This window comes from Mytilus edulis, chromosome 11 (genome assembly GCF_963676685.1).
Source record: "Mytilus edulis chromosome 11, xbMytEdul2.2, whole genome shotgun sequence".
NCBI classification, from domain to species: Eukaryota; Metazoa; Mollusca; class Bivalvia; order Mytilida; family Mytilidae; genus Mytilus; species Mytilus edulis.
The window spans coordinates 12,645,983-12,790,161 of NC_092354.1; the positions used below are offsets into that span (position 1 = coordinate 12,645,983).

Consider the following 144,179-nt stretch of genomic DNA (forward strand, 5'->3'; position numbering starts at 1 on the left):
TTGTGCAATTAGATATTTCTTGCCATTGCGCAATACTGTGCAATTGAAAAGACTTGCTATTGCACAATACTTAATATAATAATTTTAGATCCTGATATGGACCAACTTGAAAACTGGGCCCATAATAAAAAATCTAAGTACATTTTTGGATTCAGCATATCAAAGAACCCCAAGATTTCAATTTTTGTTAAAATCAGACTAAGTTTAATTTTGGACCCTTTGGACTTAAGTGTAGACCAATTTGAAAACAGGACCAAAAATGAAGAATCTACATACACAGTTAGATTTGGTATATCAAAGAACCCCATTTATTCAATTTTTGATGAAATCAAACAAAGTTTAATTTTGGACCCCGATTTGGACCAACTTGAAAACTGGGCCAATAATCAAGAATCTAAGTACATTTTTAGATTCAGCATATCAAAGAACCTAACTGATTCATTTTTTGTCAAAATCAAACTAAGTTTAATTTTGGACCCTTTGGAACTTAATGTAGACCAATTTGAAAACGGGACCAAAAGTTAAGAATCTACATACACAGTCATGACAGTTAGATTCGGCATATCAAAGAACCCCAATTATTCAATTTTGATGAAATCAAACAAAGTTTAATTTTGGACCCTTTGGGCCCCTTATTATGTTGGGACCAAAACTCCCAAATTCAATACCAACCTTCCTTTTATGGTCATAAACCTTGTGTTTAAATTTCATAGATTTCTATTTACTTATACTAACGTTATGGTGCGAAAACCAAGAAAAATGCTTATTTGGGTCCCTTTTTGGCCCCTAATTCCTAAACTGTTGGGACCTAAACTCCCCAAAATCAATACCAACCTTCCTTTTGTAGTCATTAACATTGTGTTTAAATTTCATTGATTTCTATTTACTTAAACTAAAGTTATTGTGCGAAAACCAAGAATAATGCTTATTTGGGCCCTTTTTTGGCCCCTAATTCCTAAACTGTTGAAACCAAAACTCCCAAAATCAATCCCAACCGTTCTTTTGTGGTCATAAACCTTGTGTCAAAATTTCATAGATTTCTATTAACTTAAACTAAAGTTATAGTGCGAAAACCAAGAAAATGCTTATTTGGGCCCTTTTTGGCCCCTAATTCCTAAAATGTTGGGACCAAAACTCCCAAAATTAATACCAACCTTCCTTTTGTGGTCATAAACCTTGTGTTAAAATTTCATAGATTTCCATTCACTTTTACTAAAGTTAGAGTGCGAAAACTAAAAGTATTCGGACGACGACGACGACGCAGACGACGACGACGACGACGACGACGACGACGACGCCAACGTGATAGCAATATACGACGAAAATTTTTTCAAATTTTGCGGTCGTATAAAAAGATCCAATTGCACGTGTTGGTTTTATCTATTCATATCTTCATTCATGTTTACATCGCTTATATGGTCATCTGAGGTCAAATCGATTATTAATTAGATGGCGTCTGGACTAAAATACACACGAAATGAACCTACATATTATCTATACTGTTTATTTTAGACTTTGGGTAAATGTTTTACACTATTATAAATCAAATATGAGAATTTGAGTCATATCGGTGTCCACGAATTTGACAGCTAGTGCCCCTATAACTCATCATTTAATGTTTGTAATGGTATATTACATTGCCAACCTGTTCGAATGTACAGAATAATAATTTGATTTAGTAAAGATTATCAGTTTTGCAAATCCAATGAGTTTACTTTTAATGATCATATGAGTCAATGTTTTCAGAAAACCTTAATGTATGGTGGCCGGTTAAAGCCATTTCGCGTTTTCGCCTTTCCTATTCTATAGAGCGAAAACGCGAAATCGCGAAGTCGAAAACGCGAAAACTCGAAGGCGAAAACGATCGGATTCGCGTTTTCGACTTCGCGATTTAGCGTTTTCGCCCTATAGAATATAAAAGATGAAAACGCGAAATGGCCTTAACCGGCCACCATATTAATGCAAATGATATCTTAAAGGGAAATTCCGCGATTTTTTACTTATCATCTAATTATGTTCATCTTAACATAAAAAACACATTTGCAAAGTTTTAAATTTAAATTCCTTCATATAACGGAGGAAATCAAGTAATTGTAACTTTTTTGGTTGAATTCTCGAGTGGATCGTGACGTTTGAGCCCGATTTGGTGAATTCTGGGAAAAAATAAAATCTGTTTAACTCTTATAGCTTATCGACAATATACGTAATTAAAAGCGCACAGCTGACGAAAGGTCGTAGTTATTAACCACAATATAAGAATGAACGAAAATGAATAATGCATATACCGTTTTGTATTGAATGAATTAAACTCCTATAAAATTATTTCTGGTAAATGTTTTCGAATAAATTTCATTAATTATTGTTGAGATTTTTTTCATAAAATATTTATTGAACATTTTTACTGATATTGAACTGAAAATATTTCAGTTCTATTTACCGTTATTGTTTTGATAATCATTTCAATGCAACTAATGTGTGAGCAGAGTGTGTATATTATTTTGTAAAGGTCACTGTATATTTCTCGGCTTGAGGTCAATTCGTTTACCTTGTAGCTATTTAGCCGCAGGTGTGTGTTCAAGCGTACACAGGTATGAATGGTGTTATTTGGAAAGAATAAACAGAAAGGTTAGAAAGATTATGCTGTATTTAATACACGATGAGAATAAAGATACAATAATTAAATTGTGTAAATTAATTGAAAATAAAATTCAGATTCATAATTCGGAAAGTGTATAAAAATAAAAGGAAACAATTTTGGATTACTTTCTTAGCGGCAATTGGCGTAAAGATTCAAATATGAAGTAAAAAATAGTAGTTTTAATCTTTAATAAAAACTAAATGCAATATTTCCCAATTTGATATACCATTGCACATCTGTTTGATATCATTGACTTTACCGGAATTTCTTAACTTGTATTCAAATCTGGCTGTGTTTAATGCTCATAAAACTATCGCAATTTTAAAGTTTTTAATTGAAAAAAAAATACAAAATGCATGATTTTTTTTAGTTTCTTTTTAACATTTCATTCTTACATAGATAAATTCATTTGACAATCATTTACATGAACTTTTTGTGAAAAAAATACCAATGATCTAAGCTAAGGCATTATTTTTTTTTAGGATTTTTGTACATTTTTTTTTTAATTCTATGATAATATTTGTGCAATGTTGAACATGATAGCCGTCATTAATCCAAATAAGTAATACAGTAGTTGTAATAAAACTTATATTTTAGTCATGCATAACTGATATTGACGAATTTAGAATTATTCGTCCATATATCGTTGTTCTTGAAACAATCATTATTAGTATACATGTAAGTTTCCTGACGTATAAGCGCCATTGAGGATGAGCTCTAAAGAAAGCAGACTAGTAACGTTTCGTTAGTTTGTTTGTTGGGAAAGTAGAGGAAATGCAACCACGTACAGATAAACGACAGAATTACCATACAAGCATTTATAGTCAACACAACCAGAAAGAGTTCCCATCGTTGGACGGGGAATATGAAGGCTTCCAAGAATGAACAAGTGACAGGTCTAACTCTGAACAGTTAGAAAACGGACTATCGACATCGACCGCTTGTTCTTGATATTTGAAACTGCATGCATATATACGTATACGTTTATGATAGTGATGAGTTCTTGCGTCTGACAAAAACTAAATTCCTTCATGGTTATATCTTGCCCTTCGTTTATATCGGTTTGTAAGGTGATTACTCAAAATCGTTATTTGAAGATGTAGATTCATTTCAATACAGAAATTTCGTCTATATATTAATTTTCACAAGTGTATACCACGGAGAAGCTCTGAAGGTACATTACACCCATTTTGTTTGGGTGTGAACCATCGATGTTTACAGCAATATCAAAGAACAAGATGATGATGGTAGAAAGAACTATGGGCGTCATGTGGCAAATATTACATGCATATCGGACCATGAGTTGTCAATCTGTATGAAAAGATTTCCAATACAACCATATTATTGAGAAGGAATGTTTACATGCTATACTCTCGTACTAGTATTACAGGGTTCTTGTGGCGTCCACCTTAGACACACATCTTTTTAACGATGTTTAAAAAAAAAGACAGAACCAATTTAATGTCATATTTCCCTCTTAAATACCAAGAAAGAAAATAAATCCCGAAATTAATTTGAAACTTTGATACTCAATAGTTTCCCAGCAAAATATTCACATCCCTTGGGGATAATTAGTGTTCGTCCAGTGGCATATATAACAATTGTGATGACGAATTTCTTCCTTTGTTCGAGAACAATCTTATTGAAATATAAATCTGTGATTTTACTATGTCCACAACTTCGATGAACCTAAGCAAATTATACATCGACCTGTATTTAAATCAAATTGGTTCTCTTCTTCTTCTTCTTCTGGTATACAATAGTCTATCGATCGACATTCGATGATTACATACTGGTTTTTGTTGGCATACGTGGACTAGTCTATTTACAAAACTTTTACCCCAATTTATTCAAAATATATGTTTTTTTCTTATGTTTAATGTATACATGTATATATTTTAAATTGCGCTATAGTTCCGTAACATTCTACCCAGTCGTATAAACGAATCGTCGACAAGTGCTTACATTTTTTTAAATCAATATTTCTGGTATGTTCCAATCTGTCCTTCACTATTGACAATGAGTATATATTACATTTTCCCAAATTCACCCTTGGAAAAAATATTTAAATAGATTTTAATTTCATCAAATCTTATTTTTTGGGTATTATTTATATTTTTATGAATAATATTCTTTACACCAGAAATGTTATTTATAAACAAGCGTATGAGTTTAGTAATGACAAGTAAGACAGAGTTGTATATTATACATCTGATAGTTCAAAATGGAAAGTTATAAGTAATCCGCCGTGTACACTGATCAATACCTGCAGAGGTGAAACGATGCATGAACTTGCAAGCCCGACAGGAAATCGCTTGAATACCTGGATGTGTCACCTCACACCCCTCACAATAAATTTAGAGTATCAGTTCCTTTGTGGTTTATAGACATATCGTTGTTATTTAATCGGGAAAGAAGACAAAATGGCCGAACGCAGAGAATTGATACTCTAAATTTAAAATCGATGGTGATCGCTTATCTAGCGGAATAAAACTTTAATAACTATGAATTTGAGCATTTTTATACTGAATGAACATAATATCAATTTTTGATTTTTTTGCGAAGTTTCCCTTTAAACAATAATTACATACAGTCACTAAATATTTCAAAGTTTAATTGTACTCACTTAACTACTTTACAACTTAATATGTTTTTCGAAAGGGATAAGTTTTGACATATTTAATGTCAATTGGTGTATCCACTTTTAAGGATAAGTACTGTTACTTTTATAAACTGAAATATGTGTGTACCATACATATTCAAACAGTTTTGAGATTCTAATTAATAAGAAAAAAGAACGAAAAGGAAATAAATAATACAATTAGTTCCCCTAGTTAGAAAGATGCATTTGAAATATTACTTTTATTATGAAAAGTTTAAACTTAATACCCCAAAAACGTCAGTATAAATTGTAAAAATAAATGGTAACTAATGTTATATTATATCTTGGTAAGCATATGACTTGAACACAATGTAGTATGATAATTTATTTTATTTAAAATATCCTAAACTTAAATAAATTTGCCTTTCAACATGTTCAAATACATTGTAAGTTTAACAACTGCGATTGAAAACCAAACTTATAGTATCGCCTGTCCTCCTGCTAGATTTTGTTTGTTACATAGAACATTTATGGTCATAGTTTTAAGTATATTCAGGACAAGTCAATTTGTGCAGGGGTCTGCCAATTTCAACTTTCATGTAAATAGTAATTAGGGAGTATTTCTCCTATGCATTTGTGAATCCTATCAATCACTCTAAAATTGCTATAACGTGGAAAACTAATCATGCTTTCCTTTTCTAGTGAAATAAGATTTATACAGTTATAGTTATGACATGCATTCTTTACAGACATTGGTCCTATTAGAACAATACGAAAACAACATGATCATAAAACTTTCCTAGTTAATACACATTAAGTCTTAACAATGAGATGATACCAGGAGTCAATAAGATAATTAGAAGTCAATGAAATAGTCATAGTCAATATGGATGTGATCCAATTAAAGACAAATAAATCGTATATGGTCAAAGAGATAAAACTGGAGTAGTGTAAAAGATATTCCAGCTTTTGACAAGGTAAGCTGTCACAATATTTTGAATTGTAGATATCGAGAAAAAACGTTAATTGTTACTTTAAATGTTTCTAAAAGAGGGACGAAAGATACCAGAGGGATAGTCAAACTCATAGATCGAAAATAAACTGACAACGCCATTGCCAAAAATAAAACGACACAGACAAACAATAAGTACAGACGACACAACATTGAAAACTAGAGACTAAGCAACACGTACCCCACCAAAAACTGGGGGTGATCTCAGGTGCTCCGGAAGGGTAAGCAGATCCTGTTCTAATTAATAAACTTAGTTCAATTATCCTTCTTAATTCTTACGCAATCGTAAAAAGTAGATACGTCTTTGATAGTTACATGTAGAATAATAAATGTACTATAACTAAACAGCAAGTATAAATTGGGTCCTCAATGCTCTTCAACCTTAAACTTACATATTTACTACTGTCAAAATAACATCTTATTACGTATTTAAAAATTTAAAAATAAGTTCCAATACAATGATGTTCAAGCTACTATCAAATTCCTTTAATTCAAATACAGATTTTATACTGCTGTGAACATTAAATAAATGGGGTATAATAAATAATAAAATGTAAATTGCAATTTAAAAGAAATAAAAAGTTTTCTTTAAAGCCAGTCTAAATACATAATCACGGATAACAGGCCTATGATGTTGTACGCAATGGGGTTAAATAAAACGCATTGTTTCGATTTATTCTCAACTATCAAATTCCTTTAATTCAAATACAGATTTTATACTGCTGTGAACATTAAATAAATGGGGTATAATAAATAATAAAATGTAAATCAACGATGTGGCTTTTTTCTATGATCGTGCAACGCAGATCCATGTGAATTATTGCCAAAACCTGCATTTGTCGTCCTCTGTTATTGTGGGCATAGGACATTTGAGCGAAAAAGAAAAAAGCACATAGGGTCATTTGAGCGCCGACTTCATAGGACATTTGAGCGCCGGGATATTAACCTTACCTGAGTTTTCAGACAGGACATTTGAGCGAAATTTTCCCTGATAATTTTACACGAATTAAGATTTTTTTTTAAAAGTAAGAAAAAAAAGTAAGATTTAGTTATAAATATTTTTTATTTTATTTCACACCCGAGTAATTCGACCGGTTCTGGCTGGTTTATGTAAGTGAAATCCTAAGTTGATCTCTATTTACCAATCAATTCTACTATAATTCATTGGCTATGCAAATTTGCTTTGTTCTAAAATTCTTATATATATATCTATTAAGTGAAATGTCCCTTGGCACTTGAAATCTTAATACTAATAATACATGTACGTGTTAAAATGGATATTATTTTGACCGAGACTAATAAGGGAAAAAGAAGCCTTGTTTGTGACAGTTTCCGATATAGAGTGGACAAAACACTAAAAGGAGAAGAAATATCCTGGAGATGTACAGTAAGTACCTTTTTTTACAAATTTAATGTTAATGTAAACTACTTGTTCGTCTGTTACGCTTCAACTTCCATAACTTCTTTTAATTTTGATTTATATCTATATCATTATATGTCTATCTTATACCTCCTTTAGATTAATTTTTTAACACATTTGAATATAAGCTACCACATATAGGGTTAGGTATCAAGGCTCCATGTTGAAGGTCGTACTGTAACCTATATAACATTGTTAGGTTGATTTTCTAGGCTCTTTACAATATTCATACAATACACTGTAAAAATTGTGCTTAGAGCCTAAACATGTTTAGGAAAATGTTTAGAAGCTAAACACATAAATGTCTGTGGTGTTCCCATTCTAAACATGTTATGAATTTCATTTCATTTCATTTCATACTACATCTTATTTTTATGTCTTGCAATAGCAAATGAAAAAGCATTTAAACACTTCAATTGTATTTGTCCTTTCAATATTTTTCAGGCAAAAGGTTACAAAGCAAGACTGAGGACGGATTGTACCGGAACCGTTATAATTCAACAGAAAAATACTCATAACCATGATACCAGTGATCGTGACAATGAACGTCACTTGCTGCGGGTACGATCAAAAAGAAAAGCGGATGATGATATTGCTCAACGTCCTTCAAAAATTATCCGTACAGAGTTACAGAACATGGATGAAGCAAATCTAAAGTCTGAAGACATTGGCAGCGTTTCAAAGGCTATATATAGAAAGAGGCGTAAATCTCACCCTGCACTTCCTAAATCTAGAGAGGAAACACACCAATCATTAAAGAAGATTAATATTCAGTCAAATAAATTTGAAAATTTTGTGCAGTTTAATGATGAACAAACTGGTATAATTATTCTTACGTGTCCAACCAATCTTGAATGTTTATGCAGTGTGCCGGAAATTTTTATGGATGGTACTTACAAATATTGCCCAAAGTTCTTTAAACAGTTATATACTATTCATGGCTATAACAAAGGAAATTATGTCCCTCTTGTATTCTGCTTACTTCCTGGAAAGTCTGAAGAAATTTACGTGAATTGCTTTTCCTCAATTGTCAAGCTATGTTCCGATCAAGGTCACACACTTCAACCGAAAGCAGTACACGTCGATTTTGAAGAACGGGTAATGAAAGTTATGAAGGATTTTTTCCCGTCTATAGAGATCAAATGCTGTAGGTTTCACTTAGGCCAAGCCTGGTGGCGAAAAATCCAGAAAGTTGGACTTAGTCAACAATACAAAGAGCTTGATTCAGACATTAGTAAATGGCTTAAAGGGATTTTTGGGATAGCCTTTTTAGCTCCAGACGAAGTAGCCGACTGTTTCGTAGAAGATTTTATGGCCGTTGTACCTAACGACAAGCCTTGTATAGAATTTGCAGATTACCTGACTGATACTTATATAACAGATGAATCGTTATTTCCCCCTCATCTCTGGGCCGAAGTTCCATCCTCGTTAAAACGTACTAACAATGGGCCCGAATCATTTCATGCCCATTATAACGAGCAGTTCTATCACAGTCATCCATCAATTTATATTTTCCTTGACACTATTATCAAATTGCAATCTGTGACTTACATAAAAATTCGGAGTTTGAACATTGATGCACCGCAGAGCCGAACAGAAAAGGAGAAGGAACAGAATCTCCGGGATTTGCATTCGAAATACTGCCAGCAGGAAATTACGAGGGATTTTTATGTCAGAAGCCTGGGATATAAGTTCCAAGCCCGAACAGACTTGTAAATAATGCCGTTGCCGAGTTTTATGTTTTATGACAGTGCTTTGTTTTTAGTGCTTTGTTTACAATTAAAAGATGTTTTAATCTTTTTGTTGGTAAACTCCTGTTTTATGACTGTGCTTTGTTTTTAGTGCTTTGTTTTTTACAATTAAAATATGTTTTAATCTTTTTGTTGGTAAACTCCTCATTTAATGAACTATATTCGTAAGAAAATGTGGTATGATTGCCAATAAGACAATTCTCTATCCAAGACTTGTTTTCGCTCAAATGTCCTACGCTTATTCTTATTTTCGCTCAAATGTCCTAAAATTTAGGCGCTCAAATGTCCTATACTTTGGCGCTCAAACGTCCTTTTTTTTTCGCTCAAATGTCCTGTCAATGCGCTCAAATGTCCATTGCCGGTTATTGTATATATAACTGTTATGCCCTGCAATGATTATTTTGTACCCCGAGTGTTTCAGTTCTTGTCATTAAATTTGTAGAAGTAATTTTCTTCAATAAATTTTACTTCATTCAAAATATTCTGTCAGTAAATAAGATACAAGCTGGTATTGATGTTTGTGGACAAACAAAACTTTATTTATAAAGAATGGTTAAAATATGTTATAAATCAGAGATTGTTATAACAATATTTTCAGAATGCGAATTCCCTCGTTCAAAATTCGCAAAAAAAATAATAACAATAAAATGTTTAAGAAAAACTTGGAATTCGAGGAATATTTTTGAACTACAAAGACATTATAATCTATGTCGAATTCAAAGACCTAAACTTCCAAATGAACAGAAAGATGTCAAAACCTTTTATTTTTCCTTTATATATATTTGAATACAATTTTTACAACATAATCAAAAAGAGTATTTGTCTTCATATATCTGTATCGATGTTATGCATTGGCTTAATGAGAAAAAAATATCAGTGTACGATGTCTGCTACTATTGGGATATTAAAATACAATTTGATTGCCAAGAAAGCGACTAATACAAAATTAAGTTTCATTTTTGCACATAATTTATATTTTCAGATGACGTATACTGATTACATTTCTTGGCTTATATTTTTCTGTGAAATGAAAGGTAAATAGTTTTCCTATGTTTAATATTAACATATGATCAAATTTACGATTTTTAATTGCATTGTACATGCTGTAGGATTGAAATCACTAATCCAGAATGTAATTAGGCGATCAAAGTCACTGTAACGTTTATAGTAGTTTCCTTCGCTTGACGTACATTTTGATTGTATATGAAAAAGAAGACCGTTTGATATAAAACAAATAGAAAAACAAAGGATATGGGGTGTCCATCCATGACACAAAATCAATGCATACACAGCAATAACAACAACCATGTTAACTTACAACTTAAAAAATCAATTTGAAGTATATTAAGTACTATTAATGACTTAACATGAATGTTGTTTTTTTCTAATTTCTGATCACCCTTACTGTATCTAATTACAATTGCTTTTGTGTTTGTTAACATAGGAAGTCACTGCAATATGGAATCCTCACCTTTGTTGGGACAACAAGGTATGTTTAACATTCGTATGAAATTTTGTCTAGACAGTCAGAACGTGAATAAAACATTTCTTGTACATGTTCTGCTGGCATTATTTCTCTTTTCTTTAAACACTTAAGATTAGATCAAATATAAGATTTTTTGTTTTTGTTTTTGTGTTTATTTGAGATTTGTAAAGTTGCTGTCTCGTATACGTTTGTACCACATATCACTTGTTCGTGTCATGCAATGAAAATCTTTGCTTATTTTGATCAAATATGGCGTCTGCAAAATTATGGAATGAAGACTTCAACTTTAAAAATAGGAACCCCTGGTTTTAATTATTCATTGTATCTACATAAAACGAAGTGCAACCCTGGATCACTTCACAAAAGTGAACAAAGGAAGTAAAACATTAAAAATTGGTAGAATAGACGCTCAATTATTTCATCTCAAAGATATTACAGGTTTAAAATTATAACTAAACGTAAACGTAGTCTATATATAGACTTGATGAGACTACATGCATCAGCAAACACTTTAAAAGAGTATGTCTATCGGCCTGGTGGTTTATGGCATTTCTTTATTCATTAGATAATAAAATTGAGAATGGAAATGGGGAATGTGCCAAAAAGAAACCAACCCGACCATAGAGCAGACAACAGCAGAAGGTCACCAACAGGTCTTCAATGCAACGAGAAATTCCCGCAACTGGTTTTTAAATAAATGTGTTTAGTTTAGGTCTATCGGCTTGTCTATCGGCATGGTTTATGGCATTTCTTTTTTCATTATAGTATGTCTATCGGCATGGTTTATGGCATTTCCTTATTCATTAGAGAATGTCTATCGGCACGGTTTATGGCATTTCTTTATTCATTAGAGTATGTCTATCAGCACGGTTTATGGCATTTCTTTATTCATTATTCTTTGATATTCAAATAATGAATTGATATATAGTGTAGGACGACATGAATTATTTTCAGAAGGTTAAGGGTTTTGCAATTATACAATATAACGTGTTTGTTATGGGTTTTATTTCACTGGTAAACTGTTATGTGCTGTTCTGGTTTTTATTGCATTAAACTGTATGCACCATTTTTAATAAATGTACTGATCAATATTTAAAAGGAGATCTCAAAACACAAGTTTAACTTTGATTCTTTTGCACGTGTTGTCCTAAATTTGCTATCAAGCCTGTTCATGAATTCCATATCTTTCTTCTAAATCTGCTATCCAGCCTGTTCATGAATTCCATATCTTTCTACTCTTTCTTTCCTGCATTGGTTGTTAAAGACAGATCGTCGAAGATCGATTTACCTGTAGTAAATTGTGTGGCTAGGTTGTCGTCTCATTGGCGTATACATACCAAAAACATCTTTTTTCGTGATTCTGTAAAACTTTTATCTATTTTTGTTTTCAAAGACATATTATTGCATCGCGCGATGATATCAATATGATACTTGTTTAAATATACTTTAATAGATATCTGTTATCTATAGTAAAGTAAACGTTTCCAAGGATTGTCTTAATACAAAAATATAATTGTGATACTAGTATTTGATTTCGATAGGGGGATGCTCTATTATTTTAAGGTGTATTGTTTGATATTCATTTCAGATTGTGGAGAATCCAACATGGCTGTCGAAGGTGACGACTCATGTTTATCTATCAAGCCTGTTCCTCGTTATAGTCAGTCAATAGGATCCATCATTCGTTTTGATTGTGAAGCTAGGTCAAATACTATGTCAGAAGCTAAGTTTCACGGATATTGTCCTCTGCAAGTTTGTCAGTTAAATGGGACATGGAGTACAGCAAGTTTGTCATGTGCCAGTAAGTTAGATTAGTTCACGTAAGAAAGCAAGTGGTGTCATATTTGATGGACAAATATTAATTATTACTCTCTTTCGTATCAACTGCCTGTAATTTGATTATGGCTAAAACTATTTTGATTCATGCGCAACCTATGAGTATTATTTATCCAAAAACGCGCATTAGCGTATTAAATCGTTAGTATGGGGGCTTTGTTATATAAATTTTATCATATAGTGATATATTAGCTCTTTCCATTGATATCTTTTAAATTGTTTTTATATATTCTTAACATAAGTGTTCATGGTGGCTTCTTATATTTTGATAAAAAATATCTTACATCGTTTCGATGATTCCTCATTTTGAACCATGCAGGTTAAACAATCAAATATCTTCATTTATAACTTAATAATATTTAAATGTAATTATTTCGTTTGGTATCGACAGCTTTTTTTTTTATCTTCATGTATATTTTATCTGTGAGATTCGCAATCAAGATACAAAATTTGATCAGCAAATCATATATTTGTTTTACTTGTTGTAAGATATGTATATAACTATGCCAAGACGTATACCTATGCAAGCGCTATAGGTTTCCATTGTTCATAGTATTGATGATAATTGGAGCACCTCAAAATGCTAATACAAAAATGTTAAAAAATAAACGTGATCTCTATTTAATCATTGTTTCCTATTTATTATTTTTGTGATGATAGGCCTTAAATACTGATTTGAAATTGTAGCTAGAAGTAGGTTCCATATTTAAACCATATTGAATCAACTCATTTGCTTTTCACATAGATACGTATACAGTTTTATAAGATGTGGAATATCTTTTTTTTCTCTCTCACGCTTTGAAAATAGAGAAGTTATTATAATAATTTTTATATAATTATGATGTTTTTGTATCATCTTTCAGAAAATGAGTGTATAGAAACAGGGAAACACTATAATGGACGTCGTGTTTGTACAAAATCTGGAATTCCATGCCAGTCTTGGACAAGCCAGGTGCCACATTCCCATGGATTTGTCTATGGAGACGTGTTTCCAGATAAAACAATTGAACATGCTGGTAGGACCTGCAGGGATCCAGGTTTTCTGCGGGGCTCACCTTGGTGTTATACACAAGACAATAATATTGAATGGGACTTTTGTGATATACCAAAATGCCAAGGTATAAAATGCATTCCTTATTATGCATTTGTTTAATAAAACGCTAAATTCATCCTCGAAAATTCGTTCCTTTGATAGAGCTGAAAATATATGTTTCTTGTAAAATATTTTAAAATATGGGCTACAAACAAATTAACTTTTTTCTTGTGATGAACAATCATTGAATTAAAATCAACGGTACATATAAACAATGCGAAATTATTACTAAATGCAGAACAAAAAGTGTAGTAAAGAATTCGAACTTTTCTAATGAACAGCGTTGAAAACATTTTGCATTACATTTTTAAAATTATATGACCTTATATAATAGTTATTGACAAAAAGTGTTTTCAAGCTCGAGAGAGTTTTTAAACCCGATTGTAAAATCTCAACAGAATTATTAAATAATAACTTTACTATTTCTAATGCCTTTATAGATGTACCTGTAAATGAAATTCCTTGCTCAGAAGGCAAGTTGTTTATATTGTTTACGTTATGTCAAGTATGTGGTATATATATAGTCATTGTTTTTATGTTATTATATTTTGCTGAATTTTTGTCTTAATATTTGTTTTGCATTCTTTTCGCTCGCTGATTAGACTTTATACTTACTTTCTATTCGCCAAAATGTATTTCTATCATAATAAAAAAACCAAATCCCCATTTTGAAATATTGCTTATGAGACACTTTTTGAAAATAACCTTTATCTACTCTATGGAAATGTTATTTTATTTTATAATCAGCACTACAAAGTAAAAGAAAAGAAAACTAGAAATAAACGTGTAGAGTAACTTTTGTTTCAGTAGAAATCAATAGCATATGATTGTCATCTAAAATATATCTATCCTTTCGTCTATAATCTTTAAAAAACAATCTCACTTTTATAGTAATTAAAGTCATCATAGATACTAGAATTAAAATTTCGTATACAAAAGACTGATCATTGACGCTCCAATAAAAAACGATTAAAAAGAATTAAAAAATAAGAAGTTGAAGAGCGTCGACGACCAAACAATTCCGACAGTTTTTACCAAATATAGTTAAAGTGTCTATTCCTGGAGTAGAAAATCCTTAGTATTTCGAAAAATTCAAAGTGGGTTACGTTCGACTAGTTTATATTGTTGCCATTCAAATGATGAATCATGTCAACACAGAGGGTTACAGATAAAATATAATAAGTTTGCTGACTTAATGAAGAAATGAAATTATTTTCTGCCCAAAATCACTAAAACTGGTGGACATCTTAATTGGGTTCCATTATAAAGCAGTTTTTAGTACAATCGGCAAGGGACTCGTAATGTAAGTATAGGTTTGTTCAATCATACACGCATTCTCTTGTCATTTATACTTGTTGTTATTTTTTGTTTATTTTGTCGCAAATCATTTATAAAGGCAATAGTATATACCGCTGTTTGAAATTAATTTGATTTACATGACAATAGAGTTTTGAATCAAATATTTATTAATCTAATGTTGCGTTACTTTTGCAGGTCAAAATGAACAAACAGGTAATTTTATTCATACAAAACACTCCAAGTTATACGTCTGGTATCTTCTTGATCTTAGTGCATTTATTTTTAGACACAAATGAAAAAAGGAAAACGTTGTATCATTGACAATTTATTCTAAGTCATCGTTGACCCATTTAAATGTATATGAACATGTCCTAAGATATTATTAAGCAGATATCCTATGGTCACCAATAAGACAAATGTTCACCTGACGTAGATTGGAGGAAGTAAAATGTCGCTGTATGGCCTTTTATATGGGTAAAACATATACTGTATATTCTAAGTATTTAAAGATTCTGAATCTGACACCTGTCAAATTCAATATGTTGGTCAATAATCAGAGTATTTATCTGTTATCTTGTTATCTGATGATCAAATAATGTTCTAGTGCGTTAAAATAATATAACATAATTTATATTGGAATTTATAGTATTCTCTTGTGACCAAATTGATGCTTAATAATTTGTCAGCTTTTGGTGGGTTTAACAATAATGAATTATTTTATTGTTCCAGTATTCAACTTTCCTTTCATTCCATTAAAATGCCATAGATAAGGCCTTATGTAGACGAATCATTTGGCTGGCGTCACATATTATAAGCTTGATATATTTACTACATAGTGCTATAAAATCCCCATTGTATTCATCATATTACATCATTAGTAGATTGTGGTATACCGGATTTCCAACTTAGAGCGGACAATGAGTGTGTGTCGTTGGCGCCATTGGACACTTTTGAAACAACTGAAGGAAGCGCACTTATATATAAATGTGCCAAACTCCAGGAAGGTGTGATATCGTTCAATAATTATTGCCCTGTGGAAGTTTGTCAGGCAAATGGAACATGGAGTCCTGCTTATGTATCATGTGCAGGTATTGACAAAATATTTAGAATTGGTTTTAAATAAACCAAATGGATCTATATTTGTAAGTTTTACTGTCCTTCTGGAATCTTTCGCCCCTCTTCTATTGATATGAAAAAGGAGATGTGGGATAATTGCAAATGAGACAGAGCCTTAATGAAATGAGAGCAAGCAACGATATGTAGACCTACTTTGAAACCAAATATTTATATCAAATAAAATAAATAATAGTAATGGTTTAAAGAAATATATGGTAGCAATAAATCCCTGACTTAATAAATGCAATGATAACGTTCGTTAAAATTTAAAACCTAAACACTGGCTTCTTTCCACTTACCGTCTTCTGTCTTATTGAAGAATAGTTTGAAAGTAGGACAAACTCTTCTATAAAATGCATGCATGCGGTCTTACAAAAATATTGACTTGAAAAGAACACCTTGGTAAGATAAACGTCACCCTTGTCTTAACGAGGAACATAAATAGTGAATAAGGCATGAGCTGATAATGATTTTTACTGTGTAAGTCGCTACACATTCATAGTAAAAGTTGGGATTGAAATCAAGTGAACACGGAATTAAATGAATCGTTTTGCTACTTAGTATTAAAACCATATAAATTAGGTTAATGTAGACATGCATATTGTATGTCGGTGTTTCGCCCCTTTGAAACATTGCCAGTAATTTCAAAATGCATTATTCGATCAATATAGTGGGTATTGTTTTTAAGTCGAAAACGTTTCCACAAGTTCCTACTAATGAACGTTTGAAGTGGTAACGATGAAATATCTGAATTCTACAATAAATTTCTAAACCCTCCTGACATATTCTTTGGAATATCAAATAGGCACCACCTTTATTTCGTTTCGGTGATCAGTTTGACGTTGTTTGTTTTTGTTCTACAGAAAATGAATGCTATGTCGGCGGTAAAAGTCGAGAGTATAAGGGTAAAAGAATATGCACGTCGAACGGATTGCAGTGTAAACCATGGAATGAACTTAAAGACAAAACCTTTTACTTACATTCATTTTCTGACGAAACCATTCAGTCGGCTGGTTCATACTGCAGAGACCCGGATGGAGAAAGAGGGTCACCATGGTGCTACACTGATAATGTTTTGTGGGATTATTGCAGTGTTCCAAAATGTTCAGGTAACCGAATTAAATTCCATCATAATTAAACTATTAATAACTATCGATAATATGAACAGATATTTTAAATCTGAAATGGGTATAAAACTAATTCAGACAATTTATATTTTGATCAAAACCATATCACATGATCTGAAGGTAAAGGGATAATCTGCCTGTTTGCAAATATATATAATTCGCTATCAATCAAGATCTATCATACAAACAGAAAAAAATAAAATGAAATTGCAATAAAAATCAGTGATGGTTCTGTAGGGAAAACGGCACTAATACATTTTCCCAGCATTAGGTTGGCCTTTTGTGTACCCAAGACAGGTGAAAGAAGTCAACTTAGGAGCGCCGTGATTGGATGTAAGGGTACAATATATTTTTTTGTATTTATCTATGAATAACTGCAGTGTTTATATTTACAATATAAATTTTAAAACCTATTGAAATATTTTCTAGAGAATTATTCGAAAAGGCTTTCAAAATTTTATAAATTTGCTGCAAAATGACGGTTGGCATGGATAACATAAACAAGCTCCGTTGAAAGTTGGTCATAATACTATTTGGCTTCAATTTTTAAAATAGAGTAATTAAGTACTAACACCACACATAACTGTTTTATCCAGGTTTTTATTATAAAAAGTGGTAAAATTAGAAAATGTTAGTATTGTCGCCTATGGCCGAATAAATAGTACCGTTTTCCCTGTAGGAATTTATTTTACCCGTAGAAACGTTTATCGCGATAAATCCATTACGGCATTTGGAATGGTTTAAAAATAAGACGGAAAAATATGTCAACAATCATCAGATTAGAGACAACATTTGTTTTATTTTGCCGCCATGGAACTTTTTAAACTATTTTGAATGACGTTATGACATAAAATTTTGCATTGAAAAAAAAATTAACACTTACACACAAGTCTAAATCAATTGATGCTATCTCTAAAATACAAACACTGATCTTTATTATTTCAGATATTCTTACTGAAGAGTTCATTTGCAGAGGTTTGTATATATAATTAATTTGGGAATTTTTGATTGATTAAGTTATACATGATTAAGAATACTTTTTTTAATTTACTTTAGAGTATTTTTGTAGATACAGTTTAAAATAGCTCTACACACACATCCTTTGCTTTCCATTCTTTGGTTAAGAGTGTTCTGGATATGGTTATATATGTAAATACCTCAAAGGCTCTTAATCAGTCACGTTAAAAAAATGATTATGTATTTCCAATGCATATTAACTCAAAACATAATAGACATTACATTGCTGTGAACCTTCCAACTTCGTCAAACAATCCATTATTTAGTTTAGTCGTTGATGAAATTCCAAACACTGCTTTAAGACGCCTGTTTATTACTATTTAAAAAACACCAGGAAAACGGAATAAGCAAGTAACTTCTAACAAAAATGTTCCTATGCGATCTCCTGCTTTGATCGTGCAGTCCGTGAATGGTGTATTGTCCCAACACAAATATGTATGATGTATGTTGTAATGTTATAGGACACGGCCGACACTCGGCTAACCGAGAGATTGGTCGGTTAATCTATATTGAGTATGCGGCTATTTCGGCAGTGGGTCTGTTAATCGGGTTGGCTAAAGTCTGTTAATCAGGTGTTATCGAGAAAATCATTGTAAACTCAGAATGTTTCTTTGTATAACCTTTTAAATATATGTTTATCATAAAAAATATTTATGTCTGACAAAACTATTCAATGTACTGAATCCAGTGGTGTAATTATTATTTTTCTAGCTTCTATGTACGATCTATAAAATGAAAAGGCAAATTACTCATCAGTAAATTTATACACATTTTACACACACAAAATGTACACAAAATGACACTTGGGTTGAATTTACTTGCATGCACTATTTTGAACATCGAAAAAAGACAGGCATTATGAGTGTTAACCAAATTGATATCATTTTGTGAAAAATCTACACGAAAATCTGTATTTTGGTGACATAAATCAATCTTTATTAAAAATCTGGTCTGTAAATGGGTCGGATGTATAAAACCCGGTCTGTTAATTAGTCTGTTAAGAGTTATGAATGACAATAAAAGTATAATTTTATTACTTTATGGTGTGTTCATTTGGTAGGCTCAAGACGAGCGGCTAAAATATACGGAAACAACACTTGAGCAATGGAACATAAAATATATACGGAAACAAAACATGAGCAATGGAATATAAAATATACGGAACAAAACACATAAACAATAACAATATAGGCAATGGATATTGAAAATTGATAAAAATGGTTTCAAAAAGTGTTAAATTAAAGTAAAATTGATTTTATCCGAGAATGGTCGCATATATCATGTGGACTCTGTTTAATTGTCATGAATGACACCAATTTGTCATCTACATTGGTAACCAGTATATAAATCAGAGATTAACGTCGTAATGTAACTAAACATCAGTATATTGGGATGCCTAAATATAAAGAATAGAGAAAGAATAATGGGTAAGATAAATAAAATGTAGAGAAAAGTAACATAACCATTTAAAGAATACAGAAATAAACAACATCCCCCAATCCGTACCCTCATGGTATACACGAGAATCTGGATGGAGATACAGAATACAAAATAAAAGGACAGTAGAGAGTGATGCATTGCTAAAAAAGAGAAGAAAACAAATTGTTTAAGAATAAAGACATGAAACCCCCCTGGGTGTTGAAACAGTAACGGATTGCGATGTACTCATATTGGTGACAAATGCTTGACGTTTACATGTGGACACCTGCAGTTCTCCTCTGCACATATGTAGAAAAGGAACTAAACGGAATAAAGTGAATTAAATTTTAATACAACCAAATGTAGCTGCATTCGCTCCTTTCCATTTACTTCTTTAGAATGATTTGTAAACTACAGATGATTAAGTAATACAAGAAAAAAAAAAACAATTGGATGATGCTGAGGAATTAGGATTAAGGTGGTACCGAACACTTTCACTAAAATCAATGTGGTTCGTTTAATTTGGATAAAAGTTTAAAAAGTATTTAATTTGAACCTTTAACAGAAATATAAAAATTTCAAAAAATTTGAACCAGCGTTTTGTCAGAAAAATTAACTGGTTATATAGCAGTTTGACAAACACCAATTTTGATCTTCGAGAAGCTTATTATTCCCTTTACAACACAACGTAATTAAAACGTATCACTGACTTTACAGAGTTATCTCCCTGTAGTGTTGGGTACCACCTAAACGCCCAGTGACAAATGTCATGTGCATATGAAAACGACAACACGTTATATATGTACCCTGTGTTGTATTAGAAAGACACATTCAATCGGATTTGAGAACATGCTACTTTGAGCAGACCCAAAAATTAAGGCTGATTGAAATCGTTAATTCTAAATTCATGCATATTCCAGCGACCAACCCAGATCACGCTATATTGAAGTGACACACTCTTGAGTAAAATGCAAAGAAAGTCAAAATAAAAATGCTTTTACTGGAAGGATAGTGTTGCATCGTATTATTATTTTTTGTCGAGCCTTCGACTTTAGTCGAAAAAGCGAGACTAAGCGATCCTACATTCCGTCGTCGTCGGTGTCGTCGTCGTCGGCGGCGTCCACAAATATTCACTCTGTGGTTAAAGTTTTTGAAATTTTAATAACTTTCTTGAACTATACTGGATTTCTAACAACCTTGGACAGAAGCTTGTTTATGATCATATTAAGATAGTATCCAGAAGTAAATTTTGTAAAAATAAAATTCCATTTTTTCCGTATTTTACTTATAAATCATGGACTTAGTTTGTTCTGCGGGGAAACATTACATTCACTCTGTGGTTAAAGTTTTTAAAGTTTTAATAACTTTCTTAAACTATCCTTAGTTTGTACCAAACATGGACAGAAGTTTGTTTATGATCATAAGATAGTATCGAGAAGTAAATTTTGTAATTAAGTAAATCCATTTTTTTCCGTATTTTACTTTTGAATGGACTTAGTTTTTCTGCGGGGAAACATTACATTCACTCTGTGGTTAAAGTTTTTAAAAATTTAATAACTTTCTTAAACTATCCTGGGTTTGTACCAAACTTGGACAGAAGCTTATTTATTATCATAAGATAGTATCCAGAAGTAAATATTGTAAAAAGATTACTCCATTTATTCTGTATTTTACTTTTAAATGGACTTAGATTTTCTTCCAGTTAACATTACATACAGTCTGCAGTTAAAGTTTTCAAAACATTTATAAGATTCATTCACTATCCTAAATTTTTACTAAACTTGGACAGAAGCTTCTTACAATCATAAGATAGTATCAAGAGGAATATTTTTATTGATTTTTTTCCTCATTTTTGTTGAGCCTTCGATTTACAGCAAAAGTAGGCGAGACACTGGGTTCCGCGGAACCCTGACAATATTTTTTTTTACTCAAGAACATCTCATTTTTAACATTTTCAATGGGAAAATATAAAGGTAGCACAACTATTTTCGTGGCTAAATAACTCTTAACTGACACAATTTCAATTGTCCAACCCATTAACAGACTTTATTCACATAATTTTCACTAAAACGTGGTATTACTCACGTTATATTACAATTATGAAATATTTACTAATGTCAATTTATATTTAAGAACCAAAGTAGTATTTTGTGTCTTTTAAATGATATCAAAAATTGTTTGTTTCGCCTTTTATTAAAAAATTGCTATGCGTGTAATCATAAATCTACATACTTGCGCGACGCCTTTTACTTTTACTGAAAACTGCGCAGACTATGAAATGTTTTTAAAGGTGGAAAATGTTCTTTGATAGATATCATTTTGTCAGACACTTTTCTGTTTTTGATTTAATTCTTATAATATGCCAAAAATCTGTATATTTGATCGAGTTTAACATTAAATTGTGCGTTTTACTCTTAACAGACGTATAGCCAACCCGATTAACAGACCCACTGCCGATATAGCCGCATACTCAATATAGATTAACCGACCAATCTCTCGGTTAGCCGAGTGTCGGTCGTGTAGGAAGGGTTGTGGTGTAATGGGAATGGTATATCGTCCCAACACAAATATGTATGATGTATGTTGTAATGTTATATGAAGGGTTGTGGTGTAATGGGAATGGTGTTAGGTGTACAATGAATGCTATATTTCATTTTTTTCAAATCAAGCTTTGCATAAGACAACATATTGATATTTACATATACCTTACTTTCGTTACATTAATAGTAATTATGTTCTGCAGTGCTAATGATTTATAATTCATCATGTTCAAATGGGTCGAATGATGTGATGTGTAATGGTGTATAATTATGTATGATGTGAGAGGATGATAACACCATTCAAACACTGAAGTTAACTGTATAAGAAGTATATTTAGTGCCTACTTTTTCTTATTACTACAACACAAACATGAACTTCTATGTTTTTAAAAAAATATTTTATTGTATTTCTTTCTTTAAAGAGACTGAAGCCACAACTGTGACGATACCGTCTAATATGTTAGATACCACAGTGGTATATGCTCCACGATTGGAAATAGAAAACAACCAACCGGCAGATCAAGAATTCATCACTTACGTTACAAAAATCGTCGATGACAAGAAAGTTACGAGACCTGATAACTTAGAACAATCAACTTTCTACACTACAGCTTCACCAACGACTAATGCTCAAGACATGTATTCTGCTAACTGGTTTGCAACTGATAAGATCCAAACAAATGATGATTTACCGCATCAACTTCAAACAGCAGAAACAACAAAAGTTGTCGAGTCTTCTAAAACTGGTTGGCATGTGGAAACTGGTGAAAAATATCAAACAAAAGAGTTGGTGGAAACTAGCAAGCAATTAACAACTTTTCCCTGGAAAGACGAAACTGAATATTTTCAAATATCCAGTGCGCTGGATACTACTACTGCAACTTCCCAAATGACAAAGAAAACGGCTGGTGCGCAGGTTCAGACAAATGGAATAAAATACGAAACTAAGCCGGCTCACATATCAGAGGCTACGGATATTTCAAAAGATGAAACAAAGCCGGCTCACATCTCAGAGGCTACGGATGTTTCAAAAGATGAAACAAAGCCGGCTCACATATCAGAGGCTACGGATGTTTCAAAAGATGAAACAAAGCCAAGTCTAATATCAGAGGCTACGGATGTTTCAAAAGATGAAACAAAGCCGGTTCACATATCAGAGGCTACGGATATTTCAAAAGATGAAACAAAGCCGGATCATATATCAGAGGCTACGGATATTTCAGAAGATGAAACCAAGAAGGCTCACATATCAGAGGCTACGGATGTTTTAAAAGATGAAACAAAGCCGGCTCACATATCAGAGGCTACGGATGTTTCAAAAGATGAAACAAAGCCGGCTCACATATCAGAAGCTACGGATGTTTCAAAAGATGAAACAAAGCCAGCTCACATATCAGAGTCTACGGATGTTTCAAAAGATGAAACAAAGCCGGGTCAAATATCAGAGGGTACGGATGTTTCAAAAGATGAAACAAAGCCGGCTCACATATCAGAGGCTACGGATATTTCAGAAGATGAAACAAAGAAGGCTCATATATCAGAGGTTACGGATGTTTTAAAAGATGAAACAAAGCCGGCTCACATATCAGAGGCAACGGATGTTTCCAAAGATGAAACAAAGCCGGCTCACATATCAGAGGCTACGGATATTTCAAAAGATGAAACAAAGCCGGCTCACATATCAGAGTCTACGGATGTTTCAAAAGATGAAACAAAGCCGGGTCACATATCAGAGGGTACGGATGTTTCAAAAGATGAAACAAAGCCGGGTCAAATATCAGAGGCTACGGATGTTTCAAAAGATGAAACAAAGCCGGCTCATATATCAGAGGCTACGGATATTTCAAAAGATGAAACAAAGCCGGCTCACTTATCAAAGGCTACGGATGTTTCAAAAGATGAAACAAAGCCGGCTCACATATCAGAGGCTACGGATGTTTCAAAAGATGAAACAAAGCCGGCTCACATATCAGAGGCTACGGATGTTTCAAATGACGAAACAAAGCCGGCTCACATATCACAGGCTACGGATATTTCAAAAGATGAAACAAAGCCGGGTCACATATCAGAGGCTACGGATGTTTCAAAAGATGAAATAAAGCCGGCTCACATATCAGAGGCTACGGATGTGTTAAAAGATGAAACAAAGCCGGCTCACATATCAGACGCTGCGGATATTTCAAAAGATGAAACAAAGCCGGCTCACATATCAGAGGCTACGGATGTTTCAAAAGATGAAACAAAGCCGGCCCACATATCAGAGGCTTCGGATGGTTCAAAAGATGAAACAAAGCCGGTTCACATATCAGAGGCTACGGATGTTTTAAAAGATGAAACAAAGCCGGTTCACATATCAGAGGCTACGGATGTTTTAAAAGATGAAACAAAGCCGGCTCACATATCAGAGGCTTCGGATGGTTCAAAAGATGAAACAAAGCCGGCTCACATATCAGAGGCTACGGATGTTTCAAAAGATGAAACAAAGCCGGCTCACATATCAGAGGCTACGGATGTTTCAAATGACGAAACAAAGCCGGCTCACATATCACAGGCTACGGATATTTCAAAAGACGAAACAAAGCCGGCTCACATATCAGAGGCTACGGATGTTTCAAAAGATGAAATAAAGCCGGCTCACATATCAGAGGCTACGGATGTTTTAAAAGATGAAACAAAGCCGGCTCACATATCAGACGCTGCGGATATTTCAAAAGATGAAACAAAGCCGGCTCACATATCAGAGGCTACGGATGTTTCAAAAGATGAAACAAAGCCGGCTCACATGTCAGAGGCTTCGGATGGTTCAAAAGATGAAACAAAGCCGGTTCACATATCAGAGGCTACGGATGTTTCAAAAGATGAAACAAAGCCGGCTCACATATCAGAGGCTACGGATGTTTCAAAAGATGAAACAGGTACATCAACAAATATCACAGGTTTAGAACAATTGATGACGACAAAGATCAATGAAGCTTCTGAGAATTCCCGCGTAAACAAAGTTACAAAGGATCTTATATCTGTTCAGTCAGCAACAGTGGATAATATACAAACAGTCCATAGTACTAAATATTTGCCAGATCATGATTTAACTACACTTGATGAAGACATTGATACTATGAGGATAAAAGTAGGCAGAACAGAGCATCCAATTTTCTTCATATCACAAAGTATCAAAGGAACTCCAACTAACAAAGCTGTTGAAAGAACTTATAAATATCTGTCAAAAGGAACCGAACAAACTGAACCGAAAATTGGAATGTATACTGAAGTACCTGAAAGTATGCATACGATAACTGATGATATTTCATCAAAGACGACAGCTCCAATAGATGGACTACTACATACTACCGAAATGATAGAGATGGTAAAACATATCAAGCAGGATACAACTACTGATAAAGTTATAGATTCAGATCAGCATACATTTAAAGAAAACATTATAAATCATATAAATGATAATAATGAACAAACAACAGCATTATATGACCGCATTGTGTCTGTTAGCGCAATGACATATAACAACAACCTTGGAGATGAATCAAGTAAGGAGGCTAGAACGTTCCCTCTACTTGACGGTAATATTGCAAACGATGCTAACGACACAAACGTTGATTATGAACATGGATCTTCTGTGAATGAAAGGCAAAGAGATAGCGTAACCGCAAATGCACAAGCTGTTACAATCCAGAAATATCAGTTGGGAGATACATCACGAAATACTATGTCGTCTTCTCATTTCGTATCAACGATAGATGATCCAATTACGAAACAGATAGAAACTAATTCCAATAATCAACACAAGATAGAGGCTTCTACAGACAACATTTGGACTAGACAGTCTATTGATAATAATCGTGTTCATATGGCATCTTCATCTAGTTCTCATGAAGACACAACACCCGAATCAAAACCTAAATTAGAACACCAAATAGATAAAGCGATAACTTTCAATTCCACAACAAATATTAAATCTAAACCATATAAATCCGAAACGGCTTCAAATAACTTTATTAAATGTCAAACAGGAACTGTATTATTTACTCAATTTAGGAAGTCTGCAGTTCAGTCTCACCAAATCCAACGTGTTTTAAGTCGGAGCAACATTCTGGATTGTGCCCGGATATGTCGTAGTAACTCTGATTGTGTGTTATTTAGATATCTAGCGGATGAGTGTACTATTTTTGGATCGGATTATATGGGAGGTGGAACAATCGATTGTTCATCTGGCCAGTCATGTTACAGAAGAATCAACTAAACCAACATGGTCGACGTCTTTTGGTATCAATGTAAGGGTCATTAACTGTCATTAGCGACAGAACATGGCGATCGGAAGAAAGCAATTCAAATATACATACAGTCTTACTTTTAATCTATATAATTGTGTTTAGTACAGATGTCTGCACAATAATTTAACTTTTTATATAACTAATAAAGGACAGTGATGTTGATTGAAAAATTTCACCATCTCAGACCCTTATGTTTTCCATATGATTATTAATACCATTAATTAACACGTTCCTGATTGAATAAGGTACCGATATATTGATACAAATAATACTTGTTACATTAGTACCTTATCTATCTGTACGTTCCTTTAAAGTCCGGCGCACCACCAAGCAGTTTTTTTTTAACAATTTGCTATACACGGGTCATAAACACACTTAAACTTCGTCATTACACCGAGATTGAAATTACTAAATGATCCTAAATGAAATCACTGACCTAAAAATGAATATCAGCATGTTCGATTGTAGCAAGAAAACCAGGACAGATTCAAACAGGAAGCTTTTAAGCAGTATTTTGTGCACTTTATATTCATCATGACTTTACCAAATGCCAACACGTATAATAAAAACACACGCTGAAAGAAAGGTGAAGGTGCTTTTATTCAGTCAAGGACCCGCGTGTTCTAGTAAATTCTAAAAACTTACAAGCCAATGAGAGAATCAGCCCTTCTGTATTGATAATATGTTTTGAATGTCATTGGATAGTTTTGTGTTTTAATCGATAAAAAGTTAATGTTCGTAGAGACACTATTGAGAAACTGTTTTTTTTCACATACTTAAGTGTTTGAGTTCTTACTTTTCAAATCCCTTAAGTAATTTTAAAGATTTTGTGTCGAGTTTTAAGATTTTGAATTCTAAAATGCCTCAACGTCTGAAATTCATGATTTTCTACCCCAGAAATAGATACATAGCTTATTTGGAAAAACCTTTCACAATTTTGGGGCTTCAATGCTCTTTTACTTCATAGAAACTTTTTTAATTCGAGCCCTCGTATGGGTCTTTTAATGTCCTTTAACTTTACTTTCCGCTATATAGATGATGTTCTCTCACTAAATAATTCAAAATTTGGTGAATATGTTGAACGCATCTATCACATCGTACTAGAGATAAAGGATACAACAGATACAGTTAAGTCGGCCTCATATCTTGACTTACATAAAGAAATTGGCAACGAGGGTCGGTTGAAAACAAAACTTTACGACAAAAGGGATGATTTAATCTTTCCAATTGTGAAATTTCCATTTCTAAGTAGCAAAATTCCAGCAGCACCTGCATACGGGGTATATATCTCCCAATTGATACAATATTCCCGTGCTTTTCCCCATCATGATTTTCTTGATAAAGGGTTGCTGCTTACAAGGAAGCTATTAAACCAAGAGTTCCAAATGGTGTAGTTGAAATCATTCCTTCGTAAATTTTACGGACGCCATCACGAGTTGGTTGACCGTTATGGAATAACCGTTTCACAGATGATATCGGATATGTTCCTTACGTTGTAACTACTATCCCCTTCCCTTTCATGAATGTGACCTAATGAGTTATACTATTTACCGCCTCTATTACAACATTAGCAACACGACGGGTGCCACATGTGGAGCAGGATATTCTTACCTTTCCGGATCAACTGAGATCACACCCAGTTTTTGGTGGGGTTCGTGTTGCTCATTCTTTAGTTTTCTATGTTGTGTCATGTGTACTATTGTTTGTCCGTTGTCTTTTTCATTTTTAGCCATGGCGTTGTCAGTTTATTTTCGATTTATGAGTTTGACTGTCCTTCTGGTATCTTTCGTCAAACTTTTGTAGACAAGATGCGTGTCTGGTGCAAAAAATATTTAAACCATACCTATGTCTAGGTACTGAACCAAGAAAACAATGTAAATGAAAATAAAGATACAACAGATGGAAACATCTTAACACAAGGCATCTATATAAATGGAATTATGCATCAAGGTCCATCCTTTAATAAAAGATGTATTACCCTTCCACTACTTGATTAGCATACACATTTTATTTTAAACTAAGATTTACAGTGGGTATTGCTATGTGTTTCTTTATTCTACATTGGCTAGAGATATAGTGGGAAGGTTGAGATCTACAAAACATGTTTAACCACGCCGAATTCTTGCGCCTGTCCCAAGTAAGCAGCCTCTGGCATTTGTTAGCCTTGTATAATTTTTAACTTTCATTGATATTAGTTCATGATATTGTTTCGGACTTAAGTGTGACATCCATTTTAACTGAACTGAATTTTTCGAAAAACTAAGGATTTTCTTATCCCAGGAATAGATTACCTTAGCCGTATTTGGCACAACTTTTTAAAATTTTGAATACTCCATTCTCTTCAACTTTGTACTTGTTTGGCTTTATAACTATTTTCATATGAGCGTCACTGATGAGTCTTATGTAGACGAAACGCGCGCCTGGCGTATTAAATTATAATCCTGTTACCTTTGATAACTAGTATACAATTGTATTTAGCGTCCAGCTGAGGACCATCTCCAGGTGCTGGAGTTTTTCTCTGCATTGAAGACCCATTTGTGGCCTTCGGCTCTTGTCTATTTGGTCGTGTTGTCTTTTTGACATATTCCCCATTTCCATTCCCACTTTAAACTAAGCCAAAGTATTTAAATGAATATACCATGACTGAGGGGGCAACACCAAAAATTCTTCATGGAAATGAGATAGGCTAATTCTTATAAAAGAGGGACGGAAGATACCAGAGGTACAGTCAAACTCATAAATCGAAAATAAACTGACAACGCCATGGATAAAAGTGAAAAAGACAAACAGACAAACAATAGAACACATGACACAACATATAAAACTAAAGAATACACAACACGAACCCACCCAAAAACTGGGGGTGATCTCAGGTGCTTCGGAAAGGTAAGCGGATCCTGCTCCACACGTGGCACCACTACTATAAAACTACATACCAATTAGCATTGGCCTACCACTAACGGTTCCCCTTGAACTGCTCTAATCACAAACTAGTAGTACATGTAAACAAAGCAAAAGTTTCAAGGTCAATATACTATGACTGAGGGGGTTGAGTCAAATAATGAGATATTCAGGTATACGCTGTACAGTGTAGCGCGATCGGAAGTATTTTATCCCTCCATACAAGGAATGGTGAACATGCTAATTCATTGCTTATTTAAATTATATTTATTTGAATTTTCATTATAGAATTAGAAGTATCAATATGTTCATTTATTGCCGTTTTTAACCATTCAAATGCCAAGTCTTCATGGTCCCCCCTTAGTCGAGAATGACCAAAAGCTGTCATGAAGGTCCCCATGTAGATTTCTTGTATTTTTGGTAATTGTTATGGGGGTTAAAAATCATATGATGTGGAGCTTATTTTTCATGGACACTGTCAAATTCAGAACCCATTACCGGTATGGCTGATTTGCAGAAACAACAAAACGATTCGTACGGGTTATGTAAAAGGTTAAAGAGATTTGTAAAGCAAATGAAAAGGTTTTTAATGACTTTATCTGACAAATTGATGCTGTGCAACATGCATCTTTCGAGTCTGAATAGAAACCGGAAACGCGGATGTATCAATTTGATCGTAATATACGAAATGAATTCGGAATTACGATACGATATTTCTTTACAGGAAATATTTATAAGTTTTTACTTTTAAACTTTTAAAGTAATTCTAAATTATCGTTACAGCAGTACTTGAGTTATTTGCAATGAAATAATATTTACTGTTTTGCGTCTTATTTTGTTCTTCATAATTGATTGCGTAAGTCAAAATAAAGCACGTGTTCGACTTGTTAAACTGTTTTCTTTGTAACTGGATTATTAATTAATTTATTTAATCTAAATTATCATAATCATTTGCTGAAACTTAGTTGATTAATTCGACAAATGGATCGTCTATCCTCAGATAGTATTCTCCTGTCTGGTTTGTTGATCTACCTGTACAAGCTCAGGTACAAGTGATTAGCGATCTTAATCCGGATATCCCTCAGGCGTTAGAACTGTGTTGGATTATAACATAAAAAGCCTAAGGGTTATGCAATTACATGCATTTGATTATAATTGATAAAAAAAAATGGCGTCGGGCTACAAAAAATTATGAAGTTTTGAACGATGGCGGAAGACAATTTAACGATGGCGCAAGACAATTTAACGATGGGGCGAGTCATTTGACGATGGCGCAAGACATTTGAACGATGGCGGGGCGCCATCGTTAAACAGGCCATGGAGATCCCTGATATTACAATGCTTGTACAACTGCATACCAGATATCTTTGACCTATCATTAGTGGTTCCCCATATACTGACCTAATCACAAACTAATACATGTACATGTACATATAAAAGAAGCAAAAGATTCAAATTCAATATACCATGACAGAGGGAGCAGGGCCAAATTATCTCCTTGGAAATAAGATGTGCCATGGCTAATACCACTGCATACCAAATATGATTGACCTACCACTTGTGGTTCACCATAATCTAAACATAATCACAACTGTTGATGCCGCAGCAGCCTCTGCTGGAAACAGCATATCTATGTTTAGCTTTTAGAATCTAACAAGGTGAGACAATGTCAAATGATGGATACAGATCAAACTACTCAAAAGAGCAATTAAGCAATGGGCTGTTTGATCAGAACTATTCTATCTGAACATGCTGAATTCTAAAACATCTCAATTTACTCTGATGATTTTAAATAAAAAGTGTCAACATTGTTTCCCACAGTTTCATAGTTTTCCAGACGAACATTTTGGAAGTTTTCTGGAATTATGATGCATGTCAATGAAGATGGTGCATTGTTCCCAAACTCTGTTGAGAAATTCTGGTTGTTGTTGTCTAAAACAATTACAGTATTTTTTGCTTGCTCTGCATTCTCATGAGTAGAACTTTCTTTATTCAGGTTTTGTTTTTGTTTTGCTACAAGACAACGATGCTTTTTGGAATCAATGTGTCTGTTGAAATGAGACTTGTTCCAGAAACTCATACTGCAAGTTACACATAATAATTTGTTTTTATCCAAATGACTTTTACGGTGAATATTCAGAGCAGAATTTGTTGGAAATGATTTCATGCATTCAGAACACTCAAAAGGTTTCTCGCCCGTATGAGATCTCACATGCCTGACATGAACATGTTTCTGTCCTGTCTTTTTACCACAGTGGTCGCAGGTATATATCTTATTCTTGTAAGATTTCAGCTCCTCCTCTGACATATGGTACTTGATTTTATGATTTTTTAACCCTTCAGTTGACCTGAATTCTTTGTCACAAGACACACATTTGTATTTCTTATCTTGCACATGTGTTCGCAAATGTAATCTTAATGTAGAAGGTAGCTTAAAACACATTCCACAAGATTCACATTGATGAGGCCGCATAGAACTATGGGATATCATATGTCTATTAAAAGATATCTTGTGTATAAAACCTTTCCCACAATCGGCACAAATGAACTTTGACCCATTTGTGTGTTCCTCCATATGCCTCTCAAAATCTCTTTTTTTAAAGAACACATCAGAACACTTTGAACATCTGAAGACCCTGTCTTTGTGAACATCATCTAAATGTTTGTTGAATTCCAGCTCTGTTTTAAATATAGACCTACATCCCTCACATGTTGTAGTAGTTTTGTGTTGTGTTTCTAAATGGTGACTCAAATCTTCTCTTTTATCAAAACACTCGGTACAAAATCGACAGATACTGACTTTTAGACCATGGACTAGCTTCTTATGAGTATATAGATATTTTATGCTCATGAAATGTTTGCCGCAAGTTTTACACTGGACATTTGCTATATTTTTCTTTCGGCAAATATTTTGCAATTTATGTTCTGTGAATACTGATTCAGATTCAAATAATGAGCGGCATGGAAAACAATAGGGTCTTAATTCTTGATGGATCTTTTTCAAGTGCTTTTTAACTGATTGTTCATTATAAAATATATTTTTACATAATGGGCAAGTCACACTTTTCTTACTTGAATGCATTTGTTTGTGTTTCTTTAACTGCTTTTCTGATAAAAACTGCCGATGGCAAAGGTCACAAGAAAAGTCAGTCCTTTCTGGCTTATTGTCATCATCAAATACAGTTTTGTGCTTGTCAATATTGTGTGATGTATGTTCAGCTTCAGTTACAAAAATTAACTTGCAATAGCTACATTCAAAATTTCTTTCACCTTCCAATTCTCCTTTATTTGAGCACGATGCATTAAAATCTTGATCTTCATCTATTTCAGATTTGTTTTTATCAAAATCTTCATCTTCATCTATTTCAGATTTGTTTTTATCGAAATCTTTATCTTCATCCATTTCAGATTTATTTCCATTTGAATCGTAATCATCCTCAATTTCAATATCCATATTGATATACTTATTGGGCTCTTTATTTTCCAACCTTGATGACTTTCTAACAGTAAGTTTTTTCTTTTCAATCAAATTTTCATTACATTGAAGTTTAGCCTGTTGTGAATCCATAGAATTTTTTGACATTATAACTTTGTCTATGGAAAGATCTTTGCCTTTGTCTTCTAAGTCTTCTTCCATAGCTAACTCTGAGTTTGAGTTTCCTATTTCATCTTCAAAAGCAATAGATTGAATTGTCTCAGTTTTCCATGCGACGCTCCCATCTGTAGCTAAGCCATATTTATCTAAATAATAAAATATAGCAGTTAGTTTTTTTTATTGTTTAGTAATAAATATATCACATGTATCAGCAAATGACTGAACATAAAAAATTCGAAATTTAAACATGTTTGTTATTTTCATTTTTCAGGAAAATTTAGAAATTGAAAGCTTTAACATGTTTAAAGTTATAACTCATCCCAATTAATTATATGACTTTTGCACATTTTGATGTCACAATGCTCATGATATTACCACACAGTGAGAGCTGATTGTTCAACATGTTGAATAATGTGAACAAGCGTAACTCCTTCATGAAAAAACCTAGAAATTGGTTTATTACATTATATGATAGTTTTACTATAATAGTACTGTTTTACAATAATACAACTGTTTTTATATAAAGAGAGATAGGACAGACGTTTGTGCATTTGTGCATTTAACTTCATATTGTATGTCCTTTTTATATTCCTTTTATTTTTAAAATACTGCTGGATTGACAACAACACTTTAGTGAACTGCAAGTTTATTAAGCTGACTAGTTAGATTGGCGTCTTCAGGTCAAATTTTATATAATTTACAATGACTGAAGTACAAAACTAGAGGCTCACCTTGGTCTATGTGACTATTAAACAAAGGAAGCAGATGGATTCATGACAAAATTGTATTTTGGTGATGGTGATGTGTTTGTACATCTTACTTTACTGAACATCCTTGCAGCTTACAATTATCTCTATCTATAATGAACTTGGCCCAGTAGTTTCAGTGGAAAATTTTAGTAAAAATTTACAATTTTATAAAAATTGTTGAAAATTGACTATAAAGGACAATAACTCCTTAGGGGGTCAATTGACCATTTCGGTCATGTTGACTTATTTGTAAATCTTACTTTGCTGAACATTATTGCTGTTTACAGTTTATCTCTATCTATAATAATATTCAAGACAATAACCAAAAACAGCAAAATTTCCTTAAAATTACCAATTCAGGGGCAGCAACCCAACAACGGGTTGTCCGATTCATTTGAAAATTTCGGGGCAGATAGATCTTGACCTGATAAACAATTTAACCCCTGTCAGATTCGCTCTAAACGCTTTGGTTTTTGAGTTATAAGCCAAAAACTGCATTTTACCCCTATGTTCTATTTTTAGCCATGGCGGCCATCTTGGTTGGATGGCCAGGTCATCGGACACATTTTTTAAACTAGATACCCCAAAGATGATTGTGGATAAGTTTGGATTAATTTGGCCCATCAGTTTCAGAGGAGAAGATTTTTGTAAAAGATTACTAAGATTTACGAAAAATGGTTAAAAATTGACTATAAAGGGCAATAACTCCTATATGGGTCAACTGACCATTTCGGTCATGTTGACTTATTTGTAAATCTTACTTTGCTGAACATTATTGCTGTTTACAGTTTATTTCTATCTATAATAATTTTCAAGATAATAACCAAAAACAGTAAAATTTCCTTAAAATTACCAATTCAGGGGCAGGAACCCAACAACGGGTTGTCCGATTTATCTGAAAATTTCAGGGCAGATAGATCTTGACTTGATAAACAATATTACCCCGTGTCAGATTTGCAAAAAAACTGCATTTTACCCCTATGTTCTATTTTTAGCCATGGTGGCCATCTTGGTTGGATGGCCGGGTCATCAGACACATTTTTTAAACTAGATAACCAAAAAATGATTGTGGATAAGTTTGGATTAATTTGGCCCAGTAGTTTCAGAGGAAAAGATTACTAAGATTTACGAAAAATGGTTAAAAATTGACTATAAAGGGCAATAACTCCTATATTGGTCAACTGACCATTTCGGTCATGTTGACTTATTTGTAAATCTTATTTTGCTGAACATTATTGCTGTTTACAGTTTATTTCTATCTATAATAATTTTCAAGATAATAACCAAAAACAGTAAAATTTCCTTAAAATTACCAATTCAGGGGCAGCAACCCAACAACAGGTTGTCAGATTCATCTGAAAATTTCAGGGTAAATAGATCTTGACCTGATAAACAATTTTACCAATTGTCAGATTTGCTCTAAATGCTTTGGTTTTTAAGTTATAAGCCAAAAACTGCATTTTACCCCTATGTTCTATTTTTAGCCGTGGCGGCCATCTTGGTTGGTTGGCCGGGTCACCGGACACATTTTTTAAACAAGATACCCCAAAGACAATTGTGGCCAAGTTTGGATAAATTTGGCCCAGTAGTTTCAGAGGAGAAGATTTTTGTAAAAGATTACTAAGATTTACGAAAAATGGTTAAAAATTGACTATAAAGGGCAATAACTCCTATATGGGTCAACTGACCATTTCAGTCATGTTGACTTATTTGTAGATCTTACTTTGCTGAACATTATTGCTGTTTACAGTTTATCTCTATCTATAATAATATTCAAGATAATAACCATATAACGGCAAAATTTCCTTAAAATTGCCAATTCAGGGGCAGCAACCCAACAACCGGTTGTCCGATTCGTCTGAAAATTTCAGGGCAGATAGATCTTGACTTAAGAAACAATTTAACCCCATGTCAGATTTGCTCTAAATGGTTCGGTTTCAGAGTTATAAGCCAAAAACTGCATTTTACCCCTATGTTCTATTTTTAGCCATGGCGGCCATCTTGGTTGGTTGGCCGGGTAACCGAACACATTTTTTAAACTAGATACCCCAATGATGATTGTGGCCAAGTTTGGTTAAATTTGGCCCAGTAGTTTCAGAGGAGAAGATTTTTGTAAAAGTTAACGACGCCGGACGACGGACGACGCCGGACGCCGGACGCCAAGTGATGAGAAAAGCTCACTTGGCCCTTCGGGCCAGGTGAGCTAAAAATGGTATCAAAATTATTACATCATAATGTATTTACTCCATTGTCTTTTTTGTTCCTGGTTACCAATGTATGAATGAAATGAAAAGATTACAAATGTATGTACATAAAGGTAGTAAATTAATGAAATAAATTGAAACTAGAGGCTCTAAAGAGCCTGTGTCGCTCACCTTGGTCTATGTGAATATTAAACAAAGGACGCAGATTGATTCATGACAAAATTGTGTTTTGGTGATGGTGATGTGTTTGTACATCTTAATTTACTGAATATTCTAGCTGCTTACAATTATCTCTATCTATAATTAACTTGGCCCAGTAGTTTCAGAGGAGAAGATTTTTGTAAAACATTACTAAGATTTACGAAAAATGGTTAAAAATTGACTATAAAGGGCAATAACTCCTAAATGGGTCAACTGACCATTTCAGTCATGTTGACTTATTCGTAAATCTTACTTTGCTGAACATTATTGCTGTTTACAGTTTATCTCTATCTATATTAATATTCAAGATAATAACCAAAAACAGCAAAATTTCCTTATAATTACCAATTCAGGGGCAGCAACCCAACAATGGGTTGTCCAATTCAACTGAAAATTTCAGGGTAGATAGATCTTTACCTGATGAACAATTTAACACAGTGTCAGATTTGCTCTAAATGCTTTGGTTTTTGAGTTATAAGCCAAAAACTGCATTTTACCCCTATGTTCTATTTTAAGCTGTTGCGGCCATCTTGGTTGGGTGGGTGGGTCACGCCACACATTTTTAAAACTAGATACCCAAATGATAGTTGTGGCCAAGTTTAGTTTAATTTGGCCCAGTTGTTTCAGAGGAGAAGATTTTTGTAAAAGATTACTAACATTTACGAAAAATGGTTAAAAATTGACTATAAAGGGCAATAACTCTTAAACGGGTCAACTGACCATTTCAGTCATGTTGACTTATTCGTAAATCTTACTTTGCTGAACATTATTGCTGTTTACAGTTTATCTCTATCTATATTAATATTCAAGATAATAACCAAAAACAGCAAAATTTCCTTATAATTACCAATTCAGGGGCAGCAACCCAACAATGGGTTGTCCAATTCAACTGAAAATTTCAGGGTAGATAGATCTTTACCTGATGAACAATTTAACACAGTGTCAGATTTGCTCTAAATGCTTTGGTTTTTGAGTTATAAGCCAAAAACTGCATTTTACCCCTATGTTCTATTTTAAGCTGTTGCGGCCATCTTGGTTGGGTGGGTGGGTCACGCCACACATTTTTAAAACTAGATACCCAAATGATAGTTGTGGCCAAGTTTAGTTTAATTTGGCCCAGTTGTTTCAGAGGAGAAGATTTTTGTAAAAGATTACTAACATTTACGAAAAATGGTTAAAAATTGACTATAAAGGGCAATAACTCTTAAACGGGTCAACTGACCATTTCGGTCATGTTGACTTATTTGTAAATCTTACTTTGCTGAACATTATTGCTGTTTACAGTTTATCTCTATCTATAATAATATTCAAGATAATAACCAAAAACAGCAAAATTTCCTTAAAATTACCAATTCAGGGGCAGCAACCCAACAACGGGTTGTCCGATTCATCTGAAAATTTCAGGGCAGATAGATCTTGACCTGATGAACAATTTTACTCACGTCAGATTTGCTCTAAATGCTTTGGTTTTTGAGTTATAAGCCAAAAACTGCATTTTACCCCTATGTTCTATTTTAAGCTGTTGCGGCCATCTTGGTTGGGTGGGTGGGTCACGCCACACATTTTTTAAACTAGATACCCAAATGATAGTTGTGGCCAAGTTTGGTTTAATTTGGCCCAGTTGTTTCAGAGGAGAAGATTTTTGTAAAAGATTACTAAGATTTACGAAAAATGGTTAAAAATTGACTATAAAGGGCAATAACTCTTAAACGGGTCAACTGACCATTTCGGTCATGTTGACTTATTTGTAAATCTTACTTTGCTGAACATTATTACTGTTGACAGTTTATCTCTATCTATAATAATATTCAAGATAACAACCAAAAACAGCAAAATTTCCATAAAATTACCAATTCAGGGGCAGCAACCCAACAACAGGTTGTCTGATTCATCTGAAAATTTCAGGGCAGATATATCTTGACCTGATAAACAATATTACCCCGTGTCAGATTTGCTCTAAATGCTTTGGTTTTTGAGTTATAAGCCAAAAACTGCATTTGATCCCTATGTTCTATTTTTAGCCATGGCGGCCATCTTGGAAGGTTGGGCAGGTCACCGGACACAATTTTTAAACTAGATACCCTAATAATGATTATGGCCAAGTTTGGTTTAATTTGGCCCAGCAGTTTCAGAGGAGAAGATTTTTGTAAAAGTTAACGACGCCGGACGCCAAGTGATGAGAAACGCTCACTTGGCCCTTCGGGCCAGGTGAGCTAATAATAAGTTAAAAATGTTATTGTCAATTGTTTTTAAATACTGTATCGAGTATCCTCTTTAGTGACTCTACCTTCACTTCACCACTAAGGCGTTGGTTCAGCAGCTTCTTCTTTTATTTTTGTATTTCATTTTTATTGGGGTTAAAATGTCGATATTTTTAATAGCTCAGAGTCTTTCACCCCCCCCCAAAGAAAAAGAAAAGAAAAATTAAATAAATTAAATACTTGCAGCATGCAGGCATTATGATATTTGTCAGTGGTTCAGAATCCTGTTGTTTTGTTTATGTGGTGCAACTAATAAATTGTTGAGACTAGTTTTCTAGTTTTCTTTTTATTATTTAAGGAACTATAGTTCATGTAGTTTAAAGAGCAACTGTTGAAAATTTTATGATACATACATGTACTTTTGTTTTTATTGTTTTTGAAAGAAGATGCTGATGTTAAATGTATGAGATTAATTTTCTGTCAAAGTTTCAATGGCTAATAGCTCTAAAACAAGGACACCTTTTCTTTTTGAGCTCTATCATATGATATGCATGATCAGGGATGATTCCACTATATAGTTTAGGGCCGCTTAGCGGCCCTCAATTCCTCCAGCGGCCCCAAAAAATTGTGTGAAAATAAATTCCCAATTTAGAAAAAAAATATTTTAAAATTGATTTTTCCGGAAATGTTTCCTGCACCGATTAAGGCAATTACAATTTTTCCCATTTGTCTTCAAAGTGTTTTAAGATCTGAATAAGAATGATGTAAACGAAAGATTGTTAAGATAAGATATGTTATCATATTGTTATTATGTGTTTTTCTGAGACGTTTCTCAATACCTTAGTTCTCGTAAAAGCAGACCTTTAAATGAAATATGCTTTTACTAGATCAAATACTCCCATAGCATTTTCTTCAATTAAATTGAAGAAAATGCTATGGGAGTATTTTATTTCGTAAAAGCATATAGATAATAGATGCTTTTTGTCAAAATGGGTCACATATTAAAAGCAGACCTCGACAGGGAGAAAAACTTATAAATTATCAAAATTCAATATATAGGCCCGATTGAGTAAAGGTTCTGCCTGGCTCTCAAATAAAAAAAACGACTGTCTGCACATTTTTGAAAATACACAACAGATCATTTATGATGAAAAAGGATATCCACACACTATGAAACAGGTGAAACTTGATACAATTTCCGTTTTTACAGGAAAATGATATTATTTCATCATAGATCTTATGTGGAAAAAAAATCCCAATTTTAAGAAAATTCCCAATTTGATGAAAATTCCCAATTTTGATGGTCAAGGGACCCATTTGAAAACAACTGGAATCATCCCTGATGATATGTATAAACATACTACCAATGTATTTCAAAACAGAGTAGTGGACATCCTTATTGATGTCAGTCCTAGAAGGAATCATCAAAACAGAGTAGTGGACATCCTTATTGATGTCAGTCCTAGAAGGAATCATCGTCTTAATTGTGTATCTTGTAAATACATGTATGCATTGATGATCATTTTAGATATTAACAATTTCTTATAATCTTGTTGATAGGTGAAACAGAACTAATAGTATGAGCAAACCAGGTATTGTGATGGAGTTTCAGGTTTGTTTGGGCGGCCAGTCATGTTCTATGGCTTTCATTCAAAAGTAATATCATTGGCACTTATAAATTTTTACCACATCTCTATTTACATTGTTTTGGTACATTTGTAGTTGAATGATCTAATGTATGTAAGATTGTGTACATATATCAATTTAATGGCTATCATGTTAAAAGTAACTTATACATACCAGAACAAAACTGTATGAATTTCTGGGTAACATCTTTGTCTTCTTCAATAAATTGTCTACCAAGTATGGAGCCAGTTACTGCCCATGACTTCAGCTCTATATTCAATCTAACTGTAAAGGTTTCCATCTGAAAGTTGATCAACATAGAACTGTTATACATTTTCCTGTAAAGAACTTTATGTCCAAATGAGGCAATGTTAAAAAGAAAGATAACAGTTAAAGCAAAAAATTAAATTGGTTATATATGGTAATAAATATAGTTTGAATAAATAGTTGATGAGAAGATGTATTTTTAATGTCAAAGACACAACAAAGCATGCTTTGCAAAGCATTTGATAATGTTATTCATGTTGATGTTATGTACAAATTACAAATGTATTATATAGTTAAATCAATGGAATTATGCAGATGACAGACTGTGTATTAGAGTTAGCAAAATATTGTACAAGACAGGTCGATATTCTAAGCTCTATAACCACAATTTGAGAATATTCAATGGTAACTTGGAGACATAAACAAAAAACTTAATACAACCTTAGGAAAAATTAAGCTTAAGATGTGAAAGGCTCTGTCAACACTGTTCACTTAACTTAATGCTTAATAGAAAATAACCTTATACATCTTACAACTTATTGTTCTGACACTAGATAAATGTTTGTTTTAGGCCCTTTGGGCCCCTAATTCCTAAACCGTAGGGACCTTAACCTCCAAAATCAATCCCAACCTTCCTTTGTGGTTATAAACATTGTCTTAAAATTTTATCGATTTCTATTTACTTATACATGTACTAAAGTTATTATCTGGAAATCATACCAATATACAAAAAATCTGTTTACCTGGATCATGACAAATATTTTGACAAATGAAGATTTGAATTTAATACAATTTTTTAGTCTGTATCTCAATAAAAATTTCCAAATGAGACAGGAAAAAAACCCCACAAGCATGACAAGTTAAGGTGAACAAATGGAGTTATCCCTCTTTGTCTAGCTCTGTCTCCTAATGTTCATGATGTAAAATTGTTTTTAAATGTTTCTATATATTTGACTACTTTGTTCTTATTTTTAATTATATATATATATACAATCAGTATTTACATGTATGTTACATTGCAGTTGTTGTTATTGTGAATATTGTTTCAATTTGTTATTTGTATTGATTCATACAATGTAGGTTCTTGAATGACATAAACAAGTTGACTACTCTTCTCGCCTACAATCGAAGATTCAATTCTACAATTTATAGTTTTTTTCTTAAATTTTTCTTATATTGCTTTCTTTTGCAACAAACTTTTAAAAATCTTATACATAATGCTTTTCATACTATATATTTTTACATACACTATATTCACTTAAATATGGAGTATTTTCCCACTTAATAAAGTTTATGTTGGAATTTAGTTAATTAAAAGATAAGAAAGTTTAGGTAGTAATTCAGTTATTTTAAAGCTTATTTTGCATATATGATATTATTTATCTGATTCTGACATGGTCAGCTCAGTCAGGAGAATTACTTTTGATGGATTAAATTTTAAAATAACTCTAACCTTTACCATGTTGCAAATTAAGCAAGTTAAAATATTACTTATATTAGTAGACTGCTTTAACTTTTTGTAAATTGTATTTGACAATGTTTGACATAGATGATAGAATATGAAAAAGATGTAGTAATAAGAGTTGTCTCATTGGCAATCATACGGTATGATTGCCAATGAAATAACTCTCTATAAGAGACCAAATGACAAAGAAATTAACAACTATAGGTAGAAGTCCATTCATACAGATTTTTCTAGCTAAAATAAATCCTGGTCTTATAGCTACATATTCATCTTTTCTACTGATATAATAACTAGAATCATGCAAATAAATTTAAGTAAAAGGCTATTAAGATCATCATACAAATATGACACTTTTTCTAGACCACAAAACAGCATGCGCAAAATATGTCGCAAAGAATTTAACCTTTGAAATTGTTGTTGCGCACTAAAACCCCCATGGGCACTTTCAAAAGTTGGCAGGTATGGATTGATCATATTTAATTTAAAAAATAATGATACAAGCTATACTTTATTGTAGTTTTAACATGGGTAGGCATTAAATTCGTGATTTTTTTTTGCCCCAGCAATAGTGAGAATATAATGCCTATCCATGTTAAAACTACAATAAAGTATAGCTTGCATCAATTATTTCAATTCCAGGGGTTAAGAAATCCACTAGCCCCACGCCCGTGACTACAACATTTAGACCTCGGCAGGGATAATTCCACTATATAGTTAAGGGCCGCTTAGCAGCCCCTAAATCAGCCAGCGGCCCAAAAAATGTACATAAATAAAATAAAAATCGATATTTCTGGAAAAGTTTCTGTCACCAATTAAGGCAACTATAATTTTTCATAGTTTGTTGTCAAAACATTTTAAAATCTGTATAAGAATGCTGTTTACAATCGCATTTTATTAACAACGATTTAATTATGTCAAAATGTGGCAAACAATTTTATCAGCCGAATTCAATTGATTAATATGTTATAGGAGTATCCGATCTTGTAAAAGCAGATCGCCCAGCAGGTTGATAAAAATGGGTGTCAAAGCAGATCACGGCAGAGTTTGATATAACATTGATGGATAAAGTTTAATGGGCGCGGATCTCGTAAAAGAAGATTGCCCAGCAGAGCCGGTTATATAATAGGATGAAAATTTGTTTTGTAAAAAAGTTTGAGCGTTTTTTGAAAATAATGTTGATGATAGACCATTCATGAAATACGATGTCATCATTATGGAACTATTTCAAAAGTTTTGAAGATGATTCAAATAATTTTAAAGAACACTAGTTCAATGCTTTAAATATCTTATCAATTTAAAAGTATATGAACTTTTGTAATTGCTTTTCTGAATTCGACAATTGACCAGTTCAATTTGAAATCCATTTGAATCAAGGTAAATAGAGATAAATAGAGATGACCTGCTGTTGAAAAAATACCCGATGAATGATTTTTTTCAGTGGTTTATGTTAGCTGAAATATTTGTTTTTGTAATAGGCCTAGGTAACTATAGCTAAGATGATAGACTAGTGCATCATGTTCAATGATATTCATGTAATAACAGTAACCCATCCAGAATTATTCAAGTGTTACAACTTACATGAACCTCAGTGTACAGGTTAAACTTAATAATATACATTTTCCATTTTTTATACAAGAAAATAATGTTATTCGTCTTAGATTTTATGCTTAAAAAATTTCCAATTAGAATGAAAATTCCCAATTTGATGTTCAAGGGACTCATTTGAAAACACCTGGAATCATCCCTGCTCGGGCAACCAAAACTTGTAACCCGAAATGCCCAACGGACTAGTAACAAAAAATTCTTGGCGTTTCTTAAATTAAAGGGGAAAATCCTCTCATGGCTTTTCTATCTCATCCAATCAGATTCAACTACGTCATCCGGGATTCCCAGAATTTGAACTGATTTGTACAAGTTTTAAAATAGAACAAATAAATCTGGGTGGATCTTGTACTTTCAATATCGATGTGTCAGTACAGGGGGTGGTATTGTACATTGCTTATGCAACCTGATTTTACCTCCTTCTGTTTAATTTATTGCAATATAAATGTGAATCCCTTTTGACAGCAGAAACCTGGTTTTTGTCAGATATAAATTTGAAACATGTGCTGATAATTCTTTTACAAAAACGTGATGATGCTATTGTATCTGTACCCACGTATAGCAGTGGTCAAGACTTTTATCATCCCCAGATTTGGTCAACTCATTTTATCAGAATTTTCAGTGAATATTCAATTATTGATTAATTGAATTTATATGCTAATGGGATATTTTTTCCTGATATAAGTTTTGAATATCCAATTTGTAATAATCTACTGTGCAATGCCGTGAATGGATAAAAATTGTAAAGTTTATAGAATTTATTGTTATTGCAGCAAACTCTGATTTTGTAAGGCATACTAGGTCTAGCAGGTAAGTTTTGGTGGGCGAGTAGTTCTTCCAACAGGGCTAGTAAAATCTTGCAACCAATTAGCCCTGGGCTAGTGAGCTATAACAAAAAATTTTAACCCCTGAATTCTGAATAGAACAGTTAAGGTAATTTCTTTGTCCAATAAGTATAAGTGTAAAGGCGTTTGTGTAGGCTCTTCCATGAAAAGCCTACCTTATTTGCTTGTAAAGAAGAAAATGGCTGGCACTGGGATTTTTCAGAGAGAGGAGTTATTTATCAGGTCAGGAATAACCACCAATTGGTGGATTATACCTCAATTGACGTATAATCCACCAATTGACATATACATGATATAATGGTATAGACCAATTGGTGTATAATTCTTTGTTTTTCAAAACAAATTATTCCACAAAAATGGAGCATTGTTTTCTGAAAACCATATTATGGTATGAAAACTTGTCAAACATTCCTAGTTTAGTATTGTAACATAACATATTGCATTTAATCAATAATTATATTTGAAGTTTCTTCTATTGTTATCTTGTCAATCCTTGATTGGCAAATTTACCTGTAATCACCTGTCAATGGACATCATTACTGTCTGCAGTCATGTGATCATGAGTACAACTCCACAGGTGAATGGAGCTCTTTGTTAATACTTAACTTTCATTATCAAAAGTCAATCATGGTCAATAGTACAAATGTTTTAGCAAAATAATTGTTGTACGCATGCATTCTCAAGAGATGTAGCAGGCTTTGACAAAACTGAAACTTTCGGAGGACTCAATAAGGGTCATGAAATAGGTTGCAAGTTGCAAAATCATGCTCCTATCTCACACTAGCATTTAATTACAAAAAACTTGCATTATACATCAATTGGTCTATACCAATATACCTCAATTGGTGGATTATACGTCAATTGAGGTATAATCCACCAATTGGTGGTTATTCCTGGTATTGGGATCGTTCTCCCTGATTACATGTTCGCCCTAGGTTCGTTTTTACAAAGTTATTGCCAAACTGTACAAGACGTCCGACAACCCACTAGACAACGTTCAGCCGCTGCAGTAAAGAATTTTAGATCAATTAACACTTTGAACTTTGAACACTTTCTTGTGTATAACTTTAGTGCTCCAAATGTATCATTTTTATTGATCAAATCATGTGTGGAAATGTAAAGTAAAAGGATGTGTGATAGTGATTTCATAGTAACGTAATTACATACAGATACTAACTTAGTTCTCAATAGTTCGTAAATATTCGGCGAAATTGTAGACTGACTTAAGGCAGATTCCAAATAAGAAAGTTGAAAAGTTCCCAAAAATATATTAACCAAAATCAACTTCAATGAAGTTCTGTTTTGGAATACATGTTATACTTATATAAGTAAACACTTTTTGACAAAAAATAGATCTATTCGCATTATATTTTTTAAATAAAGAACACCTTTAAAAAATGTTGCTATCATAACAAAATTGACAGACATTTTGACGGAAAATTTTTATGTTAGCAACACAAAAAATCCTGATATTTTCAGTATTATCAAGGTTTGGATGTATATCTTGATTTTATATGAAAGGCAAATTGGAATAAAACATTTCTGAACATCTGCACCAATAAAAAAGGAATTGTAATAACTTTAAACAAGAGGCTCTCAAGAGCCTGAATCGCTCACCTTAATTTTTTTGGTTAAATCTCTCATCAATGATTATTTTGGCTTTTCAATTTATTTAAATGTTCTTTGAATCGTCCTATTTTCTTCAAAAGCAAAAAAAAAATCATTTTCTCCTATGTTCTATTTTAGCCATAGGAGCTATGTTTCTGACATACAAGGAAATGAAATATAAAATTTATACTAGATACTCTGAAACTCCTAAAGCCTAAGTTTGGCTGAAATTGATACAGCAGTTTCAAAGGAGAAGATTTTTTTAAAGTAAGTCAACATGATGAACAAATTGTGAAAAAAGTCTTTAAAGGGCAATAACTCCTTAAGGGGTCAATTGACAATTTTGGTCAAATTGACTTATTTGTAGATCTTACTTTGCTTAACATTTTTGCTATCAACAGTTTATCTGTATCTATAATAATATTCAAGATAATAACCAAAAACTGCAAAATTTCTTTAAAATCATCAATTCAGGGGCATTATACCTGAAAAACCAGTTACCCAATTCGGCTGAAAATTTCAGGACAGGTAGACCTTGACCTAATGAATACTTTAACTTCTTGTCTTATTTGCTCTAAATGCTGGAGTTTTTGAGATATAAGCCAACCAGATGCTCCGCAGGGTGTAGCTTTATACGACCGCAGAGGTTGAACCCTGAACGGTTGGGGCAAGTATGGACACAACATTCAAGCTGGATTCAGCTCTAAATTTGGATTGTGATTAAATAGTTGACACAGCATAGGTTTCTGACACAGAATGAATGTGTTCTAATGAACTTAAAATTTTTGTTTTCTCTTAGAGCAATTCACTTTGCTGTTGAATATTAATCCTCTCAAAAAAATGTTTGAAGAAATTTTCTTTTTTATTTATGAAATTTCAAATGAGAAAAATTGAACCCAATTTTTTTAATCACATCCCCCTTTCCCTTATTCCAAAACTAATCTCAATTAAAATTTCTAATGGAGTTTGCAACAATAACTACTCATTTAAATACATCATAAAATATTAAGATGTAAAAAAACTGCTTGTTATCACTGAATGGTAAAGATTATTTTAATTTATCAGTTGGTAGTAAAAAGTGAATATACATTGTATATTGTATATAACAAAGATTTAAGTTGATTCTGGACAAAGAAAGATAACTCCAATTAAAAAAAATCTTGCTATTGCACAATATTTTGCAATTAGATATTTCTTGCTTACTATTCTGGACAAAGAAAGATAACTCTAATTAAAAAAAAATTTGCTATTTCACAATATTGTGCAATTAGATATTTCTTGCCATTGCGCAATACTGTGCAATTGAAAAGACTTGCTATTGCACAATACTTAATATAATAATTTTAGATTCTGATTTGGACCAACTTGAAAACTGGGCCCATAATAAAAAATCTAAGTACATTTTTGGATTCAGCATATCAAAGAACCCCAAGATTTCAATTTTTGTTAAAATCAGACTAAGTTTAATTTTGGACCCTTTGGACTTTAGTGTAGACCAATTTGAAAACAGGACCAAAAATGAAGAATCTACATACAAAGTTAGATTTGGTATATCAAAGAACCCCATTTATTCAATTTTTGATGAAATCAAACAAAGTTTAATTTTGGACCCCGATTTGGACCAACTTGAAAACTGGGCCAATAATCAAGAATCTAAGTACATTTTTAGATTCAGCATATCAAAGAACCTAACTGATTCATTTTTTGTCAAAATCAAACTAAGTTTAATTTTGGACCCTTTGGACCTTAATGCAGACCAATTTGAAAACGGGACCAAAAGTTAAGAATCTACATACACAGTCATGACAGTTAGATTCGGCATATCAAAGAACCCCAATTATTCAATTTTGATGAAATCAAACAAAGTTTAATTTTGGACCCTTTGGGCCCTTTATTATGTTGGGACCAAAACTCCCAAAATCAATCCCAACCGTTCTTTTGTGGTCATAAACCTTGTGTCAAAATTTCATAGATTTCTATTTACTTAAACTAAAGTTATAGTGCGAAAACCAAGAAAATGCTTATTTGGGCTCTTTTTGGCCCCTAATTCCTAAAATGTTGGGACCAAAACTCCCAAAATCAATACCAACCTTCCTTTTGTGGTCATAAACCTTGTGTTAAAATTTCATAGATTTCCATTCACTTTTACTAAAGTTAGAGTGCGAAAACTAAAAGTATTCGGACGACGACGACGACGACAACGACGCCAACGTGATAGCAATATACGACGAAAATTTTTTATAAAAACTGCATTTTACCCTGTGTTCTATTTTTAGCCATGACGGCCATGTTTTTTGACGAAATAAAAAATAAAGCACAAACTTTATTTTATACATCCTACTGATCATTCAGTTGAAGTTTGGTTGAATTTGGTTTAGTAGTTTTAGAGGAGAAGATTTTTTAAAGTTAGCAAATATGATGAACAAATTGTGAAAAATTGTCATTAAAGGACAATAACCCATTAAGGGGTCAATTGACAATTTTGGTCATATTAACTTATTTGTAGATCTTACTTTGCTGATCATTTTTGCTGTTTACAGTTTATCTTTATCTATAATAATATTCAAGATAATGACCAAAAACTGCAAAATTTCCTTAAAATTACCAATTAAGTGACAGCAACCCAACAATGGTTTGTTTGATTCATCTGAAAATTTCAGGGCTGATAGATCTTGACCTAATGAACATTTTTACCATGTCAGATTTGCTCTAAATGCTTTCGTTTTTGAGATATAAGCCAAAAACTGCATTTGACCCCTATGTTCTATTTTAAGTAACGGCGGCCATGTTTTTTGACGGATCAAAAATCGAAGAACACACTTTGTGCAGGATAATCTAAGGAACAATCATGCTAAGTTTCATCCAAATCCATTCAGTAGTTTCAGAGGAGAAGATTTTTTAAAGTTAGCAAATGTGATGAACAAATTGTCATTAAAGGACAATAACCCCTTAAGGGGTCAATTGACAATTTTGGTCATATTAACTTATTTGTAGATCTTACTTTGCTGATCATTTTTGCTGTTTACAGTTTATCTTTATCTATAATAATATTCAAGATAATGACCAAAAACTGCAAAATTTCCTTAAAATTACCAATTAAGTGGCAGCAACCCAACAATGGTTTGTTTGATTCATCTGAAAATTTCAGGGCTGATAGATCTTGACCTAATGAACATTTTTACCCCATGTCAGATTTGCTCTAAATGCTTTCGTTTTTGAGATATAAGCCAAAAACTGCATTTGACCCCTATGTTCTATTTTAAGTAACGGCGGCCATGTTTTTTGACGGATCAAAAATCGAAGCACACACTTTGTGCAGGATAATCTAAGGAACAATCATGCTAAGTTTCATTCAAATCCATTCAGTAGTTTCAGAGGAGAAGATGTTTGAAAAATTGTTAACGACGACAGACGACGACTGACGCCAAGTGATGAGAAAAGCTCACATGGCCTTTTAGGCCAGGTGAGCTAAAAAGGATTATCTTTGAGTTGCTAACATAAGATTTGACAGACATGAACAATGCTGCTAACATAAAATTTGACAGAAATTAAGTTGTTGCTAACATAAAAATTGACAGACTTTTTTGTTGCTAACATAACATTTGACAGACTTTTTTGTTGCTAACATAACATTTGACAGACTTTTTTGTTGCTAACATAATATTTGACGGACTTTTTTGTTGCTAACATAAGATTTGACGGACATTATTGTTGCTAACATAAAATTTGACGGACTAAAATGTGTTGCTAACATAAGATATTGACGGACTTGTTGCTAACATAAGATTGTGCTAAGGCAGCACTCCACAGATAGGTGTGTAGTTTCGCATTTTGGCCCCTGTGGATTTTTCAAATATGAGAGCTAGTGTGCAATAAAATTCATTTTTGGATAGCTGAGTATTAAAATAGCCTTTGTATTGGGTTTATATGAACATCAAGATTATGTAATGTATGTAATATAGGCTGTTTTCTATATGACAGTCCGTATTTGCATGTCCCTACCATACATTGGTCCGGCAATTATTGTAATGTTTTTTTCCAGGGATGATTCCAGGTGTTTTCAAATGGGTCCCTTGACTACATCAAATTGGGAATTTTTACCCCAATTGGGAATTTTTTATGCATACAATCAAAAACGAAATAATATCATTTTCCTGGCCTATAAAAACGGAAAATGTATTTTAAGTTTCACCTGTACACTGATTGAAGAAGTTATTGGATTCAGACCAGGGAAGTTGCAAACAAAAAATTCTCTGAAACCGATATTATCAAGATGCTTGATTTCTTGATTGACAACATATTTGTAACGTTCGGAGGACGTGTTTTTTCAACAGACTGTCGGCATCCCAATGGGAACAAACTGTGCCCCTCTACTTGCCGACTTGTTTCTTTATTATTATGAGGTTGACTTCATGCAGGAACTTCTTAGGAAAACAGATAAGAAGTTAGCAATATCCTTTAACTCTACTTTCCGCTATATAGATGACGTTCTTTCACTAAACAATTCAAAATTTGGTGACTATGTGGAACGCATCTATCCCATCGAATTGGAGATAAAGGATACTACAGATACAGTTAAGTCGGCTTCATATCTTGACTTACATCTAGAAATTGACAATGAGGGTCGGTTGAAAACAAAACTTTACGACAAAAGACATTATTTCAGCTTTCCAATTGTGAACTTTCCATTTCTACATGTAAGTAGCAACATTCCAGCAGCACCTGCATACGGGGTATATATCTCCCAATTGATACGATATTCCCGTGCTTGCATTTCCTATCATGATTTTCTTGATAGAGGGTTACTGCTCACAAGGAAGATATTAAACCAAGAGTTCCAAATGGTGAAGTTGAAATCATCCCTTCGTAAATTTTACGGACGCCATCACGAGTTGGTTGACCGTTATGGAATAACCGTTTCACAAATGATATCGGATATGTTCCTTACGTCGTAACTACAATCCCCTTCCTTTTCATGAATGTGACCTACCGAATTAGACTATTTACCGGATTTGTAATCACATAAGCAACTAGACGGGTGCCACATGTGGAGCAGGATCTGCTTACCCTTCCGGAGCACCTGAGATCACCCCTGGTTTTTGGTGGGGTTCGTGTTTATTCTTTAGTTTTCTATGTTGTGTCATTTTTGCTATTGTTTTTCTGTTTGTCTTTTTTCATTTTTAGCCATAGCGTTGTCAGTTTGTTTTAGATTTATGAGTTTGACTGTACCTTTGGTATCTTTCGTCCCTCTTGTAATACATGAATACCATTATGCACTATCATCTTAACTTTGGTAAACAAGGCATATATACCAGCTAACATAAACCTATGGCAAGCAGTTTAGCTATTTATTCGAATTTCAAATTATCTCAAATTATTTCATAATATATGAGATATCTTATATAACATATAAGATTTTTATAAGATATCTAATTTGATATATGAGATATCTTATATAATTTAATATTTTAAAGCTATCTTATATTATATGAGATATCTTATATATTTAATAAGATATCTTATAAAGTTTAAAAACTATAAGATATCTTATTAAATATATAATATATCTTATATACTTATAAGATATCTTATATACTTTATAAGATTTCTTCTAAAGTTTATAAGATATCTCATTAAGTATATGAAATATCTTATCAAATTTTTTTATACAAGATATCTTATATAGTTTATTGGATATCATATTAAGAAAATTATATAAGATATATTATATGAATTATCTTATAATTTCTATACGATGTCTCTAATAATATATCTAGTATGATATATAAGATATCTTATATAATCTTTTTTATAAGATATCTTATATAAATATATATCTTATATAATAAAGAAGATATCTAATATCGCTAATAATAAGATATCTTATATAGTATATAAGATATCTTATAATATACTTTATATAAGATATCTTATAATATACTTTATATAAGATATCTTATATATAGTTCATAATATATATCATATAGTTTATAAGATATATGATAAAGAAAACTATATGAGATATCTTATAAACTATAAAAGATATCTCATAAACTTTATAACATATCTCATGAACTATGTAAGATATCTTATAAACTTTATAAGATATCTTACAAACTATATAAGATATCTTACAAACTATATAAGATATCTAATGAACTATTATATAAGATATCTTGTAAAGTTTATGAGATATCTTGAAGTTAGATTGAATAGCAAAATGGCATGCCGTATTAACCACTGAAAAAAACCGCTGGGGCTCATTTCATGAATGGTCTATCATCAACATTATTTTCAAAAACGCGCAAACTTTTGTCTTTTGAGGAAATAGAGCAAAATATAAAATAATTTCTTTTACAAAACAAGTTTTAATCAGGTTACATAACCGGCTCTGCTGGGCGATCTGCTTTTATAAGATCGGCACCCATTAAAATTTATTCATCAATGTTGTATCAAAATTTGAATTTGTTCTTTGCCGAGGTCTGCTTTGACACCAATTTTGACAAAAAGCATTTTTGCAATGCTGTGCGCTCCACTTTTGCGAATTCAAATACTCCCATAACATTTTATTCAATTGAATCCGGCTGCTAAAATTGTTTACCTCAAGTTCAATGTTGACATAATTAAATTGTTGTAAATAAAATGCGATCATAGTCAGTATTCTTATCTGGATTTTACTACGTTTTGACGACAAACTATGACAAATTATAGTTGCCGTAATCGGTGACTGAAACTCTTCCGGAAATACCGATTTTTATTTTATTTTCCTGAATTGGGAATTTATATTCACAAACATTTTTTGGGGCCGCTGGCAGATTTAAGGGCCGCTAAGCGGCCCTAAACTATATAGTGGAATCATCCCTGTTTTCCAACTTTTTATCGCACGAACTTTGTGATTGGATTTTACGAAAAAATGAGGCGAAAGACACCCATTTTTTATTTGATCATTAGGAAGATTTATGTAAACAGTTTCTAAAAAGGTATCACTCAAAGGCATTGAAATTCTAGTTTGATCCAAATTTTTGGGGGATATGTGACATGTCCACCCCCCTTTTTGCAATATTTTATGGTAAATTAATGCAGAATGTTGCCATGGATACACTGTACACATAAAAGGAATTAATTTGCACTCTTTTAACTTTTGAAAATCAAATCTATGGAATATACTGATTACATACATATGCACATGTACAACACAAACAGTTAGGTTAATGTATTAGAAATCCAGGAATAGGAGATGATAAAACATTTTGTGGCTCATTTTTAATTTTATTTTCTAACTGTGGAGTGCTACCTTATGGCACATCAGAAAGCACAGAAATGCACTTTTTAAGATAAAATTTACCACAAATCTTTAGTCTTTTATGTTCTTGTTTTAGTTCTGAAGGTAAAAAATCTGCTAGGAATGCAATTTATGTTTATTTTATTGTTTACTGTCCTTAGCAACCAAATATACAAACATGTACACATTTTGACACTTAGACATGTTGCGGTCTTAAATTTGTACTCCATTAGCTTCGCCATTGTAACCAAAGATTGCGCTTTATATGATATCCTCAGAATGTATCGCTTTATATTTTTTAATGCGAATAAGTCAAATAAACATTTTTTGCAAGATTTTATATTATAATTTGGCATTAATTAAATTTAATGATGCCAGTACTGCTAGAAATTTATACCCTGCTTGTGAGCTTCTAAACCAAGGTTAGGTATGCTATTTACAGCAAAATTGACCTATAAGTGCTTTCAAATACCTAAAAATTGTACAATTTGTCCTCTTTTAAGGTAATTTTATGATTTTAAATAAGATAATGGGAAAAGTTTTAGAAATTTACCCCAAAAATGAGACAGACTTGAAGTTTTTCACTATGATCCAGCATTTATTTTTAAATCACTTTTTGTCGCGTTTCAACATCAACTGCTAACCTTCATAAAATCTTTATTACTGAACCAATTTTAAAAACTAAGGTACCATTTTCATCGTAACAGCTAATAGAACACAGAAAATATAATAAAAATTGAGGCAGGATGGTAAAAATTTCACCTTAAGGTAGCACTCCACAGTTAGGTGTGTAGTTTCGCATTTTGGCCCCTGTGGATTTTTCAAATATGAGAGCTAGTGTGCAATAAAATTCATTTTTGGATAGCTGAGTATTAAAATAGCCTTTGTATTGGGTTTATATGAACATCAAGATTATGTAATGTATGTAATATACTAGGCTGTTTTCTATATGACAGTCCGTATTTGCATGTCCCTACCATACATTGGTCCGGCAATTATTGTAATGTTTTTTTCCAACTTTTTATCGCACGAACTTTGTGATTGGATTTTACGAAAAAATGAGGCGAAAGACACCCATTTTTTATATGATCATTAGGAAGATTTATGTAAACAGTTTCTAAAAAGGTATCACTCAAAGGCATTGAAATTCTAGTTTGATCCAAATTTTTGGGGGATATGTGACATGTCCACCCCCCTTTTTGCAATATTTTATGGTAAATTAATGCAGAATGTTGCCATGGATACACATAAAAGGAATTAATTTGCACTATTTTAACTTTTGAAAATCAAATCTATGGAATATACTGATTACATACATATGCACATGTACAACACAAACAGTTAGGTTAATGTATTAGAAATCCAGGAATAGGAGATGATAAAACATTTTGTGGCTCATTTTTAATTTTATTTTCTAACTGTTGAGTGCAACTTACATAAATAAATTTGACAGACAATATATATTTGACATTTTTAACCAACTCCTGCAAAATACTGCTGCCTGAAATTTAAAAAGATTTCAACCCAGGACAGATAACTCTAATTTGAAGCACATCCAAATGTTGCTAACATAAAATGTCAAGTTTGACAGAAATTATGTTAGCAACAGAATTGATAAAACTATTGATTAAATAAAGTAAATTGAAAGATCCAAAATGTGTATGTTTAATATACATTATGAAATACAATTTTAACAGGTTTTATATAAGTACCTACAATGATGTGGCAAGATTTTATGAACCTGTTGCTATCATAAAATTTATTGACAGACGAGCATCTAAGTAAGGTATTTGAAATTGAAAAATATATATATCACAGATGTTTTTAACAAAAGAAAAGTAAAAGATTTAGAAACAGGGATGTTTGAATAATCAAACTACACTAATAAAAACCATTATACCAGTGTCAACTTAAAGCATTCGTAAAACATGAACCTTGTGTCAAAAAATGGGAAGTAATTTCCTTCAAACAGTTCACATTTTTCATCTTGTTTTGATCATTTCTACTTTTAATGGAAACAATCATATCCAATAATTGGTTTTCTTGCTTTATATAACATTCTTATTCAATATAACATTCACACATTATCATTCAAATAACAGTTAGTATTATTTTTCTTAATTTGTTCTTTTTGACAGAACTTTTCATTTCTTTTTGGAATCTGCCTGAAACATATTCAATTAAATACACACAACACAGTTCACTATAATAAAAAATAAAATCAGGGCGAACGGTCTCAGGGCAAAACGGAACTAGGGCGAACAGTAACTAGGGCGAACAGTAACTAGGGCGAACCGAAATCAGGGCCGACGGACCCGGATTCGTTATTCCTGACCTGTTTATTGTTGCAAAAGTTAGTATTAAATAATTATTCATTTGAACTTCGACCTTACTCACAGAAAACACCAGTCTATCTATAAAAGATGTACTGAATGATCATACTAGGATTACAGTACTGTCTATTGACAAGCCCCAAGGGAATATTTTGTGATATGTCAACAGATGATTTGCTGTTCCGTGTTCCGTCACTTCGACAACACGACTGATGTTTTACTTTACTATATTTTTTGTGCTTCGGAGAAAATACTGTTGTTTCTGTTATATGAAAAATAGCTTCGTAACATTCTTTGATTATACTAACGCTTTAAATAAACAATGTAAATAATGAATTCTAATATATTTTCTTTCTCTGTGCTCTTTCTGATTTTCCACTTTCCGGAACCGGTTTCGGATTACTACTTTTTATTCACTTCCGCCCACACTCGACTTGTTCGCCATTTGCAAGATTACACTATTTTGAGTATCAAATGAAATCAGTAAGAAACACACATTAATACACAGGAGCTGACACAAAGGTTATTGACTTAATTCAGAATGAATATTTTAAGAACAGAAAATTGTGGCTCGACCTCAGGAACTGGCATACTCGGGTCTGCTTGATTGAGCATGTGCTCCGGGGGGAGGGGAAATTAGCAAATTAAAATGTATTACACGCAGTGAGAACTAGACTTTAAGTTCTTAAAATTAATATGATACCTGTGTGATATGTGCAATAATAAAAACTATTGTTTCGTTCAATTGTGTCACAATATAATGAAAATAAAAAAAAAATAATGTTTACCAGTCTCAAAGATTTGTATAGTAAGACTACTATATAAATTCATGCCTGTCTGTGATTATGTTAGAACTGACCTTTTACCGTTAGTCGTAAAATTAGTCCAAATAATTATGACCAATGACCTTTAGTACCATTGACCCTTCGGACCAACAACCTTTCGGACCAATGCCCTGTTATTTGAGACCTTTGACCAATATGATAAAAATGTTATGGTGAATCACAGTAAAATTCTAAAATAATTTGACGCTACTCCAAATAATTATGACCTCTGGCAAGGCTTTTTTAAAAAAAAATTCTGGGACACCGTCGTAGAGTGTCTCAGAAAGAAAAAAAATAGCCTTGCCAGGTTTCCAGGGCATTGGTCCGAAAGGTTGTTGGTCCAAAGGGTCAATGGTACGAAAGGTCATTGGTCTGAAGGGTCATTGGTCCGAAGGGTCATTGGTCCAAAAGGTCGTCTATTTACTATTCGATTTGACAAATCGGTAGGGGGGAGTAGTATGCCGAGTACAAAATATTTGGTTTTCTCCGGTTAATTTCGGCCATAATTCGGGATTATACGGCCTCATTTCGCCACAACTCGGCCGATTCTGAAGCTACATTTTTGAGGGGCTGATAGGGGGCGGGAACCCAAAAGTCCAGAGGCAGGAAAATGAAGTCAGGGGTGGGAACTGTCTCCCGCCCTCTCAACCTCCGCAACCACATTTTCCCATTTTTCCATTTTTTATTTTACCCAGTTTTTTCGCCCGTTTTCTCACCGATCCCTGTCCCTTCTTCCCCGGCTTCCCTTCCCTCTACCCGTCCCCCCTCTTATCTACAGGGGTTTCACTTCCTTTTGTTTGAAGGGGCCAATTAGAGATTTAAGAAGACCCTTACCTGAAAGGGGGGTTTGGGGGGGCTTGCCCCGTAAGATTTTTTTAAAAATTAGATGCAAAATCCTGCATTCTGGCGCATTCTGGGCATTAAATTATAGTTCTGAAAATGTCACTTTTACCACTAGCCCCTACTAAGAGCACAATAGAGGTGTGATCCAAATACAGATAATTATAATATTAAAACAACATATAAATGAAATTAAGAAGAAACAATAAGAAAATTATGGTGCTATTTACATTTAAGAGGCTGTCCAAGTAAATATCAGGCAAGTCCTATGATATGAGTGGCACACCATAATTTTTTTCCCACTGAATTTTTGGTTCCAATGCAATGTTTATATCATACAAAGGATATATATGTCAAAGATATTTTTGAACCAACAGTGGATGGCTCAAAAAATGATTTTAAAGTTCACTAACAATGCAACAAAATTGTGTACAAAATGAAGAGTTATCTCCCTTTTCAATGAATTGTCAGTGCTTTCTATGTATTTTTTTTCTCGTTATTTGTTGCAGTTAATAAAAAATCAAAATTTAACTTTAAGAAAGAATGAATTTGTGATATGAAATAGATGAAAATAATTGGAAAACAAAATATGTCATGTGCCACCCACTGCCTGGTTTTTCCATGGACACCCTCTTAAAACCAAAGATTCTTGTCCTACCTTTGGGACCCCTAAAAAAATTGGACAGCACTTCCCCTGCACGCAGCAGTTTTAAATATCCCCTTCCCATTATCCCGGTGGTATGAAAAGATATGTAAAGAAAGAAAAAGAAGAAGTGCTGGCCAGGCTCATTTATAAGAAAACATGAGCTTCCACTTCTTCTAAATTTCATTTGATAGCTTTTAAAAGGTTACATACCTCACAACTGAAAGTATCACCAGAAATATATCTATGATTTGGAACGGGACCAAATACAACATAAGTGCAAACTAAAATTCATTTTAAAAGGGTTGATTCATCAGATGAACACACAATACAAACAACAAAAAGACTCTTAAGACACAAAGTTCTGATATGAGCATACTCACGGTTATTGAGAGCTAATTCCAAGCCAATTATCATGATAAAATATCATGAATCCAAGATTAAAATGTCAATAAGTTTGGTGTACATATGTCATAAGTATTGGTCAGGAAACACAGTTATCGTTCTTTGATTTTAGTTGTCCAAGAATATAGTCCCTAGTGTGGACAGTATGTTACTAGCACATTTTTTTATACCCCTTCCAAATGTATTTCTTCATGTTTTATGCCTCAAAAAGCAAGTAGGGGATGAAATTACACTGTAAGAAAAAATTGAGTCATGTTAAAGTAAGGTAGTAATTTGGTCCAGCTGAAAAAGGTTGAAAATTAACATTTCATAAGCTGTCAAAAGATTTCAAGACCTCAGAACATAGAATTGTCAATATTTTGAGTTAGTGCTGATGAAGTTTTCTTTAATTTTGATTTGATTTGTCCCAAAAGTATTACAACACACTGTAAAAACAATTTTGAGAAAGTTCAGGTGATATTTTTTTAATATCTATTTATTGTCTAAAAGAAATGCACTACGAAAAAATGTGATCTCAGACCTATTGACAGAATGTATGATCATACATTTAATACAACATGTAGCTGTATAGTTATAATATTTAGTTAACTTTTAATTAAAGTTATAATATCTTGTTAACTTTTAATTAATTAAATACAAAATCAATCTTTTTATAATCTATTGTTTTATTTATATTAAGCTTCTAAATATAACATTGTATTGTGTTATTTTGAGCAGGTTAGAGATTGAATGACATAAGAACACAACATTTTTGTGTGTCAGGACCCAGATGGTGAATAGAAATGGTGATACTGCAATAAAGGATCAATAAGGATATCCTACTAAGATAAAAGATGGCCACTGAAGGAGAAGACAATATCAATATGGCTACTGGAACAGAAGGCAGTATAAACATAAAAATGAATGGAGAGGAATCCCCTGTAGACGTGGTGTCTCTTGTTGACCACAGAGAGATTTCCAAGGAGGACTGTCTCAAACTTGTTCAGTCTATAGTAAGCTTTTAGAATGGCTATTAAATGGGTGTACATGTAGATGTGTAGAATAAGACTTCTCATATTCTCCCTGAAACCAGCAGATTTTTCTGAATAAATTTGAATACATAATTGTTCTCATGTGTAAAATAAAACTTGACTTTTTGCCCTCCCGTGTATATTTTCACTCATTTGAATACGATCCACATCAAAATCTGAAAATCACAAAAGGCAGCTGTTCATATAGAACTATCTGCACTTGGGTTCTGCTGAATTGTGAATTCAAATAACCCTAGATCTGTCTCTTAATAACTTTTTGACATTATGCAGAACTTGTATAAACATGTATGATTTTAAGCAATGTAGGACAAATTTACAGACATACATGTATTTAAATAGACTTCAAAGGAGAAACATGAGATATTTTTAAATGTAAATAATTTGTTTACAGACTTACAGTGTCTTAATTTCTATATTTCAGTGTAAGAAGCTTGCTGTAGAAGGAGATGAAATGATGTTTATGACAGTTAACCTGACACAGAAGACAACTACATGTGTAGGATCTCAGCTTGGTGTCAACTTCCTAAACCACAAACCTCATACAAGCAAGGGAGATCACCCAGACAACCCAAACATTTCACAGATGTTTCAGCAATTTCTTGAAGGTCTGCTTTATTAACAGGGAGAGAATCAAGCATTTTTGAAAGGGAACATAGAAATCTTCAATTGCACAGTATTGTGCAATAGCAAGTATTTTCAATTGCACAGTATTGCGCAATAGCAAGAAATATCTAATTGCACAAAATTGCGCAATAGCAAGATATTTTCAATTGGAGTTATCTTTCTTTGTCCAGAATAGTAGTTGAATCAACTAAAATCATTGTTTTATACAATATACAATGTATATTCACTTTTACTACCAACTGATAAATTAAAACAATCTATACCATTCAGTTATAACAAGCACTTTTTTTACATTATAATGTTTTATGATGTATTTAAATGAGTAGTTATTGTTGCAAACTCCATTAGAAATTTTAATTGAGATTAGTTTTGGAATAAGGGAAAGGGGGATGTGGAAAAAAAAATTGGGTGGGTGGAGGGGGGGTTCAAAGTTGGTTTCCATTCTATTATTTTAGTTTGCCTCCACCAAATGTCATAAAACTAATACATAATATCTATTTTTACAAAACACAGATCAAATTTCAATTTTGGTGGCATTACATAAACTGTTTTAGAGTAACACCCCTTTTCAAATGAAAACATTGCTGAATTTTCTGTTTCTGTTCCATAACCTTAGTTTGTCTCAATAAAATTATGAAACCTATACACATTGCTTATTACCACAAAATACAGATCAATCTAAAATTTTAGTGGTATCACTTTTATTGTTCTAGAGTTATGCCCCTTTACAAATGGAAAAATGCTGAATTGTTTATTTCTGTTATCCAGCTTAAGTTTGATATGTTCAACCAAACATAATGAAACTTAACCACAAAACTCAGATCAAGTACAAATTTGGGTTTGTCACTTTTTCTGTTCTTCATAATTCTTGATAACTTTATATGATATGCAAACAAGGGCATCCATGGGACACATTCTTCATGTATTCTCTAATGGTGAGAGGGTATAAGCCCTACTACACTGAATCTGCCACTAACTAAGTGTCCATTTACACTGTTTTTTGGTATGACAAAATGTAAAAAAGAGGAAACCAACAACAGATTTATGATAAAAATCACTAACAAAAACAATTTACTTAACTTTCATTTATACATGTTATAATACAATGTATATTTATATATAGAGAGAGTTCTACTGCCACTAAAACAAAGTTTTACTTTTGCAATCTAAATGGTAATCTGAACCAGACTTTTTTAATATTAGAAATTCAACTGACTAATGGCCTGACCATCATTTTATTTTTAGGTACAAACAATGAATTTACCGATAGTCCTCAAGATTTAATGCTTTCATAAAAAGAAATGAACTGTATACACATATTTCTATTTCTATTTCAGATCATTATGAAATTTCCAATATATGTGATGACAAACAAATACCATTCAGTCCAGCGAGCTCTGTGATTATGGAGTCCCCGTCATACACACCCTTCTCTTCACCACGGCCTTATAAAGCTGTCAAACTACCAAGCAGTAAATCAGGTGAGCTGTATATACAGTATGAATTAAATGGTTTTTAATAAATCTATGTTAGATATCAATAAGTTCTTTCATGTACAAACTTACCTTAAACAATTTTTCTCTGGTTAGCTCATATTTTTTGGTTAGAGTTCAATGTTTTATCTTTCGTCAAGATCTTAAGTAATTGTGCAAGGCCTGAAAATAACAGACAAATGAAATTTTCATTGTCCATGAAAATACACTTAAATGATTTAGTAAAGACATTTGCAAAAGACAGACAATATAAAAATCTTTTACAATCACAGTACATAATCGGTTTAGATCTTTGCTCAAACCTGCAAACTTTGAGACACATTGGCAATTTATAGACAGAAAACTTAGTGATTTATTGCATTATCCAAAATGTTTAAATACATGCCAAATATTTGTGTTTTTAAAATCATTTTTCAGCTAAGCCATTTAAGGGGAGATAACTATAATAAATCTGAGGAAATATATACCTATGATCTACCTTAACATGACAGTTTTATTTTGTGATCCTGTGACAATTTTCACAAAAATTTAATTAACACTATATATATATATGTATATGGAATTTATTATGAACTGCCACGGTCTATATCTCTTGTCAGAAGATATATACAATTCTGATTATTTTTGCAGGTAAACTTTTAACCCCTAAAATTGAAGTGATGGAATCTGATTTTGATGGTAATTCTACAGCTACAGATAGTCAGGAAGATGATAACCAGCTTAGCTTAGAATCGTATGTCAACTCTCTTCCATTGACAGAACAAAGCTTTCTTATAGGATCTCCAAAGTCTCCGGCCATACAACAAGTAATCACAAACCAAGGTGTATTAGCACGCCTGCTATCACCAAGTGGTCAAGGTCTTCCACCATTCCACAGATTTCAAACACCAACCATTCCAAATTCTTCTGCAGTCCCAGTTTTTCAACCACCAGTTATTCAAAACTCGACTAACTTCACAGGAATCCGGTCTCCAGCCATACAGAATGCAGCAGAGCTTCTGTCAACCAATCAAAATGAATTTCCGTCTCCAACTTCAATGAATATAAGATCAGTTTTAGCACGATTGTTAACACCTTCCAGACCTCCAATGAATGCAACACAACAAATTTCAACATCAGTTCCAGCTTTTCCAACACCGACCAGTTTTCAATCAGTCAAACCACAAACAACTCAAAACCAATCTAGTTCAGTTCCAACTCCAATTAGCCTTCATCCCATCCAGCTACAACAAGTTGTAAACCAGTCAGAATCAGCCAATTCTTTTACACCTGTTCAACCACCATCTGAATCAAGGAGTGAGAAACTGTCTTCTGGTGTTAAGAGAGGACGAGGTCGTCCTAAAGGGAGTTTTAAGAGAGCTGAGGTGCCAATGGAGAGTGAAACAGATGAAACTGAAAATGAGGCTGAAAAGATTGATAAAAAGTCTGATAAGACTGTGACATTGCGTAGTGGTCGAAGGGTCAGAGTTCCGTCATGGAGAAAAGATATATTGGAAGAATCATTGAAAAATAACAGAAAGAAAATGGAAGAAATGACAGATATTCAGATTAAGCAGGAACGTATATCGCCAACTTTCCCAGAAACCCCAGAGGATGACCAGGATGAGGATGTTCGTGTAGAGTTTGATTTTGATATTCTGGCCGAACTGAAGAAAGAATCTGATCTGGAACCTGACCAGAGTGATGACTCTAGTTGGTGTGGAACCGTTCACTTAACCTCCGGTGATGATTCAACTCCAAGTAGAGTTCCTTTTAAGTTTACATTTCCAGGTGAAAAGAAACAGAAATTGGAGGAGAAAGAAAACAATACTGTTAAAGTTGATCAGAATGAGGAGGTAGAGGTTAGCTATGACAACACGTTAAGTTCCTTGGGACTTGCACGTAAACGAGCGAGAACCATTAACAGGTGTCCAGATTTTACAGGTAAAGGACACATATGGAGATGTGAAGATGGGAGGTTTAATTACTACCAAATGTATACCGCACAAAATATATCATGGGGTCGGCAGTTCACCTGTAAAATATGTAAACGTGTCATGCAGGGAAATGAGAGCTTAAAAACTCATTGTTTTACCCATGAAGCTTTTAATAAATTGCACTCTGTTTGCCAGGCCTGTGACAGAATATTTGATAATCATCAAGCATTAGAAGACCACATTGGGGAGCATGAGAAGCTTTACTCCTGTCATACATGTCAGGTCAAATTCGTATCTAAACTTGCACTGATTCAACATTTGAACTGGGTTCACAAGGAGATGTACAGCTGCCCTCGGTGTGATAAAACTTTTACTTCATCAAAAGATCTAAGTAACCATTTAGAAGAATGTTTTGACGAGAAAGCCCTAGTAACAAGAGGAGGAATGAAGCATTTGACGGAGGACTGGATTGGTATAAAGGAGGATGGAAAGGTAACGTTCAAATGTCGCTCATGTAAACATGTCTTTGAGACTGTGGAGGAATACAATAAACACATGCTACAGCACAAAGCTAAGTTTGTTCAGAAACTAAATGAAAAGCTAGAAAAAAGTATGTCAACAGATAAAACATCAAACGAGGTCAGTGATGACAAATCCACAACATGTGAATTGTGTAATAAAATCTTTGAAACTCTTATTCATTTGGCAAAACATAGGAAAAATAAACACAAAAAAGACCAAGATGATGATGAAGATACTGAGGAGGATGTGGCAGCTGACGCCTATAAATGTTCATCATGTAATATACATTTTGACTCAGCAATTGCCTTTTCTAATCACTGTACGAAATATCACCCTGACAATCCAATGATTTCATTGATAGATGACACAGATTTTCCTTGCCATTTATGCTCAAAGAGGATGCGCTCAAAGGAAGGCTATGACACTCATATCAAGATGCATGATAATATGATGAAGAAACAATGCAAAATGTGTGGGACTTTCTTGCATCAGGAAGCTAGCATTGATTTACACTGCTGCATTAAAGAAGGTTCTGAATTTACATGTGATAAATGCTCTCTTAGTTTCTATGATCACGGCTTCCTTGCTGGCCATCAGCATCATGTACATGGTAAACCAATGGAGGATATCAAGGTCAAGGACAATGTTAAAGGGCAGCCCATCTGTAATATCTGTGGCAAGACTTTCAAGAAAGTTTCTGATTTGGAAGGACATAGGTCTATACATACAGGAGAATTGCCGTTTGTTTGCCATTTGTGTCACAAGAGTTTCCGTCTGCGTTCAACCCTGAAAACTCATTTGATGACTCACAGGGACTTCCATGAGTTCATGTGTGAAGTCTGTGGGAGAACTTTTAAACTCATCGAAAGCTTACGACTCCATCGACGCCTTCACAATAAAACTTGCTACTTCAAATGTAAACATTGTCCACGAGAGTTTCGAGCTTATGATGGACTGAAGTACCACATGCTACAATGTCACAAAGATGAGGTGAAAGGGAAAAAATTGAAAATTTACAAATGTGAACATTGCAATAAAGATATGGCCACTCATCAACAATACGTCAGACATGTAAGCATCCATACCAATGAAAAACCATTACAATGTGATCAATGTGGTACTCGTTGGGCCACCATCTCACAACTTAATGCACATAAGAAAAAACACAACGCCGAAAATTTGAAGTTTGCCTGTGATGTATGTAACATTAAATTCCCAATTCTTTCCAAACTTAAGCGCCATGTGAAAACAGCCAAACACATTGATAATTGTAGAATTAAAACTTTACCAATAGATACTGTCCATCTAGAAGAGGAAGTCGGGGCTGATCCACCGCATAATAATAGTCGTATTATTGCTGATGTTACGGACATAGAAGAGAAAGTAGAAATTATGTTTTATGAAATAAATTTACCGGAAGATGAGAACTCTCTTGGTGATGAGACTTCAATGATTTACGACATATCTGTTGTTCCTGACAACCAGAACGGTGAACTGTTTCAAGCCTCAACATCAAATAGTGTTGGGACAGACTTGCAGGTGGCTGCCACTTCGTCTGTTGAAGAGAGGTCAAATAGTAGCTCACAGTTACAGCAAACTGCAATTGATGCTATTACAGGTAGTAATTCTGAACTTCAAGACGCCATTGGAACAATAACAGGAAACACAAATTCTGAAAATATGCAAATACAGCAGGCTGTTGTCACAGCTATGATGCAAGCAATAAATACCAAGAATGTGAATACAAGTCAGGTACACAAGTCTGTAGATGTTAAAAGTAACATTAATTCCAATAGTGTTTTAGAAGTGTCCCCTGCTGGAGCCTCAGCTGATACTCAGGTTATAGATCAGGTGAATAAAATTGGAGCTGTAGCTGAAAAGTTAAATGCAGAAATGGATGAAATTTCAGCAGTGACAAATTCTGATAAATTTGATACAAATCTACAATTAACCCAGAGTTACGACACAACTTCCGACACTGAAAACACAGACCTTATAAGTACAGAGGGGTCAGCTACAGAAATTGATTCATGATACTAATATGATTAATTAGTTATGAATTCTTTTTCTTTCTTATTGAATTTGTTGAGGCATGTAACACAATACTTTTTTTATTGATTTGAAATTGTTTTGGAAAAATACACAATGAAATTTGAATTTATCAATCTGATGTTTTTTGTGGTTAATTTTTCATATGTACCCCACTTCTCTTTAATTCACATTTAGAAAACAAAATATCATAGATGCAAAATATTTACTTGTTAAAATTAGAATGTATATTGTTTAGTTAAGAGGTAATTAAGGGAAACATTACTTCTTTAAGGTACATGAAATATTTGGTTTGTAATGTTCTCTATAAATTGGCATTTTCTGGGCTTCACCAAGGAATTACATTAAGGCATAAAAAAATCTGAAATTTAATATAAGGGATACATTGAATTATGTGCAAAGAAGTCCATCACAGTCCTTGTTTATCGGTAAATCGGAATTAGAGAAATTGTTATATCCTTGTTCTTCTTTCTTTAAAATAAAAATGTGGCCTGAGAATAAATTCTTTACAAAATAGTCCAACAAATTTTGGTTACAATTTTTTTTTAATATTAGTAGGCTATGTCTGCATAATAAAAAACATGCTTCATTTTACAACTTTTATGTGACAATTTGCAAGGCAATTAGCCCCCTTTTTTTGTTACAATTTAACACTTCATATTCTTCCTCCCAAAAGACCCACTTATTGTAATTGTCAATATGTTCTAAATTTGCCACATTAAATTAAGTAAACAGTTATCAATCTTTTTTATAACATTTACATTTTAGGCTCTATATTGTACTTTTGTAATAATATTCAAATTAAGAAAAAGTTAATACATTTGTATATTGTTTTATTTTCTGAATTTTTTATGTTTGTAAGGTTAATAGTTCAAATAGTTCCTACTGAACATGAAATTTTAAAGATGTTCAAAGTGTTTTTTTATTAATGTAAATAAGAATTTATAAAGCGAGTTTTGAATGTAGATATTTTTGACATTTTGAAATGTATATATTTGCTGTTAAGATTAAACGAAATTAAAAAAAATGTTGTAGAAATAAGAAAAACAGTTTATTATAATGTATTCTATTTGCTCAAGTGGTTCTTGCATTTTATTCTGTCCATTAAAAAAATTAAAAAATTTACACAGATAGATCAAATCTTTAAATTGTAGTGAGTCATTATTATAACCAATTAGTATATTATACAACAGGCTTTTTTGGATGGAGAGTTGTCTCATTGGCACTCATGCCACATCTTCTTATATCTATCAAATGTAATCTTAAAACAAGTTTTTTTCACAATTTTGATTTTAAATGAGAGTAGGCAAAAATGTAATGGACAGATGGAAATGGTAAATCCACCATTGTTGTATCTGAACCAATTGTTTATGTATGTTAAATGATGATTTAATAGTATACACCAAGGAGACATGTAAAGTTTCCTGTAATATTTCATACAAAAGGATTAAACTCTCAATCACTGGTATGATTATGACATACAATTGCCTGCATATATTTTAAGCTTCAAATTAATCAGATTATTGTGGACTTATTATCATTCGTGGGATACCAATATCCCGGGAAATCATGGAGACAGGGGCTTAAAAAATTTAAATATATCCAACAAATTACACATTTTCTTTAAGCTTGAATGCAGACATTGGCAAAATCATGGGGGAAAAAATCCATCACATGCTACTGGTTTCATCATACGATGAAAACTGGTACCCATGAAAATAAAGGTATCCACAGAATTAATTTCTTCTTCAAAGTTTAAATAACAGATACCTATAGCTAGAATGTGAAAATGAAAATTTCTGTTTCAAAATTTTTTGAAGTTATTTTCAAATGAGGAATATAAATTAGAGCTCTGATTCTCGTCTAACTTTGGCTGTACTTTTGTCTTTATTTGGTTTGATCAGCTCTTTTACCTTTGTATTGATTTGAATTTAAAAAAATTGGCCTCAAACATCACTTAAGAGACATTCATTGTGTATCAGATGCAGGAAAATTGGTATTAAATATGTTAATTGCTTTAAAATCGTAGTTTTTCTGATTTAAAGAGTTATCTGCCCTTACAAAGGTTTCCTCTTGATTTGTTTACATTTTTTTCAATTTTGAGTTTATTTGGTTTTTTTTTTGTGATCAAAATACAACTTATATATATTATTTTTTATTTTTTATAATGTTGGTACTGTTAAAAGCGTGCATTGTATGTGGTTTAAAAGTTTCAGGATAATAACTTGTGAATTAGTATTTTGATTGCTCTGAAATTGCATCACAATGATTATTACCACAAGTAGAAGGTTAGGATTCATTTTCGGGGTTATGGGGCCATCAGTTTAGGGATTAAGGGACAAAAAGGGGCAACAAAAATATTTTTTTCTAGTTTCTAGACAATAACTTGTGTGTTAGTGGAATGGATCACTCTGATATTGTACTACAATGTTTCACACTTCAAATGAAAGGTTGGGATTGAGTTTTGGGGTTATTGCTCGAATGGGGTGAAAAGTTGGTGGGGTTGGAGGTTTTTTTTACAATTTTTTTTAGGGAATCAGATTTTTTTTAAAAATTTTTAATTTTGGAAAATTTTCAAGAATAAATTTCTAGCACAGTATTGCACAATAGATTTATAAGATCTATTGTTCAATAATATTCCACATTAATTTTGTGTCAGAAACCTATGTTATGTTAAAAATTTGATAACAATCCAAATTCAGACAGTATCAAGCTTGAATATTGTGTCAAAATTTGCTCCACCTCTGCAGTCAGGGTTGACCTCTGCAGTCTTATCAGGATGCCCTCAATGAAGCATTTTATTAAGTGTTGATATTATCCCTGTATATCTAATGACATTTTGTTTTTATACGACCGCAAAATTTGAAAATTTTTTCGTCCTTTATTGCTATCACGTTGGCGTCGTCGTCTGCGTCGTCGTCGTCCGAATACTTTTAGTTTTCGCACTCTAACTTTAGTAAAAGTGAATGGAAATCTATGAAATTTTGACACAAGGTTTATGACCACAAAAGAACGGTTGGGATTGATTTTGGGAGTTTTGATTTCAACAGTTTAGGAATTAGGGGCCAAAAAAGGGCCCAAATAAGCATTATTTTTGGTTTTCGCACAATAACTTTAGTTTAAGTAAATAGAAATAAATGAAATTTAAACACAATGTTAATGACTACAAAAGGAAGGTTGGTATTGATTTTGGAAGTTAAGGTCCCAACAGTTTAGGAATTAGGGGCCAAAAAGGGACCCAAATAAGCATTTTTCTTGGTTTTCAGACCATAACGTTAGTATAAGTAAATAGAAATCTATGAAATTTAAACACAAGGTTTATGACCATAAAAGAAAGGTTGGGTTTGATTTTGGGAGTTTTGGTCCCAACATAATAAGGGGCCCAAAGGGTCCAAAATTAAACTTTTGTTTGATTTCATCAAAATTGAATAATTGGGGTTCTTTGATATGCTGAATCTAACTGTCATGACTGTGTATGTAGATTCTTAACTTTTGGTCCCGTTTTCAAATTGGTCTACATTAAGGTCCAAAGGGTCCAAAATTAAACTAAGTTTGATTTTGACAAAAAATGAATCAGTTAGGTTCTTTGATATGCTGAATCTAAAAATGTACTTAGATTCTTGATTATTGGCCCAGTTTTCAAGTTGGTCCAAATCGGGGTCCAAAATTAAACTTTGTTTGATTTCATCAAAAATTGAATAAATGGGGTTCTTTGATATACCAAATCTAACTGTGTATGTAGATTCTTCATTTTTGGTCCTGTTTTCAAATTGGTCTACACTAAAGTCCAAAGGGTCCAAAATTAAACTTAGTCTGATTTTAAAAAAAATTGAAATCTTGGGGTTCTTTGATATGCTAAATCCAAAAATGTACTTAGATTTTTTATTATGGGCCCAGTTTTCAAGTTGGTCCAAATCAGGATCTAAAATTATTATATTAAGTATTGTGCAATAGCAAGTCTTTTCAATTGCACAGTATTGCGCAATGGCAAGAAATATCTAATTGCACAATATTGTGAAATAGCAAATTTTTTTTTAATTAGAGTTATCTTTCTTTGTCCAGAATAGTAAGCAAGAAATATCTATTGCAAAATATTGTGCAATAGCAAGATTTTTTTTTTAATTGGAGTTATCTTTCTTTGTCCAGAATCAACTTAAATCTTTGTTATATACAATATACAATGTATATTCACTTTTTACTACCAACTGATAAATTAAAATAATCTTTACCATTCAGTGATAACAAGCAGTTTTTTTACATCTTAATATTTTATGATGTATTTAAATGAGTAGTTATTGTTGCAAACTCCATTAGAAATTTTAATTGAGATTAGTTTTGGAATAAGGTAAAGAGGGATGTGATTAAAAAAATTGGGTTCAATTTTTCTCATTTGAAATTTCATAAATAAAAAAGAAAATTTCTTCAAACATTTTTTTGAGAGGATTAATATTCAACAGCATAGTGAATTGCTCTAAGAGAAAACAAAAATTTTAAGTTCATTAGAACACATTCATTCTGTGTCAGAAACCTATGCTGTGTCAACTATTTAATCACAATCCAAATTTAGAGCTGAATCCAGCTTGAATGTTGTGTCCATACTTGCCCCAACCGTTCAGGGTTCAACCTCTGCGGTCGTATAAAGCTACGCCCTGCGGAGCATCTGGTTGTTACATAATGTGTAAATTTTGTCTAAAACTTCAGATTCCTTGATATTCATAGTCATAGTGTACCTAATTATATGGTTTTGTAGATATCAGTAAAGTAATATTTCAGATACATTCCAAGAACCAATTTTTCTACAAGCTTCAATGCTGACTTTTATAAAACAATGAAATCAAATGACAACGAAAAAAATAGTTTTACCTCAATCCACTGCTTCCCTGAACACAGTTGGATACAACTGGAGAGGTCCAACCCTGACATAGAATAACTGTAGTCATTTTGGTTATATGATTTGAATTTATAATCAATATTCAATACACTATACTGTTTCTGGATCCTCCACTTCATAATAAACACAAGTTATTGTCAGGAAACTACAAACATGATTATTTGGGCCCCTTATTCCTAAACTGTTGGAACCAGAATCCCTAAAATCATTCTGAACTTTCTTTTGTGGTTATAAACCTTGTATTTAAATTTCATAGATTTTTATTAACTGATACTAAAGCTATATTGTCCATAAACCAACTGTCTTCAAACAAGGATGACAACAACGGGATACCAATATATGACTGCAAAAATTGTGTTCGTATGAGGATTAACACCCATTGAAAGTAAATATTAAAAAGAAAAGTCCTCTCTTTTATATGAATTTGTTGTTTAAATCAGTTTGTTGAAGACTTCAACATAAATTCACATTTGATAGAGGACGCATAGGTTGTAAAAATGCCAAAGAAGGTTGATATTTTGTTTTGTGATGCAGCATTTGCTTAATGTAAAAATGTTTGTTAAAGATATAAATATATGGTGTATGACAGAACTCTGTTTTCAATATCTTTGTAATATAATTTCCTTTTGCATATTAATTTTCAGCAGTTCTTTGATATCTGTTTAATAATGATGTAGATAAGAGACAAAGGATCTTTAGAGCCTCTAGTTTATTTTACTCATTTTAGGACTCAGAATGTATTTTTCTACTAAAGCATTAAGTAAACAAAAATCAAAATAACGATCAATGTATTTAAGAAGCTCAACCTTTACCTGTTACAATGAATTTCCCAAATATTAAGTAGATTCTTACTTTTTCAAATAAATCATTGAACATCTGACCAGGATTAACTTCTCATATTTTGTTTTTAGCATATAAAAAGAGATAAAAAAAACCTTTTAATTTGAATATAGATATACACTTTGTTGTTTAGTTATAGATTTTGATTCTAGAATGCATATGAAATTAAGTGCAAAGGGAGGTAATATATCATTTACACACTTATGAAATTATTGTTTATGAACAGTGTGTACCAGCTATTGAATTTTTCCATGTTTGTTGGGGAACATTATTGTCCATTCCATTGTGTACACCCATCTTATATCTATCGGGAAAATAACATTGATAGATTTTTTTATGAGATATCATATTGTTTTCTGATTTAATCATTCGTTTATTGATATTGATAATTATTATCAAATTTACTTTTTAAATAAATATTTGAATATTTAAACAATGCAATTTATTGGAAGAAGAAAAAAATAATGATTTAGTATTTTTATATGTGGTATATCCAAATGAGACAGAAATAATTACAATACCAAATGACGTCTACGTTAGCATAGATGTTTATACTTAGCTTAAATGATTAATAGAAACAATAAACAAAAATCTACCACTAGTGAAAGGTTAATTAGCTGTTAAACCTGGTGAAATCCACAATTTACTACGTAAGAAAATGCCTGTACCAAGTGAGGAATGTGACAGTTGTTGTCCATTTGTTTGATTTATTTGAGCTTTTGATTTTGCCATTGGCTTATGGACTTTCTATCTTGAATGTCCCTCAGAGTTTATTATTATTGTGACTTTGCTTCCCCTCAACTAAGCATTAAACCTGATTTGAAATACACCGTATAAAAGTAGGTAAAAGATGTCAGAAAGGGCAGTCAAAAAGCATAAGTAAAAGAACAAGAGTTCACACGCTGAAATGTCTCACCTTCTTAACTAATCATTGATATTATGTTGATAGTCCTAAATATAAAGCTTTATTACAACTGTCACATAAACTAAACATTAACCAAGAAAACTAAACATTGACCAATGAACCATGAGGTCAAGGTTAGATGAACCGTGCCAGGCAGACATGTACAGCTAATAATTCTTCCTTATCGCTATTTTGTGCATTTTTCCTTTGATCTTTTTTTGTGGTAATTTTCATATCATGCTTCTCGCTTGAGATGGAAAAATAATCGCTAGAAACTAAGGAGGCCATGTGGCGTTGCTAACGAAATTGACATGATATTGACAACGTCGTCATAGGTAAAATAGCGATAAACAGATTATTATTGGTCATCTCAACTCGATTGCTTTTCTCACTTTCGCTGTACCAGCTGAAGCGAGAATATCAATCTCGTTGAGATGATCAACGATAATCTATAAATACAACAAATATAGTTGACCTTTTTAGCTTAAGAAAAACAGACCAAAACTAAAAAACTTGAGGACAAGGTCGAAATCAAATCCTGTGCGACTGACATAAAGATCATAAAATATTTTCATACACCAAATACAGTTGACCTATTGCATATAGTATTAGAAAAAAAAGACCAAAACTCAAAAACTTAACTTTGACCACTGAACCATGAAAATGAGATCATGGTCAGATGACACCTGCCAGCTAGACATGTACACCTTACAGTCCTTCCATACACGGGATATACTAGACCTATTGCTTACAGTATCTGAGATATGGACTTGACCACCAAATTTTAACCTTGTTTACTGATCCATAAAATGATGTTGAGGTCAAGTGAAAACTGTCTAACTGACATGAGGACCTTGCAAGGTACACACAGACCAAATATAGTTATCCTATTACTTATAATAAGAGAGAATTTAACATAAAAAAAAATGCTGAGCTTTTTTTTAGTAGTTGCTGAACCATGAAAATGAGGTCAAGGACATTGGACATGTGACTGAAGGAAACTTCATAACATGAGGCATCTATATATAAAGTATGAAGCATCCAGGTCTTCAATCTTCTAAAATAAAAATATTTTTAAGAAGTAAGCTAACGCTGCATTTGTACGCCCCGCCGCCCGATCACTATCCCTATGTCGGGAATTCTGCGACTACAGTCGCAGGCTCAACAAAAACGCCATAGTAAAAATAAAAAAAATGTCCAATAACCAAATTCAAACAATAAAAAGACAATTTAATTAAAGACAAAGCAAAAACCAATGCTGATCTAAGTGTTTGAAAAAGGTTAGCAGCCATCTTGTTGAGTAAAAGGAGACGGGTTGTGGCTACAACAAGCGGCATATATCAGAGCAAAACTCAATTACAGGCTTCTAACTTAGGACAGGCACATACATAGAGAATGTAAGCAGGATCCTCAATAGTAATCTGTAAGCAATAGTTCACTTTGCTCATGTGAGTAAAAGGAGAGTTTGCAGCTATAACGCAGCATATATCAGTGGAAATCTGTGAGCAAAACTCAATAACAGGCTCCTGACATGGGACAGGCGCATACATACAGAACGCAGTGGGGCTAACTCACATGTAAGCAGAATCCTTACCCTCTCCTCAACCTGGGACAGTGCTGTAACAGTACAAGTATTATGGTAGCCTGATTGATATCGGATATGTTCCTTACGTCGTAACTACAATCCCCTTCCCTTTCATGAATGAGACCTACCGAATTTCTAAAAGGGTTCGTGGTTTATTAAACCAAGAGTTCCAAATGGTAAAGTTGAAGTCATTCCTTCGTAAATATTAGCCATCACGAGTTGGTTGACCGTTATGGAATAACCGTTTCACAAATGATATTGAATGTGTTCTTTACGTCGCAACTACAATCCCCTTCACTTTCATGAATGTGACCTACCGAATTAGACTATTTACCTGATTTGTTATCACATAAGCAACATGACGGGTGACACATGTCGAGCAGGATCTGCCTTGCCCTTCCGGAGCACCTGAGATCACCCCTAGTTGTTGGTGGGGTTTGTGTTGCTTATTCTTTAGTTTTCTATGTTTTTCTCTGACAGTTTATGACGTCTTTACACTAAATCCATTGGATGTTGGATATTTACTAAAAGATAATTTAGTCTTAGATTCATGATTTTTGTATAAGTTGTTAGTGGCTTTGAACTAGCTGTTAGTAACTGCGAGTACTTTCAGATCTGTACTTTTTGTATTTTTGTTGTTGGGATGTATAAGTACCCGGCCACATCCAACTGTATTTGTAGTATAATTTGTATCCATTTGACTGTTACTAGTAAGCCCTTTTCAACTGATTTTTACAGTTTGTTCTTATGTTGTACTGTTACACCACTGTCCTAGGTTATGGGGAGGGTTTGAATCCTGCTAGCATGTTTATTAACCCCACAACATTCTGTATGTTTGTGTCTGTCCCAAGCCTGTTACTCAGTGGTTGTCATTTGTTTCAAGAGTTACAGATTTGTTTTTCGTTAATTTTTTGTACACAAATTAGTCCGTTAGTTTTCCTCGTTTAAATTGTTTTACATTGTCGTTTCGGGGCCTTGTATAGATGAATATGCGGTATAGACTTTGCTCATTGTTGAAGGCCGTACAGTGACCGTTGTTTATTTATGTGTCATTTGGTCTCTTGGCAATCTCATCACATCATTTTTTCATATTTGTTTGGCATCTTACTAAGTTAGTTTTTTGTCGAGCCTCCAACTTTTGTCGCAGAAAGCTCAACATAGGGATAGTGTTCCGGCTGCGTCTGCGGCGTAAGCTAACTTCTTAAAAGCTTTATATTTTAAAAGGTGGAACATCTGGATGCTTCATACTTTGTATAGAGATGCCTTATGTTTCGAAGTTTCGGTCAGTCATATGTACAATGTCCTTGACCTCATTTTCATTGTTCAGTGGTTATTTTGTTTTGGTCTGTTTTTCTTGAACTTTAAGCAATACGTCAACTATATTTGTTGTATGGAAGAATTATTAGCTGTACATGTCTGCCTGGCATGGTTCTTATGACCTTGACCTCATTTTTATGATCATTGGTCAATATTTATTTTTCTTGGTTAATGTCAAGTTAATGTGACAGTTGTATTAAAGTTTTATATTTAGGACTTTCAATATAATATCAATGATTAGTAAAGAAGGTGAGACATTTCAGCGTTTGCACTCTTGTCTTCAATTGTCATTACATCTTATAACCTAAGCTTTCAGTAACAGCAAGTACTTTAAGTTCAGTCTTTTGTATGCAGCCTTTGGTATGAATGTCAGAGACAACTATCATTATAAGGTGATGACCATTTCATATTCTGGTGAGCAAGAGGATTTTTTTTCCAGATGAATATTCATAATAAAATTTCTTGTTCTTCACTGAAATTCATTTTCATTCTAAGATTAGGTATCTCATACAAGGATCTGTATTTTGTTACCTCGAATTTTCGTTTCCAATCTTTTTTTTTCTGAATATTCATTTCCATCCTTTCTTATGCTGGATATTCATTTCCATCCTCTCTTTTGTTGAATATGCATTTCCATCCTCTCTTTTGTTGAATATTCATATCCATCCTTTCTTGGGCAGAATATTCATGTTCATCCTTTCTAGGGCTAAATATTCATATCCATCCTTTCTTGGGCAGAATATTTATATCCATCCTTTCTTTGGCAGAATATTCATGTTCATCCTTTCTTGGGCTAAATATTCATATCCATCCTTTCTTGGGCAGAATATTTATATTCATCCTTTTTGGGCAGAATATTCATTTGCGTCCTTTCTTGTGCTGAATATTCATATCCATCCTTTCTTAGGCAGAATATTCATGTTCATCCTTTCTTGGGCTTAATATTCATATCCATCCTTTCTTGAGCAGAATATTCATGTTCATCCTTTCTTTGGCTAAATATTCATATCCATTCTTTCTTGGGCAGAATATTCATGTTCATCATTTCTTATGGTGAATACTCATATCCATCCTTTCTTGGGCAGAATATTCATGTTCATCCTTTCTTTTGGTGAATACGCATATCCATATTTTCTTTGGCAGAATATTCATTTCCATCCTTTCTTGGGCAGAATATTCATTTCTATCCTTTCTTGGGCAGAATATTCATTTCCATCCCTTCTTGGGCAGAATATTCATATCCATCCTTTCTTGGGCAGAATATTCATGTTCATCCTTTCTTGTGCTGAACATTGATATCCATCCTTTCTTGGGCAGAATATTCATTTCCATCCTTTCTTGGGCAGAATATTCATATCCAACCTTCCTTGGGCAGAATATTTATTTCCATCCCTTCTTTGGCAGAATATTCATTTCCATCCTTTCTTCGACAAAATTAGCTGTTTTCGGTTATTGCAAGGCCAGAATTAATCAATCATAGACTAACTACCAAAGATTTGGAATAACTTTTACTATAAAAGATTGAGATGTGGTGCTCTTTACCAAATATTTGGAGACATGATTCAATTTATTATCTTGAACCCTGCCTCATGTCTCATAATTTTTAACAGGCATCAAGGTTTTTGTCGAGCCTGTGATTTTGGTTGCAGAAAGCTCGACATAGGGATAATGATCTGGCGGTGGCTGCAGATTTAGCTAACTTCTTTAAAGCTTAATATTTTAAAAGGTGGAGGACCTGGATGTTTCATACTTTGTATATAGATGCCACCTGTTAAGTCTTGGTCAGTTACATGTACAATGTCCTTAACCTAATTGTCATGGTTCAGTGACTACTTGAAAAAAAAAGTAATAATGTTTTGTAATGTTAAATTCGCTCTTATTTTAGTAATAGGATAACTACATTTGGTATTTGTGTACCTTGCAAGGTCCTCATGACTGTCAGACAGTTTTTACTTGACATCGAGCTCATTTCATGGATCAGTGAACAATGTTAAGTTTTGGTGGTCGTCCATATCTCAGATACTATAAGCAATGGGTCTAGTATATTCGGTGTATGGATGGACCGTAAGATGTACAAGTCAACTGGCAGGTGCAATCTGACCTTGATCTCATTTTCATGGTTCAGTGATTATAGTTAAGTTTTTGTGTTTTGTTCTGTTTTTCTTGTACTGTATGCAAAAAGTCTACTATATTTGGAGTATGGAATGATTGTAAGGTGTACATGTCTTGCTGGCAGGTGTCATCTGACCTTGACCTCATTTGCATGGTTCAGTGGTCAAAGTTAAGTTTTTCCTAATACTTTATGCAAAAGGTGAACTATATTTGTTGTATGGAAATATTTTATGATCTATATGTCAGTCACTCAGGTTTTGTGTGACCTTGATCTCATTTTCATGGTTCATTGCTCAGTGTTAAGTTTTTTGGTTTTGGCCTGTTTTCTTAAAACTATAAGCAGTAGGTCAAACTATTTTTTTGTATGGAAGAATTGTTAGCTGTACATATCTGCCTGGCATGGTTCTTCTGACCTTGACCTCATTTGCATGGTTCATTGGTCAACATTTAATTTTCTTGGTTAATGTTAGGTTTATGTGACAGTTGTAATAAAGCTTTATATTTAGGACTGTCAACTTAATATCAATGATTAGTAAAGAAGGCGAGACATTTCAGTTTGTGCACTCTTGTTTGTTATACAAATTAATAAACAATGCAATATGTACCTTTGCTCAAAAATCCAGAAAGCGAGATGGAAGTACTTGATTGTTCACATGTTTGTGCTAAGTCTTTGGATTGATTTAAGCCAGTTCAATTTATATTTTATATGGTGCATCTTTCTGATGTTACACTATTGTTTCATGTAAGGGTGAAGGTTGGGACTTTAAACTGTTGTTTGCACCTGTTACAAGTCAGGAACCAGGAATTGCTTTCATAAAACACTTTATGACTAAGATTGATAGTAAATCATGAACAATTCAGTATACTTACGATCAATCTTAGTCGTAGTTTTTTTGGTAAAACCAACTCCTGATGTTCTGTGGTTATTGCTTGCTGATGTGGTTCTTCTTTTCTTGTTTTTTTTTTTATAATAGATTAGACCGTTGATTTGCCTGTTTGAAAGGTTTTACACAAGTCAATTTTGAAACCATTTATAGCTTGCTGTTTTTGGTGTAAACCATGGCTGTGTTAAAGACTGTACTTTGATCTGTAAGGGTTTATTTTTACAAATTGTTACTTGAAAGGAGAAATGTCTCAGAAACAGACAAATCTAAAAATTCAAATATCAATTATCAAAAATTCAATGTTGTCAAATGAATTTAAAAAAATAAAAAAATCCTTCTTTATCAAGGGCAGATATATATATTGAATTTGAAAGGACAATTTGTCTTTTGGAGGTTTTTCAAGAAAATAAAGCCTGTGGCTTCTTATTTATTTTTGATATTGTGCAAAAATTAATGAACACTAATATTTTGACTGTCTTTTTCTTCTTAACACCCAGTTAAAAAGAGAAATGCATATCATAGGAAAATGCCAGAGCACAGAATCTCAATGCAGAATAAAGAAATGCTTAGTTTTGTTTCTAACTTTATTTGTATACCACTATGACTAATTTCAGCACTAAGCTACCTTATGTAAATAACTACAGTTCTATGAAAAAGGTGAATTTAAAAATTGGATATGATTCCCCATATATACATTTATATTTATATATATATATATATATATATGGATGTTAGTTGATACATGATGAGAAATGTCAATGTCTGGTCAGCTTTTCTTGAAAGCTTATATTTGTTGGATATAACATCAAAATAGAAAACACTTAATGTATAAAAGAAACATCTGAATATTGCACAATTTGTTTAAAAAAAACACTCCTCAGTATCTTTTTCAACTTTTCACATTTTTTACAATATATTACAAAGACATTTTGCTACAATAAAAAAACAAAAATATGTCTGTAGAACACAGACGCCCCTCCACACTCATTTTCTATGTTCAGTGGACCATGTAATTGGGGTCAAAAATCTTAATTTGGAATTAAAATTAGAAAGATCATATCATAGGAAACACAAGTACTAAATAGTTGATTAGACTTCAACTTCATCAAAAAAAAACTACCTTGGCCAAAAACTTTATTCATAAACTTTAACCTAGAGGGAAAGTCGAAAGAACTGAGTCACAAACAAATGCTCAGACTAAAAAATCTAAGTGCGGCATTATAAGAAGGGCATAAAAAGGCAGTTGTGCCAAGAGCACATAGATGCAGTCATTGCTATATTAAACTTGTTACAGAAAAAAATTGTTAGGGTTCTGCAGAACCCAGTGTCTTACCTACTTTTACTGTTAATCACAGGCTCAACAAAAATGAGGGAAAAAAATAATAAAAATGTTCCTCTCGAAACAATCTTTTGATTGTAAGAAGCTTCTGTCCAACTTTAGTTAAAAATCCAGGATAGTTTATGAATCTAATAAATATTTTAAAAACTTTAACTGAATGCAGGATTTATGTAATGTTAAACTTATGATCATAAACAAGCTTCTGTCCAAGTTTGGAATAAATCCAGGTTAGTTTAAGAAAGTTAGTAAAATTTCAAAAACTTTAACCATAGAGTGAATATTTGTAGACGCCGCCACCAGAATGTAGGATCGCTATGTCTCGATTTTTCAACAAAAGTCGAAGGCTCAAAAATAAAATGATTTATAAATATGGAAATCAGTTAATCAAGAGCAAATACAACTGCTATTTAGATTAAAAAATCATTAAATTATAAATTTTACATCAAATTTGATTGTTAAAAGTTTGACTGTTAAAAAGCAGTACTGTGAATTCATTATTATTCATTGGATACCAAATTTCTTGGATTTTGAGGGTACAGGGAAACAATGAATTGAAATAGTCAATGAACTTCAAATTTGCTTTATGAATAACAGCAGACTCTTGGTAAGACACAAATTCAAATATCCAGGAAAGTTCCAGTTTTCTTCAATCCATGACAATTGGTACCCATGGAAAATAAATGTATCAACTCTTTTAGATATGTAGCATAATAGAGCTGTTGCAGGACATTAAAAAAATTAATCACATCTATCAAAACGCCCTTTAACTCTAGGCCCAAATTAATATTTTGTTTGTTTCCCCAATCCCGACCCTGCCAAGCAAGGTATGGGTAGGTAGGTAGGGAAATAATTTTATTTTTCCCAAAAAGCTTGAACAATATTGAACGATGCAGCAAGCCTGAAAATCAGAAAGGAATAAAATAATTTTCTACTTAGTTTTGACAATAAATTTTATGTGTAGCACGGTTTTTGCAGGGTCGGTCAGGATTGGGGAAACAATAAATATTTTATTTTAGGCCCTAGACTCACATATGAAAATTAAAAAAAAAAAGTGTGTTTTGTTCAGGGGTCGAATTTTAGCTTTTTAGTGTACTGGCCAGCCGGACCAGTGGACTATAGATCTACTGGTCCGGCTCAAAATTTACTGGTCCTGCAAAAATGACATTCATTTGATAACCACTAAAACATATGACAGATGTTTAGTTTTATTTTCCACAGCTGCTTTCCTCTTCTTTATTCCAAAAATAGCACCCCAAATACCCTAAAAATAATTTCTCATGTTTATTTTTTTGTAAACAAACAGAGAAAGAGATGCAATCATTGATTTTAACGAAAAATTTCTACTGGTCCGCCGAACCACCAGCTGATAAAATCTACTGGTCCGACACAAATTCTACTGGTCTCGGACCACCGGACCAGCGCCAATTTCGACCCCTGGTTATGTTCAACAATTCCAACACTTATATAAATTTTACAGCAAAATTCCTGTAACTCTGAAATAAGAAACCTGAAAGTTAAAAAAAATAACAACCATCTTGTTCATACAAAAACAAACATGCATATATACAAAACTAGCTATATAGTGTAGCAAATTCTAACATATAAAAATTTTCAATAGGAAAAAATACAAGTCTCAAAACTTTGGCACTATGTACAGAAACAGTATTTTATTGTGTTATGTTAAAATGGTCAGGATTTCACAGAGAAATTCAAAATTATCAGATGAAGAAATCATATTGTTATTAGTCATTTACATTTCATAAGCATTTTGTTTACTTGTACAGGTAAATTATTTAGAGAAAGAGTTATATCCCTTTGACATAAATATTTAAAAGCTATTTTTCTTTTAATCTTGAATTTTTTTCGACTCTTGCTATAATTGAGTGTCCTTTATTGATTATAGAATAACAAATAATAATCCAAAATTCAAATATACAAAAATATTCAACGAGTAACCAAACAGCACATTAGTTCACAAATACATGATTCATCTTAGTGCATGAATTAATTATCAGTGTAATTTTTTTTAATTCTTGGATTTGCTATTTCTTTATTTCATTGACCCTCATGCCCATAGAACTTTTTAATAGAAACAAAGTAGAAAATATATAAGGAACTAGTTATATCTATTTCTATGTATTCTCCATTGTTTGATGCAACGTAATTGACAACATCTTGACAACACCTGTTTTTGTATGACGTTAGAGGAGTGAAGATATCTGATTCATTTAACAAGTTAAATCATTGGCTTTCAATTCACTTTGAAATCAGGGTACTGTAAATTCAGAAAATATTGAGTGATATTATCATTGTTAATCATACAATGTGGTAGATTTATTAGCAGTGAGTCAAAAGAAATTAAAGAATAGAAGACAATATAATGATCTCTCAATGAACAGTCTTACCTTTATGTCCATTCTTCAAAAATCACAATAATAAATGAACACAATAATTTCTGAATTTATATCATTTCATTGCGACTTATGTTATAATTATCTTTACTATACACAAAAATAAAAAAATTTCATACTAACTATTTTTGCTGAATAAGCTGAAAGATAAAACTCTGACTAAAACTGACTGACCAAACCAGAAAAACTTCTTTAAGGAACTTGAGAAAATACACTGTTTTATAAACAATTTACTTGTTTGAAGTTATCCAAATATTGAACATGTTGAACAGAAACTTAAAATCTTACAAAAGTTATTATTACATTTTTTGGTAAGTAAATAAGATTTGTATAAAAAGTGTAAGGGGAGATTATCTCAGCTTTGAAAAGAAAAGGTTTGTGTAAAAAGTGTAAGGGGAGATTATCTCAACTTTGAAAAGAAAAGATTTGTATAAAAAGTGTAAGGGGAGATTATCTCAACTTTGAAAAGAAAAGATTTGTGTAAAAAGTGTAAGGGGAGATTATCTCAACTTTGAAAAGAAAAGATTTGTGTAAAAAGTGTAAGGGGAGATTATCTCAACTTTGAAAAGAAAAGATTTGTGTAAAAAGTGTAAGGGGAGATTATCTCAACTTTGAAAAGAAAAGATTTGTATAAAAAGTGTAAGGGGAGATTATCTCAACTTTGAAAAGAAAAGATTTGTGTAAAAAGTGTAAGGGGAGATTATCTCAACTTTGAAAAGAAACTGGGAAATCTTATTAAATTACTTATACAAGTTAATATTACATTTTTAAGAATTAAGTAAAAACTATATAAAAATAATTTGTACTTATAGTATTTCTCAGACCATTTTATGCTAACTGATTGTCAGAAGAACATGAATATCATAACTATGGAGGCAAGCTGTTATAATTTCTTAACAATTCAACCTTATTAAATCAATCAGCAAAAAAAATATAAAGGCACTTTACAACACACTTTGAACGTTATAATACTAATGAGGCCATTGACAAAAACAATGTAATTCTGTACAGAGGATCTTACTAACTACTTAGAGCAGGAATAATAAAGTAAAAAAAGTTAGCTAGCTCATACATGTATTTACACTTTTATTCAGATTTGTGAGCAAATATTTTAAGCTCCCCTAAAATCTTGTGTTTATTTGACGTCGATATTAAAAAGCAACTTTTGCATAACACTTAAAGGTTATGAAACGACAGATCTAAGGATATTTTGAGCAAATTTAGCTTAATATGAAAAAAGTGCTAATACGTCTATAGAAAAATTAAATGGGTAAGAAAAACCCAATCAGAAATATTCCAATAACTTCCATTATTACATGCAGAAGAATTTCCTTGATTTTGGACCATTATTGCAGGCTTAAGAATTTCCTTAATTTTGGACCATTAATACAGGCTGAAGAATTTCTTTGATTTTGGACCATTATTGCAGGCTTAAGAATTTCCTTGATTTCAGACCATTATTACAGGCTTAAGAATTTCCTTGGTTTTGGACCATTATTACAGGCTTAAGAATTTCCTTGATTTTGAACCATTAGTACAGGCTTAAGAATTTCCTTCATTTTGGACCATTAGAACAGGAACTGGCTTCATGGCGTTATCAACAATCTGTATCTGGCTACCATTAATGGTTGGTATAATTTTATCTCCCTCCTGGATGTACTCAATCTCCCCAGGTAATTCATACTCCATGTCCTGACTAATGTTGTCTGATCCAATGATAATGATTGTTTTCTCGGGATAGTCATATACCGTAGCAGATGTTTCTAAATCAAGATCTCTATTGGTCACTACAAATTCTTGGCCACTGTCATCTGAAAAATATGATTTAAATATATATCTCTCAATTTTATAGCATAACTAATCAAATGTTGATAAAACAAAATCAATTAGCAATACATAGAATAAATGATTCTACATTTATCATTTGTACACAAGAAAGCTCAAAGCTCATGAGATATTTACCACTGTTAGGTTACAACACATTTATATAATTAAATTCTATGACTTAAAAGTTCATTATAGTTCATAATTCTTTTTTATGACATTAAAAACATCATATTATGCATAAAATGAATAAACCAATAAAATCTAATCATCTATTCTCTATGTAAGGAAATGCCCATACCATGTCAGTAATATGACAGTTGTCATCAATTCCTTTGTTTGAGCTTTTGATTTTTGCCATTTACTTAGTTCAGGGACTTTCTGTTAAAAAAAAATCCTCAGAGTTTGGTATTTTTGTTATCTAACTTTTTACTAGTATAAGCATGATGAGAGAATACACTATAAATTATATGCTTTATTGTATTAAATCAGAATATGGGAAAATTAAAGAAAGTAGAGATAGAATCACATTGAAACCAGTAATGCTTAGTAACATGCACTTGATTTACTTGAATTAAAGTGTTCTGGGATCAGGAGGATATTTTTTTAAAACAATAATTTACAATATGGATTTTAAAATTTCAGATTAAAGTCATTATTTAGAATTCTTCAGTACAAATTGAACCACCTGTCCTTATTTTTTCCAAGTGCTCTTGAAAATCATATCCTGAAAACTGAAAACTTTTTTCTGAATATATGTGAATATCAAATTAAAATGTTCTAAGTAATACAAATTCTCTATAAGTAAGTTCCTGAAGTGTGTTTACAGATTTTAGCAAAATTATTAAATTGGATATCCACCAACTGGTACCCAAGACAATAATCTTACCATTGACATCTTTGGTAACTGTAGATTGTCTTGGATTCTTCAGAACTGAGACAGTCTTCTTTGCCTTTTTTGCCTTTAGAAATGGTTGTGTTATTCCCTGCTGTTGACTACCTCCACCTTGGTTCAAGATTTCTTGTTGTAACACTCCCGTCTGTTGTACATAGCCACTTTGTGTCAAGGGATCCTGAGATCTAAGCATATTTTCTTTATGTTTATCTGTTTTCCCATGAGCGTCAAGTCGAGATTGAGTTATAAATGCACTACCACAACACTGACAGTAAAAAGGTTTGACCAGTTCATGGTTAGGTTTGTGTTTATCTAATTGTGCTTGTGTTTTGAACTTTTTCCCACAAATGTGGCACATCCATGATTTCTCCTTTAAATGTTTAATCTGATGTTGATCGTAAGTGTATTTTGACGGGAAGTATTTATCACATTCCTCACATTTGACGAGATTTTTTTTGTAGTTGTCTACGTTGACTAAGTGAGAATGAACTCTGACAATATGATAGTCACAGCCTCCTATGGAACGGAAGACTTTCTCACAGAATCTACACTTCATCCCTTCACTGTGTACAAAGCTGTGACTACGAAGTGTAGATCGCCTCTTAAACTTCTTACCACATACCTCACAGACATACGGCATTTCATCTTGATGGTTGATCATGTGACTTTTGAGTTTACTTTTGAGCGTGAAACCTTTGCCACAGACTTCACACATGTGTGGCATGCTATCGTCGTGTTCATATTTGTGATGTTTCATGTCAAGAGCACAGCGAGCTTGGAAGCCACATACTTCACACATATATCGCACACCTTTGTCATGTGTGTCACGAACATGTTCCTCTAGCTCTGCCTTTGAAGGAAAGGGAACTCGACAGAAACTACACGTGTTTGGCTTATCCCATTCGTGCTCTTTAATATGTTCTTGGTACTCCTCCTTATCTTTGCATATCTTCAAACATAGTTTACAGATACGCTCTCCAACAGCCTGATGAAAGTATCGATTATGTCTCTTCAGATGGTACAACTGTTCAAAAGTCTTCCCACATTTTTTACAGGAAAATGTGCTGACTTTTTTTCTTAATCTTTGGTGATGATTACCCATGTGTTGATTATAATCAAATTCTGAATCGAAAAACTTCCTACAAACCAAGCAACAAATTCTTGATTCCTTGTGTGCGTCCTTTATATGATGACGTAAACTAATACCAGTGGTGTAGGACTTGGGACACAGTGGGCACTGGTACTTGTACTGGTACTTAAACTCATCATGTGACTTCTCATGCTCCCTTAGCTGACTTTTCAATGAGAATTGCATGTCACAATACATACACTGGTGTCCCTGTAACTCCTCCCCCTCGTGAACCTCCACATGCTCCTCCAGCTCCTCCAGAGATGTAAACTCCTCGTTACATTGGGGACATTTAATCACCTGACAAACTCTAACATGCCTTTTCAACCCTTTACTTGTACTAAACATTAGGTCACATGTTGGACATGGGATATGACCATCTTCACGTTTTCTAGCTCGTTTTATACGACTCCTTATATTGTTCTTATGTTTTTCTAATAAAATTTTCTTGTTAATTACCATGCCCTCATCTTTTGAGTTCCTGGTTGATTTTAGTTTTTTCTTAGGAGTTTCTTCAAATACCGATTCCCCTATAACATCATTTTCAGAACTATCATCAGATTGGACAAGAAAGGTTGGATCCATTTCTACGGATCTGATATCTGCATCCAGATCCTCATTTATATCTTCTCTATCTTGGGAATCGTCCATGTTCTCTTTGGTCTCCACTGTAACTCTTGTACTCAGTTGTAAACTGAGGTTTGCATTTTCTTCCGATTCTTTTTTAATCTGACAGTTTTCTAACAGTTTTAGTTTTGGCTCATTAATAGAGGCTCCATTAATTAAGTCTGTCACATTCATTTTATTGATATTTTCTAACTTGACAAAGCATTCCATATTGAAAAGTTTCTTTGGTTTTGGTGTTCTCCGTGGCCGAGATGAAGCATGCTGAGTATCATCATTTGTACTTGAAGCCCTGTTTGCAGTTTTGTCAATATTTTTAGTAGTTGCATCCTTATTTTTTGAAGAATTCACTTGCACTCTCAATCTTTTGTTTTCTGACGAATTTTCGAGAAATCTTTTTCGTTTTTTTGCTCTGCTAGATTTGGATGCTGGTGATATGTTATTTTCATCTTCCTCGTCTAAATTTGCCACACTTACAATTGTATCATTTACTTTATTTGTTCTATTTTCAGATGAAGGTGCTACTGTATTTGCTAACAATATTGAAGAATTTGTACTTTCTATAACTGGTAAAGAGACTGCAGTTACTGGAGACAGATGTTCCTGGTTCAGGCTAATCAAGACATCCTGGACAGCTTTGTTGTCCTCTGCTGTCTTTGTTTTATTATTTTTTTGCACAATGCTTTCTTCTTCTTCACTGGCACCTGACAAAGTGTTTGCCTCAAATTTTAATGTTCCTTGCTTTGTAATGTCTGAATCATCTGAATCATGGTTTACTGAATGTTTTAAAGTGTTTGTCTTAGTCCCTGATCCTTCATTCACTACAGTTACATCTGCATCATCTCCAAGCTTGACTGAAAGCTTTTTAATCTTCCCTATTACAAAAGAGAAAACATTAAATTGTAAGGGAGCAACCAAATAATTATTTAAATAAAAATAATATTTTTGATAGGAGTAACACAACTGGTCACCTATAATCACAGGATTTTTGTTAGTATTTGTGCTGTTAAGAACTTAGTTATCTAAATATATATCTCCTTTACAACAGACAAAACAGCTGATCTAAAAACTTCTTGCCACTATACATCATGTCCTATAATTACAACCCTAGATAAAGCAAAAGAGGAATGTTTTACATTGACCACCAAAAGCTATATTTTTATGTAGTCTAGATGGTTTATAGGACTGGACACTGTGTAGGTTGTGTTTTAACAATGTCACAGAAACAAGGACTCAATATTCTGCTGAGGGAAGTACAAAAATTTGCAAAAGCAAATTTGAAAATGTTACGTTATTGGGATAAATTTCAGACAAGAAGTTTAGAAAACCTCCATTTCTAATGCACAATATGTCTTAAAATCATAATAAATAGGTTGAATATGAAAAAATCAACTAAGAAGAAAAAATTGATAGTAACATCAAATTAAACAAGATGCTCTCAAGAGCCTGAATCGCTCACCTTAAATTTTTTGCTTAAACCTTCCATCAATGATTATTTTGGGTTTTCAATTTATATAAATGGTTCTTCGATTCTGTCATATCTTCTTCAAAGGCAAAAACAAGAGTGAACACACTGAAATGTCTCGTTTGTCTCGTGTTCATAATATAATTTATGATGAAAGTATAAAAAAACATTGTATACCCCAAGCATTACATTATTGCTGTTTACAGTTTATCTACATCTATAATAATATTCAAGATAATAACCAAAAACAGCAAAATTTCCTTAAAATTACCAATTCAGGGGCGGCAACCCAACAACGGGTTGTCTGATTCATCTGAAAATTTCAGGGCAGATAGATCTTGACCTGATAAACAATTTTACCCCCATGTCAGATTTGCTCTAAATGCTTTGGTTTTTGAGTTATAAGCTAAAAACTGCATTTTACTCCTATGTTCTATTTTTAGCCATGGCGGCCATGTTTTTGATGAAATGGGAATTAAAACACAAACTTTATTCTGGATACCCTAGGAATCAATCAGATGAAGTTTGGTTTGAATTGGTTCAGTTATTTCAGAGGAGAAGATCTTTTACCCCTATGTTCTATTTTTAGCCATGGTGGCCATCTTGGTTGGTTAGCAGGGTCACCGGACACAATTTTTAAACTAGATACCCTAATAATGATTTTGGCCATGTTTTGTTAAATTTGGCCCAGTAATTTCAGAGGAGAAGATTTTTGTAAAAGATAACTAAGATTTACGGAAAATGATTAAAAATTGACTATAAAGGGCCATAACTTCTAAAGGGGTCAACTGACCATTTCGGTCATGTTGACTCATTTGTAAATCTTACTTTGCTGAACATTTTTGCTGTTTACAGTTTATCTCTATCTATAATAATATTCATGATAATAACCAAAAACAGCAAAATTTCCTTAAAATAACCAATTCAGAGGCAGCAACCTAACAATCGGTTGTCTGATTCATCTGAAAATTTCAGGGCAGATAGATCTTGACCTGATAAACAATTTAACCTATGTCAGATTTGCCCTAAATGCTTTGGTTTTTGAGTTATAAGCCAAAAACTGATTTTACCCCTATGTTCTATTTTTAGCCATGGTGGCCATCTTGGTTAGTTGCCGGGTCACCGGACACAATTTTTAAACTAAATAACCAAATGATGATTGGTGCCAAGTTTAGTTCAATTTGGCCCAGTAGTTTCAGAGGGGAAGATTTTTGTAAAAGATAACTTAGATTTACGGAAAATGGTTAAAAATTGACTATAAAGGGCCATAACTCTTAAACGGGTCAACTGACCATTTCGGTCATGTTGACTTATTTGTAAATCTTACTTTGCTGAACATTTTTGCTGTTTACAGTTTATCTCTATCTATAATAATATTCATGATAATAACCAACAAGAATGTGTCCAAAGTACACGGATGCCCCACTTGCACTATCATTTTTCATGTTCAATGGACCGTGAAATTGGGTAAAAAATCTAATATGGCATTAAAATTATAAAGATCAAATCATATGGAACATGTGTACTAAGTTTCAAGTTGATTGGACTTCAACTTCATCAAAAACTACCTTGACCAAAAACTTTAACCTGAAACTCCCACTTTCATTTATTATGTTCAGTGGACCGTGAAATTGGGGTCAAAAGACAAATTTGGCTTTAAAATTAAAAAGATCAATTCATAAGCAACACGTGTACTAAGTTTCAAGTTGATTGGACTTCAGCTTCATCAAAAACTACCTTGACCAAAAACTTTAACCTGAACGGACGGAGGACAGACGCACAGACGAACGGAGGCACAGACCAGAAAACATAATGCCCCTCTACTATCGTAGGTGAACGGAGGCACAGACCAGAAAACATAATGCCCCTCTACTATTCTAGGTGGGGCATAAAAACAGCAAAATTTCCTTAAAATTACCAATTCAGGGGCAGCAACCTAACAACGGGTTGTCCGATTCATCTGAAAATTTCAGGGCAGATAGATTTTGACCTGATAAACAATTTTACCCCATGTCAGATTTGCTCTAAATGCTTTGGTTTTTGAGTTATAAGTTAAAAACTGCATTTTACCCCTATGTTCTATTTTTAGCCATGGCGGCCATGTTTTTTGATGAAATGGGAATTAAAACACAAACTTTATTCTGGATACCCTAGGAATCAATCAGATGAAGTTTGGTTTGAATTGGTTCAGTTATTTCAGAGGAGAAGATCTTTGAAATAGTTTACTACGACGAAGATGGACGGACGACGACAGACGCCAAGTGATGGCAAAAGCTCACATTTCCCTTTGGAAAGGTGAGCTAAAAATAATTGAACTAAAATCATAAAATAAAGCAGTAAGAAGTAATGGAGGTTTTCTAAACTTGATGTTGATTTCCAGTTTTATTGAATACCTTGTATATAGTACAACTGATCATCGATAGTCTTCATTAATAATAATACAACAAATCAGCAGAGTGATTACACAACATCCTCAGAAGAAACATATCATAAAATGATAACTTTAACAGACAATAATTTTCTGTTTTAATAGCAAATAAATAGTTTTCCATGTTTAAGGTGATTTCAGGGGTATACATAAAAAAATAGCAGTGACCCATACAGAATATTGTTATACTTTGCCTGGGTGAAGATTTTACTATGCTTTTTTTTCTCAAGGTACAAGTTGTACAAAATTGGCAAAATTTGCTTAGATTGTTCATGAAAAAACACATTTTTGTGCATAGACAGAAATTTATGAGTATAAGACAGAATTTTGAAATAAAATACAAGAAGGTAGGTTTTATAATATATTGAAGAAAATAAAAAGGAAAAATTGAGTCACTGAACTTGCTACAAGCATGACAAGTAAAAAATGAAAATTTTCCATTTTAGTCCAGTATAAATTTTGTAATAAGAGTTATCTCCCCTTACATGGCTTATTTTAAAAATTGATTCTAAATACACAAATATTTGGCATTTGTTAAAACATTGAATCACTAAGTAATAAACAATGTAACCAATAAATTGCAAATCTGTCTCTTGAGCAAAGAACTATGTACTGTGATTGTAAAATCAAGATGGCATTTTACCATGCAACTTCCTACATTCCTTTCAAAGTTGCAGTAATAATCATTTCAATTAATAATTGATAATATTAGTCCTTTGACATTAAAAGTGGTCAATTGTATTTTCCTTGGTCATTTCAAAAATCTTGATTTTGATCAACATTTTTGTTTACCTGTTTGATTTGTAAAACACAAGTTGTCTCCCTTAAACTGATGGTGATTCAACTTTCCAATGAAGTCAGTCAGCTGGTGAGTTTTAGAAATTTTCAAAATTCTTTGGCGACTTGAATAGTGATTTCTCTGGCAAGTTAATAGCACCTGCTGACTAGTCATAGGGGCCCTAATTACTACAGTAAACATTAAATGGACAACATTCAAATTGGGCTTTATGAATAGGGACTACAGTTGAATTTAAGGTCATACCAAAATTAAATTCCTGCATTAAAGATTCATCTTTTATCATGATTTTCCATCGTTCCTTCAATTGGTCAACTGTTCTAGAAGTGTTCAATTCTTCCTTTATGATATTCCAGTTTCCATACCCATGCTTTTTCACTTGTTCATAAAAAGCCTTGGTTTCTTGAAAACTCCATTCAATTATTTGCTGTTTAGTTGCCGTGTATATAAAATCTCCTGTGTCTGTTTGTTCCGTCTCTGTAATAATTAACTTAATATATATAAAAAAAAATATTTCATTTCTTCTTTGATAAAATATAATCAGACAGTGTTCTAACATATATATATAATGAAGCATTTCCAACCACTTGTTACAGAAAATAGTCAAAACGGTAGTTATCTACCTTTATAATCTAGAATTTAAAAGTAATTCAGGCTAAATGTGGTATGGGCTTTGCTCATTGTTTATAGTTGTTATTTTCTCTTGTGGAGAGCTGTCTCATTTGCAATTATACCACATCTTTTTTTTATAATGTGCATTCCATTCATACTGTTGTCGCTCAGGGGTGAATTCATTTATATTACATATAGATTATGCCAAGTTAAAATCATTGCAAATTACACAACTTACAGATATTTTCATTAAAATATATTGTAACTAGAGATGTCAACCCGGTTAAGATTTAATAATTAAGTACTTGTTGGGTTTTCCGAGCGATACTCAAGAACTCGCTGGGTAAAACATATACAAAATGGAAACACAGTATTTTACCAATTTTATGCATTATGGGTTTGTTGTGTTACGAACAAAAGCCCTCAAAATTATTACACAGAACTAGATAATACTAGTAGTCAAAGGAATTTTATACTATAATTATTACACAGAACTAGATAATACTAGTATTCAAAGGAATTTTATACTATAATTATTACACAGAACTAGATAATACTAGTAGTCAAAGGAATTTTATACTATAATAAATAGCTGACTTACTTCATGCACTAATTACATGTATGTAAACTGGCAATAATCTAATCAAGTAATTAATTAATATCTATAGAAATATGATTACTCAAACAACAGTATAAACACATTTTATGATCAATAAATGATTGGAAGTTACTGAAGCTTTTAATCCTATCTGAGAGTCGACAAAGGGTGCAACGAATTTGTTCTAATCTAAAAGTATTATCTTGTCAAACTTTTTTGTGACAAGGTGATTTCTCAACTAAATACATAACTAACATTTCGGCTGATGAAAATATTTGCTCTGACGGTAGAGTTGAGTAAATGACCTAAAAGGATAGCTTATATTGTAAGCCTTGGGAAAGCGCTCTTGTTCATAGATTACCCACCCACACCTATGTAATGGAACAGTCCTTACCTTTCTACCCACCCACACCTATGTAATGGAACAGTTCTTACCTTTCTACCCACCCACACCTATGTAATGGAACAGTTCTTACCTTTCTACCCACCCACACCTATGTAATGGAACAGTCCTTACCTTTCTACCCACCCACACCTATGTAATGGAACAGTCCTTACCTTTCTACCCACCCACACCTATGTAATGGAACAGTCCTTACCTTTCTACCCACCCACACCTATGTAATGGAACAGTTCTTACCTTTCTACCCACCCACACCTATGTAATGGAACAGTTCTTACCTTTCTACCCACCCACACCTATGTAATGGAACAGTCCTTACCTTTCTACCCACCCACACCTATGTAATGGAACAGTTCTTACCTTTCTACCCACCCACACCTATGTAATGGAACAGTCCTTACCTTTCTACCCACCCACACCTATGTAATGGAACAGTTCTTACCTTTCTATCCACCCACACCTATGTAATGGAACAGTTCTTACCATTTTGAAATACACAAGTGCATTATCAGGTTGCAATTTCTTCTGTCTTCTTAGTAAAATTTTGTGGGATATGTTTTTATCTTCTTTTCCATGAATGGTATTACCTGATAATTTTTTCAAAATATCAAAGTATTGTTTCAGTATGGTACTGGTTTCTATGAAAGCTATTGAGAAAATCTTGAACTTTGTCTACCAGTTTTTATTTTTACCTGTATTCTGAACTGTACCAGTCTCTAAACATTCGGGTTCTTCAGGTTCCTGTGAAGGATCAGTTATTTCTTCCTTTATTGTCCATTCATTTGTCTCTTCATCCAAAGATTGGTTCAAATTTTCATTTTCTTTCTTTGGTGACTCATTTGATGAAGCACTGATTTTCAATCTTGGTCCTTTATATAAAATAAAGAGAACCACAGCTAATATAACAACGCATTATCAATTATCTTTGGAAAGATTTGTTAAAATTGATTCTATCTTGCAATTGTCCCAGATGATACAACATTTTACAATTTGATGAATCTTTAAACTCATCAGACTGAACTCTTTGTTATTTCTCCTTCTTTATTACCTTCTCCTCACACCAAAATCAACTTACCAGAAACATAGCGGAAGAAATCTTGGATCATTGTGCTCTGAGAGTCTAACCATTTGAGCCCAATATCTGATCCCATAACAAAACATGTTGTCTGTTCTATATTCACTGTCACAAATATTGATTCTTCTCCTCTCTCAGACAAGTCTTTACACTGTAAACAGGATAAAAAGGAAATAAATATACAGATAATTGAGAATGGAAACAGGGAATGTGTCAAAAGAGACAAAAATTTGTAAGGGTTCCGCGGAACCCAGTGTCTCGCCTATTTTTGCTGTAAATTGCAGGCTCAACAATAATGAGGAAAAAAATCAATAAAAATATTCCTCTTGTTACTATTTTATGATTGTAAGAAAATCTAAGTCCATTTAAAAGTAAATTACAGAAAAAACGGAGTAATCTTTTTACAAACTTTACTTCTGGATACAATCTAATATGATCATAAATAAGCTTCTGTCCAAGTTTGGTACAAACCCAGTATAGTTTAATTAAGAAAGTTATTAAAATTTTAAAAACTTTAACCACAGAGTGAATGTAATGGTTCCCCGCAGAAAAACTAAGTCCATTTAAAAGTAAAATATGGAAAAAATGGATTTATTTATTTACAAACTTTACTTCTGGATACAATCTTATGATCATAAATAAGCTTCGTCCAAGTTTGGTACAAACCCAGGATAGTTTAAGAAAGTTATTAAAATTTTAAAAACTTTAACCACAGAGTGAATGTAATGATTCCCCGCAGAAAAACTAAGTCCATTTAAAAGTAAAATATGGAAAAAATGGATTTATTTATTTACAAAATTTACTTCTGGATACTATCTTATGATCATAAACAACCTTCTGTCCAAGTTTGGTACAAACCCAGGATAGTTTAAGAAAGTTATTAAAATTCTAAAAACTTTAACCACAGAGTGAATGTAATGGTTCCCCGCAGAAAAAAACTAAGTCCATTTGTAAGTAAAATACGGAAAAAATGGAATTTTATTTTTACAAAATTTACTTCTGGATATTATCTTATGATCATAAACAAGCTTCTGTCCAAGTTTGGTACAAACCCAGGATAGTTTGAGAAAGTTATTAAAATTCAAAAAACTTTAACCACAGAGTGAATGTTTTGTTTCCCCGCAGAAAAAACTAAGTCCAATTATAGTAAAATATGGAAAAAAAGGAATTTTATTTTTACAAAATTTACTTCTGGATATTATCTTATGATCATAAAAAAGCTTCTGTCAAACTTTGGTAGAAATCCAGTATAGTTTAAGAAAGTTATTAAAATTTCAAAAACTTTAACCACAGAGTGAATATTTGTTGACGCCGCCGACGACGGAATGTAGGATCGCTTAGTCTCGCTTTTTCGACTAAAGTCGAAGGCTCGACAAAAACCTGGTCAAAGAGCAGAAAACAGTGGAAGGCCACCAATGGGTCTTCAAAACAGTGAGAAAATCCCATACCCAGCGGCGTGCTCCAGCTATCCCCTAAACAAACATGTGTTCTAGTCCAGTGAAAATGGATGACATACATGTACTTCACTCCAAAATATTTAATAGTAACTTCTAAAAATTAATTTACAGCTAATCAACTTAAGACAATCATCATTTCTTAATACATAATTTTCAAGCAGTGTAAGGTAAGTAATCAAACATACATTTAACAGTATTCTTTAAATGGAATTGGATTACCGCCTTACACTGCTTTTGAATTGTCTAAATTGTTTTTTTACCAGAAAAACCCTTGTTTTCCCCCTTTCTTGCCCCTAATTGCTATATGATTTGAGCCACAACCTGTAGAAGTAAAAAAGTCATCCTCTCTTCTTTTATTAAATTCTTATGATTTCTTTGCTCATATAGAATTTTAAATTATCTGCCCTTTGCAGATGTCTTTACTAATCATTTAAGTGTAATTTCATGGGCAATGAAAATCCCATTTGTTTGTTATCTTCAGAACACTGCTCATTTAGAAGCCCCCCAAGGAGCAATTTTTGAAGGCCTTGCGCAAATAAGATCTGTATTTTGGTGACATAAATCAATCTTTATTTAAAACCTGGTCTGTTAATGGGTCGGATGTATAAATCCCAGTCTGTTAATTGGTCTGTTAAGAGTTATGATAGGCAATAAAAGTATAATTTTATTGCTATATGGGGTGTTATCGGATCAAATGAGTAGGCTCAAGACGAGCGGCTAAAATGTACGAAAACAACACATGAGCAATGAAACATAAAATATATGCGTATAAACATAAATACTACATACTTGCGCGACCCCTTTTAGTTTTACTGAAAACTGTACAGACTAAGAAATGTTTTTACAAGTGCAAAATGTTCTATGATAGATATCATTTTGTCAGACACTTTTTCTTTTTTTTATTTGGTTCTTTTAACATGCCAAAAATCTGTACATTTAATAGAGTTTAACATTAAATTAAGCGTTTTACTCTTAACAGACGTATAACCAACACGATTAACAAACCAATCGCCCATATAACCATACTCAATATAGATTAACCGACCAATCTCTCGGTTAGCCCAGTGTCGGTCGTGGGTTATAAACATTGTGTTAAAATTTTATTGATTTCAATTTACTTTAATTAAAGTTTTTATACGTAAATCATCTGTCTTTGGACGACACTGACAACGACTTGATACCTATATACGACCAATTTTTATTTTTTATTTTTGTGGTCGTATAAAAATTACTACAAAAAGGCTTAGCTCATCATGCTCATCAGATGGATAAAAAGACAAATACGACAAATACAAGAGGACCCTTAAAAAAAAATGTGTGTTAAACTTTTTATGATTGTAAGTATGACGAGGAATGAAAAAAAATCCAGTGTTTGTGTCCTTAAAAAAAAAGTAAATAAAAACATTATTTGCCCTTGCTACTGTGATGTATGCCATTTTACATTTTATTAAAGTTTCATTTCATTAAATAATTTGAGTAACTAATGTTCCAAGGTCAGTTTTTATTTACTTTTTTAAAGGACACAAACACTACGGATTTTTTTTCATTCCTTGTCATACTTACAATCATACCACATCTCCATATTTTTATAATTATGGTGACTTGCAGTGATGTGTTTAGACATAACTTATACTTACTACGTCAGCGAGGTGTAGTATATTCAAACACTTGTAGATGTGTAGTGAGGTGTTTAGACATATCTAATACTTACTATGTCAGTGAGGTGTAGTATATTTAAACACTTGTAGATGTGTAGTGAGGTGTTTAGACATATCTCATACTTACTACGTCAGTGAGGTGTAGTATATTTAAACACTTGTAGATGTGTAGTGAGGTGTTTAGACATATCTCATACTTACTACGTCAGTGAGGTGTAGTATATTTAAACACTTGTAGATGTGTAGTGAGGTGTTAAGACATATCTAATACTTAATATTTAAACACTTGTAGATGTGTAGTGAGGTGTTAAGACATATCTAATACTTACTATGTCAGTGAGGTGTAGTATATATTTAAACACTTGTAGATGTGTAGTGAGGTGTTTAGACATATCTAATACTTACTATGTCAGTGAGGTGTAGTATATTTAAACACTTGTAGATGTGTAGTGAGGTGTTTAGACATATCTAATACTTACTACATCATTAACCTTGTTTTTTAGCTGGTTCAGCTCATTCATTTTCTGTTAGTATATATGACAGGTCAACTGAAAAAGGCACGACAAAAAATAAAAATTTATACCATACAAATCATGCAAATAAATAATGGTTTCCAAGGTACATTGTTAAATATTTTGAGTCTGACAATCACTGTCTTCTAAGAATTAATTACAATGTAGGATGGTCATGATTGTGTGTACTTTAAACATATATATCCTATTTTTTTATTGTTTTTTTTTTGTACATCCATTTAAATAAGGTTGCAAGTTTGTTTTTTTGGGAATTATTATCATATCTTTGATAACTTGCTATGTGATATTTGTTTTGCTCATTGTTGAAAGCCATATGGTTACCTTTAGTTGCTTCCTTCCATGTTTTTGTTTTGTCTCTGGTGGAGAGCAGGATTCAAGGCTCTTATTGATTTTTTTTTTTCGATTCTTGCACCCGATCATAAAGTAACAATAAAAAGTGTAATGAATAAAATTTATAATGAAAAAAAATGATTAAAATTTTTTCTGAAATTTTTGTACAATCCAGCCTCCTTAAAACTAAAAGTGTATCAACATTGCTCAATTATCATTCCTTCAGTTTCTTGTACATGTTGATAATAGATATTTTTATTATGGTGAGGAAGTCGCCTGTTACAGTAGAAAAATCAATAAAAAAACGACAAAAAAACTATAAAATTTCCCGAAATTTTCATTCTACTAACATGACTATTGAACTCAAAATAGTTTACTTTTTTATTTTCAGACCTTTTGAAAATTCCTGAATTTGCACAAAAACTACTTCCTTTTTCCAGTCTTGTTATCAGAGGACTTTGAGTAAAATATATATTTAATAGTCTGGTAAAATATACATGTAAGAAGGAACACAATACTATTTTCATTTTTAATAATTCTTTGATATGAAAAACATTATCTGATGATAGCATTTCTTTGTTTACATTGAACATGATGTCATAACATAAATAAGTGGAAGATATGAGTTACAAGAACTTTTGTGGGCTTAAATTCTGGAATGCAAATACTACTGACGTGTACTGTGCCACCTTTAAATAATGTCACAACTAAAATCCCTAACAACAGAACCAAAATCGGAAACTTTACAGTATATTTGTTTTGAAATTAGAATATGTTTGAAGTAAAAAAACAAGAGGCTCTCAAGAGCCTGAATCGCTCACCTTAATTCTTTTGGTTAAATCTCTCATCAATGATTATTTTGGCTTTTCAATTTATTTAAATGTTTTTTGGATCGTCCTATTTTCTTCAAAAGCCAAAAAAAATAATCATTTTCTCCTATGTTCTATTTTAGCCATAGGAGCTATGTTTCTTGACATACAAGGAAATAAAATATAAAATTTATACTAGATACTCTGAAACACATTTAGCCTAAGTTTGGCTGAAATTGATACAGCAGTTTCAAAGGAGAAGATTTTTTAAAGTAAGTCAACATGATGAACAAATTGTGAAAAAAGTCTTTAAAGGGCAATAACTCATTAAGGGGTCAATTGACAATTTTGGTCAAATTGACTTAATTGAAGATCTTACTTTGCTGAACATTATTGCTGTTTACAGTTTATTTCTATTAATAATTATATTCAAGATAACAAACAAAAACAGCAAAATTTCCTTAAAATTATCAATTCAGGGGCAGCAACCCAACAACAGGTTGTCGGATTCATCTGAAAATTTCAGGGCAGATAGATCTTGACCTGATAAACAATATTACCCACGTCAGATTTGCTCTAAATGCTTTGGTTTTTTAGTTATAAGCCAAAAACTGCATTTGACCCCTATGTTCTATTTTTAGCAATTTTACAAACTAGATACCCTAAGGAACATTCAGTTAAAGTTTGGAAGTATTTGGCCCAGTAGTTTCAGAGGAGAAGATTTTTGTAAAACATTACTAAGATTTACGAAAAATGGTTAAAAATTGACTATAAAGGGCAATAACTCCTAAAGTGGTCAACTGACCATTTCCGTCATGTTGACTTATTTGTAAATCTTACTTTGCTGAACATTATTGCTGTTTACAGTTTATCTCTATCTATAATAATATTCAAGATAATAACCAAAAACAGCAAAATTTCTTTAAAATTACCAATTCAGGGGCAGTAACCCAACAACAGGTTGTCTGATTCATCTGGAAATTTCAGGGCAGATAGATCTTGACCTGATAAACAATATTATCCCAGTCAGATTTGCTCTAAATGCTTTGGTTTTTGAGTTATAAGCCAAAAACTGCATTTGACCCCTATGTTCTATTTTTAGCAATGGCGACCATGTTTGTTGATAGATCACAACTTCGGATACAATTTACAAACTAGATACCCTAAGGAACATTCAGTTAAAGTTTGGAAGTATTTGGCCCAGTAGTTTCAGAGAAGAAGATTTTTGTAAAAGATTACTAAGATTTACGAAAAATGGTTAAAAATTGACTATAAAGGGCAATAACTCCTAAAGGGGTCAACTGACCATTTCCGTCATGTGGACTTATTTGTAAATCTTACTTTGCTGAACATTATTCCTGTTTACAGTTTATCTCTATCTATAATAATATTCAAGATAATAACCAAAAACAGCAAAATTTCCTTAAAATTACCAATTCAGGGGCAGCAACCCAACAACAGGTTGTCTGATTCATCTGAAAATTTCAGGGCAGATAGATCTTGACCTGATAAACAATATAACCCCATGTCAGATTTGCTTTAAATGCTTTGGTTTTTGAGTTATAAGCCAAAAACTGCATTTGACCCCTATGTTCTATTTTTAGCAATGGCGACCATGTTTGTTGATAGATCATAACTTCGGATACAATTTACAAACTAGATACCCTAAGGAACATTCAATTAAAGTTTGGAAGTATTTGGCCCAGTAGTTTCAGAGGAGAAGATTTTTGTAAAAGATTACTAAGATTTACAAAAAATGGTTAAAAATTGACTATACAGGGCAATAACTCCTAAAGTGGTCAACTGACCATTTCCGTCATGTTGACTTATTTGTAAATCTTACTTTGCTGAACATTATTCCTGTTTACAGTTTATCTCTATCTATAATAATATTCAAGATAATAACCAAAAACAGCAAAATTTCCTTAAAATAACCAATTCAGGGGCAGCAACCCAACAACGGGTTGTCTGATTCATCTGAAAATTTCAGGGCAGATAGATCTTGACCTGATAAACAATATTACCCCAGTCAGATTTGCTCTTAATGCTTTGGTTTTTGAGTTATAAGCCAAAAACTGCATTTGACCCCTATGTTCTATTTTTAGCAATGGCGACCATGTTTGTTGATAGATCAAAACTTCGGATACAATTTATAAATTAGATACCCTAAGGAACATTCAGTTGAAGTTTGAAAGTATACGGCCCAGTAGTTTCAGAGGAGAAGATTCTTGAAATAGTTTATGACGACAGACGACGGACGACGACGGACGCCAAGTGATGGCATAAGCTCACTTGTCCCTTTGGGACAGGTGAGCTAAAAAGGTATCCAGTCGTTCCGGCCCCAAACCGATCCGGCCCCAAGTCAATCCGGCCCAAAGTCGATCCGGCCCAAGTCGTTCTGGCCCACGTCGATCCGTCCCCAAAATAAAATATGAATTAACTAGATTTTGGAGGAATTTGTCACAAACTTTAACAGTATAAATGGAATTTGAAAAAAGTGTCCGATCGATGATGGAGGACAACAGGTCAGTGAAGTATTCGAGTACCAGTTAACGAACTATTTTAAATCCATACGAACATTAGTGTTATTGTGTCTGTTTGTATCGCAGTTTCTACATTTTTAAATTATGAAGTTATTTTCCATGATAACTTTTACTTTGAATTTCATGGCGATTTTTATTTTATTCAGTTCACACAGAGAAAAGGTAAATAAATATTTACAGTCCAATGGATCTATAAAATTTAACGCATAATAATCGGCGTTTTGCATTTGCGCCGATCTGCATTTCATTTGCGCCGATTTTTTTCATATGCGCTGATTTTTGTTTTCATTTGCGCCGATTTTTTACAGGTAAATTACATGTTAATTACAGGTGAATAGATATAAGAAGATGTGGTATGAGTGCAAATGAGACAACTCTCCATCCAAGTCATGTTATTTTTAATTTATCATTATAGACCTCTTCTGTCATCCAGTTGTACACTATATTGACTTATCTGCTGCATTTGACACTATCGACCATACAATACTTCTCAATCGTTAGGAGTTTTCATTTGGGATAACTGATGAGGCACTGTTGTGGTTGAAATCATATTTGACAGATAGAACTCAGCGTGTTTCTATCGGATACAATCGGATGATATCAGACTCGGCTTTGGTGTACCACAAGGCTCTGTGTTGGGACCAAAACTTTTCTGTATGTTTGCCAAACCAGTCAGAGAAATTTGCAGGCGACATGGGATGTCTTACCATTCATACGCTGACGACACGCAAGTGTATCAAGTCATTAAACCTCTTGGAGACTGGTCGGACCTCTCCAATCGTCTTGAGAACTGTTTGTCGGATATCAGTGCATGGATGAGTATCAACATGCTTAAATTAAACCAAGACAAAACCGAATTAATAGTGTTTGCACCAAAACAACAACTAAAGCAACTATCCAGTTTCCAACTAACATTCGATGGAACTATATTGACTGATGCTTCTTGTGTGAAAAATCTTGGATTTTATTTTGACAAAACACTCAGCATGGAACAACAAGCTAGTGCAACGACAAAAGCATGTTTTCATCAGATACGAAATATTGGTCGCATTAGATCCCTGATTACAGATGAGGCATGTAAGACTCTAGTGTGCTCACTCGTTACATCATGACTAGATTATGGTAATGCGCTGTTATACGGAACAAATAGCTGTGTAATAACAAAACTACAGCGTGTGCAAAATACAGCAGCACGGCTAATAACGCGCAAGAGAAAATACGATTCAATAACACCTGTTCTCATTTCATTGCACTGGTTACCGGTTCATTTTCATTGTCAGTACAAACTCCTGCTGTACATTTTTAAAGCAATTCATGGCAAGGCACCATCATACCAGGGATGATTCCAGGTGTTTTCAAATGGGTCCCTTGAACATCAAATTTGGAATTTTTATCCCAATTGGGAATTTTTTATGCATAAAATCTAAGACGAAATCATATCATTTTCCTGTAAAAACGGAAAATGTATATTAAGTTTAACCTGTACACTGATTTAAGAAGTTGTAACATTTTGAATAATTATGGATGGGCTACTGATTATGATAAATATGATTCTGATCTCATAGATATGATCACCAGATTACTTGCAGGGATGATTCCAGGTGTTTTCAAATCGGTCCCTTGAACATCAAATTGGGAATTTTTTATTCTGATTGGGAATTTTATAAACATAAAATCTAAGACGAAATAACATTATTTTCCTGTAAACACGGAAAATGTATATCATTAAGTTTAACCTGTACACTGATGTTCATTTAAATTGTAACATTTTGAATAATTCTGGATGGGCTACTGTTATGACATGAATATCATTGAATATGATGCACTAGTCTATCATCTTAGCTATAGTCACCTAGGCCTATTACAAAAACATATATTTCAGCTAACATAAACCACTGAAAAAATCATTCATCGGGTATTCTTTCAACAGCAGGTCATCTCTAAAAATTTACCTTGATTCAAATGGATTTCAAATTGGACTGGTCAATTGTCGAATTCAGAAAAGCAATTACAAAAGTATACTTAATTGATAAGATATTTAAAGCAATATTGGACCAGTGTTCTTTAAAATTATTTTGAATCATCTTCAAAACTTTTGAAATAGTTCCAAAAATGATGACATCGTATTTCATGAATGGTCTATCATCAACATTATTTTCAAAAAACGCTCAAACTTTTGTCCTTTGATGAAATAATTTCTTTTACAAAACAAGTTTTCATCATATTATATAACCGGCTCTGCTGGGCGATCTGCTTTTACGAGATCGGTACCCATTAAACTTTATCCATCAATGTTATATCAAAATTTGAATTTTCTCTCTGCCGAGGTCTGCTTTGACACCCATTTTTATCAACCTGCTGGGCGATCTGCTTTTACAAGATCGAATACTCCTATAACATATTAATCAATTGAATTCGGCTGATAAAATTTTATGCCACATTTTGACTGACATAATTAAATCGTTGTTTATAAATTGCGATCGTAAACATCTAGCATTCTTATCCGGATTTTAAAACGTTTTGACAACAAACTATGAAAAATTATAGTTGCCTTAATTGGTGACAGACACTTTTCCGGAAATATCGATTTTTATTTTATTTTCCTGAATTGGGAATTCATTTTCATGTACATTTTTTTGGGGCCGCTGGCCGATTTAAGGGCCGCTTAGCGGCCCTAAACTATATAGTGGAATCATCCCTGACTTGAAAGTTATTGGATTGAGACCAGGGAAGTTGTATTACATGAATATCATTGCACATGATGCACTAGTCCAAATAATTATAACGTCTTGAAAGGCTATTATATTTTGTTTTTCTTTGACGCCTTACTTCGAAGTAACCTAGGCATATTGCATTTACATAAACATATATACCAGCTAACATAAATCTATGGCAAGCCGTTTTACTATTTAATCAAATGTCAAGATATCTCATGTAATATATAAGATATCTCATTTAATATATAAGATATCTTCTATAGTTTCATTTACATAAGATGTCTTATATGTATTATATGAGATATCTTATATATTTTATAAAATATCTCATAAGTTTATTAGAGATCTAATAAAGTATACGAGATATATTTTAAATATCTTTTATAATTTACAAGATATCTTATATAGTTGATAAGACATCTCATATAGTTTCTAAGATATCTTATATAGTTTATGGGATATTTTATAAAGAGAATTATATAAGATATCTTATAAAGAAAATTATATAAGATACCTTATAAACTATATATTTTATAATATATCTTATATACTTGATAAGTCATCTCCTAAAGTTATTAAGATATCTTATGAATATATTTCAAATTAGATATCTTATATAGTTTATAAGATATATTTAAGATATCTTATCAAGTTTATAAGATAGTTTATAAGATATCTTAAATAGTTTATAAGATACCTTTTACGAAGATATCTTATATAGTTTATGGGGTATCTTATAAAGAAAATTATATAAGATATCTTATAAACTATATATTTTATAAGATATCTTATATACTTGATAAGATATCTCCTAAAGTTTTAAAGATCTCTTTTGAATATATTTCAGATTAGATATCTTATATAGTTTATAAGATATCTTTAGAGTTTATAAGATGTTTATAAGATATCTTATATAGTTTATGGAATATCGTATAAAGAAATTTATATAGGATATCTTATAAACTATATATTTTCTAAGATATCTCATATACTTTTAAAGATATCTCCTTAAGTTATTAAGATATCTTATGAATATCTTTCTTATTAGATATCGTATAAACAATACATATAGTTTATAAAATATCTTATATAGTTAATAAGATATCTCATATAATCTATAAGATATGTTATATAAATTATTAGATATCTCTTATATTTTTAACCGGATTTTTGTGACAAAAATGTCGGTTATTGATTTGGGGATGTACGGCGGGCGGCCGGTCGGTCGGGCGGGAGGCAAACAAATGTTGTCCGTGCATTTACTCATGAACCGTTCAACCAAAGCTTTTAAAATTTTAATATGTTGTTACTGACAACAAAATGGAGGTCAAGTTCAATAATGACGATTTTGACTTTTACCGTTCAGGAGTTGTGGTTCTTGAAAGTTTAAAAAATGTCGTTTCCAGTCGTGTCCGTGCATTTACGCATGAACTGTTCTACCAAAGCTTCCCAAATTTTAATATGTTGTTACTGACAACAAAATGGAGGTCAAGTTCAATAATGACGATTTTGTCTTTTACCGTTCAGGAGTTACGGTTATTGAAAGATTGTAAAATGGCGTTTCCATTCACGTTGTTGCATTTACTCATGAACTATTCAATCTAAGCTTTTCAAATTTTAATATGTTGATACTGATGACAAAATGGAGGTCAAATTTGATATTGACGATTTTCACTTTCACCATTCATCAGTAATGGTTCTTGTGATATTGCTAGGACACAAATAAATGTTAATAAATCCGGTTTGCTGTCGTTGTGACAGCCTCTTGTATGAAATTATTTTGAAAATTGTAAATTCATAAACTTTATAAGATATCGTATATAATCTGTAAGATATTTCATATAATATCTTATAAACTATACAAGATATCTTATAAAGTGTATAAGATATCTTGAAATTAAATTAAATAGCAAAATGGCTTGCCATATAAACCAATGAAAAAAATCATCCATTTAGTACTTTTTCAACAGGTCATCTTTATAAGTTTACCTAGATTAAAATGTATTTCAAATTGAACTGGTCCATTGACGTATTCAAAAAGACAATTACAAAAGTGTATATACTTAATAGATAAGATATTTAAAGCAATTGACCAGTGAACTTTAAAATTATTTGGAAAAATTGTTAATGTAGATTTCATAAATAAATAAAAGAATATTTGAAATTAACTTAAAACGATTTATGCATGCGCCGGAAAGTAATTCCCAAAAAGTTGATGGTATTCTAAAGAATAAGAAAGGATCATTTTCATAACTTTTGAAACAGTTCCATATTAAATGGTGACATATCGTATCTCATGAATGGTCTAATCATCAACATTATTTTTCAAAAACGCTCAAACTTTTGTCTTTTGATGAAATAGAGCAAAATATAAAATAATTTATTTTCAAATTATACAACCATGCAGCTCTTCTGGGCGATCTTCTTTTACCAGATCGGCGCCCATTAAAATGCATTCATCAATATTATATCATAATTTGAATTTGCACTTAGCCGAGGTCTGCTTTCACACCAATTTTGACAAACATGTTTTTGATCAACCTGCTGGGCGATCTACTTTTACGAGATCAAATAATCCCATAACATTTTAATCAATTGAATCCGGTTGCTAAAATTGTTTACCTATATTTTTCAACCTATAACGAATAAAGTCCTAAACTTTTCCGGAAATACCGATTTTTATTTTATTTTCATGAATTGGGAATTTATATTCACAAATATTTTTTTGGGGCCGCTGGCCGATTTTAGGGCCGCCAAGCGGCCCTAAACTATATAGTGGAATCATCCCTGCATACCTACAGGAATAAGTTGAACATTACAAACCTGGTAGAGCCTTGCGATCGGAGAAAAGCATGCTGTTACGACTACCAAACGATGTTAGGACAAAACGCTATGGTGAACGACTGTTCGATATTGCCGCACCAACTCTTTGGAACAGCTTACCTTCATCCTTACGAAATGAACAATCTCTTGACGTTTTTAAAAAGGATCTTAAGACATATTTTTTCCGAAGTCCTTTCATTGATTTTTTGTAAATTTTGAAATTTATGAACAATTTGTTTTACCAGTTGATTGTATTGTGAACTTTTACTTAATAATTTTTAATACTTTAGTCACTGTGGTTTAATGATAATCATTATTTTAAATTTATACAGAGGAAATTTAAAATTTTTCTTTTAACTCATTTTTATTTTTTGAAACTTTTTACTTTTCTTTCATTTTGATTAATTTAAAATTTTTGATATTTTTTGTGTGGGTTGTACATTCTTTTATATTATTCTATTTAACCGACAATCAATGTTTTCATTTTACACGCCACTGCTCAGAAATTGTATTTATGTGATTGTATATTTTGCTTTTACCTTATGTATCTTATTTTTTGTTTATTCATGTTAAGCGCTTAGGGTAATTTTTCAAATTATATAATGCGCTATATAAATATTGTATAATAATAATAATAATAATAATAATAATAATAAAATTCACATACTTTAAAATTAAGAAGTAAAAACTTTAGATAAAAGCACGCTGGTTTATACTAAAATGACGAATTGAAAATCTATTTACAGCATTCAAATCCAAAAAAAACGGAATACATTAAAATCATAAATCTGTTCTTGTTGAGTATTTATAGGCAACATATCTAATATATTCCTTTCTTGTGATTTCGTCTCTTCTATATTTGTTGTACATTTTGTAATTGTCAATATCGAAATCCACCTTTTCTTTGTCTTGCTATTAAAGTACTTATGTGTATGGCCGTCGATGGTTAAAAAAATTGACTCCTCGGCTCGTTGCAGTGTGCAATATGTCCATCAATTACAGCAAATTTCAGAACAATATGAATCAAAATTAACTAAAAACTTTGTTTATAAACAGATTTTACCAATATACCTGCACGGTATACAAATGTAGTACATGTACAAGTATTAACTTGCCTGTAAATCCAATTAGGAGCAAATATAAAATCGGCGCAAATGAAAGAATGAAAATTTTAAAATTCGGCGCAAATGTCATACGCCCATAATAATGACCTATTTAATCAAATCATTAGTCTATAATTGGTTTGTTTATTCAACAGTTACTGTAGTCTGTTGATTTTGAACTAAGGTAATGCCACTGGTAATCACTGAATTCAATCCAATGCTGATTAATTAAAGTTACGTAATCTGTTTTTCAACAAGGTCTTTATAGTTTGATCTTCTGGTTGGTGTATATTATAATAATTATTTGTATTTTTTTTTCAGGTTACATCATAGGCTTCTATAACATATAACTTGAAATATTCTATTCTATAACACTTTTTTTGTATAACTATTTGTTATTATATATTACACAAGATGAAAGACTTGTTAGCATCACAGTCAATTGAAAGAAAATGTTAATTACTGCTGATTAATGTTGATGTCTGAATTCTTTTATATACGTTTTAATATTAATATTCCCAATAATCTTGAAAACTTGTAATAAAGACATAATCAACCTAGTTGTTTTATACTCATCTAAAGAAAATATTTTTCAAAGGCCTTTTTCACTTTTTTTTACCGTACACCTTTAACATTATAATAAAAATAATAAACATTTATGAATTACAATTAATATATATTTATTTTTATTCCTTAGAAATATTTTTTTTTTATTGGGGCCGGATCGACGTGGGACGGATCGACTTGGGCCGGATCAACCCGAAAGCAAAAAAAATTCATACAGACTTCGTCCCCTTTCAGTTTCACAGGAAATGCCTGCCTCATATTAACATTAACATTTTTTTTTTGTGTTATTAAAATTTGCTGTTACAAAATGATAGAAATTGTTATAAATTCAGGAATGTATCTCCCTCATGCAAAGCTCTGATTCCTTTCACGGATTTGGCTATACTTTTCGGACCTTTTGGATTATAGCTCTTCATCTTTTATATAAGCTTTGGATTTCAAATATTTTGGCCACGAGCATCACTGAAGAGACATGTATTGTCGAAATGCGCATCTGGTGCAAGAAAATTGATACCGTTAATTTTATTACTATCACTGGGTCGATGCCTCTGCTGGTGGACTATCAGTCCCCGAGGGTATCACCAGCCCAGTAGCCAGTACTTCGGTACTGGCATGAAATACGGATTTTTTTTGTGTTATTAAAATTTGCTGTTACAAAATGATAGAAATTGTTATAAATTCAGGAATGTATCTCCCTCATGCAAAGCTCTGATTCCTTTCACGGATTTGGCTATACTTTTCGGACCTTTTGGATTATAGCTCTTCATCTTTTATATAAGCTTTGGATTTCAAATATTTTGGCCACGAGCATCACTGAAGAGACATGTATTGTCGAAATGCGCATCTGGTGCAAGAAAATTGATACCGTTAATTTTATTAGATCATAAACCACAATAAAGAATGAGATAAAACATTAATTACAGGTTAAAAACACCATTCTTTGTAGAACAGAAATGAATTTTCACAAAAATAAAAAAATAAAAAAGTGTTTTTTGTACCCTTACTGAACCTCATTTTCTCCCCAGAACAAATTTTTGTAAATGTGGGTCAGCTAGTTACGATGTTCTTATAACAATATAAAAACCGCCTGTATGGTCCTGCTTTGACATTTACCGTTTCTAGGTTATTAGGGTAAAAACTGCGGACTGCCAATGCATGCAACGTGTTTGATCATTTAATTTACCATATAAAACTACTATCAATACGAGGAAGTATGGCGCTCAAAGATATTTTCTGCTAAGGAAGTTGACTAATATCCGGGACGAAAAGGGTGAATTATTTGCGGTTTACCCTTCACAATCATAAAATTGATTTTAATAAGCATGCCATTTTTTCCCTTCAGAAATTGCATTTAAATCAATACTTTCATGATGATATGGTATTTATTTTTTTATGATAATAGGTTCAAAAACTGCACGAAAAGTTTCTATTAATTCCGGAAAATAACCATTTCCATTTCGGCTTGTTTGATATTTAGATACTAAAGTGACTTTGGAATTTTGGTTTGTATTTTTGCCTCAATTATCTTTCTAAACTTTACCTGAAATCACTCAATATAATGTTTTCTGAAAACATTAATTCAATTTGAAAAATAGGAAAGAGGTTTCAACATTCATTAATGCCTAAGTTTGACACTTTAACCCGATTTGATGAAGAATGAAGGTGACGCCATGCCACCTGAGAATTAACACTATATTGTGAATAAAGTGAGGGTGTAGACACAAATAAAGATATCATACATGATTTGAGGTCAGATATCATGGATATTAAAAACTAAACACTGAAATTTTAAAAGATAATAAACTTCAACATTTACCCACATTACCATGATTACATTGTGTATTCTGAAATATTCTTGCTAAAACTTAATGTAATGTATGTAGACTGAAGTAGAGCTATTGCCAGCTGGTATAATAAATAGTCAAAACTGTAAACCAACTTATTTTCGACGATACTTTATTTCAAGTTTTTTCCCTTCCAGTCCACTTTGCGGCTATCTATTTTTGCGAATTTCTTATTGACATGGATGTACATTTGTAGTTTGATAAGGAAAGATACAAGAAAAAAATATTTGCGACGATTAAAATTGGCGTAATTTTTCTAACACGAAAACCGTGAAAATAAGTTGGTTTACAGTAAAGTAGATAATTAGAGACATGAGGGTGTCATTGGGGTCTTAATAGTCCTATAATATATGCCTTCGCATTATATATTCACTATTTAACGTTTTCATGCTGATATTTTCATTTTTTATTTTTTGTCTAATGACAATTTTTTTTGTAAGTGTTACACGTGAAAGTCAAATTATTGTGCTGTGAAAATAGGAAATGAAGTCTAGCAGGACACTGAAATTACAAAAAAAATGAGAATTACTTACATACATAGTGTAAGTAGAATACAGGAATCTTACAAAACAGTAAGGAGGATCCGGGATCAGAACCCCAAATGAGACCCCCAGACATGTATATTAAATTTATTTGTCTAGAAATGTTTATAGATAAAAAGCCATAAAAAGTATAAAAACTTCTAGTACATTCTTAACTTAAAGAATAAAGAAGTCAGCTATGTTTATGTCAAAACGCCTGGGCGTACACTTAAATTTTAATCTATCATGTCTATAGAAAAAATTGAAAGAACTTGACGTAAGAAACACATCAGCTTTATAATTCTTTCTCCATTGGCTTGTAATTGCAGATCTAATTGACAAAATTTACTTTTCAGTCAAATGGTATCATGTTAATTTGCTAAATGTTTTTCAAACCTGAATCTACTGCGAGTTTTATACTCACTTTGCTTATGTTTCAAACAATTCATTATCTTTTATGGTTTACAGTTTTGTCAAGTCTTTGACATATTTATGACGCCAAAGCGTTAACGAGACATAGTGATCCTAAATTCTGTTGGCAGCGTCAATTCATGGTTCAGTATGATGATAAACTTTTTTTTGTAAATAACAATAACTTTGCCAAACCTTTGTGAAATTTTACTCTGTTTTTGGTCATAAGAGTAAACTGACTGAGCATGATTTGAAGTTAATTAATTTTCCTTTGTTTTACAGATAAAATAAACAGTTACTATAAGCATTTGAAAAGTTAAATTCTGGGGTAAACATCTTTTACACAACAATTTCTTTGTCAAAATTGCATAGAATTAAATGAAACTTCAACAGAATCCAAGCATTTTTACAATTTTTGTCCATAGATTAATTGTCATGAACTTGAGCCAAAACTATTATTCCAGATCAAGAAAAAATATCTAAAGAAAATGTTTGATTTTAAAATCCTGTAATGGATTAATTGATAAATGGAATCACTTTTTGAGGGTAAAATCCCAGACAATAGCCAAGGTTTCCACAGAACTCTTTTAGATACAATATATAGATCTAATACATTGTATCTGACAAATTTACTAACATAAGTAGATGTTTTTCAGCTTTTGTATCCATCTAATTTGCAATAATAAAACTTGCATTTAGAATTTCAGTATTGAATTTCCTTCTTAATATCTTTGCAATTTGGTATTTACATGTATTAGATTTCACATTATCATGATTATTGAAATAGTTTTTTAATTTTCAACTACCTATATTTTCATGACATAGATAATATTCAATACCTAAATTTTTTATTTCAGATCATGGAGAATCAAACTTAGAAAGATCTTGAATAGTCAGTTAGTCTTACATCAGCAGGTCAACATGGAGACAGCTAAAGATAGAAATTGTTACCTAAAGCAGATAGAAAATGCTGTATGTACTACACATATTTTCTATTGTTATAAAGCCCAGGCTTATTGACAAAATTTTTTGTTACTGACTAACAAATGTAAAACTTTGTATTAATAGATTTATTAATTGATTGGTGTTTAACAACACTTTGAGCACTATTGTGTTTTTTATGCCTGTCAAATTTGATTGGTGGAGGAAGCTGGAGAGAACCACTGACCTTTGATTGAAGTGTAATGTACCTGCCTCGTGTGATTTAAATTTGAACAAAGAAACTTAAGAAGGCCACCGTCCAAAACATCTAAAATAATTACTACAATATTAATATTATATATACGTTCCCTATTAATAGAATTTTTGAAGCAAACATAAATTTTAACTCACAACCTTACAGACTAGTAATATAGAACTAAAACCACTTGGCTATCAAGGCCCCTGAAATAACTTGTGGTTTAAAAAGTCGAGTTGAGTAGAAACTTATTAAAATAAGGGAGATAACCAGCTGTCTGATTCAATCTTCTTTGCTTTGAATTAAAATATATTTATATATATACATGATATATGTGACATGCATATAAATGAAAGTTGAATAAACTTTACATATAAATTGTGACTTTGATGGAGAGCTTGTAACTTGGCATTCATGCCTCATCTTCTTATTCATGTCATTATATCTATTGAATTATGATATTAAAGATTTTACAAAAGTATTAAATTGGTGATTTCAAATCACTAGAAAAATCAGAGCAAACATATAGATTTTTCAGATAATGTAGTCAATCAGCTTGTTCATGTATAACCAACAGCTTACTTTACACTGATTTGAAAATATAAGTTTCCTATATACATTTGTACTTTCACTCAGAAAAGGGAGATAATTAGCTTCTTTCATTGTAGACATAATAGAAGCTAAATGTAATTACCTCCCTTATCTACATGCATGTACACATACATTACAATGATTCCAAAGTATATAGTTTTTGCTTGAAATTAAGGAGATAGTGTGCTTTTGTCTGTATAACATGTTCAGCATAATGTCCCAAGCATTTTGATCTTTTTCTCACTGGGATGGCAAAAAGCAAAATCTTTTCCTAGATCTCAACTACATGTCACATGTCAATGTATTCACACTGTAAGAACCCAAGACTTCAATATGTGTGTTTGAGAAATTAATTTATCCATCCAATAATTATTTTGAATATTAAAGATTGAGATATTTTATTATTTTTGTTTAACCATAAATAGATAGACCTATGTAATATTTATGTATATTTACTTTCAGTGTGAAAACTTAACGAGTGAGAATGATGATTTTATGTTTGTGACAATGAACACAGACAGTAAGACATCACACTGTGTGGGAACACAAATTGGAATGGATTTCCTGAACCAGCAGTTAATGGTGGATTCTGGAGAGAGTAGTATCCTGAAAATGTTCAGTAAATTTGTTAAAGGTAAAAGGATGTCATTGTGTTTCTTTTTAAGCAGTGTATCATCTCACTTTAAAGTAAATCTCCTAGGTTTCCAATCTGATAAAAATATTCTGACAAAACTCAGATCTACTTTTTGTTATGGTAAAAGGATGATGTATCAGTCGAAATAAAATTCACTTTCAAATGGTTGAAAGAGTACTAACAGCAACACAAAACACTTTGTTTTATGATAGAATTGAGTTATACACTAAAACATATTATTCCTCACAAAATTAGCGATTAAATTTAAATGTTCAAATATTTTTGAACAAACTAGTTTGATAATAAACAGGATAAAGGGAAATATACTTTATTGTCTGTTCATCCCTCTGTCCTTCCAACCATATACTAGTGTGTCTTTTTGTCTTGATGCAAAAAATAAAATAGTGTATCTTAGCTTTATTTCAGACATTTGAAATATATCTCTGAAGATTCTAGCTAAAATTGAACACACTTCAGAACACTTACAATGCAATTTTTAATTTATGGCAGAATTTACATTTCCAAGGGAAATAACTCCTGAAGAAAAATGATAGCGTTGATTTTGGATCCTCCCAGACTTTGCTGGTATGAACGGTCAACCTTTGATATGAATTGCTAAAAAATCTGGCAAAACTAGTACACTTGAGAGAAACTTCTATAAATTTACATTATGAAAGGAAATAACTTCTGTAATTTTTATGCCCCACCTACAATAGTAGAGGGGCATTATGTTTTCTGGTCTGTGGGTCCGTTCGTCCGTCCGTTCATTCGCTGTCCGTTCGTTCACCGTCCGTTCGTCCCGCTTCAGGTTAAAGTTTTTGGTCAAGGTCGTTTTTGATGAAGTTGAATTCCAATCAACTTGAAACTTAGTACATATGTTCCCCATTATATGATATTTTTAATTTAAATGCCAAATTAATTTTTGACCCCAATTTCACGGTCAACAACATAGAAAATGTGCGAAGTTCAGGGGTTAAAGTTTTTGGTCAAGGTAGTTTTTGATGAAGTTGAAGTCACATCAACTTGAAACTTAGTACACATGTTCCCTATGATATGATCTTTCTTATTTTAATTCCAAATTAAAGTTTTGACCCCAATTTCTTGGTCCACTGAACATGTAAAAATGATAGTGTGAGTGGGGCATCCGTGTACTATGGAAACATTCTTTTATATCCTTATGTGTCGTCTAGTACAAAGCAAAGTATTTTAACATTTCTTCAAACTGTTTTTCTTATAATTCAAAAAAAATATCTGTTATATTTGGTCCTGTATGTTAAGCACCCATCAATCATTAAAAGATAGAAATAACAGGAAAAGTAATGTATTTGAAGACTTACCACCATATATTGGTGACTTGCTGCAGATTAAATAGTTATTTGAAATTATGACTCACAAATAGTGAAAATACTTCCTGTAAGAACTGACACTGTTAAACGTGTACTCCTATTATTATGCAATATTAATATAACAGAACTTCCCATAACTGAAATTGCACAATGCCAATGCTTATGACTTTAGCTGTCTGCTAACAGTAAAATTGATTGCAGTAGTCACCCAATCAAAACTAGTTTTACATCTCAATTACATTATAATATTCAGTTATATAACCTTTAACCTTTTACAGATCAGTATGGTGGACAAGAAATTGAATATAGTACTGAACAGAAGATTTTTACTAAACTATCAGAGAATGTGGATGTGGACACCTCTTCTATTGAAATGAGAAATGTTGTAGATGACAAACTAGATGTATCTCCCACGGATTTGATCAAAATAGCACAAGACAGTTCTGAAAATAAAACATTGTCTTTTTCCAACAACATTGTAGTAGAAACAGAAACTGTTGCTCAGAAAGAGGCTGCCATAGAATCTAATGAGAAAGCGCCTCAGTCAGAAAAAGAAAACTGTCTTTCAGCCAATCAAGAAACTTCTTCTTTATTTACACACAATCCTAAACAGATTGATGATGAATCTGAGTTATGCAGTAACATGACTGATAGAAAGATAGAAACAGTGTGTAAGACAGTAAGGAGAATCGGAAGACCAAAGAAAGAGGTAGACAGAAAATGTCTTTAACTTTAATTGGTGCAACAATTGTTCCTACTTTTATACACTACACCCTATTCAGGGAAATGGTGAAGGGTATATACTATATTGATACATTCTATATCATTTATATAAGCAATATTGCTGCAAAACAATCAAATGATACATATTTGAACTCTGACCATGTTTATTTTAAAACATTCTGTGTTAACCACTTACCTTATTCATGTTATTAGTCATGTACCATCAGCCCAGCATTTCAGGTTTTCACATTTTTTTCTTTGTGTTTAAAGATATTGATTTGATATTTGGTGCAGAGTAAGGTTCCTTTGACTAAATAAATTGCTCAAATAATAGTTTTCTGCACTTTTTGTTGGTCATGCTTGAAGATATTGATATGATAATTGGTATATAGTATTTTGATGACAAGTCACAGATCAATACTATATTTAATTCTGGTCTGATGATTTTGTGCACAGTTATGGTCATTTGACTTCAAAAATTCACTCAAATAATCAGTTTTCGAAACTTTCTTTTGTTATACTTAAAGATATTGACTATATAATTGGTATATAGTTTATCTGACAAGTAAGAGATCAAGTTTGAATTTTGTTCTGATCCGATGATTTTGTGCAGAGTTATGGTCCTTGAAAATTAGATAATAAGTTTTCCTCACTTTTTTTCATCATGCTTGAAGATATTGACTTGACATTTGTTATACAGTTTACATCATGGCATATTATAGATCAATAAGCATTTTTCCCAGTACAATGAGTTTTTAATCATTAGGGACCTGTGTATTGTCATGCAATACTCTCAGAATTCTTGTTACATTTAAAACAACTACTGTGAATTCATTAATTGTGAAATTTGCAAAAATAAACCTCTCGTGAAAAATTTCTACTTTAGGGTACATATATGTTACAACATTAACATGTAAATTTATGAGGTCATTGAATTAAAGATATGTTTTACTTAGATTGCCATAATGAGATGATTCACCTTGTTTCATTGTCTTTCAGGACAAAGCCAGAATTACTGATGGTGAACTGAGAAAAACACGGGAGTTACAAAAATCAGTAGAAACCCTTGATGAACAGATTAGTACAATAGACAAGAAATTGACAAATAAAACACCCAAATCAGCAAAAACCAGTGCAGTTCTGACATCACGTAGTGGAAGAAAAGTTGTCCTGCCTAAATGGTTGCAGGAAGACTTTCAAGAAGTTAAAGAAATTAAGAAAGAACCAGAAGATCTTGATGACTCATATGGTGGTTTACATGTAAACAAGGATACCTTGGTTAAAGCAGGGAGCAGATCGTCCAGGCAAAAACTGAAACAGGAAATGATAGATAATTTCTCCTCTGCTGGAGAAAAGACAATTGGTAAGAAAAAAGGTATTGATAAAGAACCAGATAAGAAATTTGCAAAGAACCAGTTTAAAACTGGATCTGTTAAAAAACCTGCTCAAAAGGAACCAGGTCAGATTCAACAAGGAAGAGGTTCTAAAAGGAAATTAGAAGATTCAAATGAAATAAATGGAGACCAAATTGTTGATTCCCTTGAACCAGATAAAAGTAAAATTATGAAGAAAGATTTTGAATTGCATGACGAAGAAGAAATAGAAAAAGCAGGAAATGTAAAAGTCCTGAAGGAAGATAGCATCGATAAAGAAAAGTCAAGGGTCACATTTGAAAAAGGGGGAAAACTTGGAGAAGACAATGAAAATGATGAATCAATTTTATATGATGCTATTATGAGCAATCATTCAGATGGTGAGAATGAAGAAAATGAAATAAAAGATGACGAAGAAGAAGATTTAGAAGTTGATGCTGATGAATCTGACACCAAAGAGGATAATGATACAGGTGAAAATACAAAGCCATCTACTGGTCGCTGGTCTTGTGGAGTTTGCAATGCTAAAGCCAAGAAATGTTGGTTGGTTCGTAGGCACATGAGAAGAATGCATGATCTTGATAATGATGACTTCAAGCCATGCCGCCATTGTAGGAGAGTTCTAGCTAATGAAGAATGTAACAGATGCCTCGTGAAGGAGGAGAAAAACTTCATGTGTGATACATGTGGAAGTGTATTTACTACAAAAGCACAACTTTCAAGACACGAAGAAGTCCACCTCACTGAAAAAGAGGTTCCTTGTCCCTTGTGCAACAAAAAATTTAAAACTGAGAGGTACGTCAAAATGCATGTTTACAACACCCATAAGAAGCGCTATGGTAAAGCCCTGTCAGCCCAGACAGAGCCAGGTATATGTGACATCTGTGGGAAATGGTTCAGGTTCAAATGTAATGCAGTACGCCACAGAGAAATACATTTTGAAGAAAAGAAATTCGATTGTAGCATATGCCAGATGAAATTCCGTCACAGTAGTTCATTGAAACGTCACATGATGTCTCACCAACAGAAGTCTGACAATATGTACGTGTGTGAACAATGTGGTCGCTCATTTAAAATGAGGCAGACTTTACTACAGCACCATAGGGTGCATGTCAAACAACCATTCCTTAAATGTGAATATTGTCCTAGGGAGTTCCGTACCTACAAAGGCAAAAAATATCACATTCTTAAAGACCACATTGACAAAGCTGGGGAATTCAGTTTTAAATCTTATATTTGTGAACATTGTGGAAAACCCTCCTCAAGTCAGAACGAATATGAAGAGCATCTGAAAAATCATGATGAGAGTAGAACTCATGTTTGCTCAATCTGTGGGACACGATGGGAGACAGTTGCTCAACTAAAAGCTCATAAGAAGAAACACAATGTTACCCCTTTCCGTTATAGGTGCAAAGTTTGTAATATTCCGTTCAAAGAAGCTTCTAAAGTGCGAGCTCATATTCAGAAAGACAGCCATTTTAAAAACTGTGCTGCCAAAGGCTTGGACCGTACCATCGATAAAGTGTCAGATTTAACGAACACAGAAATCGTAGAAATCATCGAATATGATTATGACTTGAATTTCCACAGTGAAGAGGACCTCCAGTTGGAAATTGAAGCTAATACTACTGCTCAAATACATGAAATGCCAGATGAAATTAAAGTTATTCACATTGAACAAAATGAATTTGACGTAACTGGTGGTCAGACTGTGCAAATTTTGAATGAAGAGGGAGTTGAAATTATGTATGATGAAATAAGTTTGCCGCAGGAAGAGATTACAGTTGATGGTAACCAAGTGATCTATCAGGTTGAAATAGACGGACAGAATGCTATAATCTGTGACACGTTAACTTCACAGGCTGTGGAATCTATTCTTAAACTGCAAAGCCAGGCTTAATTTATACTTAAAATCCAGAAAGATTTGTGTTTATTTACTACATAATCGTTGAGAAATAAATAGTTATGATTTCAAAAATAATGCATACAAATGATAATTGCTCTCAAAATTTAAAATTTCTTTTAATCAAGTATAAAAATTTGTCTACATGAACAAAACAGGAAACTGTGAGGAGATTCTACCTCTCAGTCCTCAATTCAAAAAATTACAAATATTCAGGTCATTCACATTTCAAAATAATCAAATGTTTATAGCAAAGGACTCAATTCCCCAAAGGTTAAAATCGGACCTCGGATTGTAATATCATGAATCTATACTATTAAACGAGAAGACCTCATTTTGTGTGTCGCTTCTCTTCTTTCCACAATGAATTAATCAACACGCCTCTGTGTCCTATATGTACATTGCATAGTCGCATTTGTCATCCATTCATATGGTTATTCAGATTGAGTTATTTTGGGAGAAAAACGAGAAAAAAGGCATCCGGATTTTGTCCCGTCATTGGACGAAATTTTAAGTCAGATTAGTTTTCCGGTTTGCGTTTTTCTTTGAACATACATATACTACGAATAAAGTGCATTTTAATTATATCAGCTATCATTTTCAAGTTAACTATCCACGGCGGTCACAGAGTTTATTAAATAGAAGGTTTGTATACTATTTCAATGATCACCATGGATCGAATTGAAAGTAAATACACTTTATTTATATAGTAATGAATGTTCGTAATATACAGATAAGCGCTAAAATAATTCATGTGAACTTTTGATACCTTTTCTGAAATTCTCCAGTCTTTAAACCTTTTACAAAATTCATTGATTACAAAAAAAAGAAGATGTGGTATGATTGCCATGTTGATATAACTCTCCACAAGTGACCAAAAATGACACAGAAATTAATAACTATAGGTCACCGTATGGCCTTCAACAACGAGCAAAGCCCATACCGCATACTCAGCTTTAAAAGGCCGCGACTTGACGATGAAAAACAATTCAAACGAGAAAACTAGCGGCCTTATTTATGTACAAAGTGAGTCTCATTGCTTTCATACGTAGTGTAAGCGGAATACGGGAATCTGACAAAACAGTAAGCGGGATCCGGGATCAGAACCCCCCTTTTTTCCCCCAATGAGACCCCCTACAAAATATGAACGAAAAAACAAATATGTAACACATAAACAAACGGCATGCAGCCACTGAATTACAGGCTCCTTACTCATGTTACTTAAATGTTCATAGCATACTAAAGGTATGTTCATATTGAAATTGATAGAAAACCAAAATTTGGAATTTTGGAAATAAACGAGGAGGAATGAAAAAAAAAAACATTTTCCAATAACCTATGACTAATGACACTTTTGCTGAAATTCTCCAGTCATTTTTACAAAATTCAAACAACACTTTACATACTTTAAACTACGCTCTGAATGCCCGCGATTTCGCGGGTGTGTTCTAGTATTTTTTAAAGCAGATCAAAATATTGCCTATTTTACAAAGAAACAGTTTTGAAATTACTATTTTTAAACAAAGAATAATTTCTTTTTTGCATTGTTTTGCACTGAACAATATAAATTTTGGAGATCAGATACCTGAATTATGCATTATAGTTCATGATGAAAAGTAATTTTTGGTCCAATTTTCCCCCAATTTTTAACAGCATATATTATAAGCATAAATTTCTTTAGATGCCTACCTTGAACCTGAATTTTGTTATGGCTAGGTATTTTTATATTGACCTTTGCATATTTTGATAATAAAATAATTTGGTTCTAAGGTTTTCCAAAACTGTTCCTAAATCTTGTACATGTTGTAGGTCTAAAAAAATGCACAAAATCATCAAATTTTGACACTATCACCATGGCCTGGATGTGCCCACTTTGAAGTCTATTGTAAAAGAATTGAAAATTATTGTTTTTGTCTTGCTTGACAGAGTCAAAAAGCAAGACATAGGTATGCTGTTTCAGGTGGCAGCATTCAGCTTGGTATTAGCATTGACACAACTCATTTACATGGCGATTGTTAACCCATGTACCTTCAGTAATGGTTCATTGACTTTGAATATTTGCAAAACTTACATGTTAAAGTGTTGCAATTTTATTTCAACATTTGCATTATCGAAAATACAACAAACAAGACATATCTCAGTTAAGGCATTTTATTTCTTTATTTCTGTAAATAAGCCATTAAAAAAGAGAACATATGTCATGTGTGTGTGCACTAATTGTTTTAAATCTTCATAGTGATAGAAAATCTAAATTGTGCACAAATGCTCATTTGTAAAGATCTGTATGCTTTTCTAGATATCCTTCAAATAATATCAGTTGACTCTTCAGGAGTTTCTCCAAAAAACTAATTTCGACTAATGTTGATTTTTATACAATCGCAAAAATTTAAAAAAAATTTGGTCGTATATTGGTTTCAGGTCAACGGCGGAGTCAGTGTTGTCCAAAGACAGACGGTTTCCAAATAATGACTTTAGTCTAAGTAACTAAAAATTAATAAAATTTTAACACAAGGTTTATAACTACCAAAGGAAGGTTTAGATTGATTTTTGGGGTGATGGTCCCAACTGTTAAGGAATAAGTGGCCAAAAAAATAAGCATTTTTGTAGTTTCCAGACAATAAGTTGTGTTTGAATGTATGAATCTTTCTGAAAATATATCACAAGTTACCATACTTTGTAGGGGAAAAACATGTTTTTTCTGGTTAAAGGACAATTGAGACAATTTAAAAGCAGTTAAAGGGTAAGGTTAGGTAGTCCAAATCAATTTTAAGAGCACTGTTTGATTACCTCCCTTACACTGCTTGTAAATTTTGTATTAAGAAATGATGATTGTCTTGAGGTGATTAGCTGTCAATTTTTTTTAGCAATTACTATTAACTAATATTAATTTTAGCCATGACTATGTACCTCCTTTTATATTTTAAAACTTTTATGATGTATTTAAATGGGTAATTATGGTTGCAAACTCCATTAGAAATTTGAATTGAGATACTGACCTTATCTTGAGGAAAAGAATTTTTTGGGGGGAATAAGGGAAAGGGGGAAGTAAAAAAATTGGAGGGGGGGGGGGGGGCAATTTTTCAGATTTCAGAAATTAAAAGAAAATTTCTTCAAATATATTTTTTTGGTGGTTGATATTCATGATATTCAACAGCAAAGTTTATTACACAATTTAAGCAAAAAACCGGTGTAAATTTTTTTTATTCATTGTTTTTTTTGGGGGGGATCAATTGGCAGTAGAAAAATGTATTGCACGAAGGCATAAAATTAAATATAAATTCAAATCATATAACTAATTTACAGTATGTATCAAAAATTTGGTTCCACCTTCAGACCTGTATCAAGCGTGAATATTGTGTCAATATTGACCCCAACTTTTTATGGTTGGACATCTGCGGTCGTATCTAGCTGTGCTCACCAAAGCAATTTAATACTTTGTATATAGATGTCTCATGTTATGAATTTTCATTTGTCATTTTCCTTTGTCCTCGACCTCAACCTCATTTCCATGGTTCAGTGACTACTTGAGGAATATTTGGTACTGCTAATTATATTATGAGTAATAGGATTTATACTATTTAGTATGTGCGTGTCTTCAAAGTTTTCACGGCTGTCAGACAGTTTTCATTTCATGGATCAGTGAACAAAGTTAAGTTTTCATGATCAAGCCATTTACCGGTATCAGATACTATAAAGCAATAGGGCTACTATATTTGGTCCTCATTTTCATGGTTCAGTGTTCTCAGTTTAGTTTTTGTGTTTTTGGTCTCTTTCCTTAAACTATTTGCAATAGGTCCACTATAATTGGTATATGGAAATATTCTATGATGTACTACATGTCAGTCTCACAGAGTTTATTTGACCTTGACCTCATTTTCATGCTTCATTGGTCAATTTTAAATGTTCATGGTTAACTTAACTTTGTTTCTTAAATACTAAAAGCAATAGGTTAACTCTATGTAATGCAAGGTAAGGTGTACATGTGACTGGCATAGTTCATCTGACCATAACTTTATTTTCATGGATCATGTTAAGTTTATGTTATAGTTGTAGTAAAGCTTTATATTTTGGACTATCAACATAACATCATTGGTAAGTGAAAGAGACGCAATATTTCAGCGTGTGCACTCTTGTTCCTGATTTTTGCAGTTTTTATACGACCGCAAAAATTGAAAATTTTTTGCTCGTATATTGGTATCACGTCGTCCGAAGACTTTTGGTTTTCGCACTATAACTAGAGTATAAGTGAATAGAAATCTATGAAATTTAAACACACGGTTTATGACCATAAAAGGAAGGTGGGGATTGATTTTGGAAGTTTTGGTCCCAACAGTTTGGGAATTAGGTGCCAAAAAGGGCCCAAATAAGCATTTTCTTGGTTTTCACACTATAACTTTAGTAAGTTTAAGTAAATAGAAATCTATGAAATTTTGACACAAGGTTTATGACCACTAAAGGAAGGTTGGGATTGATTTTGGGAGTTTTGGTCCCAACAGTTTAGGAATTAGGGGCCAAAAAAAGGGCCCAAATAAGCATTATTCTTGGTTTTCGCACAACAACTTTAGTATAAGTAAATAGAAATCAATGAAATTTAAACACAAGGTTCATGAACACAAAAGGAAGGTTGGGATTGATTTTGGGAGTTGAGGTTCCAACAGTTTAGGAATTAAGGGCCCAAATAAGCATTTTTCTTGGTTTTAGCACTATAACTTAAGTATAAGTAAATAGAAATCTATGAAATTAAAACACAAGGTTAATGGCCACAAAAGGAAGGTTGGGATTGATCTTGGGAGTTTTGGTCCCAACAGTTTAGGAATAAGGGGCCCAAAGGGTAAAAAATTAAACTTTGTTTGAATTCATCAAAAATTGAATAATTGGGGTTCTTTGATATGCCGAATCTAACTGTGTATGTAGATTCTTAATTTTTGGTCCCATTTTCAAATTGGTCTACATTAAGGTCCAAAGGGTCCAAAATTAAACTAAGTTTAATTTTAACAAAAATTGAACTCTTGGGGTTCTTTGATATGCTGAATCTAAACATGTACTTATATTTTTGATTATTGGCCCTGTTTTCAAGTTGGTCCAAATTGTGGTCCAAAATTAAACTTTGTTTGATTTCAACAAAAAATTAATCCTTGAGGTTCTTTGATATGCTGAATCTAAACCTGTATTTAGATTTTTGATTATAGGCCCAGTTTTCAAGTTGGTCCAAATTGCGGTCCAAAATTAAACTTTGTTTGATTTCAACAAAAATTGTATATATGAGGTTCTTTGATATATGCCTAATCTAACCATGTATTTAGATTTTTGATGTTTGGGCCCGGTTATCAGATTGGTCCACATTGAGGTCTAAAGGGTCCAAAATTGAACTTTATTTGATTTCATCAAAAATTGAATTCTTGGGGTTCTTTGATATGCTGAATCTAACCATGTATTTAAATTTTGGATATTTGATCTTAATAGGTAATGTCCAATTTAAAATTTAAAGTTTTTAAGTTTAAGTTCTTAGACCACATTCATTATGTGTCAGAAACCTGTGTTGTGTCAACTATTTAATCACAATCCAAATTCAGAGCTGTATCAAGCTTGAATGTTATGTCCATACTTGCCCCAATGTTCAGGGTTCGAACTCTGCAGTCGTATAAAGCTGCGCCCTTCGGAGCATCTGATTGAATGATAAATAAAAAAAAAACACTATGAGAGCTATGCTAAACGTTAAATTAATTGGTCAAGTCATTATGTGACGGGGAAACTTTAAAGTGGGGCAGGGGAACCGGACCCCTTATGAAGCCACATATATAAGTATGTATTAATGGTTAATGCATATAATTTGTTACTTGTTTCACTTCAAACATTGCTTAGCTTGCCCCTTAAGCTTTCCTGGATCCGCATCTGACTCAAAAGTGAAGTTTAATCAAGAAACCTATACTTAAAAGTCTTACAAATAGTTAGAACATGACGTTCAACGCTCGTTTTAGTTGGGAAGATCGAGAAAATACAATACTTTGGAGAAACTTTTCACGTGACAAACAACAAAATAAGAGAATAAAAACAGAAATGACAATACCATCTATCTGAATAACAAGATATATTACCCCCCCCCCCCTTTTACTTCCACCTTTCTTCAAGACTAGACTTCGTGAACTTTGCCATTTCCCGTATATTTATTTTTAATGCAAGTGCCAACAATTCTTTACTTATATTAGCTTTGGCTTTGATCATCCAATCAACATTCAACAAGAATCATATAATACTATCGAAGACATTGTCGGTTATTACAAAGTTGACATGCCATATCCTGACACTTTGTATGAATTTATTTCTTCCTTTTCTGATTGGCTTGTTAGGGAGCTACCATTTGATTTTTATGGGGGGGCTAGGATGAAAAATTTTGTCCTGCTTTTTTTTTTAATTGTAATCTCTGTCCTGCCTTTTTATTTTTTACTCTATTCGGTCCTGCCTTTTTTTTTACTAGTTTATCCTGACTTTTTTTACACAAATTGTCATCCTGCCTTTTTTTTTAACAAGTTTCTCATCCTGCCTTTTTTTTTTACTCAAAACTCCTGTCCTGCCTATTTTTTTCAAATTTCATCCTAGCCCCCCCATAAAAATCAAATGGTAGCTCCCTTACTTTAAAACTCTAAAATTATATATACATTTTAATGAAAGGAGATTAAAAGTACATTTAAACAGGAGTGAAAATATGAATGACTGATTGTTCTTTGCTTAATGTCCAGTGTCAAATATTGTATGCGTATATCAAAGACTCTGAACATCTCTCACAAACTGAACTACTGGTATTTATCAGTTATGTTTGAAGAATTTCGCATAGAAAAAAGCTCCGTTTGCGAATATTACAACTATCGTCTATTAACTTAATTTCTGGTGACGTCATTATAAATGTTCCACAACTTTTGTCTGTGTCTTGTTGATATTGTAGATCCTCGTTGTTAATCAATGTATTAGGACCAAATATATTAACAAAGGGTTCATCATTTAACCATTTCCCTTGCCTCATGCCTACCCAAACACGTAATCTACCTGAAAGAGTGTAAAAAACAAGTAATTTTATAGAAAAAATATTTATTGCAGGTATATGGATCTCTGATGCTGTGAATTGAAGTAAAGAATAGCAGACTCTTTAACAATTAAAGTCATCTTATGTTTGCAAAAAAAAAACCAAACCCAAATCTTCTTAATTATTCAACTGTCTTTTTTCTACATCCATGAAACTGAATCATAAAATATTACATACCATTTTCTATATTGATAACTATTGATACAATCTACATTTAGAATTAAGATAATTATACACCCGTTGCATTTGTTTGCACCTGTCCTTATTCAGGGACATGATGTTCAGTGGTTGTCGTTTGTTAATGTAGTTCTCGTTTCTCGTTTTTATTTTATGTACATTAGACTGTTGGTGACACCGTGTTCCTGTTTGAACGCTTATATACTACTATTTTTTTGGGGCCCTTCATAGCTTGCTGTTCGATGTGAGCCAATGCTCCGTGTCGAAGACCTCACTTTGACCTATAATGGTTTACTTTTATAAATTGTGTCTTTGGTGGAGAGTTATCTGATTGGCACTCATACCACATCTTCTTATAGCTATATATGACTTACAATATGAATAATTGAAAACGACATCTCTTATGTCGGCTGATGTTATTGTAATGAGATCTGCACCGTCTCCTTGGCAATGTACCCTGGCATCCTGCCAAGTTTTGGTAACAGAATAAGGCTTAATACATCGGTTAACATCGGGGAAATAATCATAACCTGGTAAAACACAACCTGAAACAGAAATGTTAGTGTTTCACAGTTACGTTAGCTGTATTGATCTATATATAAATTAATGCATCGTATAGATTATATGGCAGGAGACTTTTTGCGCCAATTACTGTTTTAGGGGATTATTGGCGCCGCATGTTTTCACCCAAATGTATCTATTGCGCCAATATTTGGAAGTCATTCGTGCCAATTAACCTGTACACGTATCTATCATCCTTTAATGTTTGTGTTTTGAACACTATAGTAAAGCTACAAGCTACTACAAACATTAAATTGGCCCGGGAAGTACTCATGCAGCAGCAGTAAGCAGAAGATATGTTTTATAAAAGGAAACATTTACCGTGTAAACTTCCGGTTAAAGGATAACGATGTAATTTTAAAACAGGTGGCGCAAACGTAGCATTGGAGAAAAAAGGTTGGGACTCAAAAGGACACATTTTGGCGCAAAAGATTTCTCCAGATTATATACACGAGTGTAAGGCTAATTAGAGGGCTTCATTTATGTTTTTTAACAAGTTTTTGCGATTTTTCTCCATTTTTCCCTTAATTTTGTATATTTTAGCAACCCATCATTATCATTTTTGACCATTAGTTTTCCTTTATAATTATTTTTGTGTCCTTTATTCTCTAATTTTGTTTGTTATTCCCTATATTGACATCATACAAGTCCTCACACATTACAAAAAACACGAAATAACAATCTTATCTTTAATGCGTTTCCCTCGGTTTTAGTTTGTTTCCCCGATTTTGTTTTTTGTCCATTGGATTTATGAGTTTTGAACAGCGGTATACTACTGATGCCTTTATTTATCTAATTTCAATTGAGATAGTTGTAATTTACCATGAAATTAGAAAATAATAATAATTTAAAAAACAGTAAAAGAAACGGATACACTCACTGTATATAGAAATAAGAAAACAAAGAAAGTGGTTTTTTTTATAATTTGAGTCATAAAAAAATTACTTTATTATTGTGACTATCTCTCTCTTTAGAGGTGTACCTTGTTTAGGAAACCCACTTTAACGTTTAACATCGCTTTAGAAACTGAAATGCCGCTAATGACATAAACTACTTTTACTCCACTTGATAAGAATTTAACAACGGCAAAAATATTCGGAAATTTTACAACATTATACAAACTTTGAAATTATAAAGAAACTGAGGTTTCAACTCCCCCAGGCAAAGTCGACCTTAGATGTATTTGGCCTTTTTTAGGTAGATTTTGTTACACAGCTTTTCAAATGTTTTGGTTCCTTTGCTTTTAGTGGCGGATTCAGAACTTTTTATAAGGGAGACTGAGTGATCACTGACTGATCTTAGGATTTGCCCACTCCAAGTTTTACACAAAAGAAGGATCCTGGACCCTACCCCCCCCCCCCCCCCCTTGGATCCGCATATGATTTTCCAATATTTGGGTGCTCTCGATGAAGATTAATCTAGAAAGCATTCAATTTATAACGTGTTATTTTCTGTTTTTAAAAGAGCTGATTCCATTTGAAGAATAAGTTGCCTGCTTATAAATTAATAAAATTAAAATTGTCGAAAAACGTAATAAGAAAGGTTGTCGAATTTTGAAGCGAAGAAGCATAAAAAATATGGAGAATGCGTCACCCGTTTATACTTTCTTAACACATGACATGGGTAAAATCTCTTTGTTCTTATTGTGCTATAATCTCGATAATGCACAGCAAAAGTGTGCATTAACTTCCTCAGATATACTGCACATTTAGATATCGCCGAGTGTAGCGAGACTGAACACAATTTTTGACGATGTTATGTTAAAAATTGATATGTTTTTCAAATCAATGGGCGGGACATAAAATATGTTATAATATTGTGTGTACCGCCATATAAATCTTAAATCAGTGTTTCACAGTCAAACCAGATAATGATTATATTTTGTAATTTCTTCCAAAACAAAAAGTATTTTAGAATTACAAAATATCAAACTAAAATCTGATTGTGATTATTTTGTGCTTAATGAAATCTGTATTACGACTATTAAGATTTGTATTCCTTTTTTGTGATTATTTTGAAAACAAATTCAATAAGGATCATAATATATATAAGTTTGTACAAAACAGAGGCGGGGAATAAGCTGCAGATCAATTGTTTACATGCGAATTTCTTCAAAAACTAATACAGTAGAACAAAACTTTGGAGGGGAGGGGGAGTCAAAGATTGAAAAGTGGAACCATTTGTTATGTTAACTTAACATTTTTAAGACACAATTCTCCTCGATTCATCTTCCTCAAAGCATATTTTTGAGGGAACGAATGGCAACCAATCTATGCACAATTTAAAAGTACACCAAATGGAACTAAAACTGTAGAAGATGTTGGTTATACGTCAATATGACAGCAATTAAACAACAAAAACAAACTAATGGCTACTAGAAGGCTTTATATAGTGACGTTGTGCACGATATTGATGTCACTTTTGGAAATATGGGTTAGAAGACGGGTTATTCCAATTCAAGCTCTTATCCTATATAATAAATAGACATGTTATGCATATCATTCTAAAGGAAATAAACCATAGAAATCAATAATATAGATGATTTTGTGCTGTGTCTATTTTTTAATGAAAAACTTTGCTCATTTCGATGCCTATAACGTCATTTCAAGGGTGTCCCGCTGTTACAATTTTGTTTTATGTGCGTCTTTGGAGTCCCAGTGCGGATTCATTAGTAAGTAGAATGGTTTAAAATTTTACAAAGTTATTGTATACATTTAACGTTAAATGAAGTAATAGACGTTTTAACTGCAAGAGAAGGAAGGTCGCCAGAAGAGTTGAAATAAAATAGAGAAAAAATGTCCCAATTAGCTGCTCAACTCGTAAAAAAACTTTCTGTCTTCACTTTCATAAGATATAACGGACGAAAATAGATTTTAATAATATCAGAAAAAATTAAACATGTCCCGAAGAAGCTATCTGAAGTCATCATTATGTAACTGCGGTCTTATTTTAAAAAACATCGTCATTTTCTGCTTGTCCATTAATATGTCCCGATGGACAACATAACACAAAGAATAATTCAGAGGCTTTTTATCAAACGAAATTCTACTATACCTCAAATTTTTATCACCTGTTAACTGATATGAATGGAAAATACATTTAATTTCCTTTAAAATGATACGATATGTACTTTTGTTTGAGTTGTAGGTAGAAAATCCGAAACGATCTAAGATGTCCAATGACATGTCCCCGTAACCGTAATTTGCCGTTCGCGTTATAATAACGTTAAACTGTATACGACTTTTCTTGCATATTTGGCATAACATTATTTCATGAAATGGTCTGATCTATATAAAATGAAGTTCTCTTTTTATACGTATTAAAATATAGATCTGCATTGTTTCGAGGATATAAGATGTCGAAATATGTAACTCGAATACTTCATAAATACAAGGCCCCGGAGCTATAACAAAGAGATAACTTACTTGTAACCACACTCCCACTTTACAAAAACAAGATACATTGAAAAAGAAAACGCGATCAAAAGTGAGATCTTCTGAATTATCCTTCCCAGCCAGATAGTATCTGTAATTCCTAGCGTTGCTATTAAAAGATTCGAGGCTATACACATGAATAAACATTCTCAATAAATACTTATGAGAAAAAGTACTTGAGTTTGTGAAAAAAAACAATATCTGACCAAAGGGTTGCTCGTAAAATATGTTTCCGAAAGCAAAAACAAAACAATACAGAACACCTTTCTCATTTTCATAATACAGTAAGAAGATGCGACCGTATGATTTCCAAACTTCCATCAAATTACAACAAACATATATAATGTGTAATTGTGGAAAAGAGACAGAAATAAGAAACGAAATATTTACAATTTTACTAGCGAAGATAGTAGACGTCTTCTGGCAGAGAGAGCATTGTTTAATTCTAAGAAATATAAGAAACTAGTAATACACAAACAGTAAAAAATGAGAAGAAAAGAAGACATATTATAGGTTATAAGCAAAGACGGCTAATGTGATATGTTTTAAGCACGCTCGTCCTAAAAGTAAGAAGGTTAGGCTCAGATTTGTCCTGCATTTGTTTCACTCATAGTATCAAACTAAGTGTTAAAGTTTTCAAACAAACTCCAAAAAATATACAAAACATACTTATTTTTTTTTTTACATAAATTGCTGTACTGCTATACCACTGTCCCAAGTTAGGGTGAGAGTTGGGATCCCGCTAACATGTTTAACCCCGCCACATTCTGTATGTATGTGCCTGTCCCAAGTCAGGAGCCTTATAATTCAGTGGTTGTCGTTTGTTTATGTGTTTCATAATTATTTTTCGTTCATTTTTTTTTTTTTTTTTTTTTTTTTTTTTTTTTTTTTTTCAAAGTAAATATCTTTTATTATATGTCTGCTGCTTTAACAATTTACTCGGATTACAGCGTTAGCCCGAGTATCCCTGTAATTAGTTACTGAATTTCCAGGGAAAAGTTCAGTAAAGTATACTAAAGTATTAAAGTGTTAATTATATATATCACATACACATTCTTTTAAATACAGTGTATACATATTTTAAACAATAAAATTTCATAGTATAAATCACGTGTTTACGGAACATCATTTTGCCTTCCGAATTTGTGTTCATCGTCCCGTGTTTACATCTTTGACCCAGTTAATTGTACTTGACCTTTTGTGCTGGATTAATTTTGCATATGTACGAAATAATACTTGAAATAATGATAAATAATAAATATTATCGTTAACAAATGGTGTTTAAATTGTTTTTTCTAACGTATAAATGGTTTTGGTGTTTTAAAGATACTCTTTCTCTTTTTGTACTTATGTCTGTTGATGGAAACGGCGAGAGCGAGGTTATAGCATTCTGGATAGTTTCTGACGAATCTCGAGAAACTATAAAAGAAATAACGCAACTCTTCAAAAAGTACAAAGAAAACTGGTCCAAAATTCGATGTGTAATGAGTGACAAAGACATGATCGAGAGAGACGTCATTAGGGATGAAATACCAAATGTACCCTTACTAATATGTCTTTTCCATGTACTAAGAACTTTCAAGAGAGAAGTGACTACTGAGAAGCTTGGAATTTCAAAAGACGAACGTATTTTGGCTCTTGAATTGCTTCAAAAGATGGCATATGCTAGGACCGAAGACAGCTACTCAGAATTTTATCGTGAACTTAAAGACACTAATCTTGAGTCAGTTATTAGGTACTTTGACAAGAAGTTTGTATAGCTGAATGAAATTTGTGTCTTGATATTGTTTCAGTTTTGTTTCAAACGAATCCTAAGTATTAAATTTTTCACCCACAACAAAATTGGTCACAAGAATCTCTTCATCCATTGTGCATTGTATAATGACAGTAATACGAGTAGGTGTGCAGTTAAATACTTAAAGTGAACACTTTTCTCAGCCCGAGTTCTCAACAACAAACCATTGGTCTATATTTTCGCCTTTGGCACTACTTATCTAAAGTAGATAGATATAGGAAGATGTGGTGTGGGTGCCAATGAGACAACTCTCCATCCAAATTACAATTTAAAAAGTAGTAGCTTTAAAACACCAAAACCATTTATACGTTAGAAAAAACAATTTAAACACCATTTGTTAACGATGATATTTATTATTTATCGTTATTACAAGTATTATTTCGTACATATGCAAGATTAAGGCAACAAAAGTTGTAACTATACAAGATTTAAGTTTAATGATTGCTGTTTTTCATGTAACAATAACGCCATGTAACCGTAGCCTCAGTAATTATTGTTACATTCGTAATTAATCAGTTCCTTATCCGCCTTTGCATTCCGGCATTTAGTCTCCTATGTAACAATAATATTTTTATTATTGTTACATTTCCATGTAACCGTAGCCAGTGCCTAGTTACAAATCATTGTCCGAAAGCTAGTGCAAAAGGAAGCACATGTTTGTTGTGAAAATAAATTTTTGGATTAGATAAAACTTGTTTGGTAAGTGTTATTTACTATTCGTTAACGATTTTGTCATAGAAACAAAATAAATGTATCTAAAGTGAAAAAGATTAGATGTTTCTGGAAATATAATAGAAAGAATAAGGATTTTAACATGTGATTTGATACCAACAAAGTGAACATACACACAATATATTACTTGATGATATTCGGTGTAAATTTAACAAATCAGTGTTGAATTATAATCATTTTAGTTTTATATATTACATTAAATAAAGTGTCTTGTTTGGTTTGTTTTTACATACAAAAAATGAAAAACCAACAACTACAACATACATGTACAATATAAAATTGATTATCACACCACACAATTGTATACATTTCAATTACATATAATTTTGAATATTTTTAAGCATCTTACTTATTGTTTTATTTCTATACTCCATCAGATGATATCTGTATTTAAATTCTTGTTTAAATATTTCATAAACATTAACTTGATTTATTTTATTATTTGAAATACAATTGCATTTGTGTAGAGTGAATAGGATGACTGTCAAGAGATAATTAATATCATTTAATGAGTCCTCTTCTATTTTATATCCTACTACTAAGTGTTTTAAAGTAACTATATGCTCACCAATATGAAGCTTATTTAATAAAATACAAATTTTATTCCAAAAAACTTTAAAATAAGTACATTCCATGAAATTGTGTTGATAAGTATCTGGTATCCCACACACTGAACACAGATTGGTGTTTTTAATTTTCCATGTGAAAAGATGTGTACCTACAGGTAGTATATAATGTAATAATTTCCATCGAACCATTTTTAATTTATTGTCTTCTAAATAATTAAAAATAAAATTTAATGTGTATTTAATTTTTGGTTGAATTTTATCTATATTTAGTTCTTTCCGCCATTTTGTAAACTCTATAGGAATATCTTTATTTACATTAGATAAGATGACATAAATATCTTTATTATTAATTTTTTGTAAATCATATATAATTGCGCCTTGTTTTAAACATAGTTGTTTTTTACAATTAACAATAGTTTTTAATGAGTTTTGTTTTTGTAATATATCTTTCCAATGATTTGGTATGCTCTTTCTTATTTGTATTATTTCTGCAATCCAATTTCTTTTACCTTTTAACTTATTGAGTATTTTTTCTTTTGATATTCTTCCTCTGTCATCAATTATGTCATTTACATAGATTATGTTGTCTTTTATCCAATGATTAAAAACTAAACTGTGCCCATTTAACTTTATGTATTTGTTACCCCATATAATTTGTTGTCTAATGGTTCTAAAGTTTTCTGGTTTATTAGTTTGACCACCGCCATATTTTACCCAGGTTTTAAGTATTTCAAAGTAAAAATTAGGGATTTTGTTGTTTTTGATATTTATTGATTTTAAATTATCCAGATTCATGTGAAATATTAAAACATTTGATCCATATTGATTAAAGTATAATGTGGGAATAATTTTCCAATTTGACTGTTCACCTTCTATTAATCTTTTTACCCATTTAATTTTTATTGCATCAATAAACTTGTCAATATCTATCATTCCAAGTCCTCCCTCAGTTTTTTTCATGTTAATTGTTTTTCTTTTAATTTTTTCTTTTTTATGGTCCCAAATGAATTCATAAATCATTTTTTTAAACTTAAATAGTGAATCTTTGTCGATATCAGTTACAGAAGCTAAATATGTTATATTTGGTATAACTAGAGATTTCACGACAGTTACTTTTCCGATCATTGTTAGCTTTCTTTTTTTCCATGAGTTAAGAATTTTTTCAGATTTTTGAAGTTGTTTTTCTATGTTTAAATTCATACATTGAGATTTATTATCCAAAGTGAATGCCAAGGCTTTTAACAGTCTCTTTGCTCCAGTTAATATTCTCAAAATTGTCTTGAATATGTTTTAATTTTCCGAAACCTAATCCTTCAGTTTTACTTCGATTTAAAATAAGTCCTGATAGAGAACCAAATACTTCAATTATATTAAATGACTGAGAGATTTCATCTTTAGAGCAGAGAAACAATGTAGTATCATCAGCTAACTGGCTTATTATAAGGCTGTGCGTTTTTCCATCTAACTTTATATTTATTCCCTTAAGATTATTGTCGTTTCTTATTCTACAGGCTAATATTTCGACTGCAAAGACGAATAAAATGGCGCTTAAAGGACATCCTTGTCGAATTTCTCTAAAAATATTCAGTGGGCTTGAAATCCATCCATTATTAGAAATACATGACTTGATATCTGCATACAAGGTTTTAACCCATCTTAACATAGAATTTTCTATACCAAATTTTGTTAGTGATTGATACATGAATTCCCACTCTAGGGAATCAAAGGCTTTGGAAAAATCTAGAAAAAGTATAGCTCCATCTATTTTAAACTTTTCTGCATGATCTATAATGTCTTGTATCTGACGTATATTAAAACCTATATAACGGTTTTTAATGTATCCATTTTGGTCACTGTGGATAATTTTTGACATCACAGGTTTTAATCTTTGGGCTAATGTATATGCAATAATTTTAACATCAACATTTAATAGTGTAATTGGTCTGTAATTACCTAATTCAGTGGGGTCTGCCTTTTTTAAATATTAGAGAAATTAGGCCTATTTTTTGTGATTCAGATAACATTCCTTTTTTATAGCAATAATTAAAGCTTTGAATTGCATAATTCTTTAATTTGTCCCAAAATTCTCTATAAAACTCTACTGAGAGTCCATCTAGGCCTGGGGATTTATTTAATTTCATTTGAAAAATTGATTTTGTACATTCTTCTGTTGATAGAAGTCCATTTAGAGAATTGCTTTCTTCTTTACTTAATGATTGTTTAATATTTGTATCCTTAATATATGTGTTTATAAAAATTTTATCTGGTTTAGTGCTTGTGTAAAGCTTTTCATAATATTTCTTTTCTAAATTTAGTATTTCTGATTGTTTTGTAATTATCTCCCCTTTATCGTTTTTTAAATTTATTATATTTTTTCTTGTTTGTCTACTTTTCTCTAATCCTAGAAAAAATTTAGAATTCGTTCATTTTTAGTACAAAAATTATAGGCCGTTAGTTTTCTCGTCTGAATTGTTTTACATTGTCATTTCAGGGCCTTTTATAGCTGACTATGCGCTAGGGCTTTGCGCATTGTTGAAGGCCTCACGGTGACCTATAGTTGATAATTTCAGTGTCATTTTGGTCTCTTGTGGAGAGTTGTCTCATTGGCAATCATACCAAATCTTCTTTTTATATATTTAAATCATTTTACAAGACATCAAATTTTTATTTTGTGTTATTGTTGCAGACAATTCTTCTCAAAAATTAAAAATTGTTCATGTATATAATATTTTGATTTAATTCAATGGAATTTTGCATTTGCACCGGCTTGAAAAAATAAAACTATTTTAAGAAGCAACTTTAAAAGCTCTGTACTTTAAGCGGCATTTTCACATGAGTAAAATATACGGTCAACAATTGAAACTTTCCTTGGAATAACGTCAAAACACAGGCACTTGTCTCAGAATTGCTTTTCTTATATACCTTTAAGGTAATGTATATACATGTAGGAAAAACATCAAGTGCCTGTAAACAGAAACGATAAAAGAAAGGTAAAAGAGGGACGAAAGATACCAAAGGGACAGTCAAACTCATAAATCTAAAACAAACTGACAACGCCATGGCTAAAAATGAAAAAGACAAACAGACAAACAATGGCACACATGACACAACATAGAAAACTAAAGAATAAACAACACGAACCCTATCAATAAACTAGGGGTGATCTCAGGTGCTCCGGAAGGGTAAGCAGATCCTGTTCCACATGTGGCACCCGTCGTGTTGCTTATGTGATTACAAATCCGGTAAATAGTCTAATTCGGTAGGTCACATTCATGAAAGGGAAGGGGATTGTAGTTACGACGTAAGGAACATATCCGATATCATTTGTGAAACGGTTATTCCATAACGGTCAACCAACTCGTGATGGCGTCCGTAAAATTTACGAAGGGATGACTTCAACTTCACCATTTGGAACTCTTGGTTTAATAGCTTCCTTGTGAGCAGCAACCCTCTATCAAGAAAATCATGATAGGAAATGCAAGCACGGGAATATCGTATCAATTGGGAGATATATACCCCGTATACAGGTGCTGCTGGAATGTTGCTACTTAGAAATGGAAAGTTCACAATTGGAAAGCTGAAATCATCTCTTTTGTCGTAAAGTTTTGTTTTCAGCCGACCCTCATTGTCAATTTCTAGATGTAAGTCAAGATATGAGGCCGACTTAACTGTATCTGTAGTATCCTTTATCTCTAGCTCGATGGGATATATGCGTTCCACATAGTCACAAAATTTTGAATTATTTAGTGAAAGAACATCATATATAACCGAGCTGTGCAGATAATGTGATATATACCGACTTGCTTGCTCAATAACTATAACATGAACTAGGCTATGTCGTTGACTTATAAATTCATCGTTCCCTATTCTTTATATCTTAGCTCCCCATTATTCTCATATTTTCTTTGCCTATTTTACTCTATTCTTTTTTAATCTTTATTTTCTATTGTGTAAACATCATCCCTACCTCAGATACCAATTACAATGACATACACCACAATAACCGCAAGGGATAAAAACCGCATTCGTAACAACTCGGTCAATTCCATATCTTCAAGAAGAGTGGCGGATGTACCCGGGGATTGCGAGACAACCATTGCGAGACCATTAGCCCTATTGATATTCAATATAGTTAAACATCCCAGTACTATAGCAGGTACTTCTCATTCCAACATAAAAATATTAGTATAAATAAGAAACATAACCAGTTGCTCTAATCCTAAAATCTAACATGACCTTCATTAAATACCAGCATATTTGTTCGCTTCGCGTCTTGTGCAAACCTTTCACATTTATATTGTGTACTATGAAGCTATGTGGCACCGTTAAAGTCCACAATTCCTCTAAAGTCCACAACACCGCTAAAGTCCACAACAATTTTACGCTAAAGTCCACAACGCCGTTAAAGTCCACAAACTTTCCGCTAAAGTCCACAAAATGACCTCCGCTAAAGTCCACAAGAAAACACCGTTAAAGTCCACAATACCAAGTTCCGCTAAAGTCCACAAAAAAGCACCGTTAAAGTCCACACCATTTTGTTTTATTGTTAAAAATATATTATTCGTTATTTTTATCCCGTTCGTACAATAAAAAGCATGGGCCTTTCTTCTCGGTAGTATTTTTTTTATCAGTTTGATACATGAAAAAAGAACAGTATCTGTATATGATTTTGTTCCATTAACTTTGATCTTTGTATTATGATGATGATGGCCAATTTGGACATCATTTCTAAAAAGTTTGTAAATTCGTTAGTTATTATTACTGCATTCTACAAGTACTTTTTATACGACCGCAAATTTTGAAAAAATTTTCGTCGTATATTGCTATCACGTTGGCGTCGTCGTCGTCGTCGTCGTCGTCGTCGTTGTCGGGCGTCCGAATACTTTTAGTTTTCGCACTCTAACTTTAGTAAAAGTGAATGGAAATCTATGAAATTTTAACACAAGGTTTATGGCCACAAAAGGAAGGTTGGTATTGATTTTGGGAGTTTTGGTCCCAACATTTTAGGAATTAGGGGCCAAAAAGGGCCCAAATAAGCATTTTCTTGGTTTTCGCACTATAACTTTAGTTTAAGTTAATAGAAATCTATGAAATTTTGACACAAGGTTTATGACCACAAAAGAAAGGTTGGGATTGATTTTGGGAGTTTTGGTCTCAACAGTTTAGGAATTAGGGGCCAAAAAAGGGCCCAAATAAGCATTATTCTTGGTTTTCGCACAATAACATTAGTTTAAGTAAATAGAAATCAATGAAATTTAAACACAATGTTAATGACTACAAAAGGAAGGTTGGTATTGATTTTGGGAGTTTAGGTCCCAACAGTTTAGGAATTAGGGGCCAAAAAGGGACCCAAATAAGCATTTTTCTTGGTTTTCGCACCATAACGTTAGTATAAGTAAATAGAAATCTATGAAATTTAAACACAAGGTTTATGACCATAAAAGAAAGGTTGGGTTTGATTTTGGGAGTTTTGGTCCCAACATAATAAGGGGCCCAAAGGGTCCAAAATTAAACTTTTGTTTGATTTCATCAAAATTGAATAATTGGGGTTCTTTGATATGCTGAATCTAACTGTCATGACTGTGTATGTAGATTCTTAACTTTTGGTCCCGTTTTCAAATTGGTCTACATTAAGGTCCAAAGGGTCCAAAATTAAACTTAGTTTGATTTTGACAAAAAATGAATCAGTTAGGTTCTTTGATATGCTGAATCTAAAAATGTACTTAGATTCTTGATTATTGGCCCAGTTTTCAAGTTGGTCCAAATCGGGGTCCAAAATTAAACTTTGTTTGATTTCATCAAAAATTGAATAAATGGGGTTCTTTGATATACCAAATCTAACTGTGTATGTAGATTCTTCATTTTTGGTCCTGTTTTCAAATTGGTCTACACTAAAGTCCAAAGGGTCCAAAATTAAACTTAGTCTGATTTTAACAAAAATTGAAATCTTGAAGTTCTTTGATATGCTGAATCCAAAAATGTACTTAGATTTTTTATTATGGGCCCAGTTTTCAAGTTGGTCCAAATCAGGATCTAAAATTATTATATTAAGTATTGTGCAATAGCAAGTCTTTTCAATTGCACAGTATTGCGCAATGGCAAGAAATATCTAATTGCACAATATTGTGAAATATCAAATTTTTTTTTAATTAGAGTTATCTTTCTTTGTCCAGAATAGTAAGCAAGAAATATCTAATTGCAAAATATTGTGCAATAGCAAGATTTTTTTTTAATTGGAGTTATCTTTCTTTGTCCAGAATCAACTTAAATCTTTGTTATATACAATATACAATGTATATTCACTTTTTACTACCAACTGATAAATTAAAATAATCTTTACCATTCAGTGATAACAAGCAGTTTTTATACGACCGCAAAATTTGAAAAATTTTTCGTCGTATATTGCTATCACGTCGGCGTCGGCGTCGTCGTCGTCGTCGTCGTCGTCGTCGTCGTCGTCGTCCGGCGTCCGAATACTTTTAGTTTTCGCACTCTAACTTTAGTAAAAGTGAATGGAAATCTATGAAATTTTAACACAAGGTTTATGACCACAAAAGGAAGGTTGGTATTGATTTTGGGAGTTTTGGTCCCAACATTTTAGGAATTAGGGGCCAAAAAGGGCCCAAATAAGCATTTTCTTGGTTTTCGCACTATAACTTTAGTTTAAGTGAATAGAAATCTATGAAATTTTGACACAAGGTTTATGACCACAAAAGGAAGGTTGGGATTGATTTTGGGGGTTTTGGTTCCAACAGTTTAGGAATTAAGGGCCAAAAAAGGGCCCAAATAAGCATTATTCTTGGTTTTCGCACAATAACTTTAGTATAAGTAAATAGAAATCAATGAAATTTTAGCACAAGGTTTATGACCACAAAAGGAAGGTTGGGATTGATTTTTGGAGTTGAGGTCACAACAGTTTATGAATTAGGGGCCAAAAAGGGGCCCTATTAAGCATTATTTTTGGTTTTTGCACCATAACTTTAGTATAAGTAAATAGAAATCTATGAAATTTAAACACAAGGTTTATGACCATAAAAGGAAGGTTGGGTTTGATTTTGGGAGTTTTGGTCCCAACAGTTTAGGAATAAGGGGCCCAAAGGGTCCAAAATTGAACTTTGTGTGATTTCATCAAAAATTGAATAATTGGGGTTCTTTGATATGCCGAATCTAACTATGTATGTAGATTCTTAATTTTTGGTCCCGTTTTCAAATTGGTCTACATTAAGGTCCAAAGGGTCCAAAATTAAACTTAGTTTGATTTTAACAAAAATTGAATCCTTGGGGTTCTTTGATATGCTGAATTTAAAAATGTACTTAGATTTTTAATTATTGGCCTAGTTTTCAAGTTGGTCCAAATGGGGGTCCAAAATTAAACTTTGTTTGATTTCTTCAAAAATTGAATAAATGGGTTCTTTGATATGCCAAATCTAACTGTGTATGTAGATTCTTAATTTTTGGTCCAGTTTTCAAATTGGTCTACATTAAGGTCCAAAGGGTCCAAATTAAACTAAGTTTGATTTTAACAAAAATTAAATTCTTGGGCTTATTTGATATGCTTTATCTAAATATGTACTTTGATTTTTGATTATGGGCCCAGTTTTCAAGTTGGTCCAAATCAGGATTCCCTATCAAGTATTGTGCAATAGCAAGAAATTTTCAATTGCACAGTATTGCACAATAGCAAGAAATATCTAATTGCACAATATTGTGCAATAGCAATTAATTTTCAATTGGAGTTATCTTTCTTTGTATAGAATAGTAGTTGATAATATATGTTGGAAATTTGCCAGACATGACTATGATGTCATTTTCTATTTTTATTTGCCAATAACTTTATGTAAATAACTTCATTGGAAATTTGCCAATATAAAATGTTGCTGATGAAGCTTTTTTTCCTTATCTTATCTAAAATGTTTTAGATAATGTATGTTGGAAATTTGCCAGACATGACTATGATGTCATTTTCTATTTTTATTTGCCAATAACTTTATGTAAATAACTTCATTGGAAATTTGCCAATATAAAATGTTGCTGATGAAGTTTTTTTTATTGTTTTATACAATAAACAATGTATATTCACTTTTACTACCAACCAATCTTTACCATTCAGTGATAACAAGCACTTTATTTTACATTTTAATATTTTATGATGTATTTAAAAGAGTAGTTGTTGTTGCAAACTCCATTAGAAATTTGAATTGATATCAGTTTGGGAAAAAGGGAAACGGGGATGTGAAAAAAGGGGGGGGGGGGTTAAATTTTTCTCATTTCAGATTTCATAAATAAAAAGAAAATTTCTTCAAACATTTTTTTGAGAGGATTAATATTCAACAGCATAGTGAATTGCTCAAAGGCAAAAAAAAACTTTTAAGTTCATTAGACCACATTCATTCTGTGTCAGTAACCTATGCTGTGTCAACTATTTAATTTTAGATTTAAATAAGAAGAAATCTTTAATTGATTTGTAAAATCTTGACATTTGTTTTGTGTAAAAAAAAACATGTAATGTCAAAAATTTGATCACAATCCAAATTCAGAGCTGTATCACGCTTGAATGTTTTGTCCATACTTGCCCCAACTGTTCAGGGTTCGACCTCTGCGGTCGTATAAAGCTGCGCCCTGCGGAGCACCTGGTTTCTCTTATTCTTTGCATATAATCACTTTTTGACATAATTAATGTACAAAGCAAAGGTGCCTCCTAGTCTATATAACATTTGAAAAAAAGCACCGTTAAAGTCCACACCATTTTGTTTTATTGTTAAAAATATATTATTCGTTATTTTTATCCCGTTCGTACAATAAAAAGCATGGGCCTTTCTTCTCGGTAGTATTTTTTTATCAGTTTGATACATGAAAAAAGAACAGTATCTGTATATGATTTTGTTCCATTAACTTTGATCTTTGTATTATGATGATGATGGCCAATTTGGACATCATTTTTAAAAAGTTTGTAAATTCGTTAGTTATTATTACTGCATTCTACAAGTACTTTTTTCTCTTATTCTTTGCATATAATCACTTTTTGACATAATTAATGTACAAAGCAAAGGTGCCTCCTAGTCTATATAACATTTGAACGGCATTCATTCAGGCAACAATCTTGTATATCATAAAAAAAAAAAAACTAAGTTTATGAATTCCCAAAGGTCTCCTGTCGGAAAACTTTTAACCAACCGAAACGGTTTAACATTATTAATTTTGGTGTTCGTTACAGAAAACAATGAAAAATTATGTGTTATGATTTTCAGAACGGAAAAATGAAGCCAATATGATAAATTCTAAATAAAAAAGAAATATTTTAAGCTTTAAATTATATTTTTATCGATTAGTATCGGATATCGATGCGTTGAATTAGTGTCTACCAAAATGTCACAATAAAACCTGATTTGATCGATATAGGAAGATGTGGTATGAGTGCCAACGAGACAACTCTCCATCCAAATTAAAATTTACAAAAGTATTTAAACCATTAGGTCAAGGTACGGCCTTCAACACGGAACTTTGGCTCACCATGACTGAACAGCAAGCTAAGGCCCCCAAAATTTACAAGTGTTAAACCATTCAAACGGGAAAACAGATGCCCATAAATGGCCCTTAAAAATATACATACACTAGTTGTTTATCTTGGTAAAGTGTTTTAATCACATGTACAATAACTCACAAGATTAATATGTATAATCTCACAAAACGCTAAATCTGTTCTACAGTAACAAATAAAATTGTATTGAAAAGAACAGAACGTTCTTTGATATTATATAATTCGTAAAAGTTTCAGCTTAAAACTTCATACTAGTCTTCCATTTAGCCTTTTCAAAATACTAAAAAAGTATCTTTTTTTTTTAAAGAGAATAAAGAAAGGAAATTTACTCTGAACGCGATACCGTGAACTTTCATGTGACGTACATTTTATCAATCAATATGACTATAGGATAGTTCAACAATTGTTGGTGTTCGGGCTCAATGCAAGATGAACGTTCCTATCGCCTTTATTCTATATCCACACCCTGCCTTTATCCTATATCAACACTTTCCAATGCTCATAGACACTTATTTTTATTAGTTCTGGATTTCTCAACAAACAAATACATCGGCAAGTGAATGCATTTTTTTAATTTTTTTTTACATTTGACGGCATTTACGGTTGGATTTTCACAAACCATTTGTTGAAAGGCGCAGAATTTTCTGAATATATGTTTGTTTATTAAAATTTGGTCATACTTTTCTTCGGTTAGTTTTGTTTTTCTCCTGATTCAAATCAAATTTTTGGATAAAATAAAAACTTTGTGTTAAATCATCAGAAATTGACAATTAACGCTTCAAAATAGATACATGTATATTACCAAATAAACAAATAAACCTATGAGAGATCTGCTTCTATTGGTACAAATTTTGATTAAAATCTTACATGATTTAGTCCCTAAATATTTGTTATGAAAAAAACCCGTAGATTTTCAAGATATATAACAACAAATTGTAGGTGACAAATACTTCTGACCATTATATTTTACTGACGGTTTTTGAAGTAACGTTCCTTAATGTTCTAAAACTCATCTTCCAAAATATACATGTATGTACTTCCAATAACTTCAATTGCAATTTGAGCATTTGAACTCAATTTCATACTAAAAAATGTAGCGTCACTTTTGTATTTGGTTAAAGATTTTATTTATTTTTTTGACTCTTGATTAAATTTGACAAATGCACTTGTATGATCGATATCGTACTAAACCGTACGAGTATACTCATACGGTACGAGCATACGTTCAGGTA

At 32.4% G+C, this 144,179-nt stretch overlaps 7 protein-coding genes across 10 annotated transcripts; 5 read left to right on the forward strand and 2 right to left on the reverse strand.

Moving 5' to 3' along the window:
* The first annotated feature begins 5,991 nt into the window (after positions 1 to 5,991).
* LOC139493931 (plasminogen-like) lies at positions 5,992 to 13,997 on the forward strand. Its single transcript, XM_071282101.1, has 5 exons — positions 5,992 to 6,217; positions 10,406 to 10,457; positions 10,868 to 10,912; positions 12,498 to 12,710; positions 13,609 to 13,997. Exons 2-5 carry the CDS (start codon positions 10,406 to 10,408, stop codon positions 13,896 to 13,898), a joined length of 600 nt encoding a protein of 199 aa, XP_071138202.1. The 5' UTR covers positions 5,992 to 6,217; the 3' UTR covers positions 13,899 to 13,997.
* LOC139495149 (uncharacterized) lies at positions 7,106 to 9,551 on the forward strand. The gene has a single exon (XM_071283329.1). It carries the CDS (start codon positions 8,309 to 8,311, stop codon positions 9,386 to 9,388), a length of 1,080 nt encoding a protein of 359 aa, XP_071139430.1. The 5' UTR covers positions 7,106 to 8,308; the 3' UTR covers positions 9,389 to 9,551.
* Positions 13,998 to 15,989: 1,992 nt separating the features above from the next.
* Positions 15,990 to 26,611, forward strand: LOC139493988 (mucin-4-like). Its single transcript, XM_071282156.1, has 4 exons — positions 15,990 to 16,225; positions 17,117 to 17,362; positions 18,326 to 18,355; positions 22,779 to 26,611. Exon 4 carries the CDS (start codon positions 22,814 to 22,816, stop codon positions 26,609 to 26,611), a length of 3,798 nt encoding a protein of 1,265 aa, XP_071138257.1. The 5' UTR covers positions 15,990 to 16,225; positions 17,117 to 17,362; positions 18,326 to 18,355; positions 22,779 to 22,813.
* Positions 26,612 to 31,296: 4,685 nt separating this feature from the next.
* Positions 31,297 to 55,931, reverse strand: LOC139493933 (oocyte zinc finger protein XlCOF6-like). Of its 2 annotated transcripts, none has more exons than XM_071282105.1 (3): positions 55,830 to 55,931; positions 40,294 to 40,420; positions 31,297 to 33,284 (listed from the first exon to the last, which is right to left on the reverse strand). In XM_071282105.1, the coding sequence occupies exons 2-3, from the start codon at positions 40,418 to 40,420 to the stop codon at positions 31,318 to 31,320; spliced, it is 2,094 nt and encodes a 697-aa protein (XP_071138206.1). In that variant the 5' UTR covers positions 55,830 to 55,931; the 3' UTR covers positions 31,297 to 31,317. The 2 variants fall into 2 exon arrangements, with proteins under 2 accessions (XP_071138206.1, XP_071138207.1); XM_071282106.1 differs by having other exon boundaries at positions 55,586 to 55,922.
* On the forward strand, positions 55,930 to 67,524 carry LOC139493932 (uncharacterized). Of its 2 annotated transcripts, none has more exons than XM_071282103.1 (5): positions 55,930 to 56,043; positions 58,951 to 59,225; positions 59,686 to 59,869; positions 61,226 to 61,369; positions 62,012 to 67,524. In XM_071282103.1, exons 2-5 carry the CDS (start codon positions 59,067 to 59,069, stop codon positions 65,851 to 65,853), a joined length of 4,329 nt encoding a protein of 1,442 aa, XP_071138204.1. In that variant the 5' UTR covers positions 55,930 to 56,043; positions 58,951 to 59,066; the 3' UTR covers positions 65,854 to 67,524. The 2 variants fall into 2 exon arrangements, with proteins under 2 accessions (XP_071138204.1, XP_071138205.1); XM_071282104.1 differs by having other exon boundaries at positions 55,945 to 56,004; positions 62,012 to 66,989.
* A 16,033-nt stretch (positions 67,525 to 83,557) lies between these two features.
* On the reverse strand, positions 83,558 to 109,766 carry LOC139495150 (uncharacterized). Its single transcript, XM_071283330.1, has 7 exons — positions 109,654 to 109,766; positions 97,595 to 97,663; positions 94,001 to 94,151; positions 93,618 to 93,794; positions 91,559 to 91,789; positions 84,865 to 87,498; positions 83,558 to 83,962 (listed from the first exon to the last, which is right to left on the reverse strand). Exons 2-7 carry the CDS (start codon positions 97,634 to 97,636, stop codon positions 83,694 to 83,696), a joined length of 3,504 nt encoding a protein of 1,167 aa, XP_071139431.1. The 5' UTR covers positions 97,637 to 97,663; positions 109,654 to 109,766; the 3' UTR covers positions 83,558 to 83,693.
* Positions 109,767 to 109,979: 213 nt separating this feature from the next.
* On the forward strand, positions 109,980 to 119,138 carry LOC139495151 (zinc finger and BTB domain-containing protein 17-like). 2 transcript variants are annotated; one of them, XM_071283331.1, is made up of 5 exons: positions 109,980 to 110,042; positions 112,174 to 112,288; positions 113,547 to 113,718; positions 115,343 to 115,773; positions 116,787 to 119,138. In XM_071283331.1, exons 2-5 carry the CDS (start codon positions 112,238 to 112,240, stop codon positions 119,058 to 119,060), a joined length of 2,928 nt encoding a protein of 975 aa, XP_071139432.1. In that variant the 5' UTR covers positions 109,980 to 110,042; positions 112,174 to 112,237; the 3' UTR covers positions 119,061 to 119,138. The 2 variants fall into 2 exon arrangements, with proteins under 2 accessions (XP_071139432.1, XP_071139433.1); XM_071283332.1 differs by having other exon boundaries at positions 110,042 to 110,246.
* The last annotated feature ends 25,041 nt before the right edge of the window (positions 119,139 to 144,179 follow it).

Bases quoted from the DNA above. Each gene is read 5' to 3' on its own strand.
- LOC139495149 (XM_071283329.1), top strand. From the start codon at position 8,309: ATGGATGAAGCAAATCTAAAGTCTGAAGACATTGGCAGCGTTTCAAAG.
- LOC139493931 (XM_071282101.1), top strand. From the start codon at position 10,406: ATGACGTATACTGATTACATTTCTTGGCTTATATTTTTCTGTGAAATG. The intron at 10,458-10,867 runs GTAAATAGTTTT...TTGTTAACATAG, and splicing joins ATTTTTCTGTGAAATGAAAG to GAAGTCACTGCAATATGGAA. The intron at 10,913-12,497 runs GTATGTTTAACA...TATTCATTTCAG, and splicing joins ACCTTTGTTGGGACAACAAG to ATTGTGGAGAATCCAACATG.
- LOC139493988 (XM_071282156.1), top strand. From the start codon at position 22,814: ATGTTAGATACCACAGTGGTATATGCTCCACGATTGGAAATAGAAAAC.
- LOC139493933 (XM_071282105.1), bottom strand. From the start codon at position 40,420: ATGGAAACCTTTACAGTTAGATTGAATATAGAGCTGAAGTCATGGGCA. The intron at 33,285-40,293 runs GTATGTATAAGT...TTTATTATTTAG, and splicing joins ATTCATACAGTTTTGTTCTG to ATAAATATGGCTTAGCTACA.
- LOC139493932 (XM_071282103.1), top strand. From the start codon at position 59,067: ATGGCCACTGAAGGAGAAGACAATATCAATATGGCTACTGGAACAGAA. The intron at 59,870-61,225 runs GTCTGCTTTATT...TTTCTATTTCAG, and splicing joins GTTTCAGCAATTTCTTGAAG to ATCATTATGAAATTTCCAAT. The intron at 61,370-62,011 runs GTGAGCTGTATA...TTATTTTTGCAG, and splicing joins ACTACCAAGCAGTAAATCAG to GTAAACTTTTAACCCCTAAA.
- LOC139495150 (XM_071283330.1), bottom strand. From the start codon at position 97,636: ATGAATGAGCTGAACCAGCTAAAAAACAAGGTTAATGATGTA. The intron at 93,795-94,000 runs GTAAGTTGATTT...TTTTATATAAAG, and splicing joins TTTCTTCCGCTATGTTTCTG to GACCAAGATTGAAAATCAGT. The intron at 83,963-84,864 runs GTAAGATTATTG...CATATTTTTCAG, and splicing joins AGTTACCAAAGATGTCAATG to ATGACAGTGGCCAAGAATTT.
- LOC139495151 (XM_071283331.1), top strand. From the start codon at position 112,238: ATGGAGACAGCTAAAGATAGAAATTGTTACCTAAAGCAGATAGAAAAT. The intron at 112,289-113,546 runs GTATGTACTACA...ATTTACTTTCAG, and splicing joins TAAAGCAGATAGAAAATGCT to TGTGAAAACTTAACGAGTGA. The intron at 113,719-115,342 runs GTAAAAGGATGT...AACCTTTTACAG, and splicing joins GTTCAGTAAATTTGTTAAAG to ATCAGTATGGTGGACAAGAA.